General features: G+C 44.5%; 2 protein-coding genes and 1 pseudogene across 3 annotated transcripts; all 3 read right to left on the reverse strand.

Moving 5' to 3' along the window:
• Positions 1-62661: 62661 nt before the first annotated feature.
• On the reverse strand, positions 62662-94176 carry LOC145356364 (E3 ubiquitin/ISG15 ligase TRIM25-like). Of its 2 annotated transcripts, XM_080209030.1 has the most exons (12): positions 93566-94176; positions 88427-88522; positions 88101-88331; positions 84807-84978; positions 81977-82051; positions 77312-77416; positions 73579-73671; positions 71370-71480; positions 69760-69851; positions 67420-67513; positions 65927-66057; positions 62662-63271 (listed from the first exon to the last, which is right to left on the reverse strand). In XM_080209030.1, exons 1-12 carry the CDS (start codon positions 94163-94165, stop codon positions 63173-63175), a joined length of 1899 nt encoding a protein of 632 aa, XP_080065156.1. In that variant the 5' UTR covers positions 94166-94176; the 3' UTR covers positions 62662-63172. The 2 variants fall into 2 exon arrangements, with proteins under 2 accessions (XP_080065156.1, XP_080065157.1); XM_080209031.1 differs by lacking the exon at positions 77312-77416.
• Positions 90726-91155, reverse strand: LOC145356491 (small ribosomal subunit protein uS12 pseudogene; annotated as a pseudogene).
• Positions 94177-101144: 6968 nt separating the features above from the next.
• LOC145356365 (tripartite motif-containing protein 16-like) lies at positions 101145-119774 on the reverse strand. The gene is made up of 6 exons (XM_080209033.1): positions 119035-119774; positions 115186-115281; positions 108536-108769; positions 106453-106624; positions 104391-104486; positions 101145-102909 (listed from the first exon to the last, which is right to left on the reverse strand). The coding sequence occupies exons 1-6, from the start codon at positions 119761-119763 to the stop codon at positions 102350-102352; spliced, it is 1887 nt and encodes a 628-aa protein (XP_080065159.1). The 5' UTR covers positions 119764-119774; the 3' UTR covers positions 101145-102349.
• Positions 119775-144179: the final 24405 nt, after the last annotated feature.

Below are 144179 nucleotides of genomic sequence, written 5' to 3' on the forward strand. Positions count from 1 at the left end.
GGAAGTGATGCAATGTCACATGATCTTGATCTCATTTAATGAACCTCAAGAGGAAATGAAGCCATTGCCTTCAAAGAATTAGAGTCTTCTTTACCTCAACAAACTCTGTAACTATTCTGTGAAACCAAAAGTAGTATATGCATTAAACTGCCTGTATTAATATCCAGATTGTTTCTCTTAACAGAGAAATTACCAATTCAACCTTATTGATTTGGAACAATTGGAATGATGTGTGTTTTTAAATGCTTTCCCATTACCTTCCTAAAAACAAAGGGCTGAATTTTCCATTCCGTGCGGGAGTGGGAATGAAGAGCTATGGGGGATTCGCACCATATTGCACGATGATGGCCTCATTAATTTTGCAATAAGGAGAGTTTCCCGATGTTTAGCGTGGTGGGGTGGGCTGGATGCCCTGTGCCCCACCATCATATCTGGGCACCATATGTAAAAGGCACCCAGATATTAACTGACCGTTCAAGTCCATTTCCAGAAGGTTCTGAAGGTAGATGATCCAGCCCCTAGAAGGTCCTGAAGTCAGAAGATTCATGTCATTGATAGACCTCTCACCCACTGCTGATGTGGTGTTCCAGGATCTCAGTCGCTGGAGGCTGCCATCTGCAACTCTGATCCCTGCAAGATGCCCCATTTCTTCTTGCAGAAAAGTCTGACATTTGCACGTCACATTGATCCAGATGTGAAAATCTGCTGGCAACATGGGAAATTGGATGGGGGTGTTGGGGCAGGGGAGGGAAATGATTCCAGTCAGGCTTTCATCTGCATCCCATTAACAAGATGCAAAGCGTTTCACACCAGCCTCTGGTGGGGAGAACGACAGGTGGGAGCACATGTTGGGGCCATCATTTTACACCTGCAAGAAACTGACCTTTCTGCCTCCCCACTTCATCCGCCATTAAATCCAATGTAGTGTGCTAGGGGAGGGAGTGATCTGGACAATGTTGTGTTCACAACCAACTCTGCAAAGACATGGGTTAGATATACACTGAATTTCCACTTAACGCTGATAGATGAGAATTAATCATAGAATCACAGAATCATAGAATCCTACAGTGCAGAAGGAGGCCATTCAGCCCATCTCTCACCTCCCACCCAAGCCCTATCCCCATAACACCATGCATTTACCCTAGCTACTCTCACTGACAGTAAGGGGCAATTTAGCATGGCCAATCCACTTAAACCACACATCTTTGGACTGTGGGAGGAAACTGGAGCACCTGAGGAAACCCACGCTGACATGGGGAGAATGTGCAAACTCCACACAGATATGAATATAGTATAACGTTAAAATATTTTAGATTTTTATATATTGCATGATATACATTATAAAACAATATGAATGTCTGTGTATATATGTTTATGGGATTTCTCCAGATAATAACTGTTAATGAATGATCAGATATTGGTCATTTGGACAATCTAGCACTGTGGCTCGGTGAAACAAAGGGCGGAATTTTACTGATACATCCACCTGAGGTTCGTACAATCCTGCCCAAGACCAACGGAAAGTGTTGTCCTCCAAGTCTTGCCTGTCCCCGGAGTCAGTGTGGGCATGCTGGTAAAATTCCAGCCAAAGTAGGATAAGCAGGAAATGTGTGCTGGATTTCCAACCCTGAATATATTTAAAGTATACAACAAAGGTTCATTAGATTCGTCCCTGGGATGAGAGGTTGTCCTGTGACAAGAGGCTGAGTAAATTGGGTCATATTTTCTTGAGTTTAGAAGAATGAGAGGCAATCTCATTGAAGCATATAAGATTCTGAAGGGTCTTGATAGACTGGATGCTGAGAGATTGTTTCCACTGGTTGGGGAATCAGTCTCAGGGTCGGGGGCCAATAATTTCAGACTGAGCTGAAGAAAAATTAGCTCATTCAAACTGTTCAAAGTCTTCTCCAGAGAATTGTGGATAGTCTATCACTGAATACATTTATCACTGAATACATTTAAGGCTGGGATAGATAGCGTTTTGGTCTCTTGGGTATATAGGGAACAGGAGGGAAAGTGGAGTTGAACCCCTAAATCAACCATAATTGCATTAAATGGCAGAGGCTGCCATTTAATCAGAGAATCAGAGGATGGCACAGTGGTTAGCACTGCTGCCTCAAAGCACCAGGGCCTCAGGTTCAATTCCAACCGCGGGTCACTTTCTGTGTGGAATTTGCACATTCTCCCCGTGTCTGCATGGGTTTCCTTGGGGTGCTCTGGTTTACTCCCATGGTCCAAAGATGTGTGGGTTAGGTTGATTGATCGTGGTAAATTGATCCTAGTATCGGGGGGATTGGCAAGGTAAATATATGGGCTTATGGGAATGGGGCCTGAGGGGGATTGTGGTCAGTGCAGACTCGATGGGCTGAATGGCCTCCTTCTAGGGATTCTATGATTTGATTGAATCACAGCAGCTAGACTGTGACAAGAAGCAAATATGGTGACTATAAAAAACAGAGTATATTGAAGAATTTAATGTATTGGACAGGTATTCCAGTTTGGAGCTCAAAGGGTCTTTGTTTAGAACTTTTTTTATTCAGACGATGCCAAATGTTAAAGCAGAGTTTGTGCATTCCTGGAGATACACAATAATATCCATGCTGAAGGACAAGAAATGATTCCTAAGTATCTGTTACTCTTTACACTCAAGAGACAAGCTCTTAAACCAAACAAAAAAATCTGTTCCCATGTGGATTTCATAATATGCATGCCTTGAATCCAGCCTAGTGAATGATATTTTAAATACGCTGCTAAAAAATCTCATGATATGCACTTAAGCACTTTTGGATCCTCTGCAGAAAGATGACGTGATGTTATTTTTTTAAATGGACAAACCAATGGGATAAGTGGTCAACAGGATGCAGGGATAGTTCATCCATTTAACAGAGAACAGAGACCAGCAGCTGTCTTCCATGGATTATTGGCTGGATGAGATTACAATGTTCATTTGTCATTAGGTTTTAGCGTTGGAGAATGGCTCTCATATCATCCACCTGAGAAAGATCAACTGCCTGTTCACACACCCAAAGGAAGCAACTAAGAAAAGCACAGAGGAATATTTCTGTTTGAGCAAAGGACCAGTCTGAAGTTCTGTGGGCCTTGTGCGCATCTGTTAAAAATCTGCTATGGAGAAAGTGAATTGCATTGGTACAGTTCCTTTTGTGGGGATGAGATTCCACCAGAGGCAACACACCATTGGCCTCTGGTGGAATCTTAAAGTCTTACCAATGTCAACGGCGTTTTATGTGGCTTGCCTGTCCCGTCGTGCAGAGCTGCCTTCGGCGGGACAAGAAGATCCCATCAGCGGAAAGGCTGGAAAATTCATCCCATGGCTTGGGGCATCCCAAAGTTCTTCACAGTGAATGTTGTACTTTCGAAGCAAAGTTACTGTTGTAATCTTCACCCTGCTGATTTAAAAATCAAGCAATTTTGCTTTGTTTAGACTTTGACTGGTAACATTTAAAAGGTCAACATCATCTCATTGCTCCATCCAAATGCTAAATCAGAAGTGAAATACATTTATGAATTCAACAGCATTATCAAATTTAGAAATGGAACTAGACAGACATTTGTCACAAGTAGTATTTGAGGAATGTTAGAGAAAGTTTTGGTTATCACATTTTTTTAAGTGTTGGAGTTAGCCAGATGGAACACAAATTCCAGTGTAACACTACCCATCTATTATACCATCCATCCACTAAAGTCAACGCACTGTCCTTAGCTTTCATGGTATTAAAAGGCTTAGCAAGATGCATAAAGTATGAGCTTCAGACATCTAAGCCGTCTAATATTTCAATTTCCTGTATAAATTGCATTAACCAGATGATAATTCATTGCCCTTTCCATCAAGTTATGCTTTAAGGAGCATCAAGGGATGTTCAACATTTAACGAGATTTTGATATGTTGGCCGGAATTCTCCAGTCTCGCATGCCCCACTGCCACTGCCAGCGAGAATGGAGAACTTGGAGCTCAGTTCATTCACAGCAGAGGAGCTGGATAATCCCAGCTGCGGGTGAGGCTGGAGAATTCCGGGCATTGTGCTAAGTAATCAAGATTTAGGAAGGAATTCTGGCTCAGTCCTCAATTCTGCCATTCTGTTTACAAACAAATTTAAAGATTGGGCATTAATCTTCCACCTGCCTTCTTAATGGTTTCTGCATCATTCTCAAAATAAGTTTCCATTCAAAAGTTCATAAACAATTCATTTGTAGCATGTGTTCATATTGACCTGGGCTTTCACTTTGTTTAGTTTTATACAATGTATTTTTTCAAATGTCCAACACCAAAGCAAGCTTGCGGTTATCTCACATCTTTAACAGAGTAGATAATCCTTATGCACATGACACAAACACTATCGAATGTGATTTGATACCGAGGTTTGATGTCAGGGCATTTGATCAAAGCCTGGGCTGGATTTTACACACATGGACTGGATTCCCACTCATCCCCACCCCACCCACTCCACCCACCCCGGCCACCGCCTTCCCCACCCCATCTACACATCCACAAACATGAAAGAGGGCATTATGGCATTGGGTTGGCATTACGACATTCCCACACCAGACTCCCAAATTATGGAAGGTGCAGAAATTGTCAGCCTGTCTGCCATTTTGAGATGACTAATCGATAAACTACTGAGCTTGTTAATGACTTAATCATCTTCAATCTTTCATTGCCTGCTGCATTTTCAGATGTAATAAATTTTGTGAGTGCTTTACAGTAGCTCTGATGAGGAGGCACAATGACTTTGGTCTTCCCACTATTATGTTGGTGAAAGTTTTGTTTTTATTTTATTAGTGTCACATGTAGGCTTAGATTAACACTGCAGATGAAGTTACTGTGAGAATCCCCTAGTCGCTACACGCCTGTTCGGGTACACTGAGGAAGGATTGAACATGGCCAGTGCACATAACTAACAAATCTTTGGACTGTGGGAGGAAACCAGAGCACCCGGAGGAAACCCACACAGGCATGGGGAGAATGTTCAGACTCCACACAGACAGCAACCACAAACTAGGAATCGAACCCGGGTCCCTGGAGCTGTGACGCAGAAGTGCTAACCACTGTGCCACCTTGCTGCCCGATGCTCATCCGGTACTGGATGAGCGATAACATTCAGAGATTTTAGAGACAGCAAAGGGATCAAGACAGGCGGGGTTCGAGGTAGAATTAAATGGGATCAGCATACATTTGGAAGCAAATATTTGGTTGGATGAGGTCAAAGAGATGCCGCAGAAACAGGAGGGAGCTAAGGATAGACTCTCGTCATGATTGAGTCCACAACAACGCTATTTAGAAACTCTTCTCTGAGTTAAAATCAAGCTTGAAATGAGATATTCAGGATTTACAGTTCCATTGTGTACTTGTCAAAACAAAATTGAAATACAAACAAGTATCTTGGACCCCAGTATGTGTCAGTTCATGTCATTGCAATTTGTGCTACTGCTCAATCTATTCTACAGGTGGTTTGTTGTGGTTTTTTTACCATTGCCTGGATATGCGTGCAATCTAACTAATGCTCCAGAAAGTCAAGGTAATCTCCTTTAATCTTATCAACCGCTGGAAAATTGAACTGGGTTACTTTGATCGTTGAGATTAGTAGCTTTGCTGTTGCCTTAGGAAATCTGTTTGGTTTGGTGGTTTCAAAAGGTTGCGTATGATGTATAATCCACACACTCTGGATGCACGTTTCAGAATGTAATTCGATAACTATAATTTGAACTTGCATGTTTATAGATAAACACAGGTTCAATTATCACAATTCAAAACCAGACCATGGATAAGGAACAGAAAAAATGGGTAATCGCATACAAGATTGAGGGTGTACTCAAAATATTTCACATTACTGCCTCTGAAGGCTGGCACGAGGGGTGGGGGGGAGGGGGGGGTGGGGAAATCCTTCCTCACTTTATCCAATTGGGAGGCCAGCAGTGCAGATGGAAACAGAATGTTACAAAGGAATATTGACAGATTAAGTAAGTGACAAAACTGTGGAATTTGATGTGGAAGTGTGAGTTGATCTGCTTTAGATAATGTGTTAATCAAAGCTTTCATGGGATTGACAGACTTTGCTAAGGGGAGTACGGGCAGGTAGATAGAGTGGAGATACTCATCAGCCATGATTGTTACTGAATGATGCAATGGATTTGAGAGGCTATGTGGCCTACTTCTGATCTTATGAGATTTTTCTAGTACAACAGCCACACTGCAAATTCAGTCCTGATAAACTGATCTGTGTAAATTGTCTTCATTTTATGGCACACATGACAAAATCAAAGTGTGACTTTCAACCTTGTCCATCATGCACATTTTACTAAAAATATGCATTTTTAGTATGCACATACTAGGAGGTCATTCAGGAGGAGATCATTCAGCCCATTTTGCCCATGCCATACCTGAGCGTGTGGGGCAAATGAAAGAGGGTGAATTGAGAAGTTAACAATAGAGCATTGTTTGTCCACCATAGAAACACTCTGTTCACTGCCAAAAAATAATGGCTTGATTAACATGTGGATCACCACACAATTACATATCAAATATAATGTGCTTCATCTGTGCAACATCTGGCCCAGAGTTCTAACGTAACAGTGTGTGGGAGGTTTAAGAGTTCTGTTTTGCAGCTAATGGTAGTTAGATTGAATAATAACCAGAAAACCTTTCCACAGAACTAAAAAAAACACACATGCCAAATTATTAGTGATTGCCTGAATTGTTACAGGATTTTCTCAGGTTCAAGAAATTTGGCTGTACCCAAATGATCAGACTGATAAACAGAATATCCTTCCTGAAAGTTACCTCAAGCTATAGAAAAATACAACAATAGTTCATTTTTAAATATAAATTCATCAATTAACAGGAATAGCTTTGGACATTGGTTCTAGATTCTAATAATTATAACTAGGGAATCAATTGGTTATTGGATTTAGATCTGTGGGATTCATATAAGAGTAGCTTTTTTTTGAAAAATATTATGGAATTTGGTGATCTTTGTATTGCGGCAGTGGGGACAGGTTGAACCATTCAATTGCCACTTAGTAAGGCAGTTAAGGACCTAGGCTGGGAGGCCTAGTGGTCACATTACTCACCCTGTCAGCAGCACGGGGACACAGTGACACTGCTGCCTTCAATGTCAGGGACCTGGGTTCAATTCCCAGCTTGGGTAACTGTCTGTGCAGAGTCTGCATGTCCTCCCTGGGTCTGTGTGGTTTTCTCCAGGGTACTCCAGTTTCCTCTCACAGTCCAAAAGACATGCTGGTTAGGGGCATTGGCCATGCTAAATTCTTCATCAGTGTACCCAAACAGGCACCAGAGTGTGGCGACTGGGTCATTTTCACAGTAACTTCATTGCAGTGTTAATGTAGACCTACTTGTGACACTAATAAATAAATTAAAAAATAAAAACATTCTCTGTATTGTGGAGTCATGGGTGGAAGGAAATGTGATGCGCTTTCTGCCAACAATTTTACATGCCCCCTTTGTTGGAAAGAACACATTCTTCCCCTTCGTGCCCCAAGAGATAATGTCCTAACATAGTAATATACTGGTGCTGTATCAATCAGCAGCATCCATTGGATTCAAAGGAGAGCACACTCTTAAAGAGGATTGATTATAATGGGGCCTGTCCAACTATAATGTTACTGAGTATAATACAACTGGCAAACAGGTCCCTTTCTATATTATATCTAAGTTATCTCATTTTGCTTTTACAATATTTGACACACCATTCCAATTTGTCAAAAACTTTTTAAGGTTATTTCATTGACATTTGTGATACAACTGCCTGACAATGGCTCAGATTTCTTGTTTGCGATACCAAACCAATGCTGAATATGGAATTATTTTGGGCAACTGCTGGCACTTTGGAACATTGTTGCTTACACATTGACCACAAGTAGGCTTGAGATGTTACAGGACTTTTCAGACTCTGCAGAAGCAATCTTGAAAAATATTGCTTGTATTGGGAGTGCGTAGACACCAGAGCTACAATTCAGGTGAAGGAAGAGAGCTTAAGTCACTCAAAACCCTTTCATTTACAGAGTTGACATCCAGCAGTCCAGAGAAAAAAGGTGAAATGTGGACGAATAAAATATTGCTGCTGCCTGTGTTCCTTTTTAATTTTAGTTATAGAAACAGTCTTATTGCAGTGTAAGGAAGCATTAGGTCGATCGCTTTCCTCATCACAACTGAGCAATTATTGATCTTTTAAAACCTGAGTGAAAGGTGCACATTTGGAAAATGTCAGTTCAATAAAGAATAATGGTTAGCCGAATGGCCAAAGCTGTAGTCTAATTGAGCGAATTCAAGTGAAATTCATAATTCACCCAAGTTTCATGGCTTTAAGTTTTAATACTGACTGAATTATAAGGTTAAGAACATCAGAGTAGGAACAGCATTGGGCCCATGAAGCCTGCTCTCCCTCTAAGAACCTGGCCAAACATCTGCATTAAATCCCATTTTCCAATTCCCTTAACCCCCAAAAATTTATCAGTCTTGATCTTGATTGCGTCTGATCCTCCACAGCCCGCAGTGCGATAGGGAATTCCCAAGAGCCATGGAATCATCCACAGCCCGCAGTGCGATAGAGAATTCCCAAGAGCCATGGAATCATAGAATCTCTACAATGCAAAAAGAGGCTAACATACCCATCGAGTCTGTGTCCATTGTGGCTTAACCAGTCACAAACTAGCAAATGTTATAAAGAATAAGGTTACAGAATCTGCCATGCTCTTCAAAATCACAATACAGTGGTTAGCACTGCTGCCTCACAACACCAGGGGGCCAGGTCTGATTCCCAGCTTGGGTCACTGCCTCTCTGGAGTTTGCGCATTCTCCCTGTGTCTGCGTGAGTTTCCTCTGGGTGCTCCAGTTTCCTCCCACAATGTGAAAGACGTGCTGATTAGGTGCATTGACACGAACAGGCACTGAAGTGTGGCGACTGGGGGGTTTTCACAGCAACTTCATTGCAGTATTGATGTAAGCCTTACTTGTGACCAATAAATAAATTTTAACTTTTCAATGTGTTTTGTTTTCCCAACAGCTTCTATCTCTCTCCTGAAAGCATCAATTCCTCACTGAAAGCATGAAAAGAAAAGGGTGTGTGTTCCTATTTTAGTTCATCACATCTCCCAGAAATTCCCCAGTGTTTGCCATGCAGCGAATTACATTGAAACACAGTGGCTGTTGTCATATGGGCAATTTTTTCTTTTCACCGACCTCCTTCCGCTCCTGAAGCTGTTAGTCTCTTGGGTAGATGTGATTTCATGCAGGTCAAACAAACCCACTGTCAGTTCCCTGAGTGGGGGGGGTGGACTTTGACCACAAGAGAGTTGGCGGCTTGGTTCATTGGTGAGAAATATTTCAGGTAACTCCAATCCTGTCCCCACATCAGGCAAATTACACACATATACACTTCAACCTGCTCCCTTCAACTTAACCCAGGGACGCCAAGACCCAGCAGGTGGTCACACAACTCTAACAACCAAACCTTTTAGTTTGCACAATCCACTCACTGATCACTAAATAAACACACTAACTTCTCTTAAGCTTCAGAAATGGATGAATTGCAAAGATTGGAACCATCATGTGACTTTGACAAAGAGTCATCTGGACTCGAAACATTTTCTCTCCTTACAGATGCTGCCAGAGATTTTCCAGCATTTTCTCTTTTGGTTTCAGAACCACCATTCTGGACACCAAAGTTTGGGTAGTGTTTTATCCTTTATAATGTTCACTTGTTAGAGTGTACTAATTCTACAGAGTTTCCTTGCCCCAGGTATAGCTAACATCCTTTTTTGTAATGTAGCAAACACTATTGCGTTACTAGTGAAGCCTTTTACATGTAATATTTATTTTTAATCATTTTCCTACCTGTGCATAAATTTCAAGGTATTAAACCATCAGAACTTGTTAATGTTTTCAAGTTTTTATTGCACTAGTAAGTAGTCAAGACATTTAGGAATGAGACAAGAGGAAATACTTTCATTCAAGGGATTGTGGATCTTTGCACCTCAGAGGACTGTGTACATTCAGTCATTGAGAGGTGTCAAGACAGAGGTTGATAAATGTTTGGATATTAAGGGAATTAAAGCAGACGGGGACCAAAGATCTGCCAATGGGATCTTCCAGTCCTGCCGAGGGTGAACTCCTGTCCCAGACTCCCTAGTGGCAGAGGGTGCGAACAACAGGAAATCATGTTGGTAACGGGACTGGAAGTTCCTGCCACTGGCCAATGGTGGGCCATGTTGGTGGGAGGTGGAAGAGGGGGAGCAGAGGGCGAGGGTGTGTGGCGAAGGCTTGTGGAAACTCCCAGCCATGGAATTAAAGTAGAAGATCAGCCACAATTATATTAAACCCTGGACAAGACTTAAAGGCCAAATGGTCCACTCCAGCTCTTTGTTTTAAGTTACTGGGCAGAATTTTCCCAAAATATTTCTGTCATAGCAGTGAGAAAACAGAAGTCTTGCATTGCATTGCAATCTTTCCACACCTAGTGCAATGAAAGAGCTTCTATGCCATCATGGAGGCTCCAGGCAGGTGACTCACCCAGTATGGCTGCAGCTGTATGCCATTAAGCAAGTAGAGCTGCATTTAAACACTATCGATGCACACACACTCAGTTACACCAGGAAGATGGCACCTCATAGAGCAGCTCTATGCTTTACGGAGAGAGAGAGAGTTGGGACAACTGCTGGAAACTGTGAAGGAGAAGGGGGCCATCTTCTTCACCCAAGGCAGTTAAAGACCCAAGGATCAGGCTGGCAATGCGGTGAGGCAGAGTGGTTAGCACAGCTTCCTCACAGCTCCAGGGACATGGGTTCAATTCCTGGCTTGGGTGACTGTCAGTGTGGAGTTTGCGTGTTTTCCCCCGTATCTGTGTGAGTTTCCTCTGGGTGCCCCAGTTTCCTCCCTCATCCAAAGATATGTGTTTTAGTTTGATTGTCTATGCTAAATTGCCTTTAGTGTCCTGGGATGAGTAGATTAGAGGGATTAGTGGGGAAAATGTGGGGTGACAGGGATAGAGTCTGGGTGGGATTGTTGTCAGTGCAGGCTCGATGGGCTGAATGGTTTCCTTCTGCACTGTAGGGTTTCTATGATTTCTATATATGCAGCCTGAGAAATGGTAGCAGCAATTGTCAATGTCCGAACACTGGCACAGAGGGCCAGCACACAATGCAGAGCAAAAATGAATGACCTCGTTCAGGAAGCAAGGGTGCCTGACTATCCCATCCTGACATCAGTCCCATGTGACATGGGGGAATGTCCAGGTTGACCCACCCCCTGACACCCTGCAGCCTTCTAGCACACGACCTCCCAGCTCCTGCCTCACTGGCACCACTGCCCCAGTCACAACCCCTGCCTAGCAGGTCATGACACTAACATACGCCACCGATTTGCCACAAACACCCCTACTCCCAACACCCTTCCAGCCACCAGGCTTTTAATCCCCCATTCTGATTCCACAGGACAAGGTGGGCCACAACAGGATGGGTCCTCGAGCTGCATCTCCTCGTTCACATTGAGGACCAGCCCAGGGGAAGGCCGAAGAGAGAACCGTGAGTGACAGCCAGGTTGTGATGTGCCACAGAAGTGAGGAACCACAAAACCATCATTCATATAACCTTTCTCAAGTAAGTTGTGATCTGTCACTCCCCTGAACTGAACCATGTGTCTACTTTTCAGCAGATGACCCTGATGAACTCTGATCATCAGACGTTGGTGCCCTCCTCTGTGACCCCCGTCAATATCTCGATGGAAGAGTCCAAAGAAACCTCTGAGGAAAGCGCCTGCCAGTCGACACACGTATCATACACACCATACACCAGCATATATACGGTCACCACAGTGTGACATACTAATGGCGAGGCTTCTGGGGCATTTTCTGGTGAGCACCATGCTCAGGTGAAAGGGGAAATGTCCAAAGGCTCAGCTAGACGGAGGTCTGCCATAGCCAAGGAAACAACTGGCCCCCCAGACAGGTGCCATGAAGCTGGAATCAGTTCTCCCAAAGATGCTGGTGATACAGAGTCAAAACCGGGGATTGCAGAATGGGGTGTCACAACATTCCAGCAATCCACCAAGACTCACCGCCTCATTCTGCCCGACAGAGGCCTTTCGGCCTATTGGGTGTGTGCTGGCGATGAAAATGACCAACTATGTCGTATGATTCCCAGTGCCCAGCACCAGTGCCAGATTCCTCACTTCCGTGGAACTCCAAGTGCTCATCCGAAAATGCCATTATGGTGGCAAGGTCATGGCCCTCACCACTCAGCAGTCTGAGCTCCTCAACTCCAGTCCCGTCATCTCCTCAGATAGTCCCATGTAAACCACAGTGACAGACAACCTTGGATGGCATTCCAACACCCATCAGACCCGAGGATCATCCCCACCCCCTCAGCACCACTCCCAACCTTAGGTCATTGGCCCTTTCGATTGTGCCCCCAACCCAGGAGCAGGGAGTAGGTAAGGGTTTTTCAGAATGCCTCCTCGCTCCTGTGTCAAGTTGTGCAGCTGACAGCAGGCAAGATGATGTAAGACACCCTGAGGGCTGTACTGGAAGGCCCCATCAGATTGGTCCAGGCAGCAGCACCTTCAACAGCCCAAAGCACCACTCGAAGACGGCAGAAATGTGGACCTCATTATAGAGAGTCTCTGTTTCTGATTGGTAGAGTTATTGCCATGGAGAATGCACTAGTTGATGGTGACTGACAATGCTTGGCAGTTATCTATCAGTCACCATCAACTGATGCATTCTCCAAAGCAAAATCTCTACCAATCAGAGCCTATTTGCCAAACAATCAACATTCTCATCTCATACAGTATAAATTGTTATTTTCCTTTTATATTGGTATTCTTGCAAATTGTCCTGATGAGTACAAGACAAAAAGTTTCAGCTTGTCTCTTTTTTCAGCAATAATTGTAGGGGGCTATCTCGAGTCTGTGCTCATTGCCCGTGCAAATGCTACTGGGTGCTGAAAATCCATTCAGAAATCGCAGATCTCACCGGCGAGATTGGGATCTCGGATCTTCCCCACCCCTCACAGGTGATGTCATCAGGTTCGCACCCATAACGGTCGAGAACCTGGTTTACATGAATTCCAATATATTGTAATATCATTAAACCACCCCCTCACTTGGTATTGCCCTTCGCTCCTCCCCCCACCCACTATATATTGACACCATGTCAATGTGACCTCACATTGGCACGGTTTACAACAGGTCCACCTGGGTGGGGAGAGGAGCCCCTGAGATCTCTGTCGTGGGTTACGGGGTTTGTTTGCTCAGGTCATAATTGGGACACCTTTTAAAGATGGCACCTCGATCTCTGTACAGCTGGGTTTTGCCAGCATGTTGAGGCCTCCCCATCCTTGAGTGACAGTATGAAATACGCTTCCTCAAATTTTTTTGATTTAAGTGGCATAAGATCTGGGGAGAAAACTGGCACATTTTTTGGAGAGAAACACACCAATGATCTCACTGGAAACAATGTTCTGCCATTTTGTTTATTTATTCATGGGACATAGGCATCTCTGGCTGACTAGCATTTATTGCTCATCCTTAGTTGCCCTTCGAGGATAGCTGAAAATCAACCACATTGCTCTGGAGTTACATGTAGCCCAGACCAGGTAAAGGACAGCAGATATCCTTCCCTAAAGGACATTAGTGAATCAGATGGGTTTTTCCGACAATTGACAATGGTTTCATGGTCATCAGTAGACTCTTAATTCCAGATATTTTTATCAGATTCCACCATCTGCCATGGTGGGATTTGAGCTCAGGTGCCCCTAACATTAGCTGAGTTTCTGGATTAGTAGACTACTGATAATAACATCCACCATACCATCACCTCCCCTACCAATCTTTTGGTAAAATTCTTAACATTCCCACAGTGCAGAAGGAGTCCTTTTGGTCCATTGAGTCTGCACTGACTTTCCAACAGAGCATCTCATCCAGGCCTTATCCCCGTAACCCCATTTAATCCCCCTAACCTACACATCTTGGGACACTCGGGGACAATTTAGCATGACCAATCCATCTAATCTGCACATCTTTGGAGTGCGGGAGGTAATGGGAGCACCCAGAGGAAACCCATGCAGACATGGGCAGAGTGTGTAAACTCCACACAGAGAGTCACCCATGACTGTAATTGAACCCGGGTCCCTGGTACTGTGAGGCAGCAATGCTAACCACTGTGCCACTGTAGATGTAAGCCTTTTGTTAGTACAGAGGCTAATATCTACATGTTAACCTGTTTTCTTTCTCTTTGGATGTTGAATGTCTTGATATGCAGTATTTTCTGATTCCATTTCCGATTTCAAATGTTTGTTGCTTTCTTCCTTCCTGTTATGTTTACATTGGATTATTCCATTGGAAAGAAATCTACACAGAAAAGGGATAAGGAACTCAAAGCAGTACATAATATGGAAGGACTTGTGGGGGAAAGTTCCCTATATTGCAACTTCCAATATGTGCCAGAAGATTGAAGACATGAAACAGAACAGACTGCATGAAAATGAATTATTGGTGGCACCTGGAACTAGTAGCGGTAAACAATACAAGTATGTGGAAATGGAATGCATTAGCCTGTGCTTTCCCAATGAGATATAAACCACATGGTCTTCATAATGCACACATCTAAATCTATGAAGAGAGAATGGGACCATTTGTAATTTTTCATTTTAGAAAGCAATGTTCATAGTGGATGTATTGAAGGACTTTAATCTGTTTCATGCGTTAGAAGCAACAACATCTAAATAGGGAACATAAAAGAATCAAAGTATTGGCACACCACTAAAGCCTTACTTTGTGTGTTTTATTACCATAATCAGCTTCAAAAAGCTACATATTCTCTGGGGGTTACATTACGCAGTGGCTATTTTTTAATATAGAAATGGTACAATGATTATTATTGTATTATTGCAATGTGTAATTCTTAATATAATTCCACTCACCATGGTGACAGTGATAAAAGCAGCATTTGATTCAACTGCAATAATATGTTAAAGAATGTAGTTTTGTTTAAATACTGAAAGGTTACTTTATATTGTTATTAGAATTACGCAGTCAGAAAATCCCAAACTTGAATTGAACTTGACAGAATAATTTGACCGCATTTTGTATTATTTTGTAATTTCCTCCTAATTATTTCCTGCTAGCCTCTAACTAGCTTTCTTTTGCAAACTGGCTAAAATTGCAAGAGATGTGCGGATGAGCTTAGTTTGGAAGCCTTTTAAGTTTAAGTTTATTTATTATTGTCACAAGCATGCTTACATCAACACTGCCACACTCCGGCATCTGTTCGGGTACATTGATGGAGAATTTAGCATGGCCAATGCACCTAACCAGCACTCTTTCAGACTGTGGGAGGAAACTGGAACACCCAGAGGAAAGCTACACCACCTCCAAACAGACCCCACACAGTGACCCAAACCAGGAATTGAACCTGGGTCCCTGATGCTGTGAGGCAGCAGTGCTGACCACTTTGCCACTGTGTCACCCTCCAACTTTTCCTATTTAACTATTAACTACAGTTAACCCTAGGTCATAGTCAGATTCACATTAACATTATAGTCACATACATACCACATAAGTGTCAGGCAATGGCCATCTCCAATAAGAGAGAATCTATCCATCCTCCTTTGACATTGAGTGGCATTACCATCACTGAATCCCCTACCCATCAATATCCTTGGACTGTATCATTGACTGAAAGCTTAACTGGACCAGCCATGCAAAGAGTGTAGCTACAAGAACACAGTAGCGCAGTAGTTAATACTGCTGCCTCACAGCACCACAGTTCCTGGCTTGGGTCACTGTTTGTGTGGAGTTTGCACATTCTCCCCATGTCTGCTTGGGTTTCCTCTGGAGGCTCCGGTTTCTTCCCAGTCCAAAGATGTGTAGGTTAAGTAGATTGGCCACGCTAAATTGCCCCTCAGTGTCAGGGGGTCTAGCTATAGTAAATGCATGGGGTTATGGGGATAGAACCTGGGTGGGATTATGGTCAGTGCAGACTCAATGGGTCAAATGACCTCCTTCTGCATTGTAGGATTCTAGGATTCTATGAAGAACAGGTCGGAGGCTGGGAATTGCGCAGTCAGCGACTTACCCCTTGACTTTCCAAAACTTATGACAAAGGCACAAGTCTGGAGTGTGATGGAATACTCACCACTTGTCTGGCCAAGTGCAGCTCCAACCATGTTCAAGAACCCAACATCATCCAGAACAAAACAACTTGCTTAATTGGCACAGCATCTACCAACTTAACTCCTTCCATCAGTGGCAGCAGTGTAAACCATCTATAAGATGCACTGCAGCAGTTCACCAAGGCTCCTTTAACAGGACCTTCCAAACTTACACAATGTCCTAGAAGAACAAAGGTAGCAGATAAATGGGAATACCACTGCCTTGAAGTCCTGTTCCAAGTCACACACCATCCTGATTGGTATTTTTAATTTATTCTTTCATGACATGTCAGTGTTGCTGACAAGGCTAGCTTTTGTTGCCTATCTCTAATAACCCTCAGTGGCTTGCTATATTAGAGAGCAGTTTAAGAGTCAACCACATTGCTGTGGTTCTGGACTCCAGCGTACACTAGACTGGGTAAGGATAGCAGCCTTCCTTTCCAAAAGGAAATTATTGATGTGTTTTTGCAACAATCAATGATAGTTGTCATTGTCACCATTACTGAAACTGGTGATACATTCCAGATTTACTTATTTATTAATTTTATTTTAAACCCATTCTCTACAGCGTCAGCCTGGGCCTCTGGATTACTAGCCCAGTGACATTACCACTATGTCAGCACCTTCCCCTAGATTGCCATTCCTTCCATTTCTCTGGGCCAAAAATCTGGAACTCACTCCTTAAGAACACTGTGGGTGTACTACACCATAGAGGCTGCAACAGTTCCAGAAGGCAACTCACTAATTCTTTCTCAAAGACAATTAGGGATGGGGAATAAATACTGGTCCAGCCTGCAACACCCACAGCCTTGAATTAATAGATAAAAAGATGCAGGAAAAATCCTGTCTCTTAGTTCCTAGCTAGTTATTTTGTTCACTGTAACATATGTTAAAAATAATTCATATTTGTTTGTTGTATGTTAACCCCAAATTACAAAATGAGTTATCTAAAATATTTTAACATTTTTAAACCGCAATTTCCTTTAAAGTCTATTTATTAGTGTCATAAGTAGGCTTACATTAACACTGCAATGAAGTTACTGTGAAAATCCCCACAGTCGCCACACTCGGGCACATGTTTGGGTACACTGAGAGAAAATTTAGCATGGCGGGTAGCACAGTGGTTAGCACTACTTCTTCACATCTCCAGGGACCTGGGTTCGATTCCCAGCTTGGCTCACTGCCTGTGTGGAGTTTACACATTCTCCTCGTGTCTGCATGGGTTTCCTCCCACAGTCAAAAGATATGCGGGTTAGGTTGATTGGCCATGCTGAAATTGCACCTTAGTGTCCTGAGCTGCGTAGGTTAGAGGGATTAGTGGGTAAATATGTAGGGATAAGGAGGTAGGGCCTGGGTGGAATTGTGGTCAGTGCAGACTCGATAGGCCAAATGGCCTCTTTCTGCACTGTAGGGTTTCTATGATTCAATGCACTCAACCCAGCACGTCTTTCACACTGTGGGAGGAAACCCACGCAGACACAGGGAGAACATGCAGACTCCACACAGACAGTGACCCAAGCTGGGAATCAAACCCGGGTCCTTGGCGCCATCTATTTTTACTTGCCTATCATCCATTTATCTTTGCTAGTCCTTACTCTCTGTTCCTTCAATCATCCTTTGCTAGCCCTTTCATCCCCTTTTTGCTAGATATTTTAATCTTACAACCTTTCACTTCTTCTTCTATCACATTCAACATGGAAGCATTGGCTGAAAATTAGATTGATTTTATTTCCCGGGTAGGAACAAGTCTGGAGGTTAACTTAGTCAGACTCCTGACTAAGTATGAAAATTTGGTCCAAACACAAGTAGATATCGCCACAGTCTGCGCTCCCAGCAGCTTACTAGTGCCAATGAAAGCAAGTTCTTTCACAGAACTCAGAGATTTCCATTGGATCAGTTTCCTCATTATAACTTTAGTGAGTTACATGTTCAAACAAATCAAATTCTTAGAAAAGTAACAAAAAAGCCTCAGCATCTTTTTTGTTTTTAACCTCTCCAGGGCTGGGGGATTTCTTTCATCGATTTGAATGGTTTGCTGAAATACTAAGTGCTGAACTGACTGGGAGAAGTTACCAAGAGCAAGAGAGATAAATCAATATCAGCAGCAATACTGCTTAAGCAACAATGTTTTAGGGATTATGTCATTTCAACCCTGTACGCTAATTCATCTCTCTTGCACAGTCGACTCCATACAACTTGCGAATTAACATCCCCAGTAATATGTCACCAGCGCCCAGCATTGAGGCAAAAACATTTTCATTTGGAAAGAAATACGGTGATGTTTGTCCATAGTAGGATCACTAATGATAAACTGGGACATTTCTTTGAACTAAGAGGGGCAGAAATGTACAAAAAGCATTGTGTGTTTCATGGGCACATTCTAGGGCCAGAATCATCCATCTTCAATTTAGGCTAGGATTTTCCAGTGCCCTTAGAAGTTAGAAGAGTGTTAATAGAGTGGAATGCCTACAACGAAGAAAGAGGAGATTCGGCCCATCGAGTCTGCACTGACCCTTTGACAGAGTGTCTTGCCCAGATCCTCTCTCTCAACTGTCCCCGTAGCCCTGCACATTTATCGTGGTTACTCTGTTCTTGCTCACGACAGGATAAGACCGGAGAATTCACAGAACATAGAACATTACAGCACAGTACAGGCCCTTCAGCCCTCAATATTGTGCCGAGCTATGTCCAATCCCAAGATCAAGCTATCCCCTCCCTATAATTCAGGAGTGCTCCATGTGCCTATCCAATAACTGCTTGAAAGTTCCTAAAGTGTCCGGCTCCACTATCACAGCAGGCAGTCTATTCCACACCCCAACCATCCTCTGAGTGAAGAATCTACCACTATTCCAGTCTAGTGTGGAATTAAAGAACACTAATTCTGAAGTTAGGCATGTGTGTCCCTCCCAGTTAAAATTAAAGGCATTGTTGCTGTGAAACAGGAGTTTAATCAGCTGTGGCAGGAATACAGTACAGGCAGTCCTCGGACTTATGACACAATTGGTTCATGAAAACTACATTGTAAGTCGAAATGCCATTGTAGGTGGCACATGGCAGAGTGGATAGCACTGCTGTCTCACAGCGCCAGAGACCCAGGTTCAATTTCTATCTTGCGTGACTATGTGGAATTTGCACATTCTCCCCATATCTGCATGGGTTTTCTTTGGGTGCTCCAGTTCCCTCCCACAGTCCAATGGTGTGCAAGTTATGTTGATTGGCCATGTTAAATTGCCCCTTAGTGTCCCACGATGCGCAGGTTAGGTGGATTAGCCATAGGAAATGTGCAGGATTACGGGAACAGGGCCGAAGACTTTGAAACGTGGACGAGATACTCTGCCAAAGAGTCAGGGCAGACTCGATGGACTGAATCTCCTCCTTCTGCAGTGTAGACATTCTATGATTCTATGAAGTCAGAAGAATATTATAAATGGAGGATTGGTTCCTGAACCAATGCTGTACATCACTCCTGGGGTAGTCAGCGGTGTTAATGTTCTCTTGCTCTGTCAAGTAACTGAGAAGACTGTCAATGTTTGCAAACCTTAGCACAAGTTCTTCGGTTAGTGCGGTGGATATAGCGATTGCTGACAGCTGACTGTTTAACCTTGAAAGTCTGCGAGTCTGAGCACATATTAAATACAACACAAGTGCAAAAATGCATTAAAATCATGACAGTTGTGCCAAAACAATTTAACAGGTTAAAACACTCATTTCCAACCTCATAAAGATGGTTTAAATCTGCCCAGTGACACAGGTGGAGTGGTGCAGTACATCAGTGCACATGTACCAACCTGCTGGCATGGCTTTGTAAAGTCATACTCGATGATATAAAATTGAAATGGGGTGTCAGGTAATAAATATTGTAGGTACCGTTCGTCGCAACTTGAATATGGCAACGTCAAGGACTGCCTGCACCAGACATCAGTGAATTGTGGTTTCCCTTGTATATTGAAACAGAGTTCGGATTTTTTATTTATTAGCACATACATTGACTGAGAGACCATTACATGAAAGTGCGATCCAAAATCAACTTGGATGAAATGGGATAACGGGAGTCTCCTTCAGAGCATAAACATCAGGATAGATCAGTTGGGCCAAATGGCTCATTCCCAATTTTGTCATTTCTATATAATTCTATGAATAAAAGAGCAGTGAGTTATGAAGTGACAAACTTTAAGCTTTATCCATAAGGGTAAGGAGTAACTCGTGAAGAGGGAGGTTTGTCTGATTTCTTTATCAGTGTGGGAGCTATAAATATAAATGGTTTAACAGGTCTTGGTGCGCTGGAGACTCTTAAAGTGAGAGCTCGTACATTTAATATGGCGAGTACAAGAGCTAATAATTTCTTGGAATGCAAGAAAAAAGGTAAATAGAATTGAAGGTAGAGAAGGTAAATGCCAGAAAGGGAGGTTTCGGGGAAATCTCCAGCTTGATTACATTAATAAAATTAGGGGAGGGTCAGAGAGAGCCATAAACTAGTGGATTATCACATTCAGCTGGGATTTCCCAACCAAAACTAAAGTCCCGATGTCGAGGTCAGATGCTGGTCGTGCGACCACATGAGTGAGTGACTGGACTTCCTTGGGTATTATTTGGGTCCGATTATTGATCAGCAGTCAGGTGAGTCAACCAATTTGGTGGTGGCATGTGGAAATTCCGGCAGGTCAATGAAAAGCACCACATTTACGAGTTATAAGGAGAGGCTGGATAGACTAGGACTTTTTTTTCACTGGAGTATAGAAGGCTGAGGGGTGATCTTACAGAGGTCTATAAAATAATGGGGGGTATCGATTAACTAGATAGTCAATATCTTTTCCCAAAGCCAGGTGAGTCTAAAACTAGAGACATAGATTTAAGGTGAGAAGGGAAAGTGTCCAGACAGGCAGTTTTTTCACACAGAGGGTGGTGAGTGTCTGGAACAAGCTGTCAGAGATAGTAGAGGTAGGTACAATTGTTGTCTTTTGAAAAGCATTTAGACAGTTACATGGGTAAGATGGGTATAGAGCAATATGGGCCAAATGTGGGCAAATGGGACTAGCTTCGGGGTTTAATAAAAAGGCTGGCGTGGACAAATTGGGCCAAAGGGTCTGTTTCCATGCTGTAAACATCTATGGCTATGACTATGACTATTTTCAGGTCAGTCTACAGTTATCATAGGGGCTATACACACAGTGAAGGGCACAGGGTGAGAGGATATGCAAAAATGATTGAAGCCAGAGAAATGTTGGCTCTATGGTTCTGTGACAGCTCCCAGGGTAAATGAGGCACTGTACCTAGTGGGTGGAAGGAGGAGTGCACCCTTCACCAACACAAACTTCACAAAGTTGGCATAGCTGAAGGTGGCAAAGGAAGTCAGCTGGTATGGAATAGTCACGTGAACATGGGCACAATGCCAAAAGCGTAATGACATGGCAAGATGAGTGGCATTACTTATAAAGGCTCGCTGCCTTGTATGTCCTAAATGGTGCCCATGAGATTTGAGATGAAGTGGCTGACACATATATCAGACATGACCAAGCCCATGGTCCAAGGTGATGGTTGCATTGACAAGACCAAAAAACCACTTCCCTCCCAGTGCCCTGGACTTGGAAACTGGCACAGAATAACAAGGACAGCCGAGCAATGGAATGGGACAAGAGTTGGCTGTACAGGAGAAGAATACGGAATGCTAAGGAGTGGAGATCAACTGGATCTCCAGTGTGACATTTACAGTAGGAAATTTGGCGGTCCACACTGGTGGAAGCAACCATGTCTTTAGTGCACACCCTTTATCATCCAGTAGCTGGACATTACGTGATATGGTGGCCAAAAGAGACAACTGGAAGAGTTTCAGAATGTACATAACATGGTAGCTTCCTGCAATCTATGTACAAACCTAAAGGATCATTTAGTGGTTGTCACACACTGTCTGAGCATTCAGAAAGTGGAATCCCAGCTGCTCAGTGGGAGTCTTGATGACTACGTATATTTGATTGTTGTGTACTGCTGTTAAGAGTTGTAAATAAAGGGATTTTTTGTGAAGGGACTTCTGCCCCCACAGACTTATTATAGGACACTAAAGAGCAATTTAGTACGTCCAATCCACCTAATTTTCACATCTATGGAGTATGCGAGGAAACCGGAGCACCCAGAGGAAACCTATGCAGACAGGGGGAGAATATGCAAACTCCACACACACAGTCACCCAAGACTGGAATTGAACCCAGATTCCCAGAGCTATGAGGCAGCAGTGCTAACCATTCTGCCACCGTGCTGCCCATTGCCACCATGCAGCCTATTGCCTGCACTCATTGTAATGAACCTGGGAAATAACAATCTGATAACTAGCCTCTGATAATGGATTCAACTCATCTGCCCTCCAAATAATCATACCTTTGCTTATGTGAACGTCAGCTTTTCTGTTTAACAATGGCCACCACCTGATGATGTGTTCTCACCTCTCACTTGATGCTTAGCAACCTCAATTGCCTACTTCCAAGATCCTATGCATCCCCAACCCCATTGCCAGACTACCCCTAGATTTATACTGGTAATGGAGATATGTCCAATACAGTATCTTTCCCTGCAGTCTTACAACCCACCCTATCCAAGCCTGTCACTCGGAAGCGGGAAGATTCCTCCCATTGATTCAGTAATTGATCGATGTTGAAATGTTCATTTTACAGATCAAAAATTCTTGCAAAATCATATTCATGACTCTCTCATAAAATTGGACTCTTCAATCAAATCTCTGAATTCTATTCTGTTACAAAAGCGCCCGAACCAAGAATTGGTTAAAAGGATTTAAACGAATAATAATACAGGGAGTTGGAGGCTTTCAGTCAACTACATATAGAAAAACTTTGTCATAGCAGCGAGGAGCAATTATTGGAAAAGCATTTATTTTACAAGTGTCTAAGCCAACTTCTCAACAGCAACTCCCTTGTTACTTTGAAAGAGATTCCTTCATACCAATTTAGCCATTACAGCTGCTAATATTATAATAATCCTGAATTTTGCCCAAAATATTGTTGAAAGAAATCTGTGATGGATTTGTGGTCTATCACTTTGCTGGATACTAAACATTCTTGTCACTACTTGAAGAAATTGGCTTCAATTTTTCTTTGTCAGCAATTGTCCTCCTTCCCTTCTTCGCTTGAAGGCTTTGGAACTGTGAAGAAACATTCCAACCAAATCCAAATATATTCTGAGTTGAATTCCAGACCTTTTATTATTCATTCATGGGAGGTGAGTGTCGGTGGCTGGGCCAACATTTATTGCTCACCCCTCATTGCCCTTGAACTGAGTGGCTTGTCTGACCATTTCAAAGGGCATTTAAGCATCTGGAGTCATGTGTAGTTCAGAGCAGGTAAGGATGTCTCTCTCCCTAACGGACATTGGTGAACCAGATGGGTTTTTTATGACAACCCACTTTTAATAGCAGATGTTTCTTGAATTCAAATTTCACCATCTGCCATGGTGGGATTTGAACATAGCTCCCCAAGGCATTACCCTGGGTCTCTGGATTAATACTCCAGTGACAATACCGTTACCTTTCTGCCCCCACCCCACACCACCCCCCCCCCCCCCCCCCCCACCCCCCACTCCTGCCCCCCCAATCCCTGCTCTGAACTGATGTATTTTCATCAAGACTCACTGGACATCAGATCAGCCATGATCTTATTGAATGGCGGAGCAGGCTCGAAGGGCTAGATTGGCCTACTCCTGCTCCTATTTCTTATGTTCTTATTAAGCAGATCAAGAACCCAAGTAAGCTTTCTTCTGCCCAAACCAATGGTATTGAAGTCACTTTTCCCATCATTGGGAGCAGCATGGCTGAGAATCAGAGAGCAGATCAGACACCCTCAATCTATATGGCTCAGCTGCCCACTAGGTAACCTCACTGATCCCTCAAAGTTACATTATTCAAAGTTAAAAACGATAGAAGAACTGGATAGACTGGAGAAGCTGGGGTTATTCGCCTTGGAAAAGAGAAGAATGAAAGGCATTTCGATAGAGGTATTGAAAATGATGAGGGGACTGAACGTAGGAAGAAACTGTTCCTGTTGGTGGAAGGATTGGTGATAAAGCAAGACGACACGGGGAAAAAGATTTCTACGGAACAAGTGGTTGGGGTCTGGAATGCACTGCCTGAGAATGTGGTGAAGGCAGATTCAATCAAGTCTTTCAAAAAAAAGTTGGGTCACTTTCTGAAGAGGAAACATTTGCAGGGTTATAGGGAAATGACAGTAGGTGAACTGCTCTTGTGGAATGCCAGCACAGTTATGATGGGCTGAATGGCCTCCTTCTGTGCTGTAACCGTCCCATTCATTCAATGGATGCAGACGTCACTGACTAGGCCAGAATTCATTGACATGTACAAAGATAAAAATATTCTTATGTCACCAGTAAATCCATCACACTTGTCAAGACTCACAGGACATTGATTAGATCAAGAACACGGATAAGTTTTCTTCTGCCTAAGAGAATGATTATTTTCATTGGTAAATGCACTGTGCTACAGTAACCTTTGGAATGAGCACTTCTGTAGATTGTGTTTATGCCTACATTTTAGGTTGCCCTACCTTGGAGTAAAATGATCGAACAAGGGATCACTTTACCTGACCGTACTGCCAACAGGGAGACCAAGGACACCTTCAGTGGAATTTAACAAGAAAAATTCTAAGTGTCCAACTAGCATGAAAATGGGAGAGTTGCAGATCCATTTTTTGGTGGGTTTTTAACTCCAAATCCTGTGCACATAGACTGTTTCTAGCTACTAGAGGCAGTGGATGGGGCTTAATTCGCCAGCCAGCAGCAGAGGGAGCTATTGCACACGCGCAGACCTCTCCAGCTGCACATGTACAATTCCAACAGCAGAGGCCTGACAGAGAGAGAAAAAGAGAGAGAGAGCTGTCAGGTCTTTGCTACTGCAGCCAGCCTGAACATCGCACCTCCCCCCACCTCCCCACAATCACGATCACCAGCAGAGAAACAGTGGGGCCCCCCACACCCCCCACCACTGATTGCAGCTGCAGAATGCGCAGTGGATCCCCCCACTTTCCCTGATTGGGCCGCTCCCTTAAGCCCTGCCATCTCCTAGCCCTGCCCCCCACCAGGCCCCACCCCTTCAGTCCCTGCCCCCATTGGGGCTGCTCATGTCAGGCCCCACCCCAGTGCCAAGGTTCTCAGTGGGCATTGCCAAGGTGCCAGGCTGGCAGTGTTAAGGTGCCAGACTGGTACTGCACAAGGGGCATCCCCCCTAGCCCTCAGCCTCCTCTGGTTCTACCAACGAGACCAACACGATTGTTGGTCTCCCCTGTTCATGGGGAGCAGGTGTTTCCTTACTGGAAAGAACCTCCCCCAGTGAGGCCGCAAAGGCAAATGAGCTCAGACATTTGAGCATCAGGCTCGCCAAACACATGCAAATTGAAATTTAAATATATTTAAATAAATTATTCAGCCTCTCGCTGGAAATGGATGAAACCTCGCCAGAAATCGGATCCGGTAAGATCACAAGAGGAAAGAAATCGGGCGGAACAGGATTTCTTGGCTCTGGTGAGTGCTCTGCCCATCATTGGGCAGGCGAACCGCTAACATTCCACCCATTGTTCTGGATTTTAAATTATCACCTTTGGTTTCAAGTCAAGCTTGAATGATCACAGGTCAGTGTCTCTCTGCACTCATTGTAGGTCTGCTCTATATGTCCTCATTAGACTAATGTCCAATGCTGGCTTTGGGATGAAGTTGTTAGCTTCCCAAATGTTTCTGGTCATCAGCATGGCAGGAATCATGTTACCTACAGGTAAGTATGCCAGACTGAGGTGTTAGAGTCATAGAGGTTAACAGCATGGAAATAGGCCCTTAGGCCCAACTTGCCCATGTTGCTCTTTCTTTTTTAAAATCCCTAAGCTAATCCCAATTGTGTCCCTCTATACCCATCGTACCCATGTAACTGTCTAAATGCTTTTTAAAAGATAAAATTGTACCCACCTCTACTACTACCTCTGGCAGCTTGTTCCAGACACTCACCACCCTCTGTGTGAAAACATTGCCCCTCTGGACACTTTTGCATGTCTCCCCTCTCACCTTAAACCTACGCCCTCTAGTTTTAGACTCACCTCCCTTTGGGAAAAAATATTGACTATCTACCTTGTCTATGCCCATCCTTATTTTATAGACGTGTTCTGATCTACTTTGTCAAAGTTATATCATAAAATCCCTGCAGTGCTGAAGAAAGCCATTCGGCCCATCAAGTTTGCACCAACTGTCTGAAAGAGCCCTATCCCAGTCAGGCCCTATCCCAGTAACCCCACATATTTGCCTTCCTAATCCCCCTAACTTGAGACATTAAAGGATCATTTAGCATGGCTAATCCACCAGCACATCTTTAGACTGTGGGAGGAAACCAGAACATCTGGAGGAAACCCCCACAGACAAAGGGAGAACACACAGACACCGCGCAGTCACCCAATGCTGGAATCGAACTGGGATCCCTGGCACTGTGAAGCAGCAGTGTGCTCACCATTGGGCCACCATGCTGCCTCTATCCTGCAAGCTCTTTCTGTCATATTTTAATCTGGCAATCAGCACTTTAACCATGCCTGCATTTTTTTTAAAAAGCGTCATGATTAAAAAGAGACTTCAAAAGCATTCCTTTATATCAGGAGTAGTAATGTAACTTCCGAAACACAGCTTGCTGATGAAGAAAGCAAGACGGAATCGCCCTCATATACAAGTCTCCTCGAGTTATTCACAAGAACTTATCTGCTCAGTTTCTGTTTAAACGTAGCCTAAAAGGAATGGGACCCACAGTTTGGGTTGTATAAACTGATTAGCTTGTGCTTCTGTTAATTGTAAAATGTCACATCCAATTAGTCCTCCAGCCTTGTCAATCCCCTTTCTCTGACTCCCTTTTAATTGGTATCAAAGTTTCTTGTCAAGGGGAGGGCGGGAGGTCACCAAGTACTGTCCCGACAGCATACCGAAACCAGAATTCTAACAGACTGGAGCTGGGTGGTGGGGGTGAGATTGGAAGAAGGGGTCGGGTGGGCTTATGAACCAACCATGTCAGATCAGGGAAAGAAGAGTGAAATTACAGCACCTTGCCTCACAAAACATGATCATATACCAGCAAAGAATTATGATATGTGCTTGTTCAACAAAACTAGAAGTACAACTCCTAGTCCCAGATCTGAACTCCTGCAAGTGTTATCCTCCTCTGAATGTTAAATGTTGCAATCAAACAAGATCTGTCAAGCATTATTTTAGTGTTTGCTAAGAAAGTTGAATTTCATGTACATTTCCGATGTGGCCTTTTACAGTTAAACTCCAAAATTCCTTTATTTCTTGGTATGCAAAACTACAGTTTCCTCATTGCAGATAGTTCCTCAGGCACTTGGTGGGTAATACATAGTTGAACACACTGCACGCCTCATGGCTCCAGCAACCTGGGTTCGATTCCCGGCTTGGGTCACTGTCTGTGTGGAGTTTGCACGTTCTCCCCATGTTTACGTGGGCTTCCTCTGGGTGGTCCAGTTTCCTTCCACAGTCCAAAAGACATGTAAGTGAAGTGCATTGGCCATGCTAAATTCTCCCTCAGTGTACCCAAACAGGTGCCAGCGTGTGGCAACTAGGGGATTTTCACAGTAACTGCATGGGGATTAGGTGCATTGGCCATGCTAAATTGTCCCTTAGTGTCCTGGGATGTGTAGGTTAGAGGGATTTGTGGGATAAGTATGTGGGGTTATGGGGATCGGGCCTAGGTAGGATTGTTATTTGTGCAGACTAGATGGGCTGAATGGCCTTCTTCTGCCATCGAAGGATTCTATGAACACAACCAGACGTGTGTGAGAATGGCCCAGGTTGGACTCCATTCTTTGTTCATTTTGGATTTAATTTTGGACACTATCGGTGCTTCCACAATGATTGAGCAACTTGCCAACCCTCCCTTTGGGAACCTGAGACCACATCTATAGGAATGGTGCTTAACTGCATCACCCAAGGAATAGGTGGGGTGGGGGAGGTGGAGACATACGTACTGCCTATTTTAAATAAATCAAATAAGACTGTTTGCCCCAGTGATAAAATCATTAAAATAAACATGTAAGTGTCCTGTGTTCGTGCCCACCCAGGAATAACACATAGATCCCAGATAGAGGCAGAAAGACCCTCTCCATAGGCTGCACCCATTTGGAAGCTATGTATAGCTGTCTTTCTCAGCCAGGTCCTAGCTGAATCCCTGCTTTTGCTGCATTTAATTGAATAGGTTGGGTGAGTACAGGGTCCAATTCTGAAATAACTCCTCAGAGGCCGGCATCCCTTCACCAAATTCCCTTTATTTACAAACTTATCTCCACTCCTTCGAGTGCTTCACGTACTCAGTCAGAATCTGGAGTGCCAGTAGACCTAATGCTCATTATATATACATGGCACAGTGGTTAGCACTGCTGTCTCACAGCACCAGAGACCCAGATTTGATTCCTGATTTGGGTCACTGTCTGTGCGGAGTCTGCACGTTCTCCCCATGTCTGCATGGGTTTTCTTTGGGTGCTCTGGTTTACTTCCATGGTCCAAAAGATGTGCTGCTTATTTGTGTTGACAATGCTAAATTGCCCCTCAGTGTACCCAAACAGGCACCAGAGTGTGACGACTAGGAGATTTTTACTGTAACTTCATTGCAGTGTTAATGTAAATAAACTTTACTTTAGGTGAGACTCCCTGATTGAGCAGGCAATCATCACCCCAATCAGGGAGCTCATACTCCAAGAGGCCCACCTCATGGGCCTCACTGAGGTCATTACGAATTGAAAGTGATGGCCTCTCTAATAATCTGCTGACTCTCACTGTCTAGGGTTGACCAGTAGGGCATTTTTCTTTATTATTTCAAGGAATGTGGGCATTTCAGCAAGACTAGCATTTGTTGCCCCCATTCCCCTTAAACAGAGTCGCTCACTCAGTTATTTCAGACTCAGGCACATTGCTGCAGATCTGGAGTCTCATGACTAGACCGAGTAAAGAAGGTTGATATCCTTCCCTAGAGGACATTAGTGAGCCCTTGGTAACACTAGCTTAGTTGTCAGTGTCACAATTACTGAGACCTACTCCGTGTCCACAGTGGGATTTGAACCCACATTTCCTTAATATTAGCCTGGGCTTTTGGGTTATTAAACCAGTGATGTTACACACTACACCCCCATCTTCTGTATGACATGCATGCTGCCACTCAAAGTGGGAATGAGATGTTAAGGGGTTAACATCCCAAAAGAATATCACGAACTTCTGGAAATACAAAAGACATGAATTGAGAAATCGGAAAATATTCAACAGCAAAAGATGCTTTTAAAGGTTTCATTGTGCACCATTTCTGAGGATAATATTCTGGAAAATATCAGACACTTGTTGATTCCACAAATTCTTTTGGAGTTTGGACAGCCCTACCATGGACAGGAAAATAAAAGATTTCTTTTAAACACAATTTTTTTTTGACAATCTTTCTCAGTGAGAATTCAAGGCCACCGTTTGTGTACTGTGTCCCACTGGTGTAGTGGAGAAAATTCCCCACATGTTGGGTTCTTGAATACAATTGGGGTGGGACGGTGCGGTGGGAGGTTACATCTCACCTGCACATAGCTAATCTCAGTGTGATCTTGAAAAATATTCAGTTTTCTAACTCTTATTGTCCCTACTTCAGTCAGAACGGAATATGTGTTCCTTTGCTGAAGGACGGAGAAAAGAAGTCTTGAATCCTGCCTCCCATTGCCACTATCTCTTGCTACGACCACACAAGAGTAAATATGTGATGGAATTAAGGAGGAAAGCCACCTATTTGCAAATGCTATATAGAACAAATAGACTGCAAGGTATCCAATTCCTACTTGTGAGTGGCACAGTGGTTAGCCTCACAGCGCCAGGGACCCGGGTTTGATTCCAGCCTTGGATGACAGTCTGTGGGGGGTTGCACATTCTCCTTGTGTCTGCATGGGTTTCCTCCGAGTGCTCCTGTTCCCTCTCACAGTCCGAAGGTTAAGTGGATTGGCCAATTTATATTATCTTTTAGTGTCAGGGAGTTTAGCAGAGTAAATACGTGAAGTTCTGGGGATAGGGTCTGGATGAGATCGTTATCGGTGCAGGCAAGATGGGCCGAATGGCCTCTTTCTGCACGGTAGAGATTCCATGATTCTATGATTATACTTGCAGTATGCACTTGAGAATGTAATGAACTCAATATGACAACATATAACCTATGGACTTTAGTACAAACTGCGGGATGTGGTAGACCTTTCATTTGTATTCTGTAACTTAAGAGCGGCATTTTGCAACATACAGGGCCTGATTTTACCATTTTGATTCTAAGTGCTGGGCGGACTTGAAACTGGGAGTATTTCAGATCCAATTTTTAGACCCGTCCTCCAGCGCCCCCATACACACTCTACCTGAAAAAATATCAGTGATTCTGAATCACGCTGCAGAAGCCTGTGGGCGCCTGAACACGGTAAGAAGTCTGACAACACCAGGTTAAAGTCCAGCTACTTAATTTGGTAGTAAACCCACAAGCTTTCGGAAACAGTGTTCCTTCGTCAGGTGTGTGGAAACCTGACCAAGGAACAGCGTTTCCGAAAGCTTGTGGGTTTACTATCAAATAAACTGGTTGGACTTTAACCTGGTGTTGTCAGACTTCTTACTGTGTTTACCCCAGTCCAACGCCAGCATCTCCACATCATGACTACTATCGGTGCCTGAACACTGCAGCTCTGATTGGAGGCTTCAACTGCACATGTGCAGTAAAAAAAAATGGGAAAATGTTCCCCTGCCACATCGCTCCCGGGCCAGATAGTGCCTCCCCTTGGCTCCCACTGACATTGCCCCATCCCCACAACATAACTGTGCCCCTTATTTCCCCCCCACCGCCTGCACTACCCAGACCGATTGTGACCCCCTGCCCCCTTCCCCCCGACCACTGCACGCAGAGTGGCAGCGGACACCCTCTTCTCCCCCACCAATTATACGTAGGCCCTCCCTGCCCCTGCTCCCTCCCCCTCACAGGAGAGCCGTCTGATCTGCCTCACTCCACCCCCAACCAGAGAGCGATCTGACCCACCTCCCTCCTCCCACCCCCCCTCACCCCCTCTTCCCAATCCCCATCCCCACCACCAATCTGAGTCAGGCAGCTGCCGGAAGCTCTGAACTTACCTCCTCAGAAGCTGCAGTGCCCAAATTGGAACTTTGTGGACCATATCTGTTTCGTGCCAAATCTGGACGGGCAAACGTGATGGTAAAAGGGGAAATTGCCAATAAGTTTGAGCGTGCAACCCATTAAATTAATCGAAATGCGTACAAGTGCATTTAAATTGATGTCCAAAAAGGGACCATTTTCAGCGATTGGTAAAGGGAGAATGGGTGTGAAGGCTGGTATGGATCACACTACTTGTCTCATGCCTGACTTAACCAAGTTTTCATGCCCAAAAGCGGGTGCAACTTAATGGTAAAATTGGGCCCACTGTAATTAGTTGTATACTGAAATATTCAGAATTGTGCAAGACTTTCATTATACTAAACGTTGCTCTTATTTTAATGACTGTCTACAACTACGTTAACAAGTCTGACTATTTGTTTAATTTTAATTGTCAACGCAATTTGGCATCTGCCATAACTATGATTTCTCTGTAAACTAATATCAGTAAGCACATTTGCATTATAAAGAAACTTCAACAGCAGCTCACATTGATTTTGCAGTATTCTGAGTATAATAACCTAAAAAGTACTTCATGCTGTTATTTCCAGTTGTGAATACATCTGTGTCCAGATCCTATTTCCTGTACATTATTTACCACATGGCTTAGGCTGTCATTCTTCGGGGATTTGTTCCATTCTGAAAAGATTGGAACATTTTTCAAACATTCAGCAAGGAACCAGATCAGCTGATCAGTGAAATCTAATTCCAGACTAAGCCCCACATCCCCTATAAAGTAATTGTCTTCCGATTAAGTGGAATGGGGTGCTGGGGCCAGAGGCTGGGGTGGAGGGAGAGAGGGCTGTGGGGAGTGGTTGCACAGATATAAGCATCAGAGATGTCAGGAACAGATGAGCTTTCTGTTAGTCAGACTATCCCCCAGCAATGAAATGGATGGGGTGAGATCCATGAGACAGATTATTGTGCACAGTCTGTGTAAGCTCGAATGGTCGCTTGTTGTACCAAGCTTCCTGATGTCATCAATCTAGAAGGTCCACATGGAATAACGGAAGCAGAGCTTTGCATGCTCTCACCTGGAACTCTGCCTCTGCTGCGCAGAAGTTCAAATGCAAGGTTAGTCATTGCTTGTGGAGCCAGAGCTACTGACATGAGCGCTCCATCCACGCAAAGGCTTTACACTTGCGTTTGGTGTCCCCACAGCACATTCTCCACGTCCCTGATGTTCTTGGTAACCACTGGGGGTAACTTTGCAGTTCCAATTCACTGCATTCAGTTTCCGTGCCATAAAACCCATTTATTATGAAAAAAATATAAAATATGGAATGTGTCTCTTCAGAGAACAAATATCACATTCCTACAAGTGGACATCTGGGGCCCATTGCTGGGTTCAACTTTGTTAAGAACACATATAATCCACTTAGAGTAACTGAGCAATCCTTTAGGCACTAGTTGAATATTTTTCCTCCTCAGGTCTCCCTACTGTGCTCTATGGTAATATGGTTAGAAAAGGTTTTGTTATTGTTTGGAACAATAAATATTAATACCTGAAAAATCTGAAACCAGAACCCCATCAGCCACTTTAGCTTTTATTGGAGATGATTCAAGGGATAGGCCATCCACTCATGCCCAAGAGTGAATATCTAAATATTTTCGTGAGGCCAGCAACCTCTGGCTGAAACCTTTGCAGGTTTAATGGCGGGCAGGTGAGTTTACCAGGTCTTGGTACATCCAGCAGCTGAAACAAGGAAAGGACTAGGAAGAAGGTAACTGCCCTTACAGCACAGTCTGTGCTCCAGGAGGAGCAGGAGTTCAACTATTCTAATTGCTATCAGAGTTCTCAGTCAAGAATACAGAATGAGGCTTAGCTGAGAGCCCAGACTTCTATTAGAATAATAGAATGCTTTCTCCCCAGAGCACACATTGTTTGACTGAAAGCTCAGGCTCTCTGATCGCTGAGGTCAATTTCACAATGTTTGGCATTCCAATTTACACTATTGGGTTCTAAGTAATGTACAGTGGACATGGAAATGTCATAGCTTGGCACAGGGGACATGAGGAGACATAGAGAATGGATGGAAGGGCAGACTTTAGCATGAGGGATATATGGGATGGATGGAAAGACAGAACTTCATGTGGAGACACAAATTGGCATGGATGGGCATGAGAAGTGTTTGGAGGGTGAAGGGGCTGTGAGTGGTGAGGGCTGGAGGGCCTTTGTTTCTTTTTTTCCTTTGAATGGGCCAAAGTCCCCGGCATCAAGGTGGGCCTTTCAAAAGCCCACCTCTGCACCTGACAACCTCCGAGGCTGCCTCCACACTTCCTTGTGGGTCAACTGACTCGATTTCAGCCTGCACCCAACCCCCAGCATTGGAGATCCCAGCTTTATGGATACTTCCCACAGAGGGTGGTCCGAGCTTGGGATTTTCCCGCTCCCCCTACCTGCCTCAAGGCTTAAAATCCAGGCCTAAACCTGCCTTAACAAAGCTATAAGCAGAGAATATCTCCATCTTTGAAATGTAGAATTGAAATTTTGGATATGTTAGGGTTTTTGAATTAGTTATCCCAGTTATCTAAGGGCTCTATTAATTCCTGATAGGGAAACATGACAAAAGCCACATGTCAGGCCTATCAGGGAGTAGTGGCTGGTGGATTTTGTCAATTTGGACAGCCCATTAATGTGCAAAAGCAAAAATTCTGCAGGACATAAAAACAGAAAGTCCTGGAAATACTCAGCAGGTTAGAAAGTATCTGGAGAGAAAAGAGTTAAAGTTTCAACTCCAATATGACTGTTCATTAACATGCTGTTGGCTTCCTTTTAACCAAAAGAGTCAGGAAATTGTCAGAGAGTGTTTGCCCAGCTGCTGTAATCAGGCAGCAGGAGCCACTACTGGAGATCCTGCATCCTATGGAAGGTATGGAGGCCAGAGGAGAATTAGAATCAGGAGATTTGTAGTTGGATAACAGGAGGGATTGTAACATTCCAGAGAGGCACAGAGCGAATCTGGGCCCACAATGAAAATATAAACAAAAATAAGTCAACTTTCCTTTTCTGACTCCAATTCTTGTTGCATATTGAAAATTGCATTGTACATTTTGTTCACGTGAGGCTATCATACACACATGTACCAGCAGAGAGAGTTTGCTAGGAAAAGCTAATAAGTGAAAAAAAAATCCCTGCTTAACAATAAATGCAGCTCCAATTCTAAATGTCTCTGGCTAAATATATAACTGTTTCTTTCCTAAGAATTTCACAATTGTTTTTTATCCTGATATGTTTAGCCTTGTGATGAAGCCACTATTGCTCATCCCTTAAGCCTCATGTTAAAATGGTAAATACAATGATGGCATCATGTCTGAAGTGGAATCCAGCGGTTTGAGGTGGATGCCCTGCAACTTAAAATTGCAACTGGCCAAATTGGGGACTACCCTTCCCCTTAAACCCCCACCTGATTTCTGGGAGTTAAAATTGATCCTTCACTCTTTTATTGAGAGAAGATTTCAGTGACGGGTCTGGTTATCTCCATGTTGAAACTATTAAAATTTGATTTCTTTCCCTCTCCCCACCTTTTAGACATTTCTTCCTTTTAAGTCTCTCTTGCTTTGTGACTGTTGGGGCATAAGAGTACGTAATACATACAGTTAAGCTATGCTGGAAGATTCAGCTCCTGAGTTAACAAGCTATTGCTTGTCATTCCAGTTTATTAGAATTATTTTTTTTATCATCCCTGGAAGTGAAGTCATTCCATTCTATTGTTGGTGCAATAAACCATCTTCAGAAAACATTGCACAGACTCACTCCCCACACAAAATATATCTCGCTAATTGCTCCTGGGAAATGTGCATACTATTTAGATTGAAGAAAGAGGACTCTTCACAGTGCTTCTTGCTGTCAGCTGTGGAACATTAGAAGCTGCCTATGAAGTAAAGTATAATGTGCGTTCTCTGATAAGGGAAGGTGCTGGTCTCCCACCTCCTGTGATTGCACAGGCTCCATTAACTCCCCATCAAACACATCACTGGCACTTTAATCAACAATGGATGAGGAAGATGGAGTAGTACCTTGAAGTCTACATGCTGTGGTTAGATTATCATTAACACAGTGTACCCTATTGAATCAACTGAAGATTGAGTATTTAGTATGCATGTGACTCAAACCCCCTGCCCAATCTAAAATATATATTTTAGTCTAAAATGTATATTAAGTACAAAAGAAAACTTAAGAACTACTTTGGCAACAGTTAGATATTTTTCTTAAAAGTTTTTTTTGTCCAAGTCTGAGGACGCTTCTTGCTTTTATGTAACTTATTTTAAAATTTATTTATTTATTATTGTCACAAGTAGGCTTACATTAACACTGCAATGAAGTTACTGTAATACATCATTTAACAAATAAAGTCATCTGAATACAATAGTTTTAAATGGCAAATACTTCCCTGCTTGCAGAACTACAGCTCTGAGAGAATTGTTTATTGTCTCAAATCTCATAGAATCATATAGCACAGAAGAGGCTCTTCAACCCTTCAAGTCCGCATCAACACATTAGAAACTCACGGGTAATCCCAACTGTCAGCACTTGGTCCATAGCCCTGAACGTTATGATGTGCCAAGTGCTCATCCACTTTTTAAAGGATGTGAGGCAACCCGCCTCTACCCCTGCCCTCCCAGGCAGGAGGTGGTAGGTGTGTATAGGACTGCTCGGCCTGTAGAGGGGGGAGAATGTTTGGTCAAATTATCTTTATTTAAAATTCAGTCGGCTTGAAAATCAAGGGAATTTGAACTCAAAGCTTTGGTGGCACAATTATTTGGTTGGTCTATATTGACTCATCCTAAAGAGTCATTTCTAATCTGTAGATGGAGTAACAATTCTATCCTCACTTAATACCCACCTATGTATATTTTCGACTCAAGGATCAGTGGCTAATGAACAAGAGGGAAACTCTGCTGCTTCTTTCTCTTCCTCATTCACGGCACTTGAGGGCAATTTTTAATATCTCTGTCAATCTCCGGGAATGAGATTAGATAACTCAGCAAGGTACAAGGTAAAAGGACCTGGGTTCAATTCCAACCTCAGATCACTGTCTGTGTGGAGTCTGCACTTTCTCCCCATGTCTGCGTGCGTTTCCTCTGGATGCTCCGGTTTCTTCCCACAGTCCAAAGAGGTGCGGATTAGGTCGATTGGCCATGCTGAAATTAAACCCAATGTCAGGAGGATTAGCAGGGTAAATGAGGGTAACAGGAATAGAGCCTGGGTGATCGATACAGACTCGATGGGCTGAATGGCCTCCTTCTGCATGGTAGGGATCCTGTGATTCTATGATTCTAACCGCATTGAAGATTTTTATCATTGATAAACACAGGAGGGAGAAGTGAGTAGAGAATTCCTATGTAGATTTAGAAGAGAAAAGCTGGAAGAAGCATGACTGGAACATAAATGTCATCATGGACTGGTTGGACCAAGAGGGACCATTTTCTGTGCTGTACATCCTCTGCAATCTGTATATGGCTCAAATCTACACTGGATGTCTTGTTCAACAGTTGATCAAAGTCATGTCCCAATTCAGGCCTTGCTGCTGACGAATGCTGCAACAAGAATCTTAGAGCTAAGATATCAATTTAGTCTGATGTTTTGCAGGGGAATGTACCTGTGTTGAATTAAATCTCCCACTTGTTGTAGGAGCCTGTTTATAGATACAATTTTGGGTGGCCTGAGCGTACCTATCTAGCATTCCTTGTCTGCTTTTAAACAAGGTTACCATTTCACAGATACTTTTGTTACATCGGATTGCTCAGCGTGTATGCATCTAATTATCACAGAGTTCATGCACTCCTTCCTAATGTAAAGTATCTGTTTATTTTCTCTCGTACGCTAATCTGCATTCCTGACATAATGAGCTTTAACCCTTTGATTCACTGGCTTCAAACTGTTGTATCATTACTACACATTACCCTAACACCGTGTCTTTATTTCTCAGGATTCTATTGGGTAGATCCATAGATTGTTAAGGCATTGGCTAGCAAGAAGCTGAGACTTGCAGACTGTATACCAGCACTTAGTAAAAAGTCTGACAACACCAGGTTTAAGTCCAACCGATTTATTTGATAGTAAACTCACTAGCTTTCGGGTTTGTCCCTTCGTCAGGTGAAAGGAGAGTTCTGGCCTCAGACAGAGCATATAAAGCACAGACAGTTTACAGATTACTGATCTGGGGTAACCTGTAAATTGTCTGTGCTTTATATGCTCTGCCTGAGGCCAGAACTCTCCATTCACCTGACAAAGGGACAAACCCGAAAGCTAGTGAGTTTACTATCAAATAAATCGGTTGGACTTAAACCTGGTGTTGTCAGACTTTTTACTGTGTTTACCCCAGTCCAACGCCGGCATATCCACATCATACCAGCACTTAGCCAAATTATCTGACTTCAGCCATGAGAGTAATGAGGCACTACCATTGACCTCACTGCTGAGTTTGAGAGATTGAGAAGACGGAATGGGGTGGGTGCATGAATGGGAAAGGGTAGAGAAGCAGTCGGAAAATTAGTTAGGTTTCCAATCCTGACATCAGTCCATTGACAGTTTCTAGAATTAGACACATTGGCAAAGAGAAAGCCGGGCTGAACGACCTCTCCCAACAGCCTGGGGACATTCAATTCTACACTCATGAAGAATGACCATCATGAAGGCAACAGAGAATGACAGATGTGTATAGGACTGTATGCCCTGTAGGAGGAGGAGGAGAATGTTTGTTCAAAATATTTTTATCTTAAATTCAGTCTGCTTGAAAATCAAGGGATTTTGAACTCAAGACTTTGATGGAACCATTCTTTGGTTGGTCTATATTGATCAACCTCTTTCTGTTATTTAAACTTGATTTGGTTTATTATTGTCACATTTGTTTCTGTCTTCACGGAGGAGAACGTGAATAATTTGCCGGGGGTTAGAGATGGAAAGGTGGTAGGACTGGAGGGTCTCAATGACATTACTGGTACTAGAGAGGCGGTGCTCGACAGACTGGAGGGGCTGATTGTGGACAAGTCCCCAGGACCGGATGGAATGCATCCGAGGGTTCTGAAAGAAATGGCGGAGGTGATAGTGGATGCCTTGTTGGTTATTTTCCAGACGTCACTGGATTCCGGGAAAGTGCTGGAAGATTGGAAAGCGGCTAATGTTACGCCGTTGTTTAAGAAGGGTGCCAGGCAAAAGGCGGGGAATTATAGGCCAGTTAGTTTAACGTCTGTTGTAGGTAAAATGTTAGAATCCGTCATCAAGGAGGAAATAGCGAGGCACCTTGAGGGGAATTGCTTGATAGAGCAGACGCAGCACGGTTTCGTTAAGGGGAAGTCGTGTCTGACAAATTTACTGGAGTTCTATGAGGATGTGTCTAGGGTGGTGGATAGAGGAGAGCCAGTGGATGTGGTCTTTCTTGATTTTCAGAAGGTGTTTGACAAGGTACCTCACAAGAGGTTATTGCAGAAGGTCAGGGGGCATGGAGTTGGGGGTAGGGTGTTAGCGTGGATAGAGGACTGGTTGTCAAATAGGAGGCAGAGAGTGGGGGTCAACGGGTGCTATTCGGATTGGCGGTTGTTGACTAGTGGAGTGCCCCAGGGGTCGGTGCTGGGGCCTCAGCTATTTACCATTTATATAGATGATCTGGAGGAGGGAACCAAGTGTATGGTGTCGAAATTTGCTGATGACACCAAGATTGGTGGAACGGCAAATTGCACGGAGGGTGTGGAGAGTCTACAGAAGGATCTAGATAGGCTGGGCAAATGGGCCAGGAACTGGCAAATGGAATTTAATGTTGGCAAGTGCGAGGTGGTCCACTTTGGTAGGAATAATGGTAGGAAGGATTATTACTTACGTGGAGAAAAACTGCAGCAGGCGACGGTGCAGAGGGACCTCGGGGTCCTTGTGCATGAGTCGCAAAAACCCAGCTTGCAGGTGCAGCAGGTGGTCAGGAAGGCGAATGGGATGCTGGCCTTCATAGTGAGGGGGATTGAATATAAAAGTAGGGAGGTGTTGCTGCGGCTATATAGGGCATTGGTGAGGCCGCAGCTGGAGTACTGTGTGCAGTTTTGGGCGCCGTACTTACGCAAGGATATTTTGGCCTTGGAGGGAGTGCAGAGGAGGTTTACTAGGCTGATACCGGAGTTGAGGGGGTTGATCTATGAGGAGAGGCTGAATAAACTAGGCTTGTACTCGTTAGAGTTTAGAAGAATGAGGGGAGGTCTCATTGAGACGTATAAGATGATGAATGGGATGGATAGGATAGAGGTGGAGAGACTCTTCCCGCTCAGAAAGGACAGTAGGACTAGGGGGCACAGCCTCAAGATAAAGGGGGGGCGGTTTAGAACGGAGTTGAGGAAGAATTTCTTCACTCAAAGGGTGGTGAATCTCTGGAATTCTCTGCCCGTTGAAGTGGTGGAGGCTACCTCGCTAAATATTTTTAAGACGCGGGTTGATGGGTTTTTGATAAGCGAGGGGATTAGGGGTTATGGGGAGAGGGCAGGAATGTGGAACTGAGCCACGACAGATCAGCCATGATCTTATTGAATAGCGGGGCAGGCTCGAAGGGCCAGATGGCCTACTCCTGCTCCTATTTCTTATGTTCTTATGTATTGGGATACAGTGAAAAGTATTGTTTCTTGTGCTGTATACAGACAAAGCGCACCATTCATAGAGTACATAAGGGAGCAGGAAAGGAGACGGTGCAGAATGTAATATTACAGTCATAGTTAGGGTGTAGAGAAAGATCAACTTAATATAAGGTAGGTCCATTCAAAAGTCTGATGGCAGCAGGGAAGAAACTGTTCTTGAGTCATTGGTACGTAACCTCAGAATTTAAACCAATAGTCCCTGTCAGCCTTTGGAATGTATTCACCTATTCCATTATTTTAAATATGCAAAATCTTCCATTTAAAACAATTGAAATGATTGACCCTCAGTTCACACCTACACACATCCATTTTGATCCCACCACTGTCAATGTGCATCTGTTCTTTTGATAAAAAAAAGTTCCCACCAATCAGGTTCCCCAGTTTTAGAACAAACATGTCTACAATCTCAGCACAAATCACCTTCACATGGTACAGAAGAACTGGGCCATCATGTGAGCACACAGTTTCTGTAATTACACACATCCAAAGCCTTTTATTTACAGAGGGTAGTACAGTCATGCTCCCCAACAATATGTTACATGTTTGAGATTTGTGTTACTTTAACTTGGAAAGGTCTAATGCAACTGATGTGATGGCTTTGGAGAGGATCCAGAGGAGGTTCGTGAAAATGATCTCAGGAATTAAAGACTTGACGGATGAAGAGCCTTTAAGGATTCTGGTCTGTACTCAATGGAGTTTAGAAGGATGAGGGGGAATCTCATTGAAACTTACAGGATAGAAAGGCCTAGACAGAGTGGACGTGGAGAAGAAGTTTCCATATGTAGAAGAGACTATAATCTGACCCTTTAGAACCAAGATCAGGAGGAATTTCTTTAGCCAGAAAGTGGTGAATCTGTGGAATTCATTGCTACAGAAGGCTGTGGAGGCCAGATCATTGAGTATATTTAAAACAAAGATGGATAGGTTCTTGATTGGTAAGGGGATCAAAGGTTATGGGGAAAAGACAGGAGAATGGGTTTGAGAAACTAATTAGCCATGATTGAATGGTGGGAGCAGACTCGATGGACCGAATCGCCTAATCCTGCTCCTATATCGTATGATCTTATGGACTAAGGTTATGACCTTGTGTACCTTGCTGAAAACATTATCCATTTAAATCAAGTTGAACAATAGAGATTATTATAATTGTACAATGTATCCTTAACTAAGATGTAGAAGCTTCCTATCTTAGGAAAATAAATCTTCCTGTTAAATATTGTACTGCTCCTATTGCTTTTCAGTAAAAATGTACCTCCCCCTCCTCTTCCAGGTATCAAGACCTGGTGACCGTGGATTTCTATTGGATTGGTCCATGAAGTTTAAAGTTTTTAATGTTTATTTATTAGTGTCACAGGTAGACTTACATTAACAATGCAATTAAGTCATTGTGGAAATCCCCTAGTTGCCATACTCCGGTGTCATGTTCAGGTACACTGAGGGAGAATTTAGCATGGCCAATGTAGCTAACCAACACATCTTTCAGGCTCTGGGTGGAAACTGGAGCACCTGGAGGAAACCCACGCAGACACAGGAGAATGTGCAGATTCCATATACACAGTGACCCAAGTGAGGAATCTAGTGCGAATCCCTGGAGTTGTGAGGTAGCGGTGCTAACTACACTGCTGATTATCCTTGACAAAGTATTGCAAAGGTTTGTTGTTGCCTTCTCCTATGAATACACATTCCATTAGTATAAAATTGTTACATTGCGTGCCCAATTAGTAACATTAAATAGGAGGCCTTGTAGATAACGTCTCTACCTCTGAGCCAGAAGCTCTGGGTTCTGGTCCCACCCCAGGACATAATGGCCACAGATGTTGCCTTTGTGGCATGGTCAAAGAGATTGAATCTTATGATATTCCTATGGACAATGGTAAGAGGAGGAGAATTTCCTTGTCAGTCAGATGCTTCAGTGCAATCCCTTCCCAAAAGAGTCCATGCTCAAGCTCATCCCACAGATTCCATGGCCAATATCCCCTCTTGCTACATGGGACTGTTAGAAAGGGAGGAACACAAACTGTAGCTGACGATATTAGGCTGGGATTTTGAATCCTGGACCACATTAATTTCACAGAAGGTGTTTGAAAAACGACTCATCTGATATACCTGTTTAAATCTGACTGCCAAACAAACAGTCGGGGACAAAAATCTGGTGAACAAACAGGTGCTGATTGTTTGTTTAAACATTATAATCAAATGGCACTCTTTCCCATACTCACCGATAGGATGAAATGCTTCGAGGCCACATGCGCTTTCTCAGGTGGACACAGAAGAACACATAGCACTATTTGAAGATGAGCAGGGGAATTATCTTCAATATCCAAGTCAATGTTTACCTTTCAATCAACTTCACAAAAATAATATTTTCCTTATCACACTGCTGTGTGTGAATTTGCTGCTGTGCACAATTTCTTTTATTCATTCATGGTGGTAGGGTGTCACTGATTGGCCAGCATTTATTGCCCATCCCTAATTGCCCAAGGGCGGTTGAGAGGCAACCACATTGCTGTGGCTCTGGTGTTACGTGTAGGCCAGACCAGGAAAGGACGGTAGATTTCCTTCCCTAAAGGACATTAGTGAACCAGATGTTTTTCCAACAATCGACAATGGTTTCACGGTCATCAGTAGATTCTTAATTTCAGATATTTTTTGTTGAATTCAAACTCCACCAACTGCTGTGGCGGAATTCAAATCCAAGTCCCCAAAGCATTAACTGAGTTTCTGGCTTAATAGTCTCACAATAATACCACTAGACCATTGCCTCCCTATGGCTGCTATGTTTCTACATTATTGCAGTGACTGTGCCTCAAAACAAATATATTTTATTGATTATAAATCAATAAAATTTTCAGGTTGTTCTATTCCTTCATCCTCACCATATCCTGGGTGGGGCTGATGGCTTGGTCTTGGTTCTTCTCTGGTTTTCTTCAATCCTCCCACTGTCCACATCCTGATGTTATCCGCCTACCTAATTTTTCTCTTCCTTTTTTGTTCTTACTCTCATTTTCACCTTCAATTGTTGCCAATCCCTGTCAGGTTTTCATTTTCAGTGCGCATACCTGGCTACTTTTCTCTCTCCGGGGAGGCCTAGGGGTATTATCGCTAGACTATTAATCCAGAAACTCAGCTAATGTTCTAGGGACCCGGGTTTGAATCCCACCCTGGCAGATGGTGGAATTTGAATTCAATTTTTAAAAATCTGGAATTGAGAATTTACTGGTGACCATTGTCAATTGTTTAGAAAACCCATCTGATTCACTAATCTCCTTTAGGGATGGAAATCTGCCATCCTTACTTGGTCTGGCCTACATGTGACTCCAGAGCCACAGCAAAGTGATTGACTTGCAACTGCCCTCGGGCAACTAGGGATGGGCAATAAATGGTGGCCAGCCAGCAACACCCATGAATAAATTTTTAACAAACTGTGCTTAACAACCATTTTGAATCCTGGACTTCTAGTCTCGATCTATCCCAATCTTTCTGTCCATCCAGCCGATTCCAGTTGTTTAAGGAGCTGTAGAAATGAAAGTTCTTTCTTTCAAGTTGCACTCTGATCCTGGGAACAAACTGATATGAAAGAGTTTTTCCCTTTTAAAATTCTATCAGTGCAGCTCAATGGTGCAATGTGCTGCTGAGCCATATAGACTGAGCAGATCCATTATTCATCCCTGGTCTGTGCTATAGGAATTGATCTCAATGGATATTTAACCATATTGCTTATACTGTGGCACAATTGAGGCCAATTCATTTGCCCCAATCCCAAAGTCCTTTAATCAACTTGAAACTAAGTTGAATAATAAATACTGCAAAATATTTCTGGCACTCACCTTCGTTCTTATCAACGACTGTAAAAATATTCACAGTTCTTCCTCACATGTAATTTCAGTTTAAATTTCTCTATTAGTGTCATAAGTAGGCTCACTTCAACACTGCAATGAGGTAACTGAAAATCCCCTAGTTGCCACACCCTGGTGCCTGTTCAGATACACTGAGAGAGAATTTAGCATGGCCAATGCACCTTCTTTCAGACTATGGAAGGAAACTGGAGCACCTGGAGGAATCCCATGCAGATACGTGGAGAGTGTGCAGATTCTGCACACACAGTGCCAGGAATTGAACCTAAGTCTCTGGCATTGTGAGGCAGGCAGCAGTGCTAACCACTGTGCCACCATGCCACCTGGACTTCAAAGGAATGTGGCTAAGTGAGAGAAATCCGTTTGGTGCATTTTCCTCATGTAAACCGATCTAATCTATTTTACTATCCCTTCGAACTAAGTGTGAGAGTGGGATTGAACTACCTTTTATAGAATTAGATTGTTATGAAGCACAGTGAAGAGCATTGTTATATTAGTACCTAGAGCTTTTATAAAGACAACTCCCCATGAGCAGTTGGCTCTGTGGAGGCTGGAGTGCCTCCAGTCTTTTTGGCAAAATAAGTAAAGTAAATTAAGTTAATTGAGGGACAAATTAAAAGGGGCAGCCCCCAAAAAGAGGGAACCACCCAAAACAAAAGATAAACTAAAATGTGATTGAAGGGGCCAACATTACACCCCAACCCCTGCGGTGCCCAGCGGGCATGGAAGGCTGGATTACGTCCTCAGCCCATAAAACAACATTTTAATTTGATGCCATAAGATGCCATTTTTTTAAAAAAATCTTTCTTTTTTTTACAGCTCCCTTTAATGGAGAATCACTTTAATTTGTTTTACTTAATTTGATCTGTTAAGTTGTCAAGTTAATTACAGGTATATTCAAAAATTATTAAGAGAGATGAAAGCAAATTACTGCAAATGCTGGAATCTGAAACAAAAACAGAAAACGCTGAAAACTCTCAGCAGGTCTGACAGCATCTGTGGAGCGAGAATAGAGTCAATGTTTTGAGCTTAAATGGCCCTTTGTATAAAGAGGGACTTCTGGTGGCAAGTGGGCACCACTGGGCAGGGGCAGGGGGCTGGAGTTTTTAATCAGCCCACATTTTAATTTGATGTAAGTTTCCTGTAAGATTTTGTTATAGTGTCTCTTGAAGGGGGATAGCATTTATTTAAAGTTGTACCGAGAAGGGTACGAAGCTGGGGGGGCGGGGGGCATGGTAGCACAGTGGTTAGCACTGCTGCCTCACAGTGCCAGGAATCTGTGTTCAATTCTTGCCTTGGGTCACTGTCCGTGTGGGATCATACAACCCCTACAGTGCAGAAGGAGGCGTTTGCACATTCTCCCCATATCTGCGTGGGTATCCTCCAGGTGCTTTAGTTTCCTTCCACAGTCCAAAGACATGTGGGTTAGGTTGTTTGGCCTGCTAAATTGGCCCTAGTGTCAGGGAATTAGCAGGGTAAATATGTGGGGTTACGGGAATAGGGTCTGGGTGGGATTGTGGTCAATGCAGACTCAATGGGCTGAATGGTCTCCTGCACTGTAGGGATTCTGAGATTGTGGCCCTTTAAAGGGCTTTTGGAGAACTACTTATTTCATTTATTTTTATTGATACTTAAAGGAATACGAAGAGAGACTGCTGGGACACTGGGTAATAGGTAACAGGCTGACACATCTAATACTACATTTTGAAAATAAACCAATGACTGAGGGAAGGATTTGCATCCAGAGTTTTGCATTCAGATTTATACTTCACCATCTCATTTGGGAGTCAATCAACAATACAAATCTATCAAATTGGCCACATAACAAATACCAGCTTTGCTTGTCACCTATGTGGATGCAGAATTACAGGTGGTACCAGCTCTTTGAAAGAGCTACCCAATTAGTTCCCACTCTTCCCCAAAGCTTTGCAAATGGTGTTCTTTGAACCAAAGCTGAGACTTGCATTCCAGTCCTGCCCTCCTTGTCCATCTCCACCGTGCTTTCCACTTCATTTTGAGTCCAGCTGTGGCCAGAATCCTATCTACAACGTTACCTACGTAACTTGGTGATTTTTGTGGTTTTCCTGGACTGAGGAGGTGGGAGAGTTCAATTGTGGGTTATTGGATCAAACGGGATATGACCATTGTAAAGGCTGCTGCATTGCTGAGATGACTTATCATTTGTAACTTGTACAATTACACACACAAGCACACTGGCTTTATTCAAGAGCTGCTCCCAATGCAGAAAACAGGTCATTTTTCATTGAACTTCTTCAGACGAAAAGGCTCTGTTTTTTGGCAAAAGCATCTTGCACATAAATTTTGCTCTGACCCCAATGACTTATAACTGTTAGTACCCACTGGATATTGATAAAACACAATGGATTGTCTGAAAAAATGCTCTGCTGAACAACTTTTAAGGTTAACCTATTTTTACACTCAGTGAAATCTAGTCCAACCTTCTCCGCCTTGCTAATGTTCGACATCTGTTTATGCGATCGCTTCCTTCTTTCAGGCCTTTTGTTTAACGCACTATTCCTAAAGCTTAAATTACAATACAGAGCTACACAACTATTTCACTTCTTTAGAAAGAAATACATCCCAACTTTAAATTGCGAAACGGTAACATTTATATAGCACCCATCTCTCTGGAAGGTATATCAACATTGAGCTGTGCAAAGGAATATTCTGACAGAGTTTGGTGAAAGAGTCCCTTTTGAGCAGCAACTTCAAGGAAGAAAAGAAAGAGGTAGGAGACATCAAGGGGTTTATCGATGGAATTCTATAGTTCTGGGTTTATACAGCCAGAAGACACAAGAACCAAGATCTGAAGAAGGCCAGATTTGAAGGAACACAAGGATCTGAGGGATATAACTCGAGGCAGCTGCAAAGATAGGGAAAGACAAAACCATTTGTGGGATTTGAATGCAGGACTAAACAAGTTAAAACTGAGTTGTTGCTGGATTCGGAGCCAGTGTAAATCAGTAAGCATGGGGTGAAAACCTATCATTCTGACTCCCACTTGCTCATCCAAAACCACTAGAACAGATAAGATGGGATTGACTTTCCTGGACAGGGTCACTAACCTGGGAGCAGCCATTACCGAGAAGAGCTATGGTCAGGTTTATGGTCCTCTGACTAATGTCTCCTTCTCTATGATAGATCGTACTCATCACTCACTTCTTGTGATAGGTTCCCTATTTCTGGTATCCGTTTCTATCTCTATTTTTTTGTATTAATATTCTGCCTAATGTTCGAAGACTGTACAAGGATCATCGAGTCCTTTTTGAAACAAAACTGGTGGACATCTCAAAGGCTCATTGGGTAAATCCATCATATGTTGTGCCTTGTAGCTGCCCAGAATAACAGGATCCAGATTTGGTTCCTGATCTCTGCTGCATTTACTGATCCCCAGGTGAATGGAACAATTATCCTCAGTATTGCCTAGCTAAGGGAAACAAGTAGAAAATCCACCAGTGGTTCCTGTACCTTTCTGTATTGACTTACCAGTAGGAACTCTCTGGCTGCTCACTCCGGCAGGGTTCTCTGTTCCCACTGGCAGAACACCGCCTGCCGCAGTGGCATAGGGTGGCATCACTGGAAATTCCTATTGACAGTGACAACGGATACCACTGGCAGCAAAGACCCGCCACCTCTCCCCAGTGGGAAAGATGCTGAGGGGAGCCCAGAGAATCTCACCCAATGGGAACCCAGCATCACTCTGATACAACAGCAGTTGAAGCACCCGCTGTTTATGGGTAAATGAATATTAGGCGTGAATGAACTTGCATTGATACAACATCTATGCCCCAAAGCATTTCTTCAGTGCAGTCATTTGCTGCAATGTAGAAAGAGCAGGAGCCAATTTATGCACAGCGAGATGTGACAAATAGTGAGCTAATGGTGTTTGTGCACGGCACGATCCCACAAATAGTGAGCTAATGGTGTTTGTGCACGGCACGATCCCACAAATAGTGAGCTAATGGTGTTTGTGCACGGCACGATCCCACAAATAGTGAGCTAATGGTGATGTTGGTTGCGGGATAAGTGTTAGCCAGCCAGGACAGCTGTTCTTTTTTAAAAAATAATGTCATGGGATACTCTGCATCCAGCTGACAAGGCCTGGATTCAATGAAACATCCGAACATGCCCTCCTCCAATAGTACGGCGCTCCCTCAGTGCAGCACTGAACCATCAGCCGAAACGTTTCCAAGCCTCTGCAGCTACACCGTTAACTGGCTCTGAGGCAAGAGTGCAGCTCACTGAGCAGTGGCTGCCACTGTGACGCTGGAGTGCTGCTGGCACCCAGTGCTATCCCGGGATGAATCATTGCCTTCAGGGAAGGAGGGGACGGGAAGCAGCTGGGTTTTCCATTTTGACAGGGAATCTACACACACTGGGAAATTTTAAAGTAAGCCAGCCCTCCAGGACAATCAGAGTGCAGGTTTTAGGCCAATTCTCCAGTGGAACAGTTGTACAGAAAGTTCACAGTGCACCAGCTGCGATACCCACTATGTAGTGCATTGCATTTGCAGTGCAGCTTTTCAATCTTACTCCAAGTTTCAGACACATGTAGTTTTGCGCTCAGCAGCGGAACATCAACGCAGCAGCAATGTGTTTTGAACTATTTTCAATCCTCCTTTTTATTAAGGCATACCCGCCACCTGTTAGAATATACAAAACAGCCACCTCATTAAAGTGGAAACAACCCCACTCCACAATCTCTTCCATATTACCCACAAATTATAGACTTCGTAACTTTAAAGGATTTTATTCATCGATGCTCAGAGCTTGCAACACCCTCTCCCCCCTCCCCCTTGGAGCACCCTGTCTGGTACTGCACTAAAGCATTAGCCAGTAAATCTGACCGATTTTCATAAAATAGCATTTAGCACAATACACTGCAGTCAGAACATAAAGGATACCTCAACAATTTATTGTGTAATAAATACATATCGTAAAAAAAAATGAGGATTGTTTGAGCGTTGTTGCTGCTGTTTTATTTATTGTCTCATTAACTTCAGCTGCCTTTGATCCGAACATTAGTCTGTGGTCTTGTGAAAACCTGACATTCTTCGAACATCACTTAACCGCATGAATGGGCTGAAATAAATCAAGGTCCCACCTGCGGGACTGGAGCTGATTATCAGTTCAATATGCTGTTTATGTTTATCATTCAAAGAGGGCACAGAGGCAGAGACACCGTCAGCACATGAGGGAACTTCCAGCCAACAACAAACAACATACTCAAACTGGCACTGGAAAGTGTGGTACAATTGTGCCCTGTAATTATCTGCACTGAAACTAGTCAGTTTTCCACCAAAACCAGACACCTTACGGAAAATGCTCGTGTGTGCTTCTAAACAGCCTGAAAAAAAAACGTCTTCAAAGCTATTGAAGGTGACCAGCCTTTGCATTTTCTCCGCTCCATCAGAGGTCGAGGTGTGTTTCATTGGACCCTGGCTCAGATACCAACAATCATCCAGCAATTTTCAGTCCATTTACTCCTGGCCCTTCATGTGTCCCTGTCAGCAACAGAAGTCACACAATCTCCATTTCATAGACTCATTCAGTTGTGGGCTCCCTACAGTGCAGAAGAGGCCATTCAGCCCATCGAGTACGCACCAACTCTCTAACAGAGTATCTCACCCAGGCCCTCTTCCCCGCTGTATCCTTGTAACCCCGTACATTTACCATGGCTAATCCATCTAACCTTGGGACACTAAAGGTCAATTCACCTAAGCCGCACATCTTTGGACTGTGGGAGGAAATCGTAGCAACCGGAGGAGACCCGCACAAACACGGGGAAAAGGTGCAAACTCCACACGGATAGACACCCAAGGCTGGAATTAAACCTGGGTTTCTGGAGCTGCTTAACATCAGCCTGACTCAGTTGGCAGCACTGAAAACAGAAGCTGAATTCTCCGGCTGTTCACGCCCTGTTGTTGCTGCCAACGAGAATGAAGAGTTTAGTTCCCAGCCAAATCCCTGTTCGCAGTGGCAGGACCGGAGAATCCCAGCTGCGGGCGAGGTTGGAGAATCCAGCCCCTCAGATCTCTGAGGGACAATTCATGTCAGAAGCATTCACAATGTAGATTGTGGCAAATTCATGCACACATCAGCACTGCCTCAACCAACATATAACCCATACTCTTCCATTCAGTACCCATCCATTCTACTCACCATGTATACGAAATGTATAAAGTGCTTGTGGACTGGATGTGCACTGTTGGATGCAACACACAGCACCACCAGCATTACAAATAAACAGGCAGCAGTGATATTGTAAAGTTCGATTGGCTTTTGTCAAGAAACTACAGGACAATTCCAACAACAGACACACGGTTTAATGTTTTAAAGTTGGTTTCAAGTTTGCCATTGAATCATAGAATCCTTACACTGCAGAAGGAGGTCATTTAGCCCATCTGTCCACACCAGCAACAATCCCACCCAAGTCCTATCCCATTACCCCACGTATTTACCCCCTATCCCCTCTGACACTAAGGGTCAATTTAGCATAACTGATCCACCTAATCCACTCTTTGGAGTGTGGGAGGAAATGGGAATACCCGGAGGAAACCCACACAGACACGGGGAGAATGTGCAAACTCCACACAGACAGTCACCCTCAGCCAGAATTGAACTCGGGTCCCTGGCACTGTGAGGCAGCAGTGCTAACCACTGGGCCACCTTGCTACCCTTTTTTAAGTGCTTGGCACTTTAGAAAAGCATTGCAAACTGGATCCACGCCATTCCAATAAAGCAGGATTGATTATAATGAGAGTAACACGTACTCTGAAGCCAGTCTCAAGTTTGTTCCGTATCTCAAAAGTTGATACAAGCCATTGACATCAATTTCCTAATGAGGTACTCCTTCGCTGAATGTTCCAGGCTACGGGCCAACCATTTCTAAGCTTGCCTGTGTTCTGATGACCTACAATTTAAAATTGGAGACACATGCAGCCAGGGTGATGTTAGGAGTGTTCGAGATAGGAACGTCCTTTCAGGAAGGGGTGAAGAAACAGGTGTCTTCACAAGAGTGAAGCCAACTACAAAACCAGCTGAACCCCGAGACTGCATTAAATTCAACCCCAAAACGCACTTCGACGCGGTTTACATCTTTGGAGTCCAGCCCTTTCACTCTTACTGTTAATTACTACCATTGTGCTTGTTATGTTCTTTCAGGCAGTTGTGTAGCATCTGGCAATAAGGGAGGTTCAGTGCAACATGGTGCAAGACAGGGAAATGAACAGGGTCAACTTCTACAAGCAGTGAGGGGCTGTATTGAAAAATAATTAATTTTGTTTTAAAGGTCTGCATCCTGTAGTTGAGTGGAGATTTGAGCAAACCAGATTGCTGTCCTAGCTGGGATTCATTCCCTCAAACAGCACAGAGCCTGCCTCCCTATCCCTCGCTGCCACTAAAGTTGAGAAGAAAACCGCATCCTGACCATTATCCCAACTTCCGTAGATGCGCTTGTGACAGTCAGGAAAGGTAACTTAATGACAGCACAGCGCTGATTTGAAGCGGAAAGAAAAATCTGCTGGTGTGCGAGAGCAGCTGTCGGCTTAAACTGCAGCTAATGGTGGACCGATGGCTGAGTGATGACTGCATTAGTATGGTGGGTTCACATGGAGCAATGGTGCCACCTACAGTTCAGAGCTGTGCAAGACGCCAGGAAAAGCTAAACAATGGCAAAAAAGGCGCAAGGGGCGAGTAAGTGAAAAGGAAAAACTAGATGTTACAAATCCGAAACACCAACAGAAAAGGATATGAATTAATAGCAGATCTGCAAAAGCTGTCAGGAAAATAACCTGTTAACATGGGTGGCACAGTGGTTAGCACTGCTGCCTCACAGCGCCGGCGATCCGGGTTCGATTCCCAGCTTGGCTCACCGTCTGTGTGGAGTTTGCACATTGTCCCCGTGTCTGCATGGGTTTTATCCGGATGCTCCAGTTTCCTCCCACACTCCAAAGATGTGCTGGTTAGATGGATTGGCCATACCAGACAGACTCTTAGTGTCCAAAGATGTGTGGGTCACATTGATTGACCATGGTAAAAGAATGGGATTACGAGGATAAAGCGGGGAGTTGGGCCTGGGAAAGATACTCTGACAGAGGGTCGGTGCAGACTTGATGGGCTGAATGGCCTTCATCTGCACTCTATGGATTCTATGATTCCCACTGGGGGCTTTTTCCTTCTTCTTAGGCAGTCCCTTGGAATCAAGCGCGACTTGCTCCCACATGAGTTCCATGGGTTCTGAAGTGGCTGATCAGTCTGATGCACAATCTACAGACTCTGCCATACATCAGGCAGGTAAAACGTGAAGGGTTGGGTGGATCATTTGGAAGTTTGTGTGCTGCATCTGATGCCTCGACTTTGGCTCTGCTTGTTCCCAATTAAGTCTCTCAATGAGTTGGTTCCTTCCTGAATGACTCTTCATTTTACTAGCCCCCACTCACCTCCTAGCCTATCCCCAATAAGCTGGTGAAATCCAGTCAACATTCTCTGGTTTTATTGCCTCTTTTGGTGAAGCATTTACATCCTCAGAACCTTCCATGTGCAAACTCTTCAAAGTTCTCCTTCATCTTCCCAGTTGTAGTGATCTGTGCAGTAAGGTTCAACACACTGAAATCCTTCATGGTGACTCTCCAATTTGGTTTTACTATCTTGTACAGCAGGTCCACGGGAATAGAAAGGTGGGAGTGAGGAAGCGGGGGAGGGGTCATTGTCAACTCCTCATACCCTCAAGTGACCATGAAAAATACAACTGGGAAACTCTGCAACGTCATGATGTGGAGATGCCGGGGTTGGACTGGGGTAAACACAGTAAGAAGTCTGACAACACCAGGTTTAAGTCCAACCAATCTATTTGATAGTAAACCCACAAGCTTTCGGGGTTTGCCCTTCATCAGGTGCACCTTACCAAAGTCTGCTACAGCAGTATACACCCAGGAATTATCACAAAGATGTTGGTGCATTCACAGAATCATTGTGTGTAATAAAAAGTGCCTCTGCAGTCTGCGGCAAATATGGTAGATGTCATTAGGTGTAAATTATCACTCACCGTCAATGCCCTGATTGGCATTCATTGAATGTCAAGAAATTATTAAATCTGCATGATTAAGGATGAATTATATTGAAGTTGTTTACAGCTGGTATTGAATGTTGTAAGGACTGTATTAATCATGTGATCGATGGCCCTGACATCAAACTGAACCTTGGAGGAGCAGAAAGGAAGCAGTACAACAATACAGTATCACTCTGGCAGGTATAAATTGTTCCTGGAGACTTGCGTTGTTTTCTAATATTTTCCTCCTTCACTCTATCTAATGGCAGGATCGGGATATTGAATTTGATGATCAAAGCGAATGATGGAGCAGGCTCGAAGGGCTGAATGGCCTGCTCCTGCTCTTATTTTTCTGTTTCTATCTCTTAATCTTTCTGTATTTTTCTTTCTGCTCTACGGCTAATTAAAAGCGTAAAGAAGAACGTGCCCCTGTCTACATCAATGGGGACAAAGTAGAAAGGGTCGAGAACTTCAGGTTTTTAGGTGTCCAGATCACCAACAACCTGTTCTGGTCCCCTCCATACCGTTACTATAATTAGAAAGCTCACCAACGCTTCCACTTTCTCAGAAGAATAAGGAAATTTGGCATGTTAGCTACGACTCTCACTAACTTTTATAGATGCACCATAGAAAGCATTCTTTCCGGTTGTATCACAGCTTGCTTTGGCGCCTGCTGTGCCCAAGACCGCAAGGAACTACAAAAGGTCATGAATGTAGCCCAACCCATCACGCAAACCAGCCTCCATCCATTGACTCTGTCTATGTCTCCCGCTGCCTCGGCAAAGCAGCCAGCATAATTAAGGACCCCACGCATTCTCACTTCCACATTCTTCCTTCAGGAAAAAGATACAAAAGTCTGAGGTCACGTACTAACCGACCGAAGAACAGCTTCTTCCCTGCTGCTGTCAGACTTTTGAATGGACTTACGTTGCATTAAGTTGATCTTTCTCCACATCCTATCTATGACAGTAACACTACATTCTGCACTCTCTTGTTTCCTTCTCTATGAACGGTATGTTTTGTCTATATAGTGCACAAGAAACAATACTTTGCACTGTATGTTAATACGTGATAATAATAAATCAAAGCAAGTCAAAGGCTAATTCACCCGGCTTCTTCTCTGTCTTTTACAGTTTCTCTGCCTCTCTGTGTGCCTCACTGGTTAGGGAGACAGACCATTGGTTGTGACATTCAAGGTTCCAGTCAACACATCATCAATTCACACTTTCACACTTTAATAAGATGCAAAAATAATATAATCCAAAAGGCGGGAGGAAGAAATCCAACTCATAGCACTTGTCACCCCAGCAAATGCTGGGCCAGTGATGAACGGATCTTATTCTAATTAATCAGCAGTTTAGTGGATTGTGAGGGGCTGGAGGCTGAGAGTTTGCTTTTCTCCTCCCCAGCTACACTTTAACTTCTTCATTTTCCAGTGTAAGGCCTTTATAAACAAATGCAGGAAACTCTCTAACCATGGTACTAATCCCAGTAATCAGCAAGAAAGCCCCTGGTGTTAAAAGGGGGAACAAAATTGCAAAATAAACTCAGTGTTCACTCACAAATGTACTTTTGTCTTCTTGGAGTATTTTTGTAGTGATGCAAGAGGAAATATAACAGATAGAAGGCATCAAACCGAAGGGTGGTACGATGGCACAATGTTTAACACTCCTGCCTCACAGTGCCAAAGACCTGAGTTCAATTCCCAGCTTGGGTCACTGCCTGTGCAGAATCTGCATGTTCTGCCCATGTCTGCATGGGTTTCCTCTGGGTGCTCTGGTTTTCTCCCACAATCCGAAAAATGTGCAGGTTAGGTGCATTGGCCGTGCTAAATTCTCCCTTGGTGTACCTGAACAGGTGCCAGAGTGTGGCAACTAGGGGATTTTCACAGTAACTTCATTGCAGTGTTAAGATAAGCCATCCTGTGACACCATTAACTAAAGTTTAAATCAGTCGATGTTACTGTACAAGCAACTTTAATGTTTGCTTCCTACTATTTAGAAAAAAATTAAACTTTTTCTTTAATCTCTATTAAGGCGTGAAACTTCTAAAATCTGAAAAGGCGGTGGCATTAATGTATAATTAATACATTAAACCAGAAAACAAGCGATTTGTGAGGTTCGATCTTCCTGTTTCAATGGTGAAGCCACTGGAAAGTCAGCCTGAAGGATTTCAGTCTGTTATGTATTAATGCACAGACTAATACCATCAGACTTGGCAGAAGGAAGTTTTGTTATTTAATATTCAGTTTAAAATAAAATATATTGAGCAACGTGCAATTGAAACTTAGAGAGCATTGATGTTTAATTCAACATAAGTTATGGGCCTGGTGCGAGTGTCTTGCCAGATTGAAACAAGGCTATAAACTGACACTTTCTCTACTCAGTCCTCCTGCTCGTTCTGTGATTTATACCATGGGTGGTTGTGACATGTGTTAGTACTTATCCTGAATAAATCATTCCAGGGAGTGGCTTGTATGCACCGGGCTGCTAATAATACTGGGATTCTACCATCTACAACCTGCCAAGTTTTTACTATGTGGTTATTCAAACTTCTCAATGATTCTTTTTTAAGAACATTCAAAATATGCCATACAGCCTCCGGAGCCTGCTCCGTCTTTCAATAGGAGACGATGACTTACTATTATTATCGCTAGGCTATTAATCCAGAAACTCAGCCAATGTTCTGGGGACCACGTTCAAATTCCGCCACCACAGATGGTGGAATTTTAATTCAATAAAAAATTTCCAGAATTAAGAAGCTAATGATCATGAAACCACTGTGGATTGTCAGAAAAATCCATCTGGTTCACTAATGACCTTTAGGGAAGGAAATCTGCCATCCTTACCTGATCTGGCCTAGATTCCAGAACCACAGCAATGTGGTTGACTGTCAACTGCCTTCCAAAGACAACAAGGGATGGGCAATAAATGCTGGCCAGCCAGCGATGCCCATATCCCATGAATGAATAAAAATAAGAATCATAGTTGGCTAGGATTGGGTTTATTAACTATTTCTAATTGTCCTTCAAAAGTTGGTGGTGAAATGGGCAGTTGAGAGTGACTCTCAACTGTTGTGGCTCTGGAGTCACATGCAGGCCAGACCAGGCAAGGACAGCAGATTTCTTTCCCCAAAGGACATTAGTAAACCAGGTGGGTTTTTCTGACAATTGATAATGGTTTCACGCTCATCAGTAGATTCTTAATTCCAGATATTTTATACTGAATTCAAATTCCACCATGTTCCATGGCAGGATTCGAACCCAGGTCCCCAGAACATTAGCTGAGTTTCTGGATTAATAGACTAACAATAATACCACTAGGCCATCACCTCCCCAGCATTATCATTGCTGAATCCCCACCCACCAACATCCCGAGAGCCCTGCCAAGGATGCCCAAATCCCGAGACTGAAAGAAAAATATCGTCCCTCGATACAGAGGAATCTCCTCAAAGATAGCCCACGAGAAGTAACTCAGATTTTAATGTAGACTTTATTTGAAAATAAATCACAATTCATGTAAACACACCAAGGAGGCATTAAGTACAAATAGATGACTTACAATAAAACACACAAGCTTGTTACAAATATTTTCCACCTCACTGTCACGGTTCAGAATGGTTGCTGAGGCCTCCATTTACCTGAAAAATTTGGTCAAGTATTTTCATCAGAATAATTCGTTAAAATGCCAGAGAGGAATGTCCTTCAAACACGTTAAAACATTTGCATCACACTCGGTGCTTTTTTTATATTGTAAACGTAATAAAGAGTGATGCATTACTCAGAATTTGACAGGGTTAGCCCAGCACAAGTGTCAAACAAACAATGAAGGCCCACACCGGTTCATATAGAGACCCTGTGGCAAATCCAGCCCGTGTATCTCAAACTCACGCGGCTTAGTTCAATTCTACGCCAAGACTACATGGGGTTTTATACACAGGCACACAGGTCCTCAAACAAAATAAGTGCAGGTGTCAGGTTGAATGAGGCAGACAAAGATACATGATGGAAAGCAAGTTCCAAGTGGAAGTGGGTGACTCTGCAATAGAAGGACACCGAGAAGGAAACAAAGTTGCTCTCAATTGCACCAGCACCGATGTTCTGGATGTTGTCTGCGCCTGACTTCTAAAGGTTTGTATCCAGGCCAGGGTTAATCAATCTCACAAAGCATATAGAATCACAGTGTTACGTCTTAAAGAAGTTAACTCCATGTGGCCGCCTCTCTGTGCAGTGTCCAAACATGGCAGATGGATGACAGATCAAGACAACAGCCCGATGAAATATCCGGCTGAGGCACTCGTCTTGTTTCGGCATCAGGTAAAATAAAGAAATTAAGTTAGCTGGTATGTAAATACAACGGACAGCTACCAATTCGCAAAGGTGAAATCCACCCAACATCCTTGATTTTTGTTCTTGTGTAGGAACTGGCATCCCGGGTGGACAATGGAAATCCCACATATTGGCCGGAATTTTACCGGCACGCTCACCCCGATTCCGGGGACAAGCGAGGCTCGGAGAATGGCATTCTCCGTTGGCCTCCAGCGGCCTCGTATAAACCTCGGGTGGTAAAATTCCACCCAAAGTCTCACAACCCAGGAACAATGACCCCTATTTAAGCTTCGAGTGTTGGGCTTTGAGTGTCTAACCTGAGAAGGAGTTACATTGCAGACAGTGGTGCGATGAATGGTGTACCAATGTTTGAAGTGTTTGAACTGCTGTTTCTGGCGAGCGTTCGTAAACTCAACAGAAACTCGGTGCACCCTGGCCGAATTTGCAGACAACACCAAACTGAGGGAGCAGTTCAAAAATGACAAAATTAACTCTACAGAACACTAGTTTAATGCACAACTCCCGCACATAGAAAGAAAATTTAAAAAAACAGAGAAAAGCAAGTATCCTAGGCATGGTGTCAAAACAGCTGAAGATTGAGTCCAAAGGCTATCCTGGGGTTTTAGGAGAAAGAATCTCACTGCAGTGCGGCATGGCACAACACAGAGAGAGATTCCAGGGTGATAGGGCAGAGGTTTTGGTTCCGAAGGAGGGGGCCCAAACATGGAGGCAGGTGGGCACAAAAACTTTGACCAACAGGAAGCATGCCATTTCCCTGTGGGATGTGGTGTGTGTGGGGGGGGAGGGTGTGTGTGTGTTTTGGGGGGGGGGGGGGGGTGCACGACAGGGCTACCCACCTGCTAGTAGTGGGCAGCCAATCAAGGATGGATGGTCAGTCAAGGCCTATTGTCAGAGGATAAATGGAACTTTCCTATTTCTGAAGCACTAGGCCTGGCTGGAGTTACCCTTCCAGCAGGTTTCAAGACCACCCTGGGGTCAGGTTTCCCTTCCACAGTGGCAACATGACCACAGAGGGTTTTTTTATTCAATTTTTTTTATATAAACTTGGGAGAGGTTTTACCTCCATCTTGAGAACCCTGCTCTCTATCTCCCTTTCTGTCTCTTCTTTTCATATTTCCTCCTGGCCCTGAGCTCTAAAAGCTGCATCACCATCAATGAATCAGATGGTGAGCTTAAACTCTGACCTCTAATTAGCCAATTCAGGGAAATCACTGCCAAACGATTGTTCAGTATGATGTGAACCCCATTTGACCTCAAAGTTGAGGTCAAATCTCAAAACCGTGCCCTAGAAATTGAATTTGTACTGCACAAGTCAGAGGAAGTTATACTCACAGTGTACACTGCTGTCTATGGTCAGAGCCCATGGCGCGCTGTGGCTAGTTCTGGTTACAAAGACACAGTTCACGTCAAACTCAGAAGGCCGAGCCAAAAATGGTGTCATTCTGGCTCTTAAACAATTTGTGTGGTTCCTATTTTACCGGCCACAGACCTAAGGGGCCAAATGCCCAGGCTCACCACTAAAGAAAGGCCAGTTTGATTGGGACAGAGGCAATCAGACAACACAAAGCAGTGGAGGGGTCAGGGTAGGAGCAAGAACTGTCAAATGTCATGAACGTACACATGGGAGCTGACACAGTGTCATTGTGGATGTGTCACCAAGGCGCAGTGTGTATTTCAGAACGAGTAGAAAGCAGATCATGGACAGATACTTGGGAGGAGTCCAGAGGTAATTAGGGGAAGGGGACTGCAGGAAGAGGAGCCATTGCAGGAGATCATCTGGCAGTGACTAGATGGGTAGGACTGTATCCAAATAATTTGATTTGATTTATTGCCACATGAATTAACATAGAGTAAAAAGTATTGCTTTTTGAGCGCCACAGAGATAAACAGCAGAGGGGAGGAGTTGGAGGAAGATGTTATGGTCCATCTTATCAAAGGCTGCAGAAACATCAAGAAGGATGAAGGGTAAAAGTGCCCAATGTTCAAAGCAGGTAGCAGCTGCAACATTAATTTGGGCCTTTTCTTTTCTGTGGCACTGACAAAAGCAAGATCAGAGAAAATAAAACATGGGAGGTGGCAATTTTAATTCAAGGAATCTGGAAGGAGGGATTCGAAACAGGGTGGTAGCTTATGGGAGAGGGGATGTGTTGGCAATAAGAAAGGTAGACAGGATCTCAGGAAAAGGATCCGTTTATATTGTCAGCCAGCAAGGGAAGTTGAATGGTCAACCTTTTAATAGGAATGTGCTGGAGGACGGGGAAGTGGGTCTCAAGGATAGCGTGATCTCAGATCATGCAAAATCGGGCCTAGAATAAACAAGAGCCTGACGAAAGGTCAGCTGCACAAGCAAGGGGATGAGTGAGAAGCAGCAGAAGGAAATGAATGGATGGTCTCAATATAAAAAATTCCACAAACTCCCAAGTACAGACAAAGCGATTGGGGATAGGCAGGTTGTCATGTTCAACTGCCCTGCCTTTAATTGTGTGAGTCTGTTCACAAATGACATTCACTCTGATTGATTGATTAAGTCTGGGTGTGGACTCAGAGAAAAGTAAACAAAACTCTAGCAACAGCTGGAATCCAGCAAGCAGCAGAAATTTTGAAGCTTTGCGAATAAAACCTGTTACACACAGAAACCAGTGACATCTCTACGTAGCTGTTATATAAACACATATAACAAGGGGGGGGGAAGGGTGCAGTTGACATTACACCAAAGAATAGGGGCTTATCCTATAATAGGATGAGGCCCATTAACACTCAAATGTGGTACAATCAGATGTTGGGTGACTAGAGGAGCAGCAGTGGTCCCAATAAACTCATGTCTACAAAAGGAGCCGTAGTGGGGAATGGCCAGGATGAAAGAGAGCAAAGATTTCACAGGGGACATTATTCTGGCAAACAAGAGCTAAAAGAAAACGAGACAGTTAGCAGTTTATAAATAAGCAGATGGAAAACTCAACATATTTCACACCAGGCAGTGCAATCTTGTCTGGCCATGAGACGTGGAAACCTATCTGGTTCACTAATATCCTTTAGGGAAGAAATCCGTCAAGCTTACCTGGTCTGGCCTACATGTGACTCCAGAGCCACAGCAAAGCGATAGACACTTAAATATCCTCAGGGATGGGCAATAGATGCTGGCCCAGCCAACTATGCCCAGCATGAATGAATAAGGTAAAGGTCACAGTTCTGTCAGGATGTATTCTGCTGATTCACAAAAGGGACAAACTCCACTTTCTCTAAATGTACCTCATTCCATCTCAAGTTCTGCATATTTTCCAAAGATCACAGCTGACTGGTTTGACGAACAAGCTTCAAATTCCTGCACCTTAATATCTCACCTTTACTGTTGCAACAGTCTGGCATGCTCTAAAAGTGTCTTCAGTGGAGTTGGTGGCAACATCCACTTTCTCAAAAGACACAATTACAGAAGACTTTGCCACACCAGCCCATGTTTCAGTTTCCCTGAAATCATTTACAAAGCAATTGAGGGATGCCTTCAAGGGATATAAGGGGCTTCTAAAGGACTTGAGCTAAGATCAGCTATTTGGACTTCCTCAACTGTAATTAATCTCAAACAAAAGCAATAAATACAAAAAGATTTTTAGTCTATTGGCCAATTTTCATTGTTCAAAATTAACCTGTTGGTGGTTTCCTCCTGTAGCCTAGTGGTAAAGATCACTGAACTGAGAAACCACAAGCCTAGAGTGATGCTCTGGGTGTTCCAGACTCAAATCCCACCATGGGAGAGGGTACATCATCCTATGGGAGGCATGGGTGAGCTGAAAATCTTTTTGGAAAAATAATATAACTTGTAGGTGGTCACATCACTCTTTGGACCTGAATGGAAGATCGCATTTCCATATTACCATCAAATCCACAGCAGTTTGGACTTGGGAAGTTCCCATCTACTTATCACCTTGGTGTCAGATTTGGAGCATGAGGTATTGGCGTAAGATGCTAATACTTCTGTGTGTTGGTTTAAAATTCCTCCATTTTCAACTCAGTGGGTGGTCCCTTGACTCTACAGCTATTGCGATCAGCTTCTTCAGAGCTCACTCCAACAAAATGGTACGGCATGGCGGCACAGTGGTTAGCACTGCTGCCTCACAGCACCAGGGACCCTGGTCCAATTCCAGCCTTAGGTGACTGTCTGTGAGGAGTTTGCACATTCTCCCTGTGTTTGCGTGGGTTTCCTCCCACACTCCAAAGACATGCAGGTTAGGTTGATTGGACATGCTAAATTGCCCAACAGTGTCAGGGGGATTAGCAGGGTAATAAATGGGGATAGGGCCCTGGGTGGTTGGTTCAGGCCAAATGTCCTCCTTCTGCACTGTAGGGATTCTATAATTCAATGGATTCTATGAATACAATCTCATACAGCAACTATCACAGAAAAGGGTGAGATCTTCACCACCCTTAACATAATTTGCAGCAATGCAAAAACTGAAGGTAAAGATTGACAATGGAGAAAAGTGTAACATATTGCCAAGCCGAATGCTACGGGTAATACACCCATGTGCAGCACTGGACCTCAGTCCCTAGGTGAACCTAGTAGATTACGGTGAACAAGCCATATGCACTGAAGGTGTGGGCACTCCCACACTCCAAAGATGTGCAGCTTAGATGAATTGGCCATGTTAAATTGCCCCTGGGTGTCCCAGCTTGTGTAGATTAGCAGGGTGGATGCATAGGGTTGCGGGAATGGGGTGGGGGAGTGGGTGTGGGCCTTGATGGGATGCTCGGTCAGAGAGTCAGTGCAAGCTCGAAGGGCCAAATGGCCTTATTTTGCCCCGTAGGTAGGGGTTCGATGAAAACATCCCCAACCAATCATAACAACGAGGCAGGGGGCTCGCAGTTGCTTCCCTCTCTCGCTTTGTAAGCACCGGTTTTGGAGTTGTGACCAGCACCGGCTACAGGTGACAGCTGCAAGCCAAGCTGGTGCACTGATTTGGAAAACTTCCACATTCTCAAACTAAGAGTCATGTCCCCAGAGGTAAAAATATATTTCACAGTAGGAAGGCAGAACATTTACAGCATTTTACATTGTACTTACAAAATGTACTGTGTAAATGGAGAGTGGTGCTGGCTAGGCCAAAAAAATTTAAGTTTAAAAAAAATGTATTCGCCTATGGTTTTTAAAAATATATACAACTATATAAAAACTCCCCTTTTTGATGGTGAATTTAAAGGAATAGAAATGATGTGAGGGAAGATGTTTTCACCCAGTGAGTAGTTAGAGTCTGGATTAAACTCCCTGAGAGGGTGGTGGATGCAGGTTCCATCGAGGTATTCAACAGGGAATTGGATTGCTATCCGAAAAGAGAGAATTTGAAAGGTTACGGGGATAAGGCAGGGGAGTGGGACTAGGTAGTACGTTCTTTCACAGAGCCAGTGCAGACTCTTTGGGCCAAATGGCCTCCTTTCTGCAATGTACAGATTCTATAATTCCTTAAAACAAAGTGCTGAGAATGGTAGACATTTCAGTTTCTCACATACAGTACCAACACTCCCAGTTTTACTGCAGCTTAGGCTACAGGAAGAGGGAAAACCCTCTCCTGAGCTTCAACTACACATCCTTTAACTGTGGATTCATACAAACATTTCCCTCCCGAATAAAGTGAGACAACTTCATGCTCAACTGAGCTCCCAGCTTCTCCAAGTGAGATAGAGAACTCAGTGCTCACTCCAGTGTTGGATCACAGACCGTTTTGCTTGGTGGATGCTTGACCGACCGGCTTCCAACTTCACCTTTGAGTTGTCGGATTTTGGCCCATGCGAGATTTGAACACTTGGCGATGAAAGCGCAGCATGTTAATCTGCTCCGCTGTCCCAAGATCTTACTGTAAGCTAACCACACGGTAGCTTCTTGATGCAGACTGCCTGCTTCCCGCTTCTCATTTCTTCGGTTTGGAGGTAGGCGCGACCAGATTGGCTCTCTGAAGGAAATCTTTCTGAGCCTGATGCCTCTGCAAAACCACCACAGCTTCGTCAACCTGGACAGAATCACAGAGCGGACAGATGGTAACAGGAGCAGCAGCGAGCACACTGGAGTTAATGCAATTGGCATCTTTAACTGCATTATTGAATAATTAATCAGATTACACTGAACACATGATGTGACTGATGTTAATAAGGTGGATTCAGCTCCAGTAACCAGGAGCTCACAGTTTCAGAAACAAGATAAAGAATTACATTTATATATAACCTGCAGTGACCGTGGCTCTGATTCCTTTCTTTACAAATACAATGTCCATACCATGAATCAATACAAGCCCCTGAAGATAGCTTATGATTGGTGTCAATGAGGGGAAGGTGGCTAGTGTTAATCTCTATACAGTCAAATTAAATCACTACAAATTACTGACATCCAGTACTTGAGAAGCAGAAGATTCCCCCAACAATTTTCATAACTTCACCCAGAACAAAATGGCACTAAATGTTCAATTAGTTGGGTATGTATGATGTTCTATTACACAATTAACTTTGTTAGATATCTTAAGTCCAAACTACATTAATCACAAATTCATTGAGAATTGAATTCTCTAAGTCAGCAAACATGCTGACAGAGATAAATTCAACAAATGTGCTGGCATAAATTAAACTCAGCGCAAAAAACCACCACGTTGTTACCGGCGGGAGACCCTGCTATCGACAAAACATCACGTTCATAAGAACATAAGAGATAGGAGCAGGAGTAGGCCATCTAGCCCTTCGAGCCTGCCCCACCATTCAATAAGATCATGGCTGATCTGAAGTGGATCAGTTCCACTTTCCTGCTTTCTCCCCATAACCCTTAATTCCCCTGTCTATCAGAAACCTATCTACCCGTGACTTAAATATATTTAGCGAGGTAGCCTCCACCACTTCAACAGGCAGAGAATTCCAGAGATTCACCACCCTTTGAGTGAAGAAGTTCCTCCTCAACTCTGATCTAAACTGCCCCCCCCAACTCATCTTGAGGCTGTGCCCTCTAGTCCTGCTGTCCTTTCTAAGCAGGGAGAATCTCTCTACCTCTACCCTATCCATCCCCTTCATTATCTTATACGTCTCTATAAGATCCCCCCTTATAGGTTTCACTCTGATTACGAGTGACTCTAGGTTTAGACATTTGGAATGTTTGTTGAGCATCAGAAATCAACCCCAAAACAATGTCAAAAAGCTGAACCTTTTATTGCATGGTCCTGATGAACTTCATTCTAAGCTCATGAACGAGTTAGCTAACGAGATAGTAAATCCATTGGTGTTAATTTTCCAAAATTATTTAGATTCTAGAAAGGTTCCATCAGACTAGAAAGTAGCAAATAGAGCCTTATAATTCAAGGAGGGAAGGAGACAGGAAGCAGGAAATTATAGACCAGTTGGCTTGACATCTATCATGGGGAAGTGTTTGTGCTCACTGGAACAACAGAGTTTGAGGGGCGATCTAATAGAAATCTACGAGATTATGAGGAGCGTGGACAGAGTGGATAGTCAGAAGCTTTTTCCTAAGGTGGCAGAGTCAATTATTAGGTGACAGAATCATAAAATCATAGAAACCCTACAGTGCAGAAAGAGGCCATTCGACCCATCTAGTCTGCACCGACCACAATCCCACCCAGGCCCTACCCCCATATCCCTACATATTTGCCTGCTAATCCCTCTAATCTACGCATCTCACACCCACATATCTTTGGACTGTGGGAGGAAACCAGAGCACCCAGAGGAAACCCACACAGACATGAGGAGAACGTGCAAACTCCACACAGACAGCGACCCAAGCTGGGAATCGAACCCAGGTCCTTGGAGCTGTGAAGCAGCATGCTAACCACTGTGCTACTGTGCCGTCCTTGAAGTTTAAGGTGTGAGGGGCAAGGGTTAAAGGAGATATATGAGGCAAGTTTTTTTTACGAGAGTGGTGGGTGCCTGGAACTCGCTGCCAGGGGAGGTAGCGGAAGCAAATACAATAGTGACTTTTAAGGGGCGTCTGGACAAATACATGAATAGGATGGGAATGGAAGGATATGGTCCCTGGAAGGATAGAGGGCTTTAGTTCTGTTCGGCAGCATGGTCGGTGCAGGCTTAGAGGGCTGAAGGGCCTGTTCCTGTGCTGTAACTTCCTTTGTTCTTTTGTTCTAATCCTTACAAGGTCCATAGGAAACCTGACTGATCTTCCTGTGGGGCTTGTCGAGTGTGACTTCTCCTGGTAACAAAGCTGGAGCTCATTACCTGATCCTTTTATACGGCAGGCCGTGGACCCAAGCCAGGAATTGAACTTGGGTCCCTGGCGCTGTGAGGCAGCAGTGCTAACCTCTGTGGCCCAGAAAGAAGGGGCTTAGCATTGGCTGGGAATTGGACCCAGGCCTCCCGCATGGCAGGTGAGACTTCTACCACTGAACTATCAATGTTGCTCTTCATTCTCACACGTGTAGAGGCATTATTTTAAAAACACGCAAACCTGATTATTTCATAAGGACAGATTATTTCAACATGTCACGGTGATCAAATAATTAATCTTATTTTAAATAAATATATTTGTAAACGATTAACCCGATTTTTGTATTCACACTCTGCTGATTGCAGGTTATACAAGTGGAGCTAAAATCCACCTCCTCCCCCCCCAACATGGGATTGCAACCATTGCGGACAAAATTATTCCATTTCAAGGTTACCTTAGAACGAAGAGAATCCGAGCATTCCAAATACTGTAATAATTCCGAGTTATCCAACTCCAGCAACATTCCAGTGATTTTTCCCGCCATGGAAGGATGTAGAATTTGTATCAATGGGAAAAGACGTTCACCTGAATATATATTCACAGGACAGAAGATGGATCTTAGTAATAGCAATGAAACTCCTGTAGCAAAACCAAAAATAAAACAGGATTTCTTTCTTCATGTTTCATAGGAACGTTTCTTTCATGGGATGTGGGCACCATTGGCAAGGCCATCCCTGACAGAAGGCGGTGGTGGGCCACCCCTTTTGAACCACTAGCAAAATATTTTCTCCCTAATTTCCACTGACTCCAGTTTCACTAGAGCTTCTTGATGCTGGTTAAATGTGGCCTTGATGTCAAAGATAGTCAGTATCATCTTGACCCTAAATTAGTTTTTCCCCTAAATTAGTTTTCCCTCAATGTGGAATGCCATAAGCATAGATAAGGGTCATGGGTGGAGGGGGGACTGGTAATGTTAAAATGGCGGCGTGGGCTCGTTGGGCCGAAGGGCCCGTTTCCCGGGCTGTTTTTGTTCTTTGTTCTTAAATCCATCCTTTGGACCCTGTTTGAACCAAGGCTTAAGTGAGATCCGGAGCTGAATGGCTTTAGCAGAACTCAAACTGAGTGTCAGTGAGCAGGTTACCGCTGTGCATTTGCAGCTTGATAGTGCTGAGGATAACCCCCTCCATCACTTTGCTGATGATCAAGAGTGGGCTGGCTGGTGGTAATTGATTTATTGGATTTTGTTTTATGTGGACAGGACATATCTGGGCAGTTTTCCACATTATCAGATAGACACCAATGTTGTATCTGTATTGGAACAGCGTGACTAGTTCTGAAGCACAAGGCATCAGCGCTATTGCTGGAATATTGTCACAGCCCATCGCCTTTGCAACATCCAGTGCCTTCAGCCATTTCTGTATCACTTGGGAGTGAATCAGTCAGTTGAAGACTGGCACCTGTGATGGAGGGGACCTGAGGAGGAGGTCAGGATGGATCACTCACTCAGCAGTGCTGGCTGAAGATAGTTGCAAATACTTTGATTCTGATAGAACTATTAGTGTTAGATTACCTCAGTGGTTTGAGATGGTACTGACTGGGGAATGGAGTGGAGCTGTAAAGTGTATGGAATATAACATGAAGAAGGAAAGTTAACTGCAGCTTTCATTCTGTTTTCTAAAACTGTTTGCCAAATACTGTACTCCCAACCTCCTCCTGCATAGACTGATCTGAGGGATTGTGAACTAACTTCTGCAATCCCACAACCCGCGACTCAAAATCAAAGCCCTGCAGTCCTGCCACATCCAGCTGTGAATGGCAATGGGCAACTCAACAAGTAACTGAAGGAGAAAGAGGCTCCACAAATATCCCCATCCTCAATGGGAGTGGGGGAGATGGGGGGGGGAGAAAAAGAGAGGAAGAGGCAGACCAGCGCTGAATTTCACATACCCAATAGTTGCTTCTGCTCCTGGAAGGGGAGTGCTGAAAGCATGGTGGCTGTGAGAGGCTCCTGCTCCTTCACCAATGTATTAGATTGTTGCGGCTGGCAAAAAAATCAGTGGAGAATTAATGGAACTTTAAACAGATTATGCACTCGCCAGATTCACATGCTCCCTGCTGCACACTGACCCTATGAAGATGGCGGATTCACATGCTCCCTGCTGCATACTGACCCTATAAAGATGGCGGATTCACATGCTCCCTGCTGCACACTGACCCTATAAAGATGGCGGATTCACATGCTCCCTGCTGCACACTGACCCTATAAAGATGGCGGATTCACATGCTCCCTGCTGCACACTGACCCTATAAAGATGGCGGATTCACATGCTCCCTGCTGCACACTGACCCTATAAAGATGGCGGATTCACATGCTCCCTGCTGCACACTGACCCTATAAAGATGGCAGATTCACATGGTCCCTGCTGCACACTGACCCTATAAAGATGGCGGATTCACATGCTCCCTGCTGCACACTGACCCTATAAAGATGGCGGATTCACATGCTCCCTGCTGCACACTGACCCTATAAAGATGGGAGACATGCTCGCTGTTATACTTTGCCCCTATAAAGATGGCAGAGTCCCTCCATTTGTATTAATTTGTACATGTTCATATGTATGGACATGTGACTGGGGGAAAGCCACCGTCAACATCCATTGCCCCACTCTCCCTTTGACCCCCACATTGTGAGATCCCGTCCAACAGAATGATGTATCTTTTCCCCTGATCTGTCACTCTATGATCATGGGAGCATTATTCTGAAAGCGACTGTCGCCTCTTCCTCCTCTGACTGACCAGCAGTTCTGGACAGGCGGGAAATCGTCTTCCAGAATCCGCACAGTGTGGAGGAAGACCACTGCTGTCCACTTAACTACCTGATGAGCAGAGGATACCCATCTTCCTCCTCAGAGTCAGCACGGGTATCTTGCCACTATTTTAAGTAGCGAGCAAGACATTGGCCAAGAACGGAAGATTCCATCCAGTGTCCCTTATTGCTCACATGAAGACATTATTTGTTGAATCAGAAAGGTTATAGGTTGTAGATCAGTATAAAGCAAAACATCTACTGTTCGATGAGATTCCATGACTATGCTCATAGCTACAATAATAGCTAATTTAAGACACTTGGAACACCATGTACAGTTCTGGTCCCCAATTATAGAAAGGATATTATTAAAGAGCGCAGAAGATATTTACTAGGATGCTACCAGGACTTGATGGTTTGAGTTATAAGGAGAGGCAAGATAGACCGTGACCTTTTTTCTCTGGAGCATAGAAGGCTGAGGGAAATTCTTATAGAGGTCTACAAAATAATGAGGGGCACAGATCAGCTAGATAGTCAATATCTTTTCCCAAAGGTAGGGGAGTCTAAAACTAGAGGGCACAGGTTTAAAGTAAGAGGTAATTGGGGCAATTTTTTCACAGAGGGTGGTGAGTGTCTGGAACAAGCTGCCAGAGGTAGTAGCAGAGGGCAGGTACAATTTTGTCTTTTAAAAATCATTTAGACAGTTACATGGGTAAGAAGGGTATAAAGGGATGTGGGCCAAATGCGGGGCAGTTGGGACCAGCTTAGGGGTTTAAAAAAAAAAATGGGCAGCACGGACAAGTTGGGCCGAAGCGCTTGTTTCCATGCTGTAAACCTCTATGACTCTATTATGGGCAGAACTCTATCACCTCACCCACCACAGAATCGGAGCTGCTGAGGATCCGACAGTAGAAATCTCCATTGACCTCAGGCGGGAATTTCCAGTCTCACCTGCACGAGGCCAGAAAATCCCACCCAGTCAAGCTCATTTACATTTGCTAGAAATATCATACATTCGTGCAGTGGGACCCATCCTCTGCAAACAAAAGGAATATATGCAAACATTGTGCCTTTTTTTGAGTTATCCAGAAACCTGGGCAGCCTATCGTTTCCCCACTGATTTCTCCATGCAACATCTCGGCCAATCACAGTCAACTTGCCAACCAATGGGCACCCCTTTCCCCTGCAATATAAATTTGTTTGTTTGAAATTTGACATTCTTGCATTTGTCCTGATGGGTGCAAGGCTAAAAGCTTCGACAACATGTCCCTCCCTTCAAAATTCAAAATTCAAGATCCCGATTAAATAAAAGTCCCTCTGCAGTATCAGTCACGTGCGCAAGTTTGAAATGCTCCGAACTGTCCTCAGGTTAGGAAGTGAAACTGAAATCATTTCACTGGACCACATGGAATGCAGCCGAACAAATTAAATCTAATTACATTCCTGAAAAGCAGAAGTTATTGCAAAGAGGTCACTGATACCTGGTGCCTAACCCGGGTTGGTAGAGGGATTGCTGGTAGAACAAGAGGAGCTCTGCAAGAAGCAATGGTGTACCGGCCATTCATCATCATACCTGAAATACAAAAACGGTGTTCCAGGCTTCAGGATTTACTATAAAGAGCAAAGTTCATTATATTTCCCTTTTAGACCATAAGACATAGGAGCAGAATTAGGCCATTCGGCCCATTGAGTCTGCTCTGCCATTCAATCATGACCGATAAGTTTCTCAACTCCCGTCTACACCTTTTTCTCCTTAACTTTTGATCCCCTTACCAGCCAAGAACCTATCTATCTCAGTCTTAAATACACTCGATGACCTGCCCTCCACAGCCTTTTATGGCAATGAATTCCACAGATTCACCACCTTCTGGCTGAAGAAATTCCTCTTCATCTCAGTTCTAAAGGATCGCCCCTTTACTCTGAGGCTGTGCCCTCAGATTCTAGGCTGTCCTACTAACAGAATCATCGAATCTCTTCAGTGCAGAAGGAGGCCACCCAGAATGCTACCCAGGTCCTATCCCCATAACCCTACATATTTACCCTGCTAATCCCCCTGACACTAAGGGGCAGACTCGATGGGCCAAATGGCCTCCTTCTGCACTGTAGGAATTCTATGATTCTATTCTATGAAAGAGAGGGACGAGCTTGGAAAATTTTGCTCAAGGCCAACAAACAGCTACTGTTTCCACAAAATATAGGAATAATCACAATACAAATACTAAACTGACAATTTAATATCACCAAAGTGACTCTGATCACCTCAACTGCACATTGTTTATTTTATACACTGACTGCGATGGAACCCTTACGAGAATCACTAGTTTTTGTTCACATGGTCAATGTTGTACACTATCAGCCTCAGTGCAGTGACAGGATTCTCAAATCCCACTCCAGAGACTTGTCCACATAATCCAAGTTCTGAGTCCAGTATAGTACCGTGGGAGAGCTACACTGCCAGAGGTGTCATTTCTTCAGGTGAAATGTTAAAGTGAGGCCCCAGCTGCCCTCTGTGATCTAGATCCCAGACACTACTTTAAAAAAAAGGGGAGCGAGTCCCCAGATGTCCTGGCCTTAAAATTCATCGTTCAACTATCACCAAAACAAAATAATGATTTGGTCATTATCTTGCTGGTGGGATCTTGCTGTGTGCAAACTGGCTGTCACACTGCTTACAATAGTGACTATACCATGGATGCATTTTCTTAAACGCAAAGCATTTTTGTGATGTCTTGAGTTTGCAAATAGTGTTAAATAAATGTAATGTTAATTTATCAGTCACAAGTAGGCTTACATTCACATTGCAATGAAGTTACTGTGGAAATCCCCTAGTCGCCACACTCCAGCGCCTGTTTGAGTACACTGAGGGAGAATTTAGTATGGCCAATGCACCTAACCAATACATCTTTCAGATTGTGGGAGGAAACCCACGCAGACATGGGGAGAATGTGCAGACTCCACACAGGCAGTGACCCAAGCCGGGAATCGAACCCAGATCTCTGGTGCTGTGAGCCTGCAGTGCTAACCACTGTGCCACCGTGCTGCAAGCCATTTGTAGTGCTTCACTCTCCATACAAAATATTTCCATCCTTACCCCTTTGTTGATTGCCTGGGAGGCCCCTAAGACCATGAGCGTTGGATATTGAGGTTGTCGAGGGCCAGGACATGAGCCTGTGAGCATCATTTGGCAAAGACTGGAAAGCAGCTAAGAGACAAAAAAAAAATCCTTTTTTTTTTAAGAAACCAATTTCATTTTTGAATTTTTCCAGCAATTGCATTTGGGGAATAAAAACTCATATATACACACACATTCTGATTTTCTAAATCATGTACATTTCATTTAAAGTGGACACAGTGATGGCTAAAATAGTGAAAAACTCAGCCTTGAATTTGCTTTTCTCAAAGATTGTAACCCAGACTCAACTGTCCTTCTCCCCTATGCACTATGCTTTGTCTGTGTGGCATGCAAGAAACAATATTGTTCACTGTCTCCCAACGTACGTGACAATAATTACTCTAATCCAAATGACAGCACAGTGACCCAGTGGTAAGCACTGCTGCCTCACAGCACACCAGGAACCCAGATTCAATTCTGGTCTCCGGTCACTGTCTGTAGGAAGTTTTCACATTCTCCCCACGTATGCATGGGTTTCCTCTGGGTGCTCCGGTTGCCTCCCACAGTCCAAAGGTGTGCAGGTTAAGTGGATTGGCCTTGCTAAATTGCCCCTTAGTGTCCCAAGGTGTGTAGGTTAGGGGAATTAGCGGGGTTACTTGGGGAACAGGTCTGGGTGGGATTGCCTCTTAGTGTCGGGGGATTAGATGGGATTACAGGGATAGGACCTGGGTCATATTGTTGTCTGTGCAGACTTGATGGGCCAAATGGCCTCCTTCTGCATTGTAGGGATTCTATGACTATAAAGCTTTAACCAAAATAGTGGCTTAATGCTGACTGCTTTTGTTAGGTGAGAGTTTCCTGGATTTTGTTTAATCTGTTTCAGGTAAACCTCTTGCCAAAATCCTCCACTGTTCATTCACATCGCTTCCCCTCCCCACATTCCAAAAGACCAGCCAGCTGAGAACTGCCTATAGTTACACCAGCTCTGAACAGGTTATAAATGTACGTACACCACTTTGCACAGGGCAAGGCTTGAACTCAGGTATCGGTTGTTTAATGAAGATATTTTTAAGGTGTGGTTTCACTGTATTACATTTCATTTGGAAAAATTCAGAAAGAATGTTCCCGCTGGTGGGGGAATGCAGAACAAGGGGTCATAGCTTGAGGATAGAGGGTAAACCTTTTAGGACTGAGGCGAGGAGAAATTTCTTCACCCATAGAATGGTGAATGTGTGGAATTCACTACCACAGAAAGTAGTTGAGGCCAAAACATTGCGTGAATCCAAGAAGGAATTAGATTTAGCTTCTGGGGCTAAAGGAATCAGAGGATTTGAGTCCGGAGGGGGGAGGCGCAAAGGTGGGATCAAGGTATTGAATTTGATGATCAGCCATGATTAGAATGAATGATGGGCTGAATGGCCTACTCCCGCTTCTATTTTCCCCATTTCTATGTCAATTATTGATAAGGTTTCAAATTATGTCAAACACATCATTAAATGATAGGCCACCGTGTGATGAAATTGCACATCTCTCTGCTCCATTTAGTCATACCTCAATGCTTCTCTACGATACTTCAACAGTAAGCACATCTGTGCAGTTATATCATGTAAACAGCCCATTGCCAACAGCAGAGAAACAGATTATACCGTAAAGAGGGATGTTTTATTCGATTTTTAAGTTTCTGATATAAAGAGCCATTTGCCTCAGAATATATTATGACATTTATTGGACTCTGCATACAGAAATGACGTTAGTAGATTCACACATCAAAGCAATTTCACAGTAAGTGTTTGTCTGACATTGCGGCTTTTCATTCCCCAGTACATTTTATGTTCATCAAGCTGCTGTTAAAACACCAGTTTGACGCCTTCCATTTCTCACACCAGCCATCACGTCACATGTCTCAGTCAGAATGACGATTCTGCGCTGAAATAGGAGCAGTTTTGTGCTTCAAAGTTTGTGCTTGCCAGGGGCTGAACCGAGAGACACGTTTGGCCCAAGATTCTTACAAGCATAACAAGGCTCTCTGTTCATCTAGCTGGGGTGGATTTGAACTCAGTTCCCATAGGGGAAAGACTAATGTTTCACCGGCAGCACAAGCCAGAGTCCACTCTCCCTCTCCCCACCCCCCGCTATTTACACTGTCATCTTGGGGCTGAACCAAACCAGTATCTGTAGAACTCCTTACCATTTATCTGAGGAGATACCATTGTCCAAAGACCTGGAGATGGTATTAAAGGTTGTTGATGGGCGCCAGGATTTGGCATGGACTGGAAATCAGCTGAAATAGTAAAAGAAAAATGTTCTTAAAACCACTAGACACACACTTATAAATGTTCAGGAAAAAAAATCAATTAAGGCATGATGTAGATTCCAATTAATTCATGACGTATTTACATAATGGTTTAAAGTTTTTAAGTTTATTTCTTCGTGTTACAAGTAGGCAGACATTAACACTGCAATGAAGTTACTGTGAAAATCCCCTAATCGTCACACTCCAGCGGGCCTGTTCGGGTACACTGAGGGAGAATTTATCATGGTCAATGCACCTAACCAGCACGTCTTTCGCACTGCGGGAGGAAATCCACACAGACATCCGCACGGACAGACAGTGACCCAAGCCGGGTATCGAACCAGGGTTCCTGGCGCTGTGAGGCAGCAGTGCTAACCATTGTGCCGCCCAAGGGTGGCTGGTGAGCCCAACGATGGCAAATTCTCCCACGTGCAGTTAAGTGTGGAAATTTGGAAGCTATTGTCTGAGGTGGCCTGTCGGTCCACAGGGTGAGCTATTCTCATAAGCAGTCCTCACCGGTAGATTCAGCACTGATAGAGGAGGCAATGGCCTAGCGGTATTATCACTAGACTATTAATCCAGAAACTCAGCTGGGGACCCGGCTTCGAATCCCACTACAACAAATGGTGGAATTTGAATTTAATTTTTTAAAAATATATCTGGAATTAAGAAATTATTGATGATCGTGAAATGATTGTCAATTGTCAGAAAAAGTGATCTGGTTCACCAATGTCCTTTAGGGAAGGAAATCTGCTGTCCTTATGTGGTCTGGCTTACATGTGACTCCAGAGCTGCAGCAATGCAGTTGACGATCAACTGCCCTCCAAGGGCAACTGGGAATGGGCAATAAATGCTGGCCAGCCAGCGATGCCAATAACCAATAAATGAATTTTTAAAAATGCAATGGCATAACCCTGCCTATAGGCTGCTCATTAAAGACAGCAGAGAAAAGGAGGGCCGGTGCACTCAGGTGTCTGAGAGTTTTTAGTGGCGAGATAAGTGATAATTACTGAAAACAACCTCTCTGACTCTGAAAAATTCATTTTACAATTGTGGAGTCTCATTCTCAGAATTTCTTTTAAGAAAACTTTATTTTTGCTTGTTCTACCTGTCTCTCCCATTAATCCAATTACGTTCCCTAATCTTTATTTCACTTTCTATCTATGATTTAAAACAAAATCATATTTCCTGCTTCATACACCCTAGTTGTTTCATGTGTGGATTCTTCAATTCGATTGATTGGAGAGAGGGGCCTTGCTTCTCCTGTTCACAGCTGCACTTTACAGCGGGGGATGCCCAGATTTTTGTGACTAGAGATCTAATTTTTGATAGTCATTCTAACACAATGCTCCAACGTAGCATTCCCACCTTTTCCCCTCACAGGGATATTTAAACATGTCACACAATAAAGACCACAATAAAGTTACTGCGAAAAATCCCCTAGTTACCACATTCGGCACCTGTTCGGATACGAGGTGGAGGATTTAGCATGGCCAAAGCACCTAACCAGCACATCTTTTGGACTGTGGGAGCATAAGGAGAAAACGCATGCGGACACGGGGAGAAAGCGCTGACTCTGCACAGACGGTGACCCAAGGTGGGAGTTGGACCCGGGTCCCTGATGCTGTGAGGCAGCAGTGCTAACCACTGTGCCACCGTGCTGCCTCTTAATGAACCAGATGGGATTTTTCTACAATCAGTGATAGTCTATGTAACAGTGAGCATGAACATAACTTTCAATTCTATACTGCTTTTAGTTAACTACATTTATTAATTAAGTTTTAATTCAGTTGCTACAGTGCGATTTGAACCCACACCCCCAGATGACTGGATTAAGTCCAGGGACGTTACCGCTACACCAACATCTCACCTTTTATCTACAATAATTCCTCACTTAATGTTGTAGTTGCAGTCCGGAGATGTTCTTTAAGTGGATCCTGGTTGGGATTCTCTAGCATCCCAGCCACCTGCATCTCAGCAGCAGGAGGCAGCCCATCAGATCTTCCAGTCCCACTGCCGTCAATGGGGTTTCTCATTGATTCCACCCTACGTTGCTGGGAAACCCACGATGGGGGTGCGCTGTCAGTGGGAACAGAAGATCCCGCCAGCGTGAACGGCCGAAGAATTCCAGCCCAGATATTTCCACTACAATCACAATCCAATCAATTTAAAGTTTATTCATGTTACAAGTAGGCTTACATTAACACTGCAATGTAGTTACTATGAAAATCCCCTAGTTACCACTCTCCAGCGCCTGTTTGGTTACGCTGAGGGAGAATTTAGCACGGCCAATGCATCTAACCCAGCACGTCTTTCAGACTGTGGGAGGAAACTGCAGCACTCAGAGGAAACCCATGCAGACACGGGGAGAATGTGCAGACCCTGCACAGACAGTGGCCCAAGCTGAGAATTGAACTCGGGTTCCTGGCACTATGAAACAGCTGTGCTAACCACTGTGCACCATGCCCATAGCTGTAAGCTGGAATTCTGTAATGTCGTGTGCCCCACCACCAGTGAGAATGGAGAATTTGAAGTTCAGCCAGACCTCCATTCACAGCAGCGGGTCTGAAAAATCCCAGCCATGGACATAGTCAGAGAATTCTGGCCATAGTTCTCAAAAAAGAAACATTAAAACATTACAAGCTGAAAGTACCATACGTTCCTAAATGCCTACATTCATAAAACCAAAGTAAACTTAATATAAAAAGGCAATACAATATGAATGTCAATTAAATTACACCCATTCGCTGGTTTCAGGGTGGTCAGGCACCATCTAGTGGCAGAAGTTGGTTGGTGCATGGAGCTGCTGATGATGTCCCAGGACTTCAGCAATGGCTGAAAGCAGGAACTCGTCCCTGGTGACAAACAGCAGGGACTTGACAAGGTGAGAACAGACAGTGGGGACGGTGAGGGAAGGAGAGGCAGCAGAAGAGTGGCTGAGGGCTGGAGCAAGAGTAGAGGGGAAGAAGATTCCCAACTGAAGAAGACTGGTTTTAGAGTCCAGACTTGCAGAAGAGAGGGGGGGGGGGAGGTGGAGGAGGAGGAGCAATAGACGAGCCCTCCCCCGTCCGACACAGTGACGGAACACTGCCCCCAACAGCACAGAGGAGGATGGGAGAAAATACCCTGAGATCTTTTGGCTGACACAGGACATCTGTGACAATGTTATAGTGAACATTAAACAGCTAGAAAGTCCTTATTGTGCGACTGATTTTTTTTTTTAAAAAGTTGATTTATCAGTGTCAGAAGTGAGCTTACATTAACACTGCAATGAAATTACTGTGAAAATCCCCTAGTTGCCACACTCCAGCAGCTGTTCGGACACACAGAGGAAGAATTTAGCATGGCCAATGCACCTAACCAGCACGTCTTTTGGACTGTGAGAGGAAACCGGAGCACCTGGAGGAAACCCACACAGACACGGGGAGAATGTGCAGACTTCCCACAGACAGCGACCCAAGCCAGGAATCAAACCCGGGTCCCTGATGCTGTGAGGCAGCAGTGCTAACCACTGTGCACCATGCTTCCTTCATGTCATAGAGAGACAATGAAGGCTGAATCAATGCTTCGTGGGGGCTGTGTGTCATTATATTCAACATCATCCATCTAATGATTACACATTGCTTACCGGTTATTGGAGGAGCCGGAATGGGCCAGAAGCCCCGAGGCAGAGATGGTGTTAACGGCTGAGGAGCAGCACAGAAGCCAGTCGATGATAAGGACTGGAAATCAACTGGAACACAAAACAAGTCAAATGTGAAGCTGCCACCAGATTTTTGTTTGATGAAGCATGAAGTATCAGAACCATTCACCTTTCCATTAAATATACTCAATGTATCCCACAAAATTCTCTCCTTGAGCTCTTCGGGATGGCACCGTGGCTAGCACTGCTGTATCACAGTGTCAGGGACCCAGGTTCAATTCCAGCTTCAGGTTACTGTCTGTGTGGAGTTTGCACATTCCTCTCGTGTCTGCATGGGTTTCCTCCGGGTTCTCCGGTTTCCTCCCACAGTCCAAAGATGTGCAGATTAGGTGGATTGGCCATGTTAAATTAACCCTTACAGTCAGAGAGGCTAGCAGGGTAAATATGTGGTGTTATGGGGATAGGGCCTGGCTGGGATTGCGGTCAGTGCAGGCTCAATAGGCCAAATGGCCTCCTTCTGCACTGTAGGGATTCTATGATTCAATGGGCAGGCACAAGATACCCATGAACTGAAACTTTGGGTGGGATTTTCCAGCCCTTCCCGCTGGTGGGATCTTCTGGTCTTTCCAGGCTCCCATTCGACCGCAGCAGAACAGATGAGCCATGCAAAATGCCAGCGAGAGTTTCCAGTCCCGCCAGCACCAGAAGTGACACCATGGCAGGCAGCTGGAAAATTCCATCCTTAACCCTATTCCTGCTCTGAATGATGTGCAGAAAATCTCCCTTTTTACTACTGCCTTCCAAACGGAAGCTGTATCTGATACACACTGTGTACATTTGACCACAAAAGCAGTGTATGAGCGAGGCTGTTCTGTCCATCTTTATTCATCCGATTAGAAAATCTCAGCAGCATCAATTATTTCTTATGTGATCCCCAAGTTTTGTCCCCCCGCCCCCATTTGATTCTATCTGAAAGTCAATGGTACATTTTGATCTCAGTATAAAGAATTTTTTAAAAAAAATCAGTCTTAAAATTTTAACAAATGAACCAGGTCTCTTCTTGCCCTCTGACAATTCAATTGAATGAAATATTCTGGTTTTTCCTTGTGGTACCAAATACTATCTTGTGTGCCTCTGATTATTCTTTCAGTCGCTGGGCAACATTCAACAAAAAGACAGGGCGGCACAGTAGCTAGCTCTGCTGCCTCACAGCGCCAGGAACCCGGGTTCAATTCCCAACTTGGGTCATTGTCTGTGTGGAGCCTGCATGTTCTCCCCGTGTCTGCGTGGGTTTCCTCCGGGTACTCTGGTTTCCCCCAGAGTCGGAAAGATGTGCTGGTTAGGTGCATTGGTCATGCTAAATTCCCTCTCAGTGCACCTGAGTAGGTGCTGGAGTGTGGCAACCAGAGGACTTTCACAGTAACTTCATTGCAGTGTTAATGTAAACCTACTTGTGACACTAATAAATAAACTAAAAACACTAAGTACTCCACTGTTTTGCCCATTCTCATTCCTGACACTGCTTTCATCACTTATATTGAGGCCTTCACTTGCTTTAGGCAGAAGTCTCCAATAATATGTTAATGGAGGAGCCACAACAGTATTCTGAATGGAATCACTCATGTCTTCCCATGCATATCAGGTGTACAACAGCTTAGGTGGCACAGTAGCACTGTGTTTAGCACTACTGCTTCACAACTCCAGGGACCCGGGTTCGATTCCCAGCTTGGGTCACTGTCTGTGTTGAGTTTGCATGTTCCCCCTGTGTCTGCGTGGGTTTCCTGTGGGTGTTCCATTTTCCTCCCACTGTCCAAAGATGTGCTGGTTATGCACATTGGCCATGCTAAATTCTCACTCAGTGTACACAAAAAGGGGCCAAAATGGGGCAACTTGGGGAATGTACGTAACAACTTCATTGAAGTGTTAATGTAAGCCTCCTTGTGACAAATAAATAAATCTTTAAACAGCGGACCACAAGAATTAGAAAAGCCCCTCAAGCCCCTGCACTGCTCAATAAGATCACGGCTGATCTGATTGTGACCTTAACTCTGCTTTCCTCTCTGTCACTCTGAGATCCTTGTCTCTCCTGAGGGTCAGGGGTCAAAAATCCATCTAACTCTGCCCTGAATATATTCAATGACTCAGCCCCACTGCTTTCTCTAGAAGAGAATTACAAACACTACAGGCCCACTGACAGAAAAAAGAAAATTCTCCTCATATCAGTCTTGAATGGGAGATGCCTAATTTTTAAATTATGCCACCTGGTTCCAGACCCAGCCCCTACCAGGACATCCAACTGCAGGCCATTCCACTTAAGAAAACCTAAAATAATATTCTTTTTGAAAAAGGATATTTTGCTGGGCTAGGAGGAATACAGGGCTCAATGACCCTCTCGTCCTCACATCCTTCTGATTTCTTCCCTTTCACTCATGATTTCCACAGTGGTTAGCACTGCCACCTCACAACATCAGGGAGCTGGTTCAATCCCCGGCTTGGATCACTATCTGTGTGGAGTTTGCACATTCTTCCCATGTCTGTGTGCGTTTCCTCCGGGTGCTCCGGTTTCTTCCCTCAGTCAAAGACATGAGGGTTAGTTGGATTGGCCACGGTAAATTGCCCATTAGTGTCAGTGAGTAAATGAATGGGGTTATGGGGATAGGGCCTGGGTGGGATTGTGGTCAGTGCAGAATCGATGGGTTGAATGGCCTCCTTCTGCACTGTAGGGATTCTGTGATTCCAGCTCATGTCTAAAGGGGAGCTTCTGAAATTCTGCCCCCACCCCCTGATCATTTGAGCAGAGAGCCCATATTTCACAGTCCTCTCTCAGGCTCAAAGCCTCTGTTACTCATCTTGGGATATCTTTCTACACTAAATAAAACAAACTTCTACACCAAAAACTCAAATTGTTGTGAAAAGCTGACACTCCAACGCAGTACTGGAGGAGCGGGGTTAAACTTTAGCTGTCTTTCGGATCGAAACGTTAAACGGAGGCCCCATCCACTCTGTCGGGGGGAGGGCAGGGGGGGGACATAAAAGATCCCACAGCACCATTTCAAACCAGGGCAGGTGTTTATCTCCAGTGTCCGGGACAACATTTACCCCTGAACCAGTATCACAAGGAAAAGAGATTCTCTGGTCAATCTCACAGTCTGGCTTGTGGGAGCTTGCTGTGCACAAATTACCACCGTTTCCTACATCACAACAGTAATGCATTTTAGTGGCTGTGAAGTGCTATGACAATGATCAGAGGTCATGAAAGGCAGTAAATAAATGCAAATCCTTTTTTCTAGTTGTTTAAAACAAGAATCAGGCTTTTTGCAGTGCTTGAACATTCTCCTTTTCTCTTGCCAACCAGGACTGGGCCTATTATTCACAGAAACTAGAAGCAGGAGAAGGCCATTCGGCCCTTCGGGCCTGCTTAGCCATTCATTTTGATCATGGCTGATCATCAAATCCAATATTCGGATCGCCAACCCTTCATCCCGAATTCTTTGATCTCTTTAGTCCCAAAAGCTAGATCTAATTTCTTCTTGAAATCAATTAACATTTTGGCCTCAACTACATTCTGTGGTAGTGAATTCCACACATTCACTACTCGCTGGGTGAAGAAATTTCTCCTCACCTTAGTTCTAAAAGGTTTACCCCTCATCCTCAAACCATGACCCGTACTTCTGGACTCTGCCACCACTGGGAACATTCTTTCTGAATCTACCCTGTCAAATCCTGTTAGAATTTCAAAAGTTATATTTTTAATAATTATGTAGATGAATCTAAAGTGCAGTCAGAGTAATGACTGGAGAGGGAAAGGGTTGGAAAGACCTGTTGAAAGGGTTAGTTAAGGAGGATGGGAGGAGGTGAGATTGCTGCATAAAGGCCAGCATTGATCATTTGGACAGAATGGCCACTCCTTGTGCTGTAAAATGCTACTTTCATCTATGCAACATGGGTAAGAACTGCAAACAATTTGCAGCAGGTCCTGCAAACTGCACATCTGCTTCAGATAGACTCCATCTACACTTCTCGCTGCCTCAGAAAAGCAGCCAGCATAATCAAGGACTCCACGCACCCCGGACATTCTCTCTTCCACCTCGTTCCATCGGGAAAAAGATACAAGAGTCTGAGGACATGTACTGATCAACTGAAGAACAGCTTCTTCCCTGCTGCCATCAGACTTGCCAATGGACCTATCTTGCATTAAGTTGATCTTTCTCTACACCCTAGCTAGGAGTGTAATACTACATTCTGCAATCTCTCCTTTCCTTCTGCCCCATGTACTCTATGAACTGTATGCTTTGTCTCTATAGCAGGCAGGAAACAATATTTTTCATTGTATCCTAATACAAGTGACAATAATAGATCAAATCAAATTGGTATTGCTGCTTTCAGCAGGAGCACAGGAGATCAGAGAATTCTGTGCCCACCATCAGATAGCGCCATGGGATCTTTCATATCCGAGCAGCCACATGGACTTCGGTTTCAGTGTCACTGAAAGAATGGCACTTCCAACAACACAGCACTCCTTCAGTACTGCACCATAGTGTCAACCAATGTTGACATCTTGCAATGGGGCTTGAAATGATGCTAGTAACTCTGTAGCAGGAGTAACCGAGCCGAGCTGAGAAATATTTTTCATAAAAAAACCGTCCTTACACTTTTGTTGAGATGCCGCAGGTGTTGAACTGGATGACTGAGGCAGTCTGGGATGTTGACTATTAGCCCAGGGACCTGAAATATATTAGAGCAAAAAAAAATTGTGAAACAACCTTAAAGGAAGCCAAATAGTAAAAGAAAATCTCTTGTTAAACACAGAAGCACGGGTGTTTCCAATTGCTATGAATCAGCTCAGAGTTATAACTAATGTCAGGACTCTCAAACTAGTCAACATCCATTTTCACAAATTGCACGGTGTTCACTAAACATAAATCTGGAGTAGAACACAGAAGTACAAAATGTTTTGTGAAATAGGTTAGCATCAGATCAACAAAGAGAATAAACAGTAACCTATGCCAAGGCACATGCAATGTGTATTTGCTTTTATTTATTGGATGTAGACATCGCTGGTTTGACCAGCATTTATTACCCATCCCTTGAACTGCATGGCTCATTTAAGAGTCAACCACATTGCTGTGGGTAGAAAACTGAATTTCATTTTTAAACCAAAGTCTATACAAATTCATCACTCAATAATGCCATGGAGAGACAGTGATGTAGTGGTATCGTCACTGGACTATTAATCCAGAGACTCAGGGTAATGCTCTGGGGACCCAGAGTTACAATGTAGGCCAAATGTCTGGATGGCAGATTTCCTTCCCTAAGGCACGTTGGTGAACCAGATAGGGATCTTACTAGTACGGGTTCATGGTCATCATTATATTTCCAATTCCAGATTTTTTTTAAATCAAGTTTAAATTTCACTACCAGGATTTGAACCCAGGTCCCCTGAGCATTATCTGGGTCTCTGAATTAATAGTCCAATGACAATACCACTACACCACCACCTCACCATAGCATTGTTAGAATCATAGAACCCTACAGTGCAGAAAGGGACCCTTCGGCCCATCGAGTCTGCACTGACCACAATCCCAACCAGGCCCTAGCCCTAGCCCCATATCCCTACATCTTATACCCACTAATCCCTCTAACCTACTCATCCCTGGACACTAAGGGGCAATTTCTTAGGACGGCCAATCAACCTAACCCACACATCTTTGGACTTTGGATTGTTGTGTGATAAGAACATAAGAAATAGGAGCAGGAGTAGGCCATCTAGCCCTTCGAGCCTGCCCCGTCATTCAATAAGATCATGGCTGATCTGTCGTGGCTCAGTTCCACATTCCCGCCCTCTCCCCATAACCGTTAATCCCCTCTCTTATCAAAAACCCATCAACCCGCGTCTTAAAAATACTTAGCGAGGTAGCCTCCACCACTTCAACGGGCAGAGAATTCCAGAGATTCACCACCCTTTGAGTGAAGAAGTTCTTCCTCAACTCCGTTCTAAACCGCCCCCCCTTTATCTTGAGGCTGTGCCCCCTAGTCCTACTATCCTTTCTGAGTGGGAAGAGTCTCTCCACCTCTATCCTATCCATCCCATTCATCATCTTATACGTCTCAATGAGATCTCCCCTCATTCTTCTAAACTCTAACGAGTACAAGCCTAGTTTATTCAGCCTCTCCTCATAGCTCAACCCCCTCAACTCCGGTATCAGCCTAGTAAACCTCCTCTGCACTCCCTCCAAAACCAAAATATCCTTGCGTAAGTACGGTGCCCAAAACTGCACACAGTACTCCAGCTGCGGCCTCACCAATGCCCTATACAGCCGCAGCAAGACCTCCCTACTTTTATATTCAATCCCCCTCGCTTTGAAGGCCAGCATCCCATTCGCCTTCCTGACCACCTGCTGCACCTGCAAGCTGGGTTTTTGCGACTCATGCACAAGGACCCCAAGTGAATTTGCACAGGCCTTGGTTTAAAAATGAAAGGCGGTTTTCCAAAGTTAAAGGATGTTGCAATGTTTAGCATTGAGATATTTACAGCACAAAACTTCATCACTGTACTTTCCCACTTTCTGGATGTGTTACAAATTTCAAAATGGCAGTTTAACATAATGAGTATTCCGTTAATTAGTCAGGGATCATTTTGAGTAACAAGATCTGAGTCTTTGCTGAGTTACTGACGTCAGGCAAGGCTGCTGAGAAAGGGGAAGGGGAAATAGGGAATAGAATTAGACTCAGCACCCCCGGGTAAGGGAATAGTAAGGAGCAAGTCCTGATTGCTAAAGAGGAATCCTCATGAATATGGTCCCTGTTATATTTTTTAAATGTGTTCTTTCAATGTGAGCATCTCTGGTAAGGTCAGCATTTATTACCTATTGTTAATTGCCCTTCAGGTGGGAATCATGCAGTCCACGTGGTGTTAATACACTCACCGTGCTGTTAGGGAGAGTGCGCGAGAGTGTTTGTGTATGGCGTCACTGCGATCAGGATCGAGTTCGATTACAATCTCTTTCACAGCTGCCCAGTCTATCAGCACTCAGCAACAAACCTCAGGTAGAAGAATGGCCACCCACACCGGCATGGTGGCAGGACAGTTGTTAGCACTGCTGTCTCACAGCGCCAGGGACCTGGGTTCGATTCCCAGCTTGGGTCACTGTGCGCATAGATTCTGCACATTCTCCCCATGTCTGTGTGGGTTTCCTCCAGATTCTCCGGTTTCCTCCCACATTCCGAAAGACGTGCTGGTTAGATGCATTGGCCATGCTAAATTCTCCCTCAATGTACCCGAACAGGCGCTGGAGTATGGCGACCAGATTTTCACAGTAACTTCATTGCAGTGTTAACGTAAGCCTACTTGTGACACTAATGAATAAACTTTAAACCAGCGAGCAAATGGCATCCAAGGAAACCAGTGAGAGGCCACCCCTCCAGGGCAGGAGGGGGTGAACAGGAAGAAAAATTAGAACAAAAACAAGAAAATGCAAACCATTTTCTTTGATTGCGGGTAGCTTCTCCGTGTGAACCTCGTGCAGCTGCTGCATAATATTTTTAGTCATCTCAGCAACAATGTTCTTTAAACTGGAAAGCTGCTTATCAATGTCTGTATCCAATGTGGGTAATACCTGATCTGTCTCCATCTCTTCCAGAGAATGAAATTCCTACGAAACAGAACATTGTAACAGTAATCGCTCAGTAATTCATACAAAACACCTTGTTCACAACACCAAGAAACCACGTGATGTTTCCGCTACATTGCTGGTTCAATACCAAGTGAAACTCTGCTGTTTCCAGAGGTTTCGGCGTGTCCCTCTGTGAATGATATCTTCCTTCGCTCTCAGATCCTCTCTACCAGTAACACAAACAGAATGCGGACTTTGCATCGATGAGTCAATGTGAACACAAGCTCTAGATCAGGCCTTTTCAGAGTGGGGGTTGCGACCCATAGGTGGGATGCTGAAAATGAGTTGCCGGGTAAACTCTTGCTGCTCTATAAACTGATCCTGTTAAAAAGAAAACGCAAGATGTTCTGTGACCCTGTTTAAAAAAAAGACAGGGATGTTGCGTTTATAACGCAGATTTTGTCAAAAGCGATGTGACAATGAGGACCTCTTAGACAACGGCATTGCCAGCATGAGGACTTTTGATGTGGAGGAAAAGCTCAGCGTTGCCTGATATAATTTAAATACATACACTTCATAAAAGGACAGGGTAAAAATTGGGAGAAAGGAGTGTTTTAAAATGTACAGTAAAATCCCATTTAGATTATGACTTGTAGCAGCAGTGCTGCAGATTGCCTGGTCAGTGCTTTATGAGTCTCCAATTTCCCACTGTAAAGGCAGGCTATAACTTCAGAGCTTGAAGAGTGTTGTCATTACCTCACAATCCAACTCAGTACTTTTCCTGTGTGCACAAAAGTATTTCGCTGTTCAACTCATTTCAAGATGAGATGATGTCTGAAGAACAGGAAAACCACTGAGCTGTGATTACAGCTGTGTGTGTGATAGGATAATCGACACCATAGACTTCAATGGATGCAGCAAAATGGAGTTATTGATGTGACATATCGCACCTACCAGGGAGGTCTATTGATGGGATAGTAAATAACAGATAGAGATAATTGGTGATTGCCCTATTAAATTTCCACCTAAAAACAGTACATTGATCCGGTAAGTTCTGCATTCCAAAGGTGCATTGTAAACAAGAAACCTGTCACAAATAAACGGCAATCAATTTTCTGTGGATGGCTAATGTTCAGTAAATTAGTGCACTGTCAGATTTCACACCTTTATTTTGAATGTATAGATTAAGGAGAGGCATTGCAAAATACTGACACCAATTTCCTTTGTGCCAGAATATGGCCTGAATAAATTGGAAAATGGATCTAAAACAGACGCCCTAACATTTAAAACACTGTTAGTACAAAGTGGAAAGATCATTGGCGGAATTTTACCGCCTTCCCCCGTCCGAGGCTCGTAAGATCTCACCCGAGGCCAACAAAGAATGTTGTTCTGCGAGACACGCCCATCCCGATTCTCGGCCACATCTCATTCTACCTCCCACACGATATGGATTGCGAGGAACGGCAATTTTGTAAAAGTGGGTTGCTGAGAAAAAAAAATGTGAAAAATACTGCTCTAGACAACTGCAAAGGCAGTTTTTGCACTTTAAGGGCCACGACATTTTCTGCAGATGTTTGTGTCTTTACGGTCAGGGAGGAGCTCTGGATAAGGGTGGAGAGGTATTTTCAGATAGTTCAGCATCTGGAATAACAGGTCCATCCAAGGATTCACGGGCAATCGGCAACACCTGCAGCAGCTAGACGCCAAGCTCCAAAGAACAAAAAACAATACAGTACAGGAACAGGCCCTTTGGCCCACTAAGGCTGCACCCATCCTATCTAGACCAATTGCTCATATTCCTTTATTTTCCACCTGTTCCTGTGCCTATCCAGTTAAGTCGCTAACATATCTGCTTCAACCACCTCACCTGACAGTGCATTCCAGGCCCCCAGCACCCTCTGTGTAAAAAAACCTCCCATGCACATCTCCACTAAATCTTTCCCCCCTTACCCTGAACTTGTGCCCCCTTTGTGATTGTCGTTTCTGGCCTGGAAAAAAAGCTTCCAACTGTTCTTCTTATCAATAATTTTATAAACTTCTGTCAGGTCACCCCTCACCCTCTGTCTTTCCAGGGAGAACAATCCCAGTTTATTCAATCTCTCCTCACAGCAAATACCAGGTTTACCGGGATGTTACCAGGCAACATCCTGGTAAACCTTTTCTGTACTCCTTCCAAAGCCAACACATCCTTCCGGTAGTGCGGTGGCCAGAATTGGACACAGTATTCCAAATGTGGCCCACCCAACATTTTACATAACATAATCTGTCAACTTTTATACTTGATGCTCTGTCCAACGAAGGCAAGCACGCCATATACTTTCTTCACCACCTTTTCTGCGCTGCCACTTTTAAGGGTGTGTGGATTTGCACACCCAGATCTCTCTCTTCACTTCAACAAAATACTCTGCGCTCTACCTGATGAGATGCTCAGTACCTGATGAGATGCTCAGTGACACTGTACGAAAATGCCACTGCTCCACTGCAGTGTGTGAACAAGGCAAGACTTCTTCCGATAAATGAAAGCAAAATGCTGCAGACACTGAGAATCTGAAATAAAAGTAGCAAAAGCCCAGCTGCTCAAGCAGAGCCTATCGGAACAGAAACGCAGAGTTTAATGTTGCAGGTTGATGACTTTTTATCAGAACTGGAAAATGTTAAATGTTCGAAATGCAATAATGATAATTTAATTTAATTCTCTGGTCTTCTGAGCAGACAAAATGGACTTCCTCGATTTAAACATGAACCCCAAGCTCTAAGTATCATTACACCTCAAGAGTTGCAAAGGCACCGATGTGACAGAGCTTCAGCAGAATGGTGGCACAGTGGTTGGCACTGTTGCCTCACAGCGCCAGGGACCTGGGTTTGATTCTGGCCTCAGGTCAGTGTGTGTGTGTGTGTGTGTGTGTGTGTGTGTGGAGTCTGCATGTCCTCCCTGTGTCTGCGTGGGTTTCCTCCGGGTGCTCCGGTTTCCTCCCACAGTCCAAAGGTGCGTAGGTTAGGCCATGCTAAATTGACCCTTTGTGTCAAGAGGACTGGCAGGGAAAATAGGTGGGATTGAGGAGGTGTGGCCTGGGTGGGATTGTGGTCGGTGCAGACTCGATGGGTCAAATGGTCTCCTTCTGCACTGTAGGGATTCTATGAGTCAAGGAGCAGGGGCTTACCTTTAAGAGCTGGATATTGTCAGATTTCAGCAGTCGGTCTATCTCATCGCTTTTGCGGCTCAGTCCACTGCACCTCTGGTTTAGCCAGCTCTGGATGCTGTCAGCTTGGGCCAAGGCAACAGCCTCCTCACTCTCAATAATGTTTGTTGCGATGCTCTGCGATTCTTTAATACAGTTGATCAGATCACCAAAGTGCTTATCAATGTCAGACCTCACCTGGAACGTTGTGTCCTAGATGAAGAACAGATTCAAACATAACCAAAACAAGGAGCAAACAAATTGTTTACAATTATTTCTAAAAACAAAGAGTACGGAATGGTACTCACTTTGATGGAGGTAACATTCTCTTTTAATTTACTAATTGCCGTATTAATATCTTCAATCTGACTTTGCCGCCTTATTTTTTCTTCCTGAAGGAGTTTCTTTGTGGAATATAAACATACAGAAAACATCATTTAAAATGATTTCTCAAATACATTCCTATGTAAAATAATAGCTTAGTTATCAGCTTAAATCATGGCAGACTCATTTACACAAGGTTGTGTTCACCCTTCGCATTTTCCATCTGTATGGAGCATTTTCACTTTATGCTAACGCTACACATCGAGTGTGAATGCAGAGAATTTTCACAGTAATTTCATTGCAGTGTTAATGTAAGCTTACTTGTAATACTAATAAAAAAAAACAGAGGAAGTGAAGCAAGGTTCAGCACTTCTGCTACAAGTCTCACAAATTTTTACAGATGCACCATAGAAAGCATCCTTTCTGGATGTATCACAGTTTGGTTTGGCTCCTGCTCCGAGAAGACCCCAAAAAACTACAAAGGGTTGTGAAAGTGATCCAGTCCATCACGCAAACCAGCCTCCCATCCATTGACTCCATTGACATTTCCCACTGCTTCAGAAAAGCAGCCAGCATAATTCAGGACCCCACACACCCCGGGCATACTCTCTTCCACCTTCTTCCATCAGGAAGGAGATTAAAAAAATGTCTGAAATCATGGACCAAACAGCTCAAGAATAGCTTCTTCCCCGTTCCCATCAGGCATTTGAATGAACTTGAAACGGTGGCGCAATGGTTAGCACTGCTGCCTCAACACCAGGGACCTGGATTCAATCCCAGGCTTGCGTCACTTGTCTGTGTGGATTTTGCATGTTCTCCCCGTGTCTGCGTGGGTTTCCTCCAGCTGCTGGTGCAACTGGAAGATTTCCTCAGAGAGCTTTCCTAGCGAGCTTCGTATCAGCAGCAAAGTTGGCTCCAATGCTCTCAGTTTCTTCATCCAAACCACTAACATAGATTATAAACAGTTCACACCCTTAACTTTCCGTGAGCTTGAGAATTGTTTTCAGCTGTATAAAGGAAGGTATGTTTGCTATTGTTGTTGTGTTAGGATAGTTTGTGCTGTTGTAGCAAGGGCGGCATATTCACTGTTGACGTGTTATATCGTTTTTGTCATTTCACTATTATTGTGAAATTGTAATGTATTCAGGTTTGTAATTCATTATTGTGAAATTACAATGTATTTTGGTTTTGTATTTGGATGAATTGTTTTAAATAAAAAGATTGACTACTGGTGTAGAAAAGCCTATTCATGAACTGTCGACCTCAATCTTGAAGATTTCAATTTTTTTTTAGATTTATTTACAGGAATGCTCAGTCAATATTTATTGCCCATCCCTGGATGCCCTTCAGAAGGAGGTGGTGAGCTGCCTTCTCAAGCTGCTGTAGGTACAGCCATGGTGCTGTTAGGGAGGGAATTCCAAGATTTTGCTCAACGACAGGGAAGGTGATATATTTCCGAATCAGGACTGAGAGTGACTTGGACCAGAATCTCCAGTTGGTGGTGTTCCCATTTATCTGCTGCCCTTGTCCTTCTAGATGGTAGTCATCATGGGTTTAGAAGATTTTGCCTAAGGAACCTTGGTGAATCCCTGCAGTGCATCTTATAGATGGTACACACCACTGCTACTGAGCGTCAGTGGTGGAGGGAGTGAATGTTTGTGGAAGGGGTTGCAATCAAACAGGCTGCTTTGTCCTGGATGGTGTCGACCTTCCTGAATATTGTTGGAGATGCACTCAGCCAGCCAAGTGGAGAGTGTTCCAACATTCCTGACTTGTCTTTTGTAGAAAGTGGGCAGGGTTTAGGGAGTTCAGGAGGGGAGTTACTCGCTGCAGTATTTCTAGCTTTTGACCTGCTCTTGTAGCCACAGTTTTTATATGGCTAGTCTAGTTCAGTTTCTGGTCAATCATAAACCCCAGGATGTTGATTGTCCCGCCATTCAATCTTTGCAGGAGAGAATTTGCCATTGGCACAGTGGTTAGCACTGCTGCCTCATAGCATTAGGGACCCGGATTCAATTCCCAGCTTGAGTCACTGTGTGTGGAGTCTGCACATTCTCTCTGTGTCTGCAAGGTTTTCTCTGGGTGCTCCAGTTTCCTCCCACAGTCCAAAAGACCTGCTGGTTAAGAGCATTGACCATGCTAAATTCTCCCTCAGTGTACCCAAACAGACAGTGGACTGTGGCAGCTAAGGGATTTTCACAGTAACTTCAATGCAATGTTTTTTTTTGTCAAAAATCAATTTTAAAATGTTTTATTTTCCATCTTGGTCAATATATTTTAAAGTTAAGATCTTGGTTTCTCCTTCTTGCCTCTGTACAAGGCCAACAGAGATACACTGGCTACTTTCACTACCTTGAAACGAACGCCAGGAATATCACCAACAGCATGACCCTTACGACCAAAACCAGCGACTAAAACTTCATTGTTTTCCTCAATGAAGTTCAAGCAACCATCATTTGGAACAAAAGCTGTGATTTTCTTGCCATTCTTAATAAGCTGGACTCAAACACTTTCTGATGGCAGAATTGGGCTGCTTAGCCTCAACACCAACTTTTTCCAAGACTATTCCTTTGGCATGGGAGGCACCACCAAATGGGTTGGCCTTCAGTGCAGACCCCAAGTGGGCCTTCTTGTATTACTTATCGTGCCATTTCTGATCACGTCAAAGATTTCGCAACTTTCTGGCTGTACGAAGACCACGGCATTTAGCCATGATCACACATGCAGTGTTAATGTAAGCCTACTTGTGACACTAATGAAAAAAAACTCCATCACCCTTTGCATGAAAAGTGTCACCCAGGGTGGAGTCTAATGGAGCCCATCACAGCAAGGAGCAACTAGGTCAAGTAAGTCTAGAACATAGAACATAACAGCACAGTACAGGCCCTTCGGCCCTCAATGTTGTGCCGAGCTAAGACCAATCCCAAAAATCAAGCTATCCCCTCCCAATAATTCTGGAGTGCTCCATTTGTCCTAAAGTGTCTAAATCGCTAAAAAAGTAGTGCATCAGTCTACTGGCCGCAGGAAAACACCTGGCATTGAGTCTAAGCGCAAACAGGCTGGTGTGCATAACCCATTCGCTCACAGCAGGAGATCACTTAGGTTTATTGATGAGACACTTGTCACCAGTTCTCCCTGAGCTCACCAGGATTCAGGGGTGCCCCAGGGGTTAAATAGAAGTTGCACAATTCTTCCGGGCATGCTGAAGATCACGTTGAATTGACTGTGGTGGGGGGTGGGGGGCAGGAGTGCAGATTCTTTGCTGACAGGCGTTCTGTGCTCAGTCGAAGTGTCCGGAGGTAGGGGTTGGTCACAGCCCCTCGCCTTGTCTCTCTGACTCCCCACTCCATGCAATCCTGATCCCTCCCCATCCATCTGTGTCCGGGGACCCGGCAACAATCCCTGGCGACCTCCTCACAGCGTTACCCGTAGCAACCACTGCACCTGGTGGCAAAGCCAACAAGAAAGCTACTGGCCTCTGACTGGCTGGAAGCCCTCCCTGGATAACATTTCTGACACCTAGGGTCCTAAATGCCATCTGACACCTGACTCTGGTCAGTCGGACACTTAGTTTGTTCAGGCCAACCCTGCCCATATTAACCCCGGCTCTGACTGCAATCCTAAATGGCTGATGTGTGATTCTCAAAATCTTTCTTCCTGATAGTTTCCTTGTGCCTGCACTGTCGAGTCATGTTATCAGTGATATGGAGCTATTAACCTGGGTAACACAACCTGCATGTGTTTCCTCCCACAGTCCAAAGATGTGTAGGTTAGGTGGATTGGCCTTGCTAAAATTGTCCCTTAATGTCAGGGGGACTAGCTAGGATAAATACATGTGGATATAGGGATAGGATCTGGGTGGAATTGTGGTCCGTTCAGACTCGATGGTCCGAATGGCCTCCTTCTGCACTGTAGGATTCTATGATTCTATGAACGTGATTAGTACGGTATTCGACATCAGTCAGAGAGATAAGGAGTATACATGGGCAATCCCATCCATTTTTTGTACATTCCTTAAGCATTCACTGGTCAGCCTGCCATCCCAGAATATATGGTGCGTTAGGTCAGGATTTGATTCTTGGGCCACGAGACCTGAGCTACAGGAATATGCTGGGCACCAGGAAGGCGTGTGTGTGTGTGTGTGTGTGTGTGTGTGTGTGTGTGGAGAGGACTCACACTATTAACATTATTGTTATTATTCATAAGGTCCCAGTTCAGCTTCTACTCCGGGGCCTGAGCACAAAAAGCAAGGCTCACACTCGATTGCAGAACCAAGGGTGTGCTGCACTGTCGGAAGTGCCGTTCTCGGATGAGATGTTAAACCGAGGACGCCCACCCCCCCAGGTGAGTATAAAGGATCCCATAGCACTATTTCGAAGAGCAGGGGAGTTATCCCCATTACCCTGCCCAATATTTAGCCCTCAATCAACATCAGAAAAGGCTGGATTACCTGATTCTGATTACATTGTTGTTAGTGGGAGCTTGCTGTGCACATTTTTCTGCAGCGTTTTCTACATTTCAGCCATGACTACACTCCCAAAACTACTTCATTGGCTGCAATACACTTTGAGACAGAGGTCATGAAAGGCACCATAGCGACACAACTCCCTGATGCCACCTTCTGCAAAAAGGTGCGAATTTAGCTAGTTTAAAACGCCATCCACTGTGCGGGGTGTTAAAAATCAATTTAACGAAGACTCTCCCATAAGGAATGCTCCCTTTCGAACGAGATAGAATCCCAACAGTGCAGAAGGAGACCATTCAGACCATCAAGTCTGCACCAACTCTTTTACAGAGAACATCCTACTCAAGCCCTATCCCTGTAACACCACACATTTACGCAGCTAATCCCCCTAACCTACACATCTCGGGACACCATGGGGCAATTTAACATGGCCAATCCATCTAACCTGCAGGGTAACCGGAACACCCAGAGGAAGTCCACGTAGACATGGGGAGAACATGCAAACTCCACACAGAGCTGGAATTGAACCCGAGTCCCTGGCGCTGTGAGGCAGCAGGGGTAACCCAACAGTCCTGAGGAGTGCCCTGGAACAGGGCACGCCGTTAAAGGCATTATGTGAGCAGGAAAAGACGCTGCACAGTGAGATGTGAAGCGTTACCTTTTTCTCTGCGCCCTCCTCTTCCGCCGTGATGACTTTGTGATCCCGGTGCACGTGCAGTATACACAGGCCGCAGATGCACATCTGGTCCGTCCTGCAGAAGAACTCCAGCAGCTTACTGTGCGTCTTGCATTTCCTCCTGCTCAGGTCCCTGACCGGGTCGGTGAGCTGGTGCTCCCGGAAGGCCGCGTTCTCGTAGTGCGGCCGGAGGTGGGCCTCGCAGAAAGTGGCCAGGCAGGCCAAGCACGACTTGGCCGCCTTCGCCCCCCGGCCGACGCAGGAGTCGCACGGGACCTCCGGGCCGCCGCCGCCGCCGTTGCCCGACAGCCTGGCGGCCTGGGCCTGGGCCTGGGCCTGCCCCATCCGGTTGAACTCGTCCACTATCCCGCACAGGACGATGTTCTTCTGCAGGGCGGGCCGGGGGGTGAAGGCGGCCCGGCACTGCGGGCAGACGGCCAGCGCGTTCTGGTCCCAGTTCTTCTGGATGCAGTCGAGGCAGAACGTGTGTCCGCAGGGGAGGTTGACGGGGTGGCTGAAGACCTCCAGGCAAATGGAGCAGGAGAGCTGCTGCTCCAGGGACAAGAGGTCTGCGGCCGCCATGGGAAGCAAAGCCCGGCTCTACCCCTCCCCTCCCCTCCAGCACCCCAGCTCAGTGCCAGCAGCCGGGGGTGGTGACTGAACGCGGCCCCCTCCCCATCCTGCAGCACACAGCCAGGAAAAGGCTGGGGGTTAATCTTTCTTTCCTCTCTGCTCGCTCTCCACAACACTAAACAAAACACTCAGCTCCCTGTCGCTCTTTCCCTGCCAGGTTAAAGGCTGCAGCTACAGTGTGCAGCAAAGACCAAACACCCCCAATTCAAAATGCAATCTCTCTCTCCTCCCCCCCCCCCCCCCCCCCCGGCAGATGCCAAAGGCATGTCTGCAACTTGGCTCTTGAAATGTCAATTTTTAAAAAAAAAGTCATTGTTTTGCATTGAGATAAAACCTCACTAGCGTTTAATTTACAATGTGTGTGTGTGTGTGTGTGTGGAGGGCAGGGGGAATGGGGAGGGGTGGGGTGTTGTTGGTGGTGGCTTGGATCTGTTGGTTTGCAAACAGCTGCATTGACGTCAGTGCTGGATCTGTGTAAACAGGATCCAGTCCCAGTGATGTCCTGTCTGCAACTCGTACTTACCCTGAACCACATTGGCCAGAACACCACTTGTTGAAAGTTACTGCCTCTTGACCATGTCAAAAAACTCAAACAGACAAGACCCCGAATAATAACATGCAGGGTGGCACAGTGATTAGCACTGCCGCCTCACAGTGCCAGGGACCCGGGTTCGATTCTGGCCTCGGGTCAAAGGTGTGCTGGTTAGACGGATTGGCCGTGCTAAGTTGCCCCTTAGGGTCAGAGAGACTAGCTAGGGTCAGTACGTGGGGTTATGGGGATAGGGCCTGGATGGGATTGTGATCAGTGTAGACTCAATGGGCCGAATGGCCTCCTTTTGCACTGTAGAATTCTATGACTGTGGGAGGAACACAGTAAAAAGTCTGACAACCCCAGGTTTTAGTCCAACCGATTTATTTGATAGTAAACGCACAAGCTTTCGGGGTTAGTCCCTTCGTCAGGTGAATGGAGAGTTCTGGCCTCAGACAGAGACTGGTCTGTGCTTTATATGCTCTGTCTGAGGCCAGAACTCTCCATTCACCTGACGAAGGGACTAACCCCGAAAGCTTGTACGTTTACTATCAAATAAATCGGTTGGACTAAAACCTGGTGTTGTCAGACTTTTTACTGTGTTTACGCCAGTCCAACGCCGGCATACCCACATCATGACTACTGTGGGAGGAAACCAGAGCACCCGGAGGAAACCCATGCAAACTGGGGAGGATGTGCAATTCCTGAAAGGACAACCAGGACATTTATAAAATCCTGATTGAACATGTGGAAAAATACAAACTGGACACCAAAAATTCACTTGTTAAAACTAATGCCTGCCATCAGCCCATTTTCCTGTGCTTTACAGGCCGAGCTCAGAATTAAAGCTATTAATCATAGAATCGTAGAATTCTATTATGCAAGAGTAGGCCATTCGGCCCATTGAGTCTGCACCAATCACAATCCCACCCGGGTCCTATCCTATTCAGCGACTCTGCGCTGTCGTGTGTCATGAAGGCCGCCTTGGAGAATGCTTACCCGAAGGTCAGAGGCTGAATGCCCGTGACCACTGAAGTGTTCACCAACAGGAAGGGAACAGTCTTGCCTGGTGATTGTCGAGCGATGTTCATTCATTCTCCAAGGCGGCCTTCACGACACACGACAGCGCAGAGTCGCTGAACAGAGACTGATAGCCAAGTTCCGCACACATGAGGACGGTCTCAACAGGGATCTTGGGTTCATGTCGCACTATCTGTAACCCCCGTGACTTGCCTGGGTTTACAAAACCTCACTTACTGTACTGTCTGGAGACAATACACATCTCTTTAACCTGTGATCAGTGCTCCTTCCACTCACATTGTCAGCCACTTCAGGACTTGAACAGCAGGTGAAGTGTAAAGATTCGCATTCTAATCAGTAATCTGTAAACTGTCTGTGCTTTATATGCTCTGCCTGAGGCCAGGACTCTCCATTCACCTGACGAAGGGGCTAACCCGAAAGCTTGTGAGTTTACTATCAAATAAATCGGTTGGACTAAAACCTGGTGTTGTCAGACTTTTTACTCTTTTCCAAAACAGAAAGCATTGTTAACTGGGATGGTTGACCTTTGCTGCACTCTGAGTGCTGCTTGGTGAAGCGAGAGGGCTTTGGAATTGGGTGAAAACTGGGAGTTAGGTGAAACAGGGAGAAGACGAAGCTGAATGACTGAACGTGGAGCTCAGTCCGGATAGGAACAGAGCCTCATAAACAACAAGAGAGCACGAGGGAACTGCTTTGATGAGTCGTGGGTAGGGCTGAATAACTGTTACTAGATTATAGCACTTAACATCTGAACCAGAGCGAAGCTAACATCTTTACTATTGCTATTGGGAGGAGCTTAAACCAATTCGGCGAAGTTGGGGGATAGTGACAAAGCATAATCCAGTAAAATAATCAAGTCAGAGGGAGTACAACTGTGTCAAGTTTCAAGGGAGTAAGGCAAGGTTGGAGGGCCAGAAGCATTACAACTAAAATGGATGAGTAAAAGGTGGGGGTTGACATGTGGAATTGAGATATAGCAGCCACCACAGAGACATGGTTGAGGGGGGGGCAGAATTGGCAACTCAACATTCTGGGATGTACAACCTTCAGGCAAGACAAGGGAGGAGGTAAAAGAGGAAAAAGCATGACATTGTAAGTTAAGGAGTTAGTTACTGAAGTATGGCCACGATTCTCCCATCCCAACCCATTAATTTTTTGGAGGGTCGGGAGAATCGTGCGTGCATCGATTCACAGGATTTCCACAAGCGTTCTCGACGCGCGCACATCTCCCAGTGATCAGGTGTGGTCAGGACCACACTGGAAACTGGCAGGAATAGCATGTAAGTAATTTAAATCTTATTTTAATCTTACTTTAAGTGTGATTATTAGCGGGATTGAACTCTCCGGGCCCAATTGCATCGTCCTCCCTGCCAGTACAATTACATTCCAGCAGGGTTGAGAGTAGCCCCCCCCCCCACTTTCAGGGAACTAACAGGAAACTTCTGGAATGAAGTGGGAGGCATTTGGGATCCCCCAGGGAAACCCCGTATGGTGATGAGTGGTGGTGCCCCCTGGGTATGGCCATCCTGGCAATGTCAGCTTGTGACCCCTGGCATTGCTCAAGGGGCAAAATGCCCATGCCCGGGGGCACCTTAGGACTGCCCATCAGTCTTTGGGCAACACCAAGGGGGTAGGGCCTAGGGAGGGGCTTAGGGACAATCAGTGGTGGTGGGGGCGTCCTCCTGCAATTCTGCATGGGGATCGGTCAGCACTGGAGGGAGGCCAGTGATCGGGGTGGGCTGGAGGGGGGGTGTCTGCAGGGGTCTGCCTCCCGTGGGAGGGGTCCGCCAAAGTGGGGGTGAATCGTCACAGTAGTGGGGGCGGTGTGGTGCTGGAGATCAGGGAGCTCCTGAATGAGGGGGTGTGGATGTCAGAGCTGGCCTGGAATGCTTGTAGGGGCTGCGATTGGGCCATGGGGGGAGTTTTGGGTGGCAAATTAATGTTTTGTTTGCACTTCAGACCCACACTCCTAATCTACAGACACCTGGTGCAGTGAGGGGAGGGTTCCGGGCTGGGCAGTGAATGAGCCAGCCAGCAAACTGCAGGCTAACAGTTCAGGGCCACAGCACATGCCCGCCCCTGGGTTTTTAACGATTTTTAACGATTGTGACCTCCGCATTGCACAGGGTGCGGAGATTCGACTCGGAACTCCCAGTGCAACAACAATCGTGATTTACATCGGTTTTCCAGCAAATTCAGAACTTTTTTAGGAGAATTGCCCCCGATACCTTGGAGGGGAGATTGAATTAAGCTTTGTGGGTAGAGTTCAGGAATAAAAAGGGGGCCACCACATCATTGTGTATTTATTGTAGAACCCCAGGTAGCCAGCAGGAAATTGAGGAGCAAACATGTGCATAAGTCATGGAGGTGTGTAAAAACAATAATAATAGGGTAATTTATAATAGGTGATTTCAACTTTCCCAACATTAACTGGGACAAACATTGAGGGGAATTTCCCTGCCCCACTCATCATGGGAATTGTAGGAGGTGGTGGGGGGGAGGGGGGGGGGGGGTGACCATGCAAAGATCCGTTGACCTCGAGAGGGATTTTCCGGTTTTGGGGCAAGCGCGTCTGGAAAATCCCACCCATGGTGTTAAGGGCTTGGCAGGACTGGATTTCTGGAAATGCATACAGAAGAACCTCTACGTCATTGTGTAGAGGGTCCAACAAGGGACGGTGCAGAGCTGGGCCTAATTCTGGGGAATGAAGCCGTGTTGAAAATTGTAAGCAAACACTAAAATATCCAAAGTGACTCTCCGAGCAAACACGGCAGGATTTAAACAGACCTTAGATTGTTCTGGCTAGCATGGCCAATGATGGTCTCTTGTTAAAGAATGCTTTGGTATCAACAATTCATGGTTTTCTATGGTAGACACACACCTACAAACACATTCAACTCGGATAATTGTGTACCTTAAAGAGCGTGAGCAGCTACCACACAGACCAAAGGATTGCCTGTTTAATTCCTGCTCTGTTCTGAATTAACTGATCTCAACCTAAGCCATGCTTACAATGCTGGAACTAATGTCAGCGCACCCCCCCACCCCCCCCCGCCCCAGCCCTCCCTGCCCACAAGGCCAGGGGAGAGAAATCAGGCAAGACCCCACTTGGGAGCTGTCTCCAGTAAAGCCCCCACAGGAAATTGGGCATATATGTCCATGGAATGAGGCAGGGTTGAGCTTGCTTGTGTGATGGTCAGATAGACTGCAAACACACTTAGAACATAGAACAGTACAGCACAGTACAGGGCCTTCCTCTCTCAATGTTGTGCCAAGCTGTGTCCGAACCCAAGATCAAGCTATCCCACTCCCTATCATTCTGGTGTGCTCCATGTGCCTATCCAATAGCCGCTTGAAAGTTCCGAAAGTGTCTGACTCCACTATCACAGCAGGCAGTGCATTCCACACCCCTACCACTCTCTGAGTGAAGAACCTACCTCTGACATCCCTCCTATATTTCCTACCATGAACCTTATAGTCATGCCCCCTAGTAACAGCTACATCCACCCAAGGAAATAGTCTCTGAACGTCCATTCTATCTATCCCCCTCATCATCTTATAAACTTCTATTAAGACGCCTCTCACAGATGGAGTTTTCTCATCCTGCTCAGCACGGGAATTGTAGCAGGCGGAGCGTGGATCATGCAAACGTCCCTTGACCTGAGGCTGGCCTTGGGGTGAATGCGGCCAGAAAATCCAACCCATGCTGTCTGAGCTGATCAAACAAAGAATGGCCATCTGAAAAACTACTAACATCCGAGCAAACTTAACCCGGTAAGAGGCAGTGGGCAGGACTTTCACGCTCACCCAGTCATGCTCACCCCAAGATCAGAAAATCCAGCCGCGCTCACCCCAAGGCCTGAGGTCAATGGACCTTTATATATATATTATATATATATATGTATATAGAACATTACAGCGCAGTATAGGCCCTTCGGACTCGTGTCCCGCTCACTATGATCCCTGTGGGGGTGGAGCGGAAAAATTCTGCCCAGTACCTTCAAGATAAAATGGGAGAAATCGGCAACAAAGTTTACTACATTTTATTTTTAAAGTAGACTTTTTATTCCAGTTAATGTTATCCATAGTGCCTATTGTCAGCCTGCAACGGGTTTTTCTTTAAATAATCAGAGAATGCAGCAATTTCTGAAATATATTTTTCTGTTCCAGCACATGTTTAAACTCCATGTTTTAATCTAGTTTAATGCGTGGAAGTCAGTGTCAGAACTATGAGGATATTGTAAGGCTAAAACAGCTGTTCAGCGTAAAGGGTTAACAGTCAAAAATGAATCTCAAAAAATTACTTTTCACAGCTGTTTATTTTATGTAGGTTTTTATCCCAGTTAAAAGAACGAGAAAGGAATGGGCACCAAATGTATACGTCTGCAAGCCAAGATTTGATTTTACTGGGCTTTATCAAATTTATCAAAAAATGTCCTTTATTTCATTCCCAACAAAGTCACATGTGGGTTTCAGCTGCATGTCAGCATGTCAGTTGAAGGTTTTGCTCTGTTGTTTTTGGCATTAGAAATTCTGTTAAGCTTTCATTGGGACAGATGAGATTAAAATAAGATGACATCAGAATCATATCAGCCAACATTTCTGTATCAATGGAGCGACAGACTGGTTGATGCATTTGTGAATTGCCCATCCCGCCTAGAATTATTATACACCAGAGTGATGAAGGAGCAAGAGCTGACTGATGTTCCCGATATCTCACTCTGTTTATCCAGAATTGGGTAGAGGTAGGAGTGCCTCAATGGTCTCAGTGCTCCTGTGCTGAGACAGAGGAGATCAGCCAAGGTTTGTAGGCCCGAGTGCTATCTGCTGACCACTGCTAGAAATAAAAGTGGATTGAAGATTGAGTATAAATGTGATCTGGCCTATTTGATGCTTCCCACACACGATTTATAAGCCAACAATATGTCATGAATAATAATCTTTTGGGTAAAGCATGACCCAAAAGCATGAAACAAAACCCAAACAAGGGTATTTTCGCTAGAAAACTAATCCAGAAACTCAGCCAATATTCTGGGAACCTGGGTTCAAATCCCTCTGCGGCAGATGGAGGAATTTGAATTCAATTTTTAAGAATATCTGGAATTAAGAATCTATTGATGACCATGAAACCATTGTCAATTGCCAAAAAGTAACGGTTCATAAATGACTTTTAGGGAAGGAAATCTGCTGTTTTAATCTGGCCTGGCCTACGTGCAAATCCAGACCCACAGCAATGTGGTTGACTCTCAGCTACACTCGAGCGACTAGGTATGGGCAATAAATGCTGGCCAGTCAGCCATGCCCATGTCCCAGGAATGAATAAAATAGAAAAGAAAGGAAGAAAAGTGAGGAGCAAAATAGAATTTAGTCCCTTTTTGTTATTTACTCACATTCAAAGAACTATTCATTTACAACCTAATAGTTGCTTATTTCCTCTATCGACTTTTCCCGTGTTGCTACTTGATCACCTTCATATTTTGTGGGGGATTTGGCCTACAGAGGGACCTTTACAGCCAGATGCCCTTCCTGCTGCTCACCCTCCATCTTTACCCGCTCTGCGTGCTGGCTTCCCTGCACCAACTGTTCCCCCTTCCACATTCATTGTGAGAATTGGATATCATCTTATAATTTCTGGGTTGGTTTGCAAAACACTTGACACCGATCAACAGGAAAACGAGAGATTAAAGTGAGCAGATACTATGAAATAAATGAAATAAAGTACCACAGCTGTAATCGAATGGGAAGTGTTTAAATGGAGGAGGCCCCAGAGGCTGTATGACCTCCTGCTACCCAGGGGCTGTATGGCCTACTCCTGCCCAGGGGCTGTATGATCTAATCCTGCCCTTCGTGTTCTTATGTTCAGTCATTTACATTAAGAAAGAATAAAACCAGACAGGGTTGATCTTAGAGAAATGTCACTTGAAACAAAAACATAGATGCCAGAATGCTACTGCCCCACTCGCCATGGGGATCATAGCAGGTGTGGGATGGACAACAGGAAGGTCCATTGACCACGGACGGGATCTTCCGATCGCGGGTCGAACTAGTTCGTAAACTCCTGCCCAAAGTATTTTCCCATCAATCACTTAACTGCTGCAGCAATTTATTTTAGTGACCTTTTCCTCATTGAGCCACAACTGATCTCATCAGTGAGAGGAAAACATAGAATCCCTACAGAGCAGCAAGACAGCATTCAACCCATCGAGCCTCCACCAACAACAATCCCACCCAGGCCCCATCCCTGTAATCCCTCCCTGCTAATCACCTTGACACTAAGGGGCAATTTAGCATGGCCCATCAATCTAACCTGTACGTCTCTGGGCTGTGGGAGGAAAGTGGAGCACTGGGAGGAAACCCACGCAGACATGGGGAAAATGTACAAACTCCACACAGACAGTGACCCGAGGCCAGAATCGAACCCGGGTCCCTGGCACTGTGAGGCAGCAGCGCTAGCCACTGTGCCACCATGTGAGTTTATGATGTATGATGTGGATTTGAATGAGCAGACCAATGGAGGGTGTGAGGGGAATACTGCACTATTATACATAGCTCCAAAGTTGATTCTATGCAGTGTCTGTGTTGAGTGGAGCTTCTTCAATGAGGAGAGATACTGACGCATCCTTTTTTGAAAGGTAAAATGCAGCGTATAGTGGTTCAGTGAATGAAGATTCAAATTTATGTATCAAAGTCATGGTGTCGTCAATGCCATAAAATGACAGGATCCTGCATCGATAATCCAAGTACACCCCTAACCTGCTGAACTTCACTGCCTTCCCCTGCAGTTCCACGTCACCATGATGGACCAAGAACTCTTTGCCCGTCCAGTGGACACACCAAGAGAAATCGTTCCCGGTGATGCAGCCGTTGCCTGTGGCCCCTTTCCTGTCGATGCTTTTGTAAGTCATGCCAACGTGAGTCCCCTCTCCGCGGATCTCCACCTCCCAGTAGCTTCGGCCCATGTAGAAACTCTCGGCGCACAGCACTTGTCGCCAGTGTTCGAACCTTTCAGGGTGATCGGGGTACGGCTGCAGCCAAGGTGAAGTGTTGGACACCTTCCGGTTGCCATTGACCAGGCGAAGGTATCTGTGGGCTGTGTTGGGGTCAAACGTCAGCGTAGTGGCATCTGAAAATAATGGCCAATATTTAAGCAAAGTGGAATGAGAAGCAAGGAACTCCCGTCCGCAGATAAAACCTGAAATTAATTCTACACTTAGAGAAATAAAAAGAAATATGGAGGCACCATTGTGGTTAGCACTGCTGCCTCACTGCACCAGGGATCCAGGTTCAATTCCCATCTTGAGTCACTGTCTGTGCGGAGACTGCACGTTCTCCTCGTGTCTGCGTGGGTTTCCTCCGGGTGCTCCGGTTTCCTCCCACACTCTGAAAGAAGTGCTAGTTGGGGGATTGGCCATACTACATTCTCCTTCGGTGTACCCGAACAGGCGCCAGAGTATGGCAATGAGGGGATTTTCACAGTAACTTCATTGCAGTGTTAATGTAAGACTATTTGTGACTAATAAATAAATTAAACTTTCTAAACATTTTCTGTCCACATTAGCTCATTGTTTTGAAGTTGCTGTAACAATTTTGGGTTGTCTGTTTAACATTTCTTTTTACTTCTGCACCATTAGATAAGAAAGTGAAACATTTTTGTCATTGCCAGCCTAAAGCATTCCCTGATCTTTGATTAAATCCTGAGGCAAACTCTCCCTCTTTCTCTGTAATTTCAGAGTTTCCTTCACTCCAACCTCTGCAGAGAGATTCTCTCCAGCATCAGTGTGTCATTTCCACACCTGTATCAGCCGTTCCCAGGAGTCAGGTTTAACTTCACAGTGAAATCGGCTGTGGGGCCCATGGGGTACTATTACACAGGTGCTCTGGTCTCCCAGAGCACTGGGAGATAAATTCAATAAATTTTTATTGAATTCAAATTCCAGCATTTGCTGTGGCGGGATTCGAATCTGGGTCCCCAGAACATTATTTGAGTTTCTGGATTAATAATTTAGCGATAATACCACAAGGGCATTGCTCTCCCACCAACACCGCCCCCCCCCAAACCCCCGCCTTAGTGTCAAGGGGATTGGCAGGATAAACACATGAATGTATGGGGATACAGCCTGGATGGGATTGTTGTAGGTGCAGGCTCAATGGGCTGAATGGCCTCCTTCTGCACCAGAGGGATTCTACGATTCTCTGACTCTGGGAACTGACTCGTGTAGAAGGTAAGTGAGCAATTGGATCAATTCTTCATTCAAAAGAATAAAAGAATATGGGTTAAGATGTAGAAAGTAGAGAGGTAGAAAGCGATCAGATCAGATTCTACAGGTGTAGATAACACAGTGAGCTGCGTGGAGTGATTAGACGTCCTGCATTCCAATGTTTTTGTCGAGTCCCAGAGCAACAATAGACTTCCTCATAACCAAGTTCAATCATTTTGTGGGGAAACCTTTCTGTGTTCCACATGGGGTGGAAAATGCCAACCTCAGTGACAATCTCCATCAAGCACATTAAGTTAAAAGCACTTCTTCAAAGCAGAAAAATAAAAGACACAGTTCACAGGGTTAAGCACTTATACCAATTTCAAGGTCAAGGTAAAACTCTCACATGTCAGAAATTCACTTCTTGTCTTTGGTTGCTTTTCTGTTAAGTAGTGGTTTACAGTGCAAATCACTGCCACTGTTGTCTTGAATCCCAGTTTCTCTAAAAAATGCAAAAGAGAATAACCATGTAAGATATACACGGACCGTCTTTGAATATTTGGCCTTACTTTATTGTGCTTTCAAATGTTGGGTTGGATTCTTAAGAGTGGGAGCCCTTTTAAGACGGAAGAACCCTTATGATGAAGCCAGCTGCCCCGCAGTTAGTTTACTCTCAATGTCAATTTGCTCATGGCAAAACTGCTGTATGTGCCCCCAAGCCCGCCACCCTGCACAACCTCCCCATCCGCAACGCCGGGGAAAAATTCCCACCTTTGGAGAGCTGTCAGCCAATCAGATTGACAGACATATCTGTAGACCCAGCAGTGCCAGGTTTGAGCAGTGGCCATTGCTGGAACTACAACCATCGCCAAGGAAGAGGAGACAACGGAGGTTGGACTGAACCTGGTCCAACACATCAACAAGGCCTGGCTGGCAACACGAGCAAGCGGGGGAGTAGGGGTGAGGCTGGGTTTGCTAGGCCAGAGGGAGAGGTTTATTGGGGGGCTTGGGAGGGCATCTGCTGGGTGCAGGGGCCTGCATATGAGACTCCTTTCCTCCTTGTCCAATGTCAGCTCACCTAGTAAAATCTTATGGGCTCCCCTCTTGGTTTGATTCCCACCCCACGCATGTCCTGCCTGGTAAAGCAGTGGAGGGGAGTGGCATGAGACACTTAACTGGCTATTATGTGGCAGGATGTTGGAAATTCATTCACAGTGGTCAATTTAAAGGACAAAATTGTTCAACTTTCGGAGGCCAACGCTTACAAATGTTTGCTTTGCACCTGTAGATGGATACACCAGATAGTGCTGTGCGTGAGGAAGTGACCCCGTCAGCAAGATGGCCCCTCCACCTTGTGTCTCCTGCTCCATTTACCTCGGTGGCACATGTCACTTTCACTTACATCGGGTTTGCTGTTTAGCCTTCAGTTCAGGTTCTCTGATTCTTGTTCCATGTCCTTAAGGCATCCTGATGTCCCTAATCGGATGGTGCTCCTGGAGGCAGCTTCTTAATTGCCCCCCTGCAGGGGGATCATGCATGATATCCCACCATCCGCACACTCTAGTTGGCGGAGCCAGGGGGCAGTGCCAGGGTATGGGCACGATCCTTCTCCTCTCCTGAAGGCTGTACTCGCCTGTGTGTCTCTGGTGGGTTCTACTCACCAGATGCATGTCGCGGTTTCATGACTCATGGCACCATGCCCTCACGCCAATGTGAATGGACAATTTAGTGAGAGGGTCTATCTGATAACGACACTTAAATTGATGCAAATGTGGATCCTGACTTCTGAAGTCAAGGTTCCTGTTATAAAGAACAAAGAACAAAAACAGCCTGGGAAACAGGCCCTTCGGCCCAACGAGCCCGTGCCGCCACCTCAACACCACCAGTCCCCCTCTCCACCCATGACCCTTGTCTAATGTTTTATGGCCATCCACATTGAGGGAAACTAATTTAGGGACAATTTATTACTGCCAATCAGCCTAACAGCACATCTTTGGGGCGTGGGAGGAAACCGGAGCACCCAGAGAAAACCCACGCAAGCACAGGGAGAATGCGCAAACTCCCACAGACACTGGCCCAAATCCATGTGTCTGCACAGCAATCAGTGATAGTCACTGAGCTGTCGTCTTGCCCAGTATCTGGTCCAGTTTAGGCACACACTAACGACATGAAGCATTAGGCCAATCTCGAACAACCAAGAGCAGCCCAAGTACAACCCATCGCGTGTATGCCCCTCATTGGACACAAGTTATATCATTGACAGGAGGCGGGGACAATCACAAAGGGAAATCCTGCCTGTGTAAAAGCCATTTTGAGACTCCTGCACAATTCTCCGCCCCTCCCATTCCCCAAAAACAGGAGTGGAAAATGCCCCCATTTATTCTTTACCAATTTATTGCAGAATGTCATTCAGCTTTTTCGGGAGGAATAGTTGGTGAAATGATGAGTAATTATGTGCAGATACAAACCTTCTTTTGCAAATGCCTTCAATTTCTCCTTGTAGGAGGTCTGTAGTAATTCTCTAATGTTCTCTGTTGATTCAGAAACAGCCACAGTGATTCCAGCCAGTTTGTCTATCAACCCAATGTATACACTGGGCAGCGTATCATCTGGTCTGTTCTTCTTCCATTCACAAAATTCCTGTATAATAATTATTTCCATAAAAGACTTTTACATTTGCTGAATCAACTGTAAATGCAAAATGGACGCAAACTTGTTACGGATTCAAGATGGTTTGGGATATTTATAGGCCTAGTTAGTGAGGCCGTTTATAAAGAATCCTTTCATTTCATGTTTCTAAACCTCCAAGAACCCCACGTCATTTGGTGATCTTAAGATAAACGCCCTACTTATACTATAATTTTTATTAGTGTCACACGTAGGCTTACATTAACACTGCAATGAAGTTACTGTGAAAATTCCCTAATTACTCTCCAGCGCCTATTCAGGTATACCAAGGGAGAATTTAACATGGTCAATCCCCCTGACCTGCACATCTTTAGACTGTGGGAGGAAACCTGAGCACCCAGAGGAAACCCATACAGATACGGGGTTAGTATGCAAACTCCACACACAGACAGTAACCTGAGGCAGGAAATTGAACCTGGGACCCTGGCTCTGTGGGACAATAATGCTATTATTGTGCCACTGTGCCGCCCATAATGTATTTAGTGACAAGCCGGTCCCAAGATGTTGCATTAATTAGGTAGCTTTCTAATGCACGAATTACATATAATGGCCAGGGTTTCCGTCCCCATTGTAGCAGAACTCTATTGAAGAGGCAGTGGCCCAACCAAAAGTCCCTTGATTTCCGGCAGGACCGGAACATCTGACAGTGGGTGGGACCAGAAAATCCCACCCCATGGAATTTTATAAAACTGAAACAGGCCAATTAGCCCCAACAAGTCTAAACCAGTATTTAGCTGATGTGTCAACTGCAGTTCAGTGCATCATATTCTTATGGAGTTCAAGTCCCACTGAGGGAGCGTGGCACTGTCAGAGGTGCTGTCTTTTGGATGAGATGTTAAAGCAAGATCCATTTCTCTGTCAGGTGGATGTAAAAAATCCCAATACACTGCGTTAAAGAAGAGTGCAAGAGTTATCTCAGATGTCCCAACCAATATTTCTCCCTGGTTCAATATAGCTAAATCAGATTATCTGGTCATGATACTTGGCTGTCTGTGATAACTTGTACATATTGGCTGCCACATTTCCAACACAGCATGATGGCACAGCGGCACAATGGTTAGCGCTGCTGCCTCACAGCACCAGGGACCTGGGTTCAATTCCGACCTTGGGTGACTGTGTGGAGTTTGCACATTCCCCCCGTGCCTGTGTGGGTTTCCTCCAAGTGCTTTGGTTTCCTTCCACAATCCAAAGATAGGTGGATTGGTCATACTAAATTGCTCCTTAATATCAGGGTGATTAGAAGGCTAAATACATGGGCTTATGGGGATAGGGTCTGAGTGGGATGGTTGTTGGTGCAGGCTCAATGGGCCAAATGACCTCCTTCTGCTCTGTAGGCATTCTATGATTAGTGTGACCACATTTTAAAAGTATTTCATTGAATGTGAGCACTTTGAAATGTCTAGAGATGCTGGAACAAACTAATTACATTATAGAGTCATAGAGGTATACAGTATGTAAACAGTCCCATTGGCCCAACTTGTCCATACTGCCCAGTTTTTACCATTAATCCAGTCCCAACTGCAGGCATTTGGTCCATATCTCTCTATACCTATGTAACAGTCTAAATGCTCTTCTTTCTCCAAAAATTAATTGTAGAAACCTATTTCGCTTTTAAGCGATTCAGATGGCACATGAAGTAACTTAAGTGTTACTCTGTGTTTGTCTTCCTACATGATTCACTGACCAGAATTTCCCATTTTTAATTGGGTTGAATTCTTTGAACGTACAAACATACGACTAACCCTAACCCCATTGATCAACAAGGAGGAATTAACTGTGAGTGACATCCCCAAGTGGATGAGGAGCCAGCCACACCGGTAAGAAAATTGAGGACATGCTGACGGCGCTCGCGGCATTGCCCACCTGTAAAAACTGCACCGTGTTTTTCAGCTTCATCAGTGTTTCTACTTGTTGCTTGGTCTTTTTCAGCTGCGCATGGTTGCTTTGCAGGTGAGTGCGGATCCCATCAGCCTGTTTGAGTGAAGCTCGCTGTTCGTTCTCCAAAAACCCCAGCACCTCTCTCTCTGCGTTTTGAACAGCTTCCGTGAGCTCACGGAACTGCTTCTCAATGTTGGATTTCACCTCTGACACTGAATTCTGGAACAGACAATGTATTTAAATACGCAAAGAGATCAACACATTAACATCACTGATTTTCAATGTTTCCCTTAGAACGCGCACCATTCCGATCTGGGAAACGTGGCCTGTCCATTGAATTAATGAAAACAAGCCCTCAGATCATTTTTTGACCAGGGCACACTGGGGGGTGTTTTCTCATCCTGCCCAGGTGAGGGGTGGACCATGGAAAGGTCCATTGACCGCGGGCAGGATTTTTCTGTTACAGGGTAAGCGTAGCCAGAAAATCCCCACCCAACATCACAAATAGTGATAAGGCAAGTCTTTTTTTTAAAAGCTACAGACATCTGAAACAAAACCTGGAAATCTGAAACAGAAGGTGGAAATGTTGGAAACCGTCAACGGAGAACCCGAAACCATGAGGATTATTTTGGCCAAAGGGTGAAGATAGTGGCTAACTGTGTGCAGTGCCAATAAGACTTGGAAAGTCTGGATTTAGCGTGCAATTATGGGCCTGTATGACTTTAATCTGAGTTTTTTTAGAGGGTGTTAACCAGAAACCTGCAAGTGTTGATTAGAGTCAGATTTTAAGGGAACAGTGTGCGTTGGCTCCTAGCAGCTACCCTGAAGGTATCTAACTGGCACACAGCAGGAGATAGCAGGATGGTTCAGGAGCTAAAGGGAATGTTCTGGTGGAGGAAGTCCAGAGGAGAAGAGATGTCCTGTATCTGCAAAGGAGAAGGAGTAAATCTTGCCCTTCTGTCTCTCTCTCACTCGCAACAATTGATACTGTGGAACTTATTCCTTTTTAGGTTAAGTCTCCAGATAATTTCTAGAATAGATGTTGTTGAAGGGTTGGTAATGTCTTGATAAAGTGTTCCAGGCAGAATCCAGGTGTCTTCATAGCTCCAGCATCAGTGACCATGATATGGTGCATCTCTCATTAAATGGTGAATATCCCTTTAAGTGGTGCCTTCATTTGCCATCAACACTATGTTTAATCCCAAATAGTTGGCTGTTGTTAGGAGATGACAGGAGTTGTGGTGATGGCTGCCAAAACACCACATTAGCAGACAGTTTAAGTGGCAATTATTCACACTGTGGGATTCAGCTTCTTTAACAAACGGCTTTTTATGTTAATGTTTCAGTTCATCTTGGCCTCTTATATACCTATTTACTGACGAAAGCATTCAATTAAAATTTCCCCCATTTACTTGTCTATTTTCTCTCTGACTATCATTGAATTCCTACAGTGCAGAAGGAAGCCATTCAGCCTCTCGAATCCACACCGACCACAATCCTACTCAGGCCCTATGCCCCTACCCCACACATTTACCCTGTTAATCCCCTGACACTAAGGGCCAATCAACCTCACCCACACATATTTGGACTGTGCGAAGAAACCTGAGCACCTGGAGGAAACCCACACAGACACGGGGAGAATGTGTAAAATCCACACAGACAGTAACCCAAGGTTGGAATTGAACCCTGGTGCCTGGGAGCTGTGAGGCAGCAGTGCCTACCACTTTGCCACTGTGCTTTTCTGTCCCAGATGGTGTCCCACCCTCTGCCCTATCCTGAACCTTGCCTATTTTGTTTTTGTTCCCTGCCTCTTTTCGACAGCATAAAACTCACCACATTTCTCCCTCTTTTCGCTTCTGAAGAAGCCATATTCAGTTGACATTGGTACCTGAGAATGGTTCCAATCCATTGACCTCTGGGTTATGGGCACAGCAAGCTTCCGCCACGCAGCTCTGCGACCAATCTTCATCCGGCAGTAAGAATCCTCCAGTAGCAAGCGGTAATAAACAAAAAAAACTTCACGAAAGTAAATCCAAAGTAAAGGTTTAATAAAGGTCCTTTGTTATACAACCATTTGGGCCACACCCTGGAGGATTCTGAGTGCCGGATGAACATTCCCAGACTCCAAATGTGGATCCTCCCCGACCCGGGCTGTACGCCCTTCGCTGGGCTTCCAGCTTCCACACCCCATAGCATCTGGCCCAATCATGTGACCCTCAGGGAATGCCCCTTAAAGGAGCCAAGTGCTTAGAATTCTGTTCCTTCCTCCATGATTGCTGCCAGACCTGTTGAGTTTTCTGCTTTTAATTCCAGATGGTGCTGACTCGCTTTCATAATACTGTGATCGGATGTATACCACAGGCTTTTATCAGGAGCCAGAGCTAATTTTTGAGAGACACTCCGGAGAGCATCTTATCCGAGTTTTATTGTCGCTCGTCGACAGTGACGTGCACTTCTGAAAGGAATCAGAGCGTCATCCACCAGATGTTACCACAGCCCTTAGGCGATTGGCAGAAAAGGGAAATTGATCTCGGTACGATACGGCCACAACCACCATAATTGCAGACAAGCAGATTGAGTCACTCCACTGGGAGCGTTTGTCGTGAAGGTTAGTTTGTGCTCGCTTGTTCGGAGCCGTTTACCCATAAGTCATCATTTGAGTTACAAAAGAATCATTTGTTAAGTAACACAAACGTCAGTACAACGAGCAACACACAACGAATCAGACAACGCAACCGTAACGTGAAACACGCTCGCACAACCCGGGAGCTGTAAACCGACCGCTGTCTAACCACACCCAACCCCTCGGGGCATGGAAGACTAAGGTCTTTTTAGGCAGTTTTTAAAGGTTCCCGCGAACCTTCTCCGTTTGTCATCGTCTGGCAAGTGAACACGGCGAACAAGCCGGGGCGCCAACGACCATTCGCTGCCTCACACCAGGTACGGGTCAATTTGTCTTTCCTCGTAGCCGATCGTCTGGGCTGGAGGTCTCAGTAAGGCTTCTGCTACCTTGATAGGCGCGATCACATCCTTCGGGACGAATGCACATCACCAACTATCCCCGAGACAGGCCGGAACCTGTCTAAGTCAAAGTTTCTTGAGGGTTACCGGGTTTACAAGTACAGAAGCATGTTTGGCAATTCTCTGCTAGTTGAATTCCCTGCAGACCAATCTTCTGCCAGGCTAAGGTTCTGCTGGACCATCGGCTAGGTTTCAACTCACTGCGGCCTAGAACGCCAAGATAACCACAGTTATGCAAATTCAGCCACGTACTACTCCAGCAATAGCACCCGTATCAAGCTGGCAGTTGGGTGATAGTGGTCATAGGGCGGCATGAATTGCTCCCGCTATTTGTTTCTCGACCAGTCAACAAATACCATCTCCTGTGCCCTCAGAGACGATACCAGGTGGTTCCTGCGGAACGGCTTGACTTGCTGTGCTATAGAAACCAGAAGATTCGCACAGCTACAAGAGAATGGCAATTCAAGATGGAGCCTTTGCACATGAATGGAACGCAAAGCCAAACTCAACCCACCTGTATGCAACTGCAGTCTGATTGGGCCCAGACGTACAATTACATCCGCGTTCACTCCTCGGCCAGTCGCTTTAGCCATCGCCGCTCACTCGGAGTAGCAGCAATGTTGCCCGGCGGGACCATCAGGGAGGCGCGACTCACTGTGTTATAGAAGCAAGAAAATTCACACAGCTACTGTAACCATGACTCTCCTTCCCGAGAGTTCAGAGAGTCATAGTTACTCCCGCCTGGGAGCTGTGAGGCAGCAGTGCCTACCACTGTGCCACTGTGCTTTTCTGTCCCAGATGGTGTCCCACCCTCTGCCCTATCCTGAACCTTGCCTATTTTGTTTTTGTTCCCTGCCTCTTTTTGACGGCATAAAACTCACCACATTTCTCCCTCTTTTTGGTTCTGAAGAAGTCATATTCAGTTGACATTGATGGCAGAGAATGATTCCGATCCATTGACTTCTGGGTTATGGGCACAGCAAGTGAGTGATGCCTAGTAACTTCTTGGCAGTTATCAGGACACCATTAAGATGGCTGAAAGTGGGTAAGGACTCTTTGCTTTGCCACTTCAGTCAACAGCTGGAACATAGAGTCTTCAAGATTTAAAGGATTGCTGGGAGACTGGTAACAAGCACCAGAATTCTCCGACCTCCCTGCGGCTGGGATTCTCCAGTCCTGCTGCAGTGAATGGAGTTTTGACTGAGGGCTAAATTCTCCATTCTCGCTGGCAGCAATGGCAGGGCGACTGAGATTGGAGAATCCCGCCCAAGGTCGATCTGATTCACCATTCAATGTTTAATTTGAGAATTCTGCGCAACATTTTCTCCCAGATTGTATGCAGTTCATAACTTCAGGACCATCTAGGGAGAGAGACGGCAATCCACTGAGTGGAAAAACTCAGTGGGACAGGGAGATTCCTGATTCCAGGGCAGCACAGTGGCACAAAATTACTACTGCTGCCTCACAGCACCAGGGACCTGGGTTCAATTCCTGGCTTAGGTTAGTGCCTGTGGGGAATTTGCATATTCCCGCTGTGTGGGTTTCCTCCGGGTGTTCCGGTTTCCTCCCACAATCTGAAGGAAGTGCTGGTTAGGGGCATTGGCCACGCTAAATTCTGCCTTGGTGTACCTGAACAGGTGCAAGAGTGTGGCTCTGGAGGATTTTCACAGTTACTTCACTGCAGTGTTAATGGATGCCTACTTGTGACACTAGTAAATAAACTTTAGAGATTCTGTGTAGAGAAAAGCTGAGTAAACGTTTCAAATCCCTCTCACCTGAACTGAAAGGTCGTCAGCCTGAAACATTAACTCTGTTTCGCTCTCCATGGAGGCTGCCAGACCTGCTGAGTGTTCCCAGCGTTTTCTATTTATACTTCAGATTTCCGGCATCTCCAACATTTTGCTTTTGTGTTAACCTCTGTTGCAGTGAAAGCCCTGCCTGAATAAACACCGATAAGGGCATGCTGCAAACATGGGTTAGCTAAGGGAACGCTGCAGAAGCGAGGAGTGAGATGAAATAAGATGGAATTCCTCAGCTTCCCCAGGACAGGAAATCCATTTCCTGTACCATTCCCATAACTCGGCAAGCTCAATAGCTTGGTGCGTTTGCAGACAGGCTGCCTCAGCAAAGCCCCAACCTGCCTGCTGAAGCCCGGGGAACCAACCCCAGCATAAATTACAGCCTTCAAGAAAGTATAATTAAAGAAAACGATTCAATACATCTGAAGAAAAGTGATAGTCACCATCATGTTAACGGGATTTGATCTAATTCTCTCTTCAGTAGGTCAAAGTATATCATGCAACTATTCATGATTAAATCTATTGCATTAATAGGTTCCTCTCAGAGTCTTCCCGAGCAGAGTTGTAAGTTGACACTGTATTGGACAGTTGGTAACTTGATGCCTCAAAGGGTGAATGGACTGAGCAGGAAGGTCCAGAGCTGTGAGGTGGTATTAGTGTGGCCCTTCAAGGATCCGAGAGTCACGTGACCAGATTAGGGCCCCATGGACTGCGCCGGTGGCAAGCTGAGCCAATTGGCACGTGGGTGTGAACCACAGGTCAAGGAAGTACTAGCAGTTGGAGCCCAGGACAGTAGTCACACTTGTAGTCCGGTCTTACCTTGCTGTATATGTATATAAATACTCTGTTGGCAATAATACCTTCAATCTATTCTAGTGGCCCAGGAAGCCAGCAGTTTCAATCCACAATACATCAGCAAGTCTCAGCAAAGCATTAGTAACATCAATGCAGTTGGCCACAGTTCTCCCAGCTCAGTGTCGGAGGTGTTCCTGCTTCTATTCACTCTGCTGCAAAGTAGATTTGTGGAGAATATGGACATGGATCGGATCAGATTCGGTTTTGCTGGCTTCCATGATGAGATAGTTTGTCAGTACTGAGTTTCTTGGCTCACACGTGGGCACTTGGATAAAGACATTGGGGTCAAATTGTACTTGTGGAATCATATTTCAGCAGGTAACAGCATGTTCAGGAGAGCAGTGTTGAAAAGAATGAGGAAGAAACAAGTTCCTAGTATGTTTAAACAAGAAAATGTTCTCAGAATTTTGTATTCCTCACCCAGTGTCCAGTTTTGATTTTATCAGTAAAAAAAAACACTCTTCTGTCAAAAATTGAATTTCCCTCACCTGAGCAGACAGTAAGTGCACAGAGACATGTGAGATAAGCACGAGCTATTGAAGGACACTGTCTAATGTAAACTGTGTGAAATCATAAGAAATAGGAGCAAGATTAGGCCATTCAGCCCAAAAAAACCTCTTCCGGTCAATAAGATCATGGCCAATCTGGTTGTGGCTTTAACTTCACTTTCCTGTCTGTCCCCCACATAACCATCACAGATAAGTAACATGTCTAAGTCTGCCTGGAATTTATTCAATGACCACTGCTCTCTGAGGAATAGAATTCCACTGACTACTGACCCTCTGAGAGAAGAAACTCCTCTGTTGTAAATGGGGGACCCGTCATTAATAAACTGGGCCCCAAATTCTAGAGGGCCCACGAGGGAAAAATCCTCTCAGCATCTACCCTGTCAAGCCCCCTGAGAATCTGATTTGTGATATGAGGGAGGGACAAGAACTCCTCTGTTGGAGTTTGACTTACGAAGATGCAGGAAGTGTTACTCTGCAGTTTCTCGATTGCATTCTCCACCGCGTTAATTTTCTTGTCGATGTTGGTTTTGGTTTCCCGAAGTTCATTCTGGAAAATCGTAAGGAAAAATACAGGAGGAGTAGTTGGTAGGTATGGACTACGGATACATTGAAAATAAACAACATCTTAACGGGAGCTCAAAAGGTTGAATCAGCACGATAGGATCGAACAATAGAATTCTTCCAGTTCATTGTTCTGGAAAGCTCCGCAACAGCCTGCCCCAAGGGAGTAGACTCTCAAAATGTTTGGTGAGAAACACAGACCTTCAATCATAACATTTTATGAAGTGCCTTAATATGTATGATTAGTGATGCAAGAAAATCTATTAAATTAATTATTGATAGAGAAAGCCATCAGCAACAGCCAACAAGATCTCAGTCTCACTGTGCAAATGGTCTGGTACCCTCCTGGATAGACACTGTGCCCTGTAATTCTCCAAGTAGTTGATTGAGTTAATGGAGCAATGATTATGAAAAATCCCTTCACATTTGTTGTCTAACCCCAAGGGAAACTAAGATGGATAGAATGCTAAGGTAAATAGAATGCTCTTTCAGAGAATCAGTACAGATTCAACAGACCAAATAGACTCCTGCACTGTGAAGATTTCATTTTCAATAGCCACCGAAAATTATTTTAAATTTCATAGCTGACCGATGGAGTTGCCTTTTAAACTTTCACAAACGAAGGCATTTCTTATGCAGCTACTGGGATATCCTGAGAAGCAAAGAAAACTCAGATTCTTTCTACTCTCCTTGATGTATTGCATTACTTCAAACATTGCAGTTGGATATCAAGCTCCTCTGTTTGCTCGGACTCCTATCAATAACTAGAATCATAGAATCTTACAGTGCAGAAGGAGGCCGTTTGGCCCATCAAGTCTGCACCAACCACAATCCCACCCAGGCCCTATCTTCATAACTCCATGCATTTACCCTAGCTACCCCACCCCCGACACTAAGGAGCAATGGCCAATCCACTTAACATAAGAACGTAAGAACATAAGAAATAGGAGCAGGAGTAGGCCATCTAGCCCTTCGAGCCTGCCCCGCCATTCAATAAGATCATGGCTGATCTGTCGTGGCTCAGTTCCACATTCCCGCCCTCTCCCCATAACCCTTAATCCCCTCTCTTATCAAAAACCCATACCCATAGGTCTTTTGGATTGTGGAGGAAACTGGAGCACCCGGACAAAACCCACGCAGTCACAGGGAGAATGTGTAAACTCCACACATACAGTGACCCAAGCTGGCAATCGAACCCAGGTCCCTGGCACTGTGAGGCAGCAGTGCTAACCACCGTGCCACCCTGCTGCGTAGCTAAAGATGCTCACTGTCCCAAGATTATTAGCAATGTGTTTAATATCTCCCTATGATTCATTGTTGCTCTTTCTCAGTCACTCACATCTGCTCTTGGATAGAACATTTGGCCCAAGCTGCTTCAGTGCTTCCTGATGATTCATCAGTATCTCAGAGCACAGACCAGTTTTCATGCACGCATAGTACCCCCACACACATTTAACTCTGTCAGTGGAAAGTTGAAATGTGAGGAACAAGCTCTAAACATTCAAACCTATTCACACATCAAATCCTTTTCTTTTCAGGCAGATAAAGCAAAATAATTTGGCTACCACCTTGCCTCCTGTGAGTATTCCTAGACATGTACCAAAGTCCTTCTCTGAAATTACAGGGGACAGTGACTTTTTTTAACTCCAGGAGATTTTGCAGAACCTTTCATGGTAATATACAGTGTGAGAAAGTGCTAGGTCCCAATGGCTGCCAGCCAAGGACTTAAAACAATTACAGTTTGTTGAATACTCTGAGCAGATTTTACATGCTGTGTGTCTGCATGCGCACTGGGGAGAACTCACACGCTACCGACATGTGACACCTTATGTACCCCTTATGACCACCAACATACACCTCCATTCACCCCATTTAAGTTTGGAGAAATGGTAATACTGAGATGTAACAGTGTATTATTACAGTCGCTAGAGACAAACTATTGACAACATGCAAATTGAACAGACTAACAACACATAACTATTTATATTGTGCGAAACATGGATTGGGTTGCTGTAGTTAATGCATAGTCCATCATGTCTTCTTTCACCCCTCCTTTCTTTAAAAAATGAAGGACAGCTATAGACTAGTCCATGACATAATCCTGGACTCTTTTATTTGGTTCTGTCATGGACCCTGAGAATGTGATTGTGCCAGTTAGCTATGCTTGAGATTCTCTCGGGTTGGTGTCCTCAATGTGGATGACATTAGGCGCCCTCACTGTGTATCCAGTGGCTGCAAAACTTGCTGTGTTGATCACTGGAGGAACTTCCATTTCCATTGGTGTAGGGGACCTGAGTGGTAGGCTTGATGCTGAGGTACAATTGTGATTAAGGGTCCTGGCTCTGATACCTGCAATAAGTGACTCTGGTTTCATACATAACGGGCATCGTTCAAGGCTAATATGTAAGCTGTTTGGCTGCAGAGTATGGTTACGTACCACTATCAGTTTATCATGGCCATATGTGACCTGGACCTTGACTCATGATTTGATTTGATTTGATTTACTATTCTCAAATGTATTAGTATACTGCGAAAAATATTGTTTCTTGCACATTCTTCCTGGATCTGCATGGGTTTCCTCCCAGTGGTTCGGTTTCCTCCCACAACCCAAAGATGTGTGGGTTAAGTGGATTGGCCATGCTAAATTGAACCTTACTGTCAGGGGGAGTCAATGTGTTGTGTTAAGGGGATAGGGTTTGGGTAGGATTGTTGCAGACTTAATGGGCTGAATGGCCTCCTTCTGCATTGTAGGAATTCTAATCCTATGCTCATTACTGAAGAAAGTGAGTGTTTTGTGATAAACATTGACTGGGGCACCAGGGAGAATTTCCCTGTTCTTTTTCAAGATAGTGCCATGGGATCTTTTACCTCCCCCAGGCTTAATATCTCATCCAAAAAATGGAAACCTGAATGTGTTAAAGCATACCCATTAAAATCAGCTATTTCATATCTCCTCACCAAAAGCAAAGGTATTCAGCACACGCATGTCAAATACACATTCCTCTGTTCGAGATCAAGTCCCAACAAATTCAGGCAATACAAAGTGGAAGAATTAGCAATGAGTATGAGTCACTCCCAGCTTTTGAATCATCATTATTGAAATATATTTTTACTTATGAAGGAATAGCACATTTCTTTGCAGCAACATTTAAATTTTTTTTATTTTGATTCTATTTGACCCAAAATTAATTGTTTGTTTTTTCAAAATAGAGGCAGGAACCTATTGCTGAATGTGCACAGCTGTAAGAGTGTGTGTTTAAAGGTTCACTGAAAGTTATTCAGATCTGAGTGGGGGGGAGCTATGTAACTCCTCCACCCTCCTCTCCATAGCCTCTCTGGTTTATTGTTAACTAAAACAGTGGCACAGTGGTTAGCACTGCTGCCTCGTAGCGCCAGGGACCTGGGTTCGATTCCAGCTCTCGGGTGACTGCCTGCATGGAGTTTGCACGTTCTCCCCATGTCAGCAGGGGTTTCCTCTGGATGCCCCGGTTTCCTCCCACAGTCCAAAGATGTGCAGGTTAGGGGGATTGACCATGCTAAATTGACTGTCAGGGTCAGGGAGTTTAGCAGAATAAATATGTGGGATTTCAAGGATAGGGCCTGGGTGGGATTGTCGGTGCAGACTCGATGGGCCGAATGGCCTCCTTCTGCATTATAGGGATTCTATAATTCTCCAAAACCTCTTTCTAACTTTCATTCTCTCTTACTGAGATTTCCTCGGCTGGTTATTTGCACTGACCTCCAGTTCACTCTTTGCCCTCGCCACAGAGATTATCTCATGATATACGTGTTTCTCCAGCGTGCAGTCCTTGCAGATGCAGTTCTGGTCATTTTTACAGAAGAACTCCAGATACTGTTCGTGCAAGCCGCATTTCCCTTGCTCAATGTCTTTCCTCGGGTCAATCAGTTTGTGGTTTTTAAAGGCTGCATTTTCAAGGTGAGGTCTCAGGTGATTCTCACAGTAGGACACCATACAGGTCAAACAGGACTTGACAGCTTTTAACTTTTTGTCGATGCAGGAATCGCAGGCAACATCATCTGGATCAGTGACAATGTCTTCACTCTGTGCATGTTCCATCGCACTCTCACACTCCAACTCAGTGTCAAGCTGACATGTAAGCTCTTTCTCGAAATCCTTAGCTGGTTCCAACTTAGTTTCTGATTCAGACCGTTCCAGCACCTCAGCCTCTTGTACAACTTTGCATTCAGTCTTTGAAGATTTTTTGAAGCTTTTTTTCCACTTTTCCACCAGCCCATTCAAAGCGACGTTCTTCTGGAGAGGCAGGTCTGGCTCGAAGGTTTTCTCGCATTGTGGACAGCTGTGAATATGGATCATTTCCCAGAAGTTTTCCAGGCAGTCTTTGCAAAAGTTGTGTCCGCAAGTGGTTGTTACGGGAGATTTGAAGAAATCTAAGCAGATTGAACAAGTGAGCTGTTCCTGTAGCGCTGAGGGATCCAGGGAAGCCATCGGGAAACAGCTTTGAGAGTAAACTGAAACCAGCTTTCAAAATGAACCACACCTGAAATATGCCTGGGAGCTGTTAACTCTTTCTATCAACTTCTGCATAATCGCAGAGAGTATTTGTGTCTGAAAGAATTAGGCTGGAATTTTACCACCCCGCCCACCCAGAGAATCAGAGCAGGCGAGAAGCAGACAATGGAAAGGAAAGGTCCGTTGATCTTAGGCGGGATTTTACAGTTTTGGGACAAGCGAGGCTGTAAAATCCTGCCCAAAATGAGAGTCTGCAGAAACTAAACTTACACCGTAAGGCGCCACTCTCCCATCGGGTTAAACATCCTCCCAGAGGTTTGGTTCTCTGATTAAATATGAGAAATAGGCCAGGATTGTCCAACCTCGCCCATGGCAGATTTTCCAGTCCTGCTGCAGTAAGTGAAGATTTGGCTGAGCGCCAAATTCTCCGTTCTCGCTCGCGCACGACATCAAAGCGTTCCAGCCATGGATTGCATACTAAGCATTACATTCCTAAAATGTACACCAGTTACTAATTCAAATTTGAAATAAAGGAAAGCAATAAACATCCAAGAATTGACTGAATGATATAAAAGGCGTCGGGGGACCCCCCTCTTTAATCGATCAGCAGAGTTTTTCTGTTTGGAAAGGATATTCTCACCAATTCAGTGATTATCCCTGCTGTGATAGTGGAGTTGGACACTTTAGGAACTTTCAAGTGGTTATTGGATAGGCACATGGAGCACACCAGAATTATAGGGAGTGAGATAGCTTGATCTTGGGATTGGACATAGCTTCGCACATCATTGAGGGCTGAAGGGCCTTTACTGTGCTGTAATGTTTTATGTTCTATGTTCTTCTATGATTATTTAACTGTTTGTGTGCTGTGATCATAAAAGAACTAATAGGAAGGTTTTCCTGAATTTAACAAAGGAAGTGGCTTGTCTTAATATACTTAAATGCTTTAAATAAAATAATAAACTATGCTCCAATTTTCCGCCACACAAACTCAACAAATACAGATTACAGAATGGGGGAGGATAGGTTGGCCAAATTAGAATTCAGCAAAGTTAAAAAGAATTCACTCTATAGTTTGTCACTGGGCTAGCTTCAGAATGGATCCGGTGGTCTTGCTGCTTTCACTCGGTCTCCTGTTAGCGTCAAGCAGGTTTAAAAATGCGGATGGATGATCTTTCTGTTCTTCTGGAGACACAGCTGTGGAACTGAGTTTTTCCTTATCTGCTGCAGGTGGAAAGAGAACCAAACAATGGCAGACAAGGCTCAGAAACCTAGAAGCTGGGTGCAGAGAGGGAGAGAGAGGAATGATCTCTTTCAGCTTCTCAGCTACTTGTCCTCAGTCCTGCTGAGGTAACATGTTTAAAACACACAGAGTACTGGCTCAACGTATTACCATCCAATGACCAACCATGACTTTGTATTCCAATTGTAACATGATTGGATCAGGTTAGGGATTTCCCTCTCCAAGTCTAGTCCCATTGTCCAAATGATTAGGCTTGATGGCATGTCTCCATTTGGTTACGTAGCTGGACATTGCTCTTAATTCTTACAAATGATCAACCAGAGTCAAAACGTTAGCTCTATTCTCTCCTCACAGATGCTGTCAGACCTGCTGAGATTTTCCAGCATTTTCTGTTTTCATTGGGCATTGAAAATATATATCGAATAGGAAATATATTTCATTCACATTCCTTTGTTGTCTTTGATAGGTATTTGCAGACATGCTGCCTTCATCTCAATGGGACTGGCAAGTGGAACATGCGTAATACAAATTAGATAGCCTTCTTGACATTGAAATCAAATCATCATTATGTGCATTTTTAAAAGTCTGTTCTTAAATGATCAACTCATGTTTCCAGCCAATGGGTTAAAAGTCATTATTTGGCATAAAGCACATCTTCACAACAAAGAACTTAACCCAGACTCAGTGTAAGGGAATAATAGAAGTCCGTTCATTGAGATAAAGAAGAGTCCTTTCTGTTGAGATTGCGGCCCTCCCTCCACATCTCTACACACTTCCCCCCACACCTCCCCATCCCCTCACCTAGATTTCCCAGTTATGATTAAAAAGGGTCACTGCCAATATTGAAGCAATGGTGAGCAGATATCTAGACCTCACTTTCTCTGCCCACACTTTCTCCACATTTCATCTCAAATCATGCCTTAATTGGCAGCACGGTGGCACAGTGGTTAGCACTGCTGTCTCACAGTGCCAGGGACCCGGATTCAATTCCTGGCTTGGGTCACTGTCTGTGTGAAGTTTGTACATTCTCCCAGTGTCTGTGTGGACTTCTTCCAGGTGCTCCAGTTTCCTCCCACAGTCCAAAAGACGTGTTGATTAGGTGCACTGGTCATGCTAAATTCTCCCTCAGTGTACCCAAACAGGTGTCTGAGTGAGGCGACTAGGGGATTTTACAGTAACTTCACTGCAGTGTTAATGTAAGCCTACTCGTGACAGTAATAAATAAACTTAAAAAACTTAAAATGTGGTAGAATTATAACAGACTAAAATAACCCTTTTTGTGGGTAAAGTTTTCGGGCTTAGTGAACTGAACAATGTCTTGTTTGATTGGAGGGCAGATTGGAGGTGTTCAGTTTACCCTATATGTTGTGGTCCTTATTCTGAGATTCGTCAATATGACACTTCTACAACTATTACCTCATTTACTTCCTTCTTTAATTCACTTGGTCACACGTTAAGCATCAAAAACTACCGTGTCGTAATTTAAACACCCGTTAAATCTCCCGTTAAACTCTCTTCTCTGAGAAGAATAATCAAATCCAGTTTCACTTTGCTAGCTCTCTGTAGAGCAATCCAACCAGATCCATTCCCCCACTCTATCCCCATCGCTTTGTAAGTTTTGTTTCTTCTGTTTTCTTTGGAAATGCACTCATCCCTCTTCCCTGGTACCATTCTAGTGAATTTACCCCAAAATATTAATTACGTGGTTCCTGACAGCGGACTGTACAGGAAATCGGCAGGGCTCCTCCTTCTTCACACAGATGTTGTTTCTCTTTCCACATCTAGCGATGCACAGGCCACAGCCCTGGAACAGGTCTGTTGGCAGAGGCTTACACATTGGGTGACATCACTCCACAACAAACATGGCTGACCAGGGGTCTCTCCAACTTTTCCTAACAGCCATCGGAGTGCGTTGCAAACACTTTGTAGGTTGATAGTCAATCTGTTTGCCACGTTATAAACACATCATCCTTGGCCATCAAGTCCTGGGACTCGAACCCAGAGCTTCTATTTCTATTGGCATAGTGAGTAGGGATGCTACTCACTATGCCACAAAACCTCTGCACTTGACACAGTGTCTGGTGTCAAATGAACTGATTAATTCCAGTCCCTACAGAAAAGAGACATCACTGCACTATTAGTTTCACAGACAAAGACAATGGCTAGAATTCTCTGACCTCACCTGTGGCTGGGATTTTCCAGTCCCGCTGCAGTGAATGAAGATTTGGCTGAGCGCCAACTTCTCTGTTCTTGCTGGCAGCAGTAGCAGGACATACAACATCAGAGAATTCTGGCCTGTATCTCCTTGGTCTGAATAATTTGGCACCGAAATACAGGTTAGGGTGGTCACCAACACTGTAGGACTATTCTCAGGGCCGTGTAAACTTTCCTTTGAATGTTTCAACATAATGGCCAGAACTTTCCCATCCTGCCCACCACTGGAATTCTAGCGGGCAGGGGGAGGACTGTGTGAAGTCGGGCAAGAATCTCCAGTTTTCAGGCAAGTGCGGCCAGAGAATCCCACCTAATTTTTTTTCTTGGAAACTCTTATTCCTGCACAACCTTGGGTACAGAGTGTGTTGTATATCATTTCTCTGTGTAAAGGAGGCGCAGTGGAGATTCACTAGGATGAATCCGGAGTTGAGAGGATTGGCTTATGAGGAGGGACCGAGTAGACTGGGATTATACTAATGGAAATTCAGAAGAATGAGGGGGGATCTTATAGAAACATATAAGATTATGAAGGGAATAGATAAGATAGAAGCAGGGAAGTTGTTTCTGCCGGCAGCTGAAACTAGAACTGGGGGGCATGGCATCAAAATAAGGGGAAGCAGATTTATTACTGAGTTGAGGAGGAACTTCTTCACACAAGGAGTTGTGAATCTGTAGAATTCCCTGCCCAGTGAAGCAGTTGAGGCTACCTCATTGAATGTTTTTAAGGCAAGGATAGATAAATTTTTGAACAGTAAAGGAATTAAGGGTAATGGTGAGCAGGCAGGTAAGTGGGGCTGAGTCCACAAAAAGATTAGCCATGATTTTATTGAATGGCAGAGCAGGCTCAAGGGGCCAGCTGGCCTACTCCTGCTCCTAGTTCTTATATTCTAATTTGCCTGGCGCTATCTCCAATATTGGCAATTTGAATACCTGATAGTTTTTTGTGCAACATTCCTGCAAAATGTAAGCAGGATGTGGGGATGCCAGCATTGAAATGGAGCAAACACAGTAAGTCTCACAACACCAGGTTAAAGTCCAACAGGTTTATTTGGTAGTAAATGCCACTAGCTTTCGGAACGCTGCTCCTTTGTCAGGTGAGTGGGAGATCTGTTCACAAACAGGGCATATAAAGACACAAACTTAATTTACAGGATAATGATTGGAATGTGAGTTTTTACAGCTAATCAAGAATAAAGGTACAGGAAGTGTGAGTGGAGATAGCATTAAGCACAGGTTAAAGAGATGTGTATTGTCTCAAGCCAGGCCAGTTAGTGAGATTTTTGCAAGTCCAGGCAAGTCTTGGGGGTTACAAATAGTGTGACATGAACCCAAGCTCCCGGTTGAGGCTGTCCTCATGCATGCAGAACTTGGCTTTCAGTCTCTGCTCAGCGACTCTGCGCTGTCGTGTGTCATGAAGGCCGCCTTGGAGAACGCTTACCCGAAGATCAGAGGCGGAATGCCCGTGGCTGCTACTGTCATGTAATGTAAGCAGGTCAATGAGAACTCTCTGTTTGCCTTGACCCCGTCAGTCAGGGCTTTCTATGACTGTGTTAAACGGTCACAGTGAGGAAAATTCTCCCATTCCGCCCAGCACAGGAATTGGATTGGATGAGATCCATTGACCTCAGGCAGGATTTTCCATTTTCTGGACAAGCATATCCGGAAAATCCCACCCAGTGAGTCAGCTGCTATCTTTCACACATCTTGATTTTAGTTTCTCTTGAAGTTTACTGTGAGATACGGGGTGTTATCTGGTGCGCAGAAGGACAGGGTCTCCAAACTGTAATGATTGCCAACCTGTGATATGTGTAATACATCAGTCATGCGCCAACCAGTGCACACATAGAGGCAATGTGCGCATTATTTGAGGCTGATTTAAATGGTTAGAGGAGTCATGCAAATTTTCTAATTCCAGAGGCAGAGCGAGATCGAAAGGGAGGCCTTGCCTAGCAACGGTGTGGAAGATCTCAGACATGCCCTGGCAGTAAGGACGTCATTTTCAGTGGAATGCTGACACATGTCTGTAAATGCTTCTTAGACTAATTTTCTGTCTGCAGATGGGATGTGATAAAATGGAGCGAGCCTGGGAAGAAGCAGGACTCAGAAAGGCGAGCCTTCTCCTTGCTTTTGTAAGTCCAGTGGGATAGGGAAGGATGGAGTCTCACGAGCTCAACATTAATGATTAACGATTAAGAAGACTGAAAGTTTTTTCAGTGCTGAAACTCCATTTGCTAACTAATTCTATAACTCTCACAACAATCTGAAACTAAGACAGTCTGTTAGCAACCTTGTTACATTTGATCACAAAGTGAGTTTCCGACCTCAGATCTATGTTAATACTGATTCTATCCACCTCTGTAGCATTGTCCAATTTCACTCTGGTCTCAACTCATCTGCTACTCAAACTTTCATTCATGCCTCCGTTACTGCCAGACTTGACTATTCCAATGCACCCCTAGCTGGTCTCCCACATTCTACCCTCCATAAACTTGAGGTCATCCAAAACTCTGCTGCCCATATAAAGTTAAAGTTCATTTATTCGTGTCACAAGTAGGCTTATCTTAACACTGCAATGAAGTTACTGTGAAAACCCCCTTAGTCGCCACACTACGGCGCCTGTTTGGATACACTGAGGGAGAATTTAGCATGGCCAATGCACCTCACCAGCATGTCTTTCAGACAGTGGGAGGAAACCGGAGCACACAGAGGAAACCCACGCAAACATGGGGAGAACATACATACTCCGCACAGACAGTGACCCAAGCTGCGAATCGAACCCAGATCCCTGGCACTGTGAGGCAGCAGTGCTAACCACTGTGCCACCATGCTGCCCCAAACCAAGTGGTCAAATGATGACATGGTTGGTAGTGTGAGAGTTCTGCCCTGAGCGTGGGCAGAGAACAAGCATGGAATAGCTGCCAGTGAATGAAGTGTTGGTTGTTACAAGTCCTTACTGTCACTGTTTGGGAATGCAGCATTCCACTTGACCCATTATCCCCTCAGCTGGCAAGATGTCCTCCATTTTCCATTGATTCTGTGAAGAACTTTGGGACGTTTAATCATGTTAAAGGTGCTACATAAATATAAGTTCTTCTGTCATCGTCCCTTCACCGGATCTGGACCCCCTAATCACTCACAATAACATAAGAACATTCAGCGCAGAATATGACAGAGGCAGCGTTGTTTCGAGGCGTCACTACCAAGTGTTTTGACTTGTGCTCCAATTACGTTGGCTTGTGCCTGGAAGAAAGACTTACCTGAACAGCTGGGGTTCTGAACAAACTGGTACTGTGTCTCGAATGCCCCAAGTTCCCCCAATGAAGCACCTTCTTATGTAAATGCGAGTTATCATTGTTGCTGCGTTGAACAAAACCTGCAGCATGTGGATAGTGAAAACGTAGAAGTAATGGCAGGTGAGTGACAGCTGGCTGAAAGGTTAATGTGGATCTGAATACCAGTCAGGACCTTTCTTAATCCAAAATACATCAGGGACCTCCGATCACTTGGGAACTGCAGTAAAAAGAAGAAAGCATTTGTTTAGGTTCAGAGACTGAGAGAGGGGGGGTTTCACATACCTGAATGCATGTTCCCCTGTGAGTGATTTCTTCATGATGTGGAGATGCCGGCATTGGACTGGGGTAAACACAGTAAGAAGTCTCACAGCACCAGGTTAAAGTCCAACCAATTTATTTGATAGTAAACTCACAAGCTTTTGGGGTTTGCCCCTTCGTCAGGTGAATGGAGAGTTCTGGACTCACCCAGAACTCTCCATTCACCTGATGAAGGGGCAAAGCCCGAAAGCTTAAGAGTTTACTATCAAATAAATTGGTTAGACTCTAACCTGGTGTTGTGAGACTTCTTACAATGATTTCTTCACGCATTTACTGGACATGTGAAATACAAGTTTCCAAACCATGCATTGAATCAGCTGGATTGGAATCTCAGCATACCGCTCACTTTCAGTGGGTGCACAGTGCTCTGTACTTCCCAATGTAGGACATACCGGAAATGTCTAAAAGACCTATGACCTCGGACTTCATTAGTACCAGCAATGCTGGCATTGCAGAGACCAGATTCACACAGACAGACTGTTCAACCACACACAACACGGTTAAATTGCGATATTTATTTCCATTGGTAATTGATGTCTGTGAAATCAGCAGAAAGACAGTAAGAAGTCTCACAACATCAGGTTAAAGTCCAACAGGTTTATTTGATAGCAAACACCACTAGCTTTCGGGGCGTCTCCGAATCCGAGGAAAGAACAGAGAAGTTGAACAGTTCAGAATCTGTAAATCTGATCTATATGAAAGATCATGGAGTCCCTACCGTACACACAAGGAGGCCATTCAGCCCATTGAGTCTGCAACCCCGGCCTTATCCTCATAACCCCATGTCTTTACCCTGTCAGTCCCCCTGACACTAAGGCACAATTTACTCTGGCCAATCAAGCTAACTCGCCCATCTTTGGAGTGTGGGAGGAAACTGGAACACCTGGAGGAAACCTATGCAGACACAAGGAGAAGGTGCAAGCTCCACACAGACAGTCACCCAGGCTGGGAATCGAACCCGGGTATGATGTTAAATCTAATCTATATTAATGTTTTTGGCCATTCATTGTAATATAACCAGACAATCAATGGATTTGAGCTTAGTTTTATATGCTTTAGTAGGAAAATCCATTCAGTGAAGCTCTGGCTAAGTCTTTGTTCCAAGATTGGAAGGGAACCAGTGTAGATTATCTATTGGTCTGTTTAGGTTCTTGGGGTCATCTTTCACCTGAACCCTTGCCTATCACTCCAGTGAAGCACTACCCAGGGTAAAATATTACAATAAACATCAGCAGAAGTTAATGTTGGCCCTTTTTAAAATTGAATTATTGTTGTACAACAGAAATGTCAACAGGCCTGAATCTGGAGTCTGTCACAGTTACAGGCTCTCCAAATTTCCAAGGTGAGGGGTCAACATGTTAAGATATTTCCCTCCCTCCAAGGAAGCAACAGCTGAGAATGAGACTCTCCCCTCATCTAATAACATTCATTGAACAACCTGTGGATTCTGTGCCATGGGTCACATTCCTTGAAAGGTCTCCAACAACTGAAGGCTGCTCGGTGTCTAATGACATATTCCAATACGCTGTGCCAAACAACTATCACCCACAACAAATTTAACAATGAAGGTTGTAACAAGTGTTTGTAAAAGCCCAGGAGGACCTCCTGTGAGACTATGATTAATACAGGGCAGCAGGGTGGCACAGTGGTTAGCACAGCTGCCTCACGGAACAGGGACGTCCGGTTCGATTCCAGCCTCGGGTGATTGTCTGTGCGGAGCTTGCATGTTCTCCCTGTGTCTGGGTGGGTTTCTCCGGGTTTTCCTGTTTCCTCCCACAGTCCAAAGATGTGCGGAGTAGGTGGTTTGGCCATGCTAAATTGCCCCTTAAATGGGAGAGCCACCAACCAGAATAATGAAAGAATGATTTATTGAGGTAAGTAACAATGTACAGAGAGTGATATAAAGGCTACCCGTATTCCACGCCTCCAGGCACCTAACTGGCAAGGAAAACTCATTCCAGTCCAATTAGCCAAATGAGCTACCTGGCCTCTGAGAGCTTGTCCCTTAAAGGGGCAGGCTATCACACACAGTTTTGGAGGGGTGGCTTCTTATGTAAGGAGGCCTGAACACCTAACCAATCAGGAAGTTTATGGGCGACTTGACACATTTGCCCAGTAATCAGGGTGTAAGTACAGGTAACATAGAGAAGGCAAACACAGGACATGTAGAGATGGCACCACAACCCTACTGATACAAAAGGTAAGTAAGGAATCGAGTTTCTGGGCAAATTTCATGACTCCTAAAAGACCCATCCTCAGAATCATGGAATCTCAGAATTCTACAGTGCAGAAGGAGGCCATTCGGCCCATCGAGTCTGCATTGACAACAATCCCAGCCAGGTCCTATCCAATTAACTCTTGTGCATTTACCCTAGCTAGTGCCCCTAATATTAAGGGTCAATTTAGCATGGGCAATCCACCTAACCCGCACATCTTTGGACTGTGGGAGGAAACCGGAGCACCCAGTGGAAACCCACACAGACACGGGGAGAACATACAGACTCTACGAACAGTGACCCAAGCCAGGAATCAAATCTGGGTCCCTGGCGCTCTGAGGCAGCAGTGCTAACCACTGTGCCACCGAGTCACCCTATATTCTGTCTCAGAATATGAAAATGAAATACATTATCCAAAAAATTGTTGAATTATTTCTTGCAGCCTAAAATAATTCTGCTGAAAGTAAGCATTGTAAGCTTCAAGCACGGCAATTTTCAAAAGATGTTCCAAAATAAAATCTTGGCAATGGAACAGATCTCATTCAGAAGTGGGGGTGGTCCAGTATTCCGGCTGGTTTGAGATTCCAGAGCATTCCCAATAAAAACAATACATTTCAAAGCAGGACCGCAATACTGGTCAGCAGCTGCAGCAGCCTTTACAGCATCCAAGGGAGCGATAGAACGAGGACAGCTGTCTGAGGGCAGGGCTTGCATTTTATAACCAAGAAATAAGCAGCGGAAATAAATCCGCAAAATTCCAATTATTGAGAGAATCAAACCCTGCTTTGAAAAGGCAGACACATATTTACACCGGATTTCAGGTTGGGTGAGGTCATGGCGGAACGCAAACACTTTGAAAAGGGGCTTGCTGGAAGAACACAAACCTGCCCCATCCATGGTCCAGCTACGTTCCATTCTATTACACTTTCATCGATCGACCCCTTCAATTTCTGAGGCAAAGCTCAGTACAAGATCTCTTGGATCTTCAAAGATAAAAGTCCAGAATATCCATGTGCCCCCATGTCTCCATTACTTAACTCTCATCCAATGGGTGAAATTTTCTTGTCCCGACCGCCAAGGGAACCATAGTGGGCGCTGGGGGAGGGAGGGTGCAGTGTGGGGTGGGGGTGGACAAAGTAAAGGTTCGTTAACCTTGGTTGGGATTTTCCAGTCTTAGGGCAAGCGGAGCCGGAAATTCCCACCCTCGTCTTCCAGATCAAATTCCCACCCTCTGATTCCACATAGAATCCCTACAGAGCAGAAGGAGGCCATGTGGCCCATCAGTCTTCACTTAAAACAATCCCATCCAGGCCCTATTCCTGTAACCCCACAGTTTTACCCTGCTAATCCCTCTAACCTACGCATCCCGGGACATAATGGGGCAATTTAGCATGGCCAATGCACCTAAAACATGTATCTTTGGACTGTGGAAGGAAATTGAAGCACCCAGAGGAAACCCATGCTGACACGGGGAGAATGTGCAATCTCCACACAGACAGTGACCCAAGCCAGGGATTGAACCTAGGTCCCTGGAGTTGTGAGGCAGCAGTGCTAATCATTGTGCCACCATGCCGCTCCATCAAAGGTCATTGCAGAAAATTAAAGCTTCTGGTGTCAGGGGTAACATATTTAATATTAATGTAAGCCTACTTGCGACAATAATAAAAATAAGATAAATAAAAATAAGTTATGATCTTACTGAATGGCAGAGCAGGTTTGAAGGGTCAAATGGCCTACCTACGCTCCTAAGTCTATTTGTATGTCTAGGAGTATCTGTCCATATCCGCATTCTGGATGCTCCAGTTTTCTCCCAGAGTCTGAAGAAGTGCGGGTTAGGAGGATTGGCCATGGTATATTGCCCCTTAGTGTCCCAAGGTGTGCGGGTTAGGTCAATCAGTAGGTTAAATATATGAGGTAAGCCTGGGAAAGAGTTGGTGCAGGCACGGTGGACTGAATGGATTCTTCTATGGTGATTTTAATAACCAGATCTCTTACTTTAGAATCCCTTCAGTCAGATTTCTCCATCACGGTAACCGAAGCAGCTCTCAATAAAGTCACAAATCCCATGACAAAGGTAAATGTTCCCTTCCCCATCCTTCTCGACCTGCCTGCAGCCTTTAACACATTGTCCTCCTCCATCACTTCTCCTCCAACCTCCAGCTGCTCTCAGCTGGTTCCATTCCTATTTTAATCATTGCATCCTAGGAATCATTTGCAACGTCCTCTCTTCCTGCTCGGATACCATTCCCCCTGGTGTCCATGGCTCCTTTCCATCCCCCATCTATATCCTATCCCTCAGTGATACCGTGCAAAAGCACAGTTAGTTTTCACACATAGACTGTCGACACCCCGACCTCACCATCACCTCTCTCGACTTCTCCACTGTTGCTGAATTATCAGACTGTTTATCAGACATCCAGTACCGTACACACAGAGGGTTACTCTGATTAATTACGGGGGAGGCAGTTTTTAAGTCTCTCCCCCATCTCGGTTCATTAGCAACCCATTCCACCCCTCTCCCCGGTAACAGTCTGAGAATAAACCAGTCAGCTCACAGCCTCACAGCACCAAGGAACTGGATTCAATTCCGGCCTTGGGCACCTGTCTGTGTGGATACTGCACATTCTCCCAGTGTCTGGATGGGTTTTCTCCAGGTGCTCCAGATTCCTCCCACACTCCAAAGACCTGCAGGTTAGGTGGATTGACCATGGTAAATTCTCCCATCGTGTCTCAAGATGTGTCGGTTAGGGGAATTGGTGGGATAGGATGTTCAATCGGAGAATTGGTTGGACTCCCATGCTGCGCTGTCTGTGAACCTGGCAATATCTACCAGAGCTCTGCTACCTGTGTCTTAACTCACAGCAAGTCACCTCCCCTCATCGGAGAGGGAGTAGTCACGTGACAACATGTCTACATAAAGGGTGATGTGTCAGGGGCATGGGAGTTATTCCTGGGATCTCGGGCAGACCACAAGTATTGTAAGTAGCCGTTGAGCTTGGGAATAAAGGACCATTATTGGAAGTCCTGGTCGTTGGTGATTTAAGGAATCCACAGCATTCTACACCCATTGCCCCTGCGCTGGCTATCTACACTAACTCCTGACCAAGCAAAGACTTGACATTAAAATTCTTCTGCTTGTTTTTAAAGCCCTCCCTGGTCTCACTCCCCCTTCATGCCCGCATTTCCTCCAGCCCCACAATTCTCAGAGATACCTGCAGCCTTCCAACTCCTGAGCATCCCCCATGTCAATCGCTCCACCATAGAATATCTACTGCAAATCTGAGTGAATTCAGCCCCATCTTGTGGCCACCTGCTGTCATTGCTGCCTGCTTGTCTGTCATGTGATGGTGTGGCCACAAGAGGGGTCCCTCACAAACATTTGCAGAGCAATAGTCGCAAAGTTCTGGTGAGTCTTTACTCTGCGCGCCACCACCCAATTTTCCCAATAGATCATAAATTCCGAGATGGAAATGCCTCCAGTCCCTTAGCAGGAGAGCACGGCACCACAGTGGTTAGCACTGCCGCTTCACAACTCCAGGGACCTGGGTTCAATTCCCAGCTTGGGTCACAGTCTGGGTGGAGTTTGCACATTCTCCCCATGTCTGCATGGGTTTCCTCCAGGTGCTCTGGTTTCCTCCCACAGTGCAAAGGTGTGTGGGTTGGGTTGATTGGCCATGCTAAAATTGTCCTGAGATGTGTGGATTAGTGGGTAAATATGCAGCCATATGGGGGTAGGGCCTGGGTGGGATTGTGGTCGGTGCAGGCTTGATGGGTCGAATGGCCTCTTTCTGCACTGAAGGGCTTCTAATTCTATGAGGGGTGAAAGGAAGGGAGGTATTGAATTTTTACTCCATTTGGATGAGGTTACTTTCCATGTCAAAGTTTTTATTAAACAATAAAGCGTTTCGGGAAGTTGAGAGAAACAACACTCTGGGCCCAGATTTCAGTGATTATCATCAGCACAGCTGCATATGTAAACACCATGAAAGAAAATGCTGGAAATCTCGGCTAGACCAGCAAATCTGTACAAATCCCTGACCCCAGCTGCATCACCGCTTGAATTTATTCATCCCCTTGTCACACACAGAACGGAGTGATATTTATTGAGACACTGTGGCAAATTTGGGGAGTTACTGATAAATTCACAAATAGTCTTGAAGAGTGTTGTTTCTTCTTTTCTCCGTTTCCAACAGGCCCAATGTCTCTCCAATCATTTTCACTTCTTTAGTTTCAGGTTATTATTTATTAATCACAAGAACATTAACACTACAATGAAGTTACTGTGAAAATCCCCTAGTCGCCACACTCTGGCACTTGTTCGGGTATGCTGAGGGAGAATTTAGTGTGGCCAATGCATCTAACCAGCATGCCTGTGGGAAGAAATGGAGCATCTGGAGGAAACCCATGCAGACACAAGGAGAACGTGCAGACTCCGCACAGACAGTGACCAAGCCAGGAATCGATCCTGGGTCCCTGGAGCAGTGAGACATCAGTGCTAACCACTGTGCTGGCCTGTTCTGTGAACATTTAGATATGTTTTCAATGAAACATCTTGGCAAGGAACATGTTCATTTGAGATCTCTTTGTTGAAGTGCCCTTGTGACAGCCCTGAGCTTTGTCCTTTATCTTTATTTATCCATGGGACATGGGCATCGCTGGCTGGGTCAGTATTTATTGCCCATCCCTAATTGCCCGTGAACTGAGTGGCTTCCTAAGCCATTTCAGAGGGCAGTTGAGAGTCAACTACATTCTGTTCCTCTGGAGTCACTTGTAGGCCAGACCAGGTAATGATGGCAAATTTCCTTCCCCAAAAGGACGTTAGTGAACCAGATGGATTTTTCCGACAATCAAAAATATTTTCATGGTCATCAATAGATTCTTAATTCCTGATATTTTTTAATTGGATAAAAATTTCCTCTTCTGCAGTGACAGGATTCAAATCTGGGTCCCCAGAACATCAGGTGAGTTTCTGGAGTAATAATCTAGCGCTAATATCACTAGACAGTCGGTTCCCCTCTGATATATCGTAAAGTTTCTGTATTTCATTTTGATTAATAACAGTGTGGAATGAGGTCAGTGTATTAAATGTTAAATTGTGGCTACATCAACTTTTCTGAAGAGAATATTTTTCACTTAACCTGAGGGCCTGTGGTGAACAGAAAGATAAAACTGATATTGTTGGATGTTATCATTTATACACAAGTCAGGAGGCCAGTTGGAACATGGGAACTATTTCAAGGTTTTAGCAGACACCAGAAGCAAGTAATGCTGGAAACACTCATTGGGCCTGGCAGCATCTGAGCGAGGAGAGTTAACATTTCAGGTCCTTGACTTTTTATTCATAATGCATTATGAGGATTTCAGAGTAAAATCTATAGCTAATTAGTCATCTGAGTATTAAAATATTAGAGTATTTCAATTTTACCATCATTTGTTCCTGAAGGTTTTGTTAATACAACATAGAAATGTTTTACTGCCAGAAAAGCAAATGCTGCATTGTGTGGGAAACAGGTTATAAAAAGATTGTTTTCCTCAATTGTACTTCTGTTGTTATCTTCTCACATGTTTATATGGGATACCAGTGTATATGCTGTATCCTGATTGTATGGTACCTCAGTGTATATTTTATCCAGTTTGCACAATATTTTGTATATAAAGTATCCAGTTTATATTGATTACAGTTTATATTGTATTGCAGTTTATATTGCACCCCATTTATAGTGTATCCTCTTTATATGTATTCAGTTTACATTGTATCTATATCCATTGTATCCTGGTAAATACTATGTCTCAGCATAGTGTTGAGTTTATATTCAATTCTGTTTATATGTATCACAGTTCATATGGTATGCAGTTTCGATTGTATCCAGTTTTCTTTGTGTCCAATTTACATTGTGTTCAGTTTATATTGTATCATAGTTTATAGAGTATCCAGTTTATATTATATCCAGTTTGCATTGTATTCAATTTATATTGTATCAGAGTTTATACTGTATCCAGTTTACATTGTATCCAGTTTATATTGTAACCAGTTTATATTCTAGCCACTTTATACTGTATCCCAGTTGATATTGTATCATAGTTTATATTGTATCCACTTTATATTGTACCACAGTTTATATTGTATCAAAGTTTATATTGTATCCAGTTTACACTGTATCCAGTTTATATTGTATCCAGTTAACACTGTATCCAGTTTATATTGTATCCAGTTTACACTGTATCCAGTTTATATTGTATCCCAGTTTGTATTGTATTCTGTTTATATTCTATCCAGTTTAGATCCAATTTATCTTGTATCTAGGATTATAAGTTTTTTTGCATTGTCTTCTTGTTTCATCTGCGGATCAGTGGGTAACACAATCACCTTTAAGTCAGAATGTTCTGCATTCAAATCATACTGGAGAGACTTGAACACAACATTCTAGACTGACACTTCAGTGCAGTGCCAAGGAAAGTCTGCATTATCAAATGTGCCATGCTTTGTTTGAGATATTAAACTAAGGCCTCATCTGCCCTCTCAGGTGGATGCACCCAGCTTCTTGGCACCTTCTATCAAAGAGTAGAGGTGCCTTGGTGTCCTGGCCAATGTTTATCCCTCAGCAACCATCACTGAAACAAACGATCTGGTTATCATCACATTGCTGTTTGTGGGATCTTGCTGTGCATAACCTGACTGCCACATTTCCTACATGACAACAGTGACTGTACTTCAAAAGTATTTCATTGCCTGTAAACAACCATGAGACGTTTTGAGGACATGAAAGTTGATAGATAAATGTGTTATCTTTTTTATTCACATTTATACTGCTCCATTACACCGATGCTCACTGATCTACAATGGCTTCGGGTCCAGCAATGCTTCCATTTTAAAATGTTCACCCTTATCTTTGAATCCTTCTGTGGCATCCCTTCCTATCTCAGTGCCTCCATCTCTACAACCCTCTGAGAATTCTGGGCTCCTGCAGATCTGGTCTCCTGACATCCTGCATTCTGTCCCTCATCTGTTGGTTTCTGTGCTTTCAGCTGCCTTAACCCTATGCTCTAGAATTCCTCCTCAACTTCTGCCCCTTTCTATCCCTCACTCCTCCTCTTTCCTGTCCTTGTGCACCTTACCACTCTGCATCAGGTCTCGTCTGATAAAGCTCTTGTGAAGAACATTTTGTTATTTCACTGTGTTAAAGGTGTCTGTAAATCAAAGTAATCGTTGGGTCTGTGTTAATCCTGATTCACTCTGTTTGTGTTTTTACTTTACTTTAATACTGCCCTAGTAATGTTTACAGCACAAAGCAAGATAATTCTAGGACTCCAGCTCCTGAATGCAGTTGCCCATTCACAAATCTGAATGGAAAATTATTCAAAGCCAAGAGTTGCAGCCCATATTGTAGGGTAGCACGATGGCACAGTGGCTAGAACTGCTGCCTCACAGCCCAGGGAGCTGAGTTGGATTCCCGGCTTGGATCAGAGTCTGTTCGGAGTCTGTGCCTTCTCCCTATGTCAGCGCATTCTCCTCGTGTCTATGTGGGTTTCCTCCAGGTGCTCTGGTTTCATCCCATGGTCTGAAAGATGTGCTGGTTAGGTACATTGGCCATGCTAAATTCTCCTTCAGTGTACCTGAACAGGTGCCAGAGGGTAGCAACTAGCGGATTTTCACAGTAACTCTATTGCAGTGTTAATGTAAGCCTACTTGTGACTAATAAATAAACAACTTTACAGAGATAGAAATTAAATAAAGAGGAATGTGAATAAGCTATTGAGTATAACATAATTTATCTATCAGCATTCTATTTTTTCAGTAGTTTTCTGTATTTCCTCTTTTATTTTTGCAGTGTGCCATTCCACTTAACAAATCGAACGTAACTTCCATTTTGTTAATTTTCAAGACACTCAATGAATGTAGCCCCCATGCACACCTTTCCATCACGCTTATCTCCTCTTGTCCCACTTGTATCCAACACTTCAGCAAACAACCAAGCTATTGGAAAGATGTATCCGAGTCAGCTGAGCTAATTAGGAACAAAGAACAAAGAAAATTACAGCACAGGAATAGGCCCTTCAGCCCTCCAAGCCTGCACCAACCATGCTGCCTGACTGAACTAAAACCCTTTCAGGGACCATATCCCTCTATTCCCATCTCATTCATGTACTTATCAAGACACCCCTTAAAAGTCACTACCTTATCCACTTCCACTATTTCCCCTGGCAACGAGTTCCAAGCATCCACTATTCTCTGTGGAAAAATCTGCCTTATATATCTCCTTTAAATCTTGCCCCTTGCACCTTAAACCTGTGCGCCCTAGTAATTGACTCTTCCACCTGGGAAAAAGCTTCTGACTATCCACTCTGTCCATGCCTCTCACAGTCTTGTAGACTTCTATCAGGTCATCCCTCAACCTCCATCGTTCCAGTGAGAACAATCCAAGTTTCTCCAACCTCTCCTCAAAGCTAATGTCCTCCATACCAGGCAATGTCCTGGTAAATCTTTTCTGTACCCTCTCCAAAGCCTCCGCATCCTTCTGGTAGTGAGGCGACCAGAATTGAACACTAAATTTCAAGTGCGGCCTAACTAAGATTCTATAAAGCTGCAATGTGACATGCCAATTTTTAAACTCAATGCCCTGGCCAATGAAGGCAAGTGTGCCATATGCCTTCTTGACTACCTTCTCCACCTGCATTGCCACTTTCAGTGACTTGTTTGTCTGTACAGCCAGATCCCTCTGCCTATCAATACTCTTAAGGGTTCTGCCATTTACTGTATATTTCCTGTCTGTATTGGACCTTCCAAAATGCATTACCTACAGATGGATTAAACTCCATCTGCCATCTCTGCACCCAAGTCTCCAAGTGATCTATATCCTGCTGTATCCTCTGATGGTCCTCATCACTATCTGCAAATCCACCAACCTTTGTGTCATCTGCAAACTTACTAATCAAACCAGTTACATTTTCCTCCAAATCATTTATATATATTTCAAACAGCAAAGGTCCCAGCACTGATCCCTGAGGAACACCACTTGTCATCTCCATTCAGGAATGCATCCTTCCACAGCTACCCTCTGTCTTCTTTGACCGAGCCAGTTTTGTTTCCACCTTGCACATTCACCTCTGATCCCATGCAACTTCACCTTCTGTGCCAGTCTGCCATGAGGGACCTTATCAAAGCCCTTACTGAAATCCATGTAGACAACATCCACTGCCCTGCCCTCATCAATCATCTTAGTCACTTCCTCGAAAAACTTGATCAAGTTCGTGAGACACGTTCTCCCCTTCACAAAACCAATACTTAAACTTAAAGCTGGTTTTAAAAATGCCTTCAATTTTTAAAATGAAGTTGATAGGTCTTGGTCACAATCTGCACATCTGACAAGTAAAAATGATTGTCACATATATTCCTAGGGCTCTATGAAAATCGAATTCTTCCCAGACTCAGAAAGTGCCCTCACTGCCCACTCCCAGTGATAAAATTCGCATGGAATTGTATTTAACTTTAACCTGATCGTTCAACAAAAGCTATTAAATCTCACATAAGTAAATTAAAATTCCGTTTAATAGTTTGGAAATTCAGCCTGTCTGGGTCAACACAGGGAACCTGTCACTTCAAGGAAAGGAAGTCAAAAGTAAAAAGAATGTGCCAGCACCTGTGTTGGGGCACACGTGTAGAAGTGATTCCTTTGGAGTACTGGAAGCTGTTTGAGTGAAGCCATGAACAGATGTTAGGAAACTGCTCAAAATCATAAGAACAAAGAGGTTTCAGAGGGTAATAAAGTGACTTGATTTCAGATTTTGCACATTTCTCCTCTGCCCACAGCTATTTATTATTTTAAAACCTGCGTGGGTGAGGTGTTGAAAGGCCTTTCAAAGAGATCTTAGCATCAGTCTACAAATCTCCTTCCAACCTGCCTTTTATCCCTGTGGATGAAATAATGAGGACTGTGTGTGTTGAAGCTGACACACAGACCAGTGAAGAAACCTGCAGGATCGAAGCAAGATGTAGAGATGCCGGCGTTGGATTGGGGTAAATACAGTAAGAAGTCTCACAACATCAGGTTAAAGTCCAACAGGTTTATTTGGTAGCACATGCCACTAGCTTTTGGGGCTCCGAATCTTTGTCAGGTGAGTGGGGACTTCCCATTCACCTGGCGAAGGGGCAGAGCCCCGAAAGCTAGGGGCGTTTTTCTACCAAATAAACCTGTTGGACGTTAACCTGGTGTTGTGAGACTTCTTACTGGATAGAGGCAATACAGAGCCACCTTCTTCAGTTTAATTTTCCAGAACGGAGGTCCTCCTCATGAATGGTGCGCGTTGTCTGCATAGCGGGCAACAAACAATACCTTTCACTATATCTCAATGCATGTGACAATAATCAATCAAATCAAAACAAAAAAATCAAGAACAAATGAGGTGATTCTTCTTGTTGATGATGTGGAGATGCCAGCATTGGACTGGGGTGGGCACAGTAAGAAGTCTCACAACACCAGGTTAAAGTCCAACAGGTTTATTTGGAGTCACAAGCTTTTGGAGCACTGCTCCTTTATTAGATGAGTGGAGTCATCTAATAAACCTGTTGGACTTTAACCTGGTGTTGTGAGACTTCTTACTATTCTTTTTGTTGCTACTGATGTAATGTGCAACACAGACTGAAGATGAAAGTGGCATTTGAGGCCCTCCTTTTCAAAACACAAGAACAGCCCACACATCAGGGATCGGTGCTGGGCCCACTGTTATTTGTCATTTATATTAATGATTTGGATATGAATATTGGGGGCTTGGTTAGTGAGTTTGCAGATGATACCAAGATTGATGGCATGATGGGCAGTGAGGAAGGTTACCTCCAATTGCAACGGGATCTTGGCCAATTGGGCCAGTGGGCTGACAAATGGCAGATGGAGTTTAATTTAGACAAATGCGAGGTAATGCATTTTGGTAGATTGAACCAGGGCAGGACTTACTCAGTTTATGGTAGGGCGTTGGGGAGAGTTACAGAGCAAAGAGATCCAGGGGTACATACTCATAGCTCCTTGAAAGTGGAGGACAGGTGGACAGAGTGGTGAAGAAGGCATTCAGTATGCTAGGTTTCATCAGTCAGAACATTGAATGCAGGAGTTGGGATGTTTTGTAGAAGTTGTACAAGACATTGGTAAGGCTGCACTTGGAATACTGTGTACAATACTGGTCACCCTATTATAGAAAGGATATTATTAAACTAGAAGGAGTGCAGAAGAGATTTACTAGGATGCTAGCAGGACTTGATGGATTGAGTTATAAGGAGAGGATGAATAGACTGGGACATTTTTGTCTGGAGCGTAGGAGGCTGAGGGGTGACCTTACAGAGGTCTATAAAATAATAAGGGGCATAGACAAAGTAGACAGTCAATATCTTTTCCCAAAAGTAGGGGAGTCTAAAACTAGAGGGCATAGGTTTAAGGTAAGAGGGGAGAGGTACAAAAGTGTCCAGAGGAGCAATTTTTTCACACAGAGGGTGGTGAGTGTCTGGAACAAGCTGCCAGAGGTAGTAGTAGAGGCGGGTACAATTTTATCTTTTAAAAAGCATTTAGATAGTTACATGGGTATGGTGGGTATAGAGGGATATGGGCAAAATGAGGGCAATTGGATTAGTTTAGTGGTTTCAAAGACAAAAGGGCAGCATGGATAAGTTGGGCTGAAGGGCCTGTTTCCATGCCTTAACCCTCTATGACTCTATTAATAATACCTGCATGGGGCAGTCAAGACATTGATCAAAGACATTGTTCAGGCTTCACCTTCACTGATTAACAGACTAGGCTTTTTAACCACCCCCTTTGATTATTCATCAGTCCCATACCATTGCATTGAACCCGACAGAGCAACAAAGCAGCAGATCAGCTCTGGGCCTAAGAGACCAGTTTGTGAATTCAGAATGATTTAACAGTCAATGCATACTGCTGTAGAACTGAATCCTCCCCAGCGTCAAGCCATATTGGGCGAGGGTTATTTGGATTTTCTGCTTATAAATGATCAAAGGCTTGCGGGACATTGCAGGCTTAAACTGGATTAAGTCTGGTAGGTTGGCGGACTTGAAAGGCATCCAATCAATAATTTCACTAAATCCTTTCAGGCCAGTCAGACTTTATCAGAATTAACAATTTATAATGGTGGCCAGTCAAACCCCTCCCCCTACCCAGCACACTGGACCTTCCAGAATAACAAAAAAACAACTTGACTCAATTTCAGCTTATTGTATTCTTGGTTGCTAGCCTGCATAACTCTCCCTTTCTCAACTTCCTGAAAAAGCTATGGCCATTGTATGTCCCCTTGATGTCCTTTGTCAATCACCTGCAACAATTTATCGAAGTATTTGAAAGTGTTTGCAATTTTTCTATCATTAGGAAAGTTAAACGTTAGATCCACACTAATTTCATACTTTATGTAAAACCAGCCACATTGTGCTTGGCGAGTGGATAAGTCACTTGGAGGTCAGCACAGTGGCACAGTGGTTAGCACTGCTGCCTCACAGCTCCAGGGACTTGGACTCAATTATGTGGAGTCTGCACGTTCTCCCCGTGTCTGCATGGGCTTTCTCTGGGTGCTCTGGTTTCCTCCTACAGTCCGAAAGACGTGCTGGTTAGGTGCATTGGCCAGGCTAAATTCTCCCTCAGTGTGCCCGAACAGGTGCCGGAGTGTGGCAACAAGGGGATTTTCACAGTAACTTCATTACACCGTTAATGTAAGCTGACTTGTGGCACTGATAAATAAACTTTAAACTGGATGTTAGAATCATAGAACCTTAGAATCCCTACAGTGCAGGAGAAGGCCATTTAGCCCATCGAGCCTGCATCGACAACGATTCCATCCAGTCCCCATTCCCACAACCTCACGTATTTACCCCTTGACACTAAGAGGCAATTTTGCATGGCCAATCGACCCAACCCGCATACCTTTGGAGTTTGTTGTTGTTAATAAATCCAGTTGAGTTTGAGGTGTACAGAGTAAGTGTGAAGACCAGGGACTGAATTGTTGCTCTCAGGGTGAGAGACAGGAGTCAGGGCATTTCCTGGGTACCAGACCTGCCTGGGGTAAGGACAGCGTCATTGACCTGGGATTTCCACGGACGCATTTCCTTAATCAACATGGAGGCAGGTTCCCTCTCCAATAAAGCATGATGGCTCAGGTCCCTCAGAGCTGGAGGGCCAATCAGATACCTTTGATTTTATGATTCTGTGAATTGCAAAATAAGCCAAAAGTTCAGGCCGGAGCTCTGAAGATGCTGGAAATGATCTTCAGGTTAATTAGTTTCCCAAGAATAGGTTAGCACTTTGGGCAAGAGTGGCACAGTGGTTAACATTGCTGCTTCACAGCTCCAGGGACCTGGGTTCAATTCCAGTCTTGGATGACTGTGTGAAGTTTTCATGTTCGCCTGTTTTCTGTGGATTTCCTCCGGGGGCTCCGGTTGCCTCCCACACTCCAAAAATGTGCAGGTTAGGTTGATTGGCCATACTAAGTTGCCCTTTAGTGTCAGGGAGATTAGCAGGGTAAAAACTGGGGTTACAGGGATAAGACCTGGGTGGGATTGTTGTCAGTGCGGACTTGATGGGCCAGTTAGACTCCTTTTGCACTGAAGGAATTCTATGATTCTATAGGAGAGGTAGAGTGAAAAAGAGATTTAGGGAGAGAATTCCAGAGCTTAGGAACTAGGAAGCTAAAAGAATCATAGAATCCCTATAGTGCAGCAGGAGGCCATTTGGCCCATCGAGATTGCATTTATTCTCTGACAGAGTATCTTACCCAAGCCCGTTTCCCCCACCCTATCCCTATAACTCCATACATTTACCACGGCTGCTCCACCTAACCAAGACATCTTTGGATACTAAGGGGCAATTTAGTACGTCCAATCCACCTAACCCACATATCTTTGGACTTACAAAGAGCAAATGATGAAAATCAGGGGCATGCTGGTATGAACAATTTGGAGGGGTGCAGAGATCTTGGAGAGTCTTAGGGCTGGAAGCGGTTTGAGAAGAGAACCAACGAAAAAGTTTCACCTTAATCCTCTTTTCTGATTCTGTGGGACAAAGGCGATCCAAAATTGGCTTTTGACCTCTCTTGTTTCAATTGTCCTCTTTAACTCTGCGTTGATTATTGCGACTTTCCATCGTTCCTCTTTTCTGAGTGAGTACAATAGGAGCTGTGTTAAAGCTGTTAGATAACAGCATCAGTCAGCAACACATTTCTAAACCCTGAGAAATCAGAAATATGCAAGTGACGCTCGTACACACTGCATTCAAGAGGGGAGAAAAGAAAAACTTTTTTTTCATTAAATATGCCAGCAGGATGTATATAATCACGTAAACAATTTCAGAAAGCCCCCAAACCAAGAATCACTAATGAACAAAACAGGTTGGTTCCAGTTGGGCCCATTTGTCACGGGTTTCGATGCTGGCATTTAAGAGAGGCTGTTGCAGAATTGGCAAGCTGAAAAAGTAACAAGAAACAGGAATGGAGAGAATCTCCATTGATACACTGTCTGCACAGCTGCCTGAATCGTGTTCATTCTCTGGTAGGAAGAGATATTGCCCACAGGTTGAAAGAGATGCATTATCCCCGTCCTGAGCAGGTTGTTCGCACATTGTGTCAGGATTACAGGATTGCAGGGCTGGTCAGACCTTGCCAAAGGCTTTTTTTTTGTGTTGTTCCCCGTTTGCAGAATTCCAAGAAAGGGAGACTGAGTAATTGGAAGGAAGCAAGACTGGCCTTTGGCCTCTGGCCACGAATGGCTCAGATCCTCCTGCCTCGGAAACAGTTGGAAAAAGATGTTTCAGATTTCAGCTTCCAGCTGTATTCTCCTTTCTTTTGAGTGAAAGCAAATTTCTGAATACGATTGCTGGTTTTGCCCTGCTGGTAGCTTGTTTGCATTGGGATCGGTTGGTGTTGGTTCATCAGGGCTTCAACACATTATCTATGCAAAGCGTCATACTGAGAGAGTGGTGTACAGTTAGCCACTGCTGACAGAGTGGGTAAGAAGGGGAATGGGGTAAATTCTCCACTGGGCAGTCTGCCACTCTTCCTGCCCTCGAGCAGAGGCAGTGAGGGGTTTTGTCAAGCTGAACTGTCCCCACTGCCTGTGTGAACCTGGGG

This window comes from Carcharhinus amblyrhynchos, chromosome 21, assembly GCF_965287045.1.
Source record: "Carcharhinus amblyrhynchos chromosome 21, sCarAmb.v2.hapA, whole genome shotgun sequence".
Taxonomy (NCBI): Eukaryota; Metazoa; Chordata; class Chondrichthyes; order Carcharhiniformes; family Carcharhinidae; genus Carcharhinus; species Carcharhinus amblyrhynchos.

Excerpts from the sequence above, each read along its gene's own strand:
- LOC145356364 (XM_080209030.1), bottom strand. The coding sequence starts at position 94,165 with ATGGCGGCCGCAGACCTCTTGTCCCTGGAGCAGCAGCTCTCCTGCTCC. Across the intron at positions 84,979-88,100 it reads ACAATATCCAGCTCTTAAAG|GAATTTCATTCTCTGGAAGA; the intron begins GTAAGCCCCTGC and ends TCTGTTTCGTAG. Across the intron at positions 69,852-71,369 it reads CCCAGGCAATCAACAAAGGG|GTATGATGATGAATGGCCGG; the intron begins GTAAGGATGGAA and ends TTTGTATTTCAG.
- LOC145356365 (XM_080209033.1), bottom strand. The coding sequence starts at position 119,763 with ATGGCTTCCCTGGATCCCTCAGCGCTACAGGAACAGCTCACTTGTTCA. Across the intron at positions 115,282-119,034 it reads GGGCAAAGAGTGAACTGGAG|AATGAACTTCGGGAAACCAA; the intron begins GTCAGTGCAAAT and ends ACGATTTTCCAG. Across the intron at positions 104,487-106,452 it reads GAAGGCATTTGCAAAAGAAG|AGAAACTGGGATTCAAGACA; the intron begins GTTTGTATCTGC and ends TGCATTTTTTAG.